This window comes from Leptinotarsa decemlineata, unplaced genomic scaffold (assembly GCF_025532065.1).
Source record: "Leptinotarsa decemlineata unplaced genomic scaffold, Ldec_3_MD MMD2_P_RNA_scaffold_9, whole genome shotgun sequence".
NCBI classification, from domain to species: domain Eukaryota; kingdom Metazoa; phylum Arthropoda; class Insecta; order Coleoptera; family Chrysomelidae; genus Leptinotarsa; species Leptinotarsa decemlineata.
In genome coordinates this window covers 3,264,051-3,384,653 of record NW_027412536.1, presented here as the reverse complement: position 1 = coordinate 3,384,653, position 120,603 = coordinate 3,264,051, and the positions used below count along the sequence as shown (strand labels likewise).

Genomic DNA, 120,603 nt, shown 5'->3' with positions numbered 1-120,603 from the left:
ACGTTTATCAAAGGTAATGTATTTTCTACAGAGGAAAACGACTTGTCATGAACTGGTTCGTATAGGTATTTTATTTATTGAATTATCTTCAGCCCAGTGTTTCATGACATATTTGTGTGATATTGGTGGATATTGTTCTAAGTACTCCATCATATTCTCCTCTGAAATATTTTCTATTGATGGCGGTGGTGGTGATAGTGACTCGTGGAATACCTCATCATAATCGTCATCTTTTCCCGTTTCAGCAACATCTTCAAGTGGTAAAAATTGTGTTTCTTCAAATACTCGAGATTGATTGAATGATTTTGTCTTCATTACCTCTTTCTCCATTTTCCCTCCTTCTTGGTGCTGGAATATAATAAAAGAAAACACAAATAAGGAAAACAAGGATAAAATAACTGAAATGATAAACAATAAGGGTGCAGTCTTAAGAAATGATAAGGATATAACTAACTTCTTTAACACATATTTCATAGAACAAAACAAAAACAAAGGTTCAGAAAATTTAAACCATACCCTAAAAATTAAATCCCGGCTCCACTCATTTTATTTATACCCTACCGATCCTGAAGAAATACATAAGACTATATTAAAAGTTTGCACCAAAATAACACCGGGTATAGATAATGTACCAGGAAATGTCATAAAGGCTGTTGGTGACATTTTATCACATCCACTAAGTATTTTAATAAATAGAAGCTTTTATGAAGGTAAATACCCTGAACAATTGAAGTTCTCAAGAGTTGTTCCACTCTACAAGCAAAAGGGGTGTAGAAAGGAGGCCAAAAATTATAGGGCAGTGGCGGTTCAGTGTCACATTGGCAAAATATATGAATACTCTTATAACGTAAGACTCTGCAATTATCTCGAAAGGTTTAATATTTTAGATAGTTCACAGCATGGGTTAAGAGCGAAAAAATCTACCATGACAGCATTAGAAGAAGCTATATCTCACATCCATGACGCGTTGAACAAAAAAGAAAACATAATGGGACTGTTCTTTGATATGGGCCGGGCGTTCGATACCGTTGATCACAATTTGTTGAAAGCTAAACTGTATCATATTGGTGTTAGAGGTCCGTGTTTGGAATGGATACATTCATATCTGTCAAATAGAAATCAACAAGTAGAAATCAACGGGGTTCGATCCGAGCCGATTGAAACTAGAATAGGCACTCCTCAAGGATCATGTTTGTCACCAACCTTATTCAATATATTTATAACTGATCTACCCATGGAGGTAAATAAAACAAGCTATCCAATTATTTATGCAGATGACACTAATTTAATCATCACTGGACAATCAAGGGGGGAAATACAGGACAAAGCTGACGAATCTATCAAAAACATAACCCAATGGTGTGGTAATAATAACATATCTTTGAATATAGACAAGTCAATAGCTGTTTACTTCAATACAAAAAATGCCACTGTGAACCAGAGCATACTACTTAAAACTGAAGAAACATCATTAGAAAACTGGACCTGTACAAAATTTTTAGGGATCCACTTGGATCAAAAACTCACATGGAACGATCATGTTGAACATACATCCTCAAAACTGAGCTCATATTGCTTCATTATTAGAAACTTGCGTAACACAGTGTCAATGGAAGTACTGAAACTACTATATTTTGGCCTTATTCAGTCATGCCTGTCATATGGTCTGATTTTCTGGGGAAAAGCCCATAGTGGTCAATTATTTATCACTCAAAAAAAAATTATAAGGTGCATGCTGAATTTATCTAGCAAAACATCTTGTAAAAACCACTTTGTTGAGCTGGGTATTATGTCATTACCAAGCTTGTACATTTACTCAATAATTGTTCACATCATAAATAAACATAACTCTCTCAAAACAAGAAAGGATGTTCACAATCATAATATGCGGCAGAAGGACACCATCAATTTATGTTTCTCTAGATTATCAATCGGACAGGAGAATCCCAATTATATAGGAATCAAATGCTACAATAAAATATGTGAAATTAAGAAATTTAGAGAACTCAGCACAAGTTTATCAAAAAATTATCTAAAAAAGTTTTTAGTACAGAAATGCTATTATTCAGTTCAGGAGTTTTTGAAATAATCCTAATTAGTATTGATAAACTTATATTTCATTTATTAATTTTTAAAGTGTGTACATGTACCTATTTAATTATATTAATTTATTTTATTTTATGACCAAAAAGTGAAATTGTAATATTATTATATCCTACTTATTAGTGACGATTCCCATAATGTATGGTACTTGTATTGTAACATTCAGTGGAAAATAAATTGTCTTGTCTTGTCTTGTCTTGTCTTGTCACAACCATGTCTCAAATGGTCTACCGATTTTTTAGAGATTTCAGTTATATCCTTCAGTGGTCTCGAAATAGGTTGAACAATCTTTTGCAATGACCTATCCTTTTCAGAAGTTCCAAATTTCAGAACTAGATACTTTTTTCTTATACCTACTTTTTGAAATGTCGTTAATTTTGCTCTTGCGCACAACATCGACTTCTTTACTGAGCGGTTCATATTGACAAATAACGATTCCATCTCTATTCACACACACTTATGTACTTCTCTTTTCGAAATCGCCTTGCATTCAAATCACATTTCTTGATAGTGATAAAAGTTCCTTACTTGTCGAGCCAACATTCGGCACACATTCTCTCAAATTCATCGAAAGACATGTCAGGATAGACGTATTCATCGAATAAATGTTTCAAATTCATTTCTTCTTGCTTGTCGCGTGTCAGTTGTTTGGGTATCTTGGAATACGCCTGACACAGATAGATGCCATCAATATCCTTATGTCGGCACATGGAATAATATTCACGAATTTTCTGCTGACCATCGTCGAATGTAAATATTGAATTTCGTTTAGCCGCGAATTTTTTCGTTGTCTTGAAATGGGAAATAACCGACTCCTTTGGCTTTTGCCAATATCTGTCGAAGCAGTTGATACTTGAGTTGATAGAGCGACTTTGAATACAAATTTGGCTCCATTCAGATGAAATGATATTGATAATACTGTGTTGGTTTTTCCATACCCTGATGGACCACATATGATGACGCGAAAGGAATTGGACAACATCATGCCATGTTTATTTCAATAATTGACACCATCATCCAAATAGTACAAGTTGTCTATGTTATCCATGGTCTGATCGGTGATTGGGAGATTCACTTCAATATGTAGCGTGCACATTGACATCATCCATCATTCCTAATGTTGACTTAGCACGAAGAAGGTATCGTCAATACGCTTATCAATAAGCTACTATTCGAATTACACTTACCTGGCTATCAGTGTTGCGGTGCTAGTACGAAACTACAAGAACGTCTTGCACGAGGTGATCCTGCATGGTATTAATCTATTAGACTCGGCTTGTCAACAGCACGACTTGGCATATTCGCAAAATACGTCTCTTGAAGCTAGACATCAAGCTGAAAAAGCTCTCGAAGAAAAGGCGTTTCAACGAGTGGAATCTAAAGACGCATCACCAGAGTTATATGAAGTCCAAACGCAAATTAGGAATGGGTGAGAAATCATTTTAACGCAGCATTTAATTAAAATTTAATCAATAACTGGAAGCCTACGACAAATGACGTGAAGAAATCCGCGGCATCGGCTCTAAAGGAAGCAAAAATGGCCTACCATAAAGCTGGAGAACGTAAGGAGATACGTATACCGAGAGTTATTCGATTTGAAGCAAAATCTGGAGGAATCCTACCACTCATACCCATATTTGTAGGCCTTTCATCTTTGGGTGCATGGCAAGGGGAGCGAGCACCATCTCAAAAACCGTGATAGATACAAAAATGACAAAAAAACTCGAAGAAGATCAACGTCACAATAAAGCTACGGAACATTTGGGTTCCGATTGGTACCTAGGCAAAACATCTCGAGGATATGGCCTCAGCCTAAAAAACAACATCAACGCAAAGGACAAGATCTTCACTTGAACAAGCAAAAAAAACTCCTAACGAAGCTACATCATAGTATTATATGATTCGGAAATTCAAAAATGTGTCCATCAATTGAAAATACCACATTTTCGTGGATTATGCATTGCCAACATGTCCTTGGCTACGAGAATGTTCGTAATAAACTTGGATTATCAATTGAGTGCAGGCTCTCATTGGGTAGTTTGCATTAAAAACGGCAATGCTGTACAATATTTTGATAGTTTCGGTAATCTCAAACCTCCTATGGAATTGGTACTATATTATGTAAGGGGTATAACGATTACATATAATTATGGCCAGAGTAATTGCACACATATATGCCTACAGTTTCTACTGCGAAATGCTTAGAGAAATGCGGGATTTAACCGATGCTGTATTGAAAACGAACGCTATCGATTGACTATTTCATTGATAATGCTGAACCTTGGGAATTATTGGATATTTGGTATAGATTACCAAAGGACTACCAACATCTATTCGCTTTGCAGATTATTTTACCATGTTTCATCCATTATCGACCTGAGGTGCCTACATCAGCTGCGTCATCTTTACAAAAAGCAATGTATTATGGTCCTGTTAGCTCACAAAGAGAATGTTATTATTGTAGGAATAAATGTTTCAAAATATTGTTTTTTATGATCATTATTTAAGGTGTGTACATGTGGGAAATGTATCAGTCGTGCACATGATATTAACTCTAACGAGTCTTTCTTCGTTACATCGATTGCAATCACCCATTCGATTGGATTCCGATTCAGAATACCGTTTAGCTTTGCTCAGTTTCCATTCGCTCAACAGTATACCGAACATTGAAGAGGGCACGATATTCTGTTATTACGATAAAAACTTAACAAAAAAGTATCAATATCCCTTCTGGATCTTACGAAATTGGTGATATTGAAGCTTCAATAGATAGATAGATAGATAGATAGATAGATAGATAATATATTTTTCTCTTTAGGTTGTTCTTACAACATGAGATATGTCAAAAAAAATGAAAAACAAACAACAAGTAAAAACACATTAACAATAGTCAATTTCACACAAAAGTTAAAACATATTGGATGGATACATATTAAAAACAGTACATATAATGCATACTACATAGATGAAAATGAATCAGCCACACTTTTGAATAAAATCGTCTAAAGTATAAAATGCTCCTTGGAATAAGAACTTTTTCAGTGTATGTTTAAAAGTTTTTATTTTTGTTTCCGATTTCATGCTTTCAGGCAATAAGTTGAATAAATATGCCCCTGCATACAGAGGTGATTTTTTGTGATGTGATCTGAGTATGGGATATAAGTGAAAGTCATTTTTCTTTCTCGTATCGTATCTGTGGTACTCACTGTTTTTTTTAGTTTTCCTTTATTCAAAAAGGTATACGCCAGTAATTTATACAAATAAATAGATGTGAATGTTAAAATATTGTTATTTGTGAAGGTGTTCCTACACGATTCTCTGTAGTATAAATCATATATCATTTTGATGAACTTTTTTTGTATTCCAAAGACTCTGGATGTTTCTGTGGACCTTCCCCATACTATGATGTTGCAGCTGATGGTGCTATATACCAGTGCATAATATAAATTGATCAAGTAAGGTCTATGAAAATTTGACTTGAGTGTATAGAAAGCATAATATAGTTTATTTAGTTTTTTGCAAATAGAATCTATTTGGTTGTTAAATAAGAACTTGTAGTCTAGTTCCATACCTAAGAATCATGCTGACTCTGATGTGTTTATTTCAATATCATCAATATTTATTGTAAGATTGTGTGTTCGCCTGAGGGGACTTGTAAACTCTATGAACACCATTTTTTCTGTATTGTTAATTAGATGATTCACCTCACACCAGTGCCAAAAATTCCTCTGTAACCAATTTAATTTTCTTTTCGAATTCAGTAGCGGTGTCAGCCATAACAATAACTGTGGTATCATCCGCATAGATAAAGGTTTGTCCATGCTTAATGTGAGTGGGTAAATCATTCACATAAAGCAATAATAGCAAGGGGCCTAAGACACCACCTTGGGGAGTGCCAATTGTAATGTCAAAGTTATCAGAGAACTCGTCCTCAGTCTGCACCTCAAGCGTCCTCCCAGATATATATGATAGGATGCACTGCTGAACTGGGCCTCGTATACCTATTGCCTCTAATTTGGTTGGTAAATACTCGTGCTTTATGGTGTCGAATGCACGCGACAGGTCAAAGAAAAGTCCTCCTACAACTTTGTTTTCGTTGATATTATCATATATATATATATATATATATATATATATATATATATATATATATATATATATATATATATATATATAAATTGGATAATGTTAGCGACTGGAGAAATGTATGGTAAAATGGATTAACAGGGTCTCTCAGTCAAAAAATCAAAAATCAAACTCTGCTTTACTTTGCCAAGCTTTCGCTTCTAATGGGAAGCTTCTTCAGGGCCTATAATTTAATGATTTTTGAATATTTTCGCCTTTGAATATAGGCCCTGAAGAAGCTTCCCATTAGAAGCGAAAGCTTGGCAAAGTAAAGCAGAGTTTGATTTTTGATTTTTTGACTGAGAGACCCTGTTAATCCATTTTACCATATATATATATATATATATATATATATATATATATATATATATATATATATATATATATATAGTGTCAAATCAACAGATGCTGTCTCCACTGAGTGGTTAGGTCGAAATCCATGCTGAGATGAAGTAATAATATTATATTTGTTTAAATAGTTGATTATTTGGTTGTACACTGCTGTTTCTATATTTTGGAAAAACAGCTGAGGAGGCAAATCATCCTATAATTTTCAACACACTGTGTATCCCCTTTTTTGAATATAGGAATCGACTTTGTGATTTTTAGTGCATTTGGGAATGTTCCACTCATTAGAGAGTTGTTTACTATTAACGTTAAAGTGCTAGATATAATATCAACTGATTCTTTTAGAATTGTGGCAGGAATTTCATCAATGCCAGCAGAAAATTTTTTCTTCAAGTTAAGAATTATATGCTTTATGTCATGTTCAGTAACGGGAGCGAAAAACATGGAGTTTGGACTCATGGCTTCAACTTTGGTACACATATCGCAAGGGAGATCAAGGGAATCTATTTTCTCTTTGTCAGAGTTAGCAAAGTGAACTCCAAATACATTTGCTATATCTTTATTTTCAATTACGATTTTGTGATTGTAATTTGAGGTGATTTTCTGTTTTCGTTTTACGCGGTTGCTTTTGTTGTTCACTAAGTTCCATAGTGTTTTCACTTTATTGTTGGAATTTTGAATAATATTTGTATGATAATCCCTTTTTGCAATGGAGATCTCTCTATCAATTTCCTTTTTGTTTTTTTATAGTATTCATGTATTACAGGATCATTGGTATTTTTCCGCAACCAATTCATTTGTTTTAAATCATCCAGCTTTGCATAGATTTCATTTGAAAATGGAATTTTTCCTGAACTCGATTTTTTTGATGGTTTCATTTTTTGCTTGGGTATTGAAACATCGAAGCACTATTGGAAATGTGAAAAGAAATTATTGAACATGACATCAACACTCTCATTTTGTTCATATGAGAGGTTGTCCGTGATTAATAGTGATTTAAATTCTGATATTGAAACGTCATTAATTTTCCGAGTGACAATGTATTTTGTATTTTTGATTTCATTCATTATATTAAATGTCAGTCTTTGGGCAAAGTGATCTGATAATCCCATATCATAGACCTCACAGGAGACGTACGCTATGTTGGTAACTATATAATCCAGTCCACTAGAAGTTATCTTTTTCCCATATTTTGCCGTACGCGTTGGTTCAGCATACGGCAAAATAAGATGAAACATTTCAAGTAAGTCAAATAGTTGTTTTTTAGGGCGGCTTTCTCCTGTGAAGTCTATGTTGAAATCTCCGCATATTATTATTTCTGTATATTTACTTGTTATGTAATTTAAGATAATATTTAACTGATCAAGAAATACATCAACTTCAGAGTCGTTTGATGAACTACGATATAAAGTGACTATACAAAGTTTTTTATTTACCTCTATGGCAGAACACTCAAAGTGCAATTCAAGTGAGTTGTCAGACAAATATGGGATGGGTTTGCATTTATTTGCATAATGAAATTCTGATTTAACAAAAACAGCAGTACCACCATGTTCACTTTGTGTTCTACAAAAACTGGATACTAGATCATAACCTGCTATCTTTGAATTGAAGAGTTTATCCTTACACGTCCAATGTTCAGATACACAGACAAATGTTGCGTTTCCTAGTACATTTCAATTACATTTATTTTATTCAGTAGACTTTGAATATTCACATGAATCAACTGAAGACTGAATTCCTTTGAACTGTTCAAACTTTTCTTAGAGTTAAGGGCGAAGCTGGTTTCTGAAAATTTTCAACTCGTCTGCGGTTATCCAGGAAACGTTGTCCCTTCTTGAAATTAAAGCGGCTAAAGCAAATATTTTTTGGCCAGAAATTCGGGTCATAGACTTGATCATGTAGCTTATTTGGGTTAAGTCCAACCATGAAGGCTTGATTATCAGTTCTGGGATTTTCAATGTTTAGCTTTTTTACATACACATTAGTGGTGTGGGCATGTTGTTCGATGTATTTTCTCATATTGTCTGCTTCTATTTTATCTGGAACTTTAGAAATAAATAACCAAATTTTTCTGACACCTTCTATTCCTTGTAGGTTTTCGTCTCCTTGATCACACCCACTTTATGGGCTTGTTTTTTTTACGCTTAGATACTAAAGTATAACTCTTTTCCAAGTCCTCATTTCCATTGTTTCTTGAGGAGGAGGCCTCATCATGGTATTTTCCATCATTCTTCGTCAGGTTTATTACTTCATTAAGCTTCTGTTTTGTCTGTACTCTCAAAATTTCGGTAGAAACTTGATTTACTGATAAAGATGAATCACCCTGTATGCAGATATATTTCGCCTAAAACGTACAAGGAAAATCCCCAAGAATTTTTCTATCTCCAACCGAACAATAATACGCTGAAAAGTGAAATATTTTGTTTGAAACACTCGATTGATTTCCGACCTGCAAAGAGCTTGGCTCACATTTTGGGGTTTTCGTCTATTCTTCTCAAGCCCAACTTGCATTACGCATCCGATCTACCTATGAATATCATTAAAGTATGTACCATACACCTAGATAACAACATAACGTTTGGAGCCTTCTACAATGACACACCGTCTTATTCAATATACTAATTTGCCGTCAATATTGATCTTGGTTAAGCAATTGATGAAACACCCCGAACGAAATAAACAACATTACACTGCGAGTGCTCGACCAATATTCTAGACTCATTGATTTCAGAAACGAAGAAATAATAATTCGTTTGGAATTGAAACGGAAGTATGGTGTTGGCTATCTATAAGAATAACTTAGAAATCACAAGTTAAGAGATAAGGCCTCGGTAGTCCTTAGCTCGCACAAGTTTCGACTTCTGAGGGTTGTCGTACGTAGGGGTGCGATAGCTGGTTAACGAAAAAAAAAAATTTCAACATATTTTTTAAACTCATCACCAAACCCTCTCCAGTCTTCATCAAAACCTTCAAACAGCGTCAACAACAACTGTCAACGGAGATTGAATTATTTTTGAAACCTCTGGGCTATCATGTTGTAGTCAAGTGTTCAATATTTTCCGAAAACTTCAAAAAGATGAATCCATACAAAAGGTAGAATGGCGGACCTACTACCCGTATGTGAAATCTTTTTGCAACAATGATGTCATTGAAATCAACATTAATCAATCCGATGCCTATGATGCTTTGTACGATAGCCTGCTATTCATCAGCATCAGCAGAAAAGTTGAGAGGACTAAAGGAGATGGTTGGGTGACCTCAGTAAATAATGCTGGTACTTTCATGTTTCAATCTGCTACCTATGAGCAGAATGTTAAAGAATTGGAAGGAGTTCGTGAAGTTGGAATTGTTAGTTCTCTCAGAGGTTTTCTCAACTACGCTGATGAAAATATCAAGCACCATCTGATTAGAACGAACTGGAGATGATAACAACTGTTTTAAAATAGATTAGATCTGGCACAGTAACGTTTAAAATGGAAGTCAACCTGAACATTGAAAATATCGAACTCAAATTCAAACGAATCTTTTCGCATGATCAAATTAAATTGCAATTTCTGAAAGCTATCCAAGCTGACACTCCTATTCTCATACCGTTGAGAAAATGGAAATTCCATATGCTGCCTGCTCTCACACAAGGTGCAAAAAATGAAATACAGGACGCCAAGACTTTCTCTTTTCTCGAAAGCCCTCGCTATTTGATTTTTGTTTTTAAAAAGATCGTGATTACATTGAAGTTAACAATGATCCAACAATATTCAATCATTTGAATATCTATAATATAATACTCACTCTGAACGGTGGGAATTACCCCAAAGAAAATATGCATCTGAATTATGCAGAGGGGAATTATTAGCAAGCTCATTTCAAGTACTCACAATTATTTGGCCTTACCTACAAAATTACCAATCAACATAATCCTCTTCTCACTTCCATCACTTTGTTGATCGAAGCTTCCTTTGTCATCGATTGTTCCAGAAGGGACGAGAGCATCAAAAGTTCCAGTGTTGACGTAAAACTTAAAATCGGAACATCCGAGGCTTCCGAGAAAATACACGAGCCTATTGTATTATTGTGCACGACACTGTCATTCATTGAACACTTCCCACTCAGCGAAATTATTAAGAAATGGAACTGAACATGTGATGTTGCTGCAGTATCAATCGCAGAGTCAACATGAAAATAGCTGTTGTAGATATAGCAACAATTCCGTCCTAAGGAAAAGCTATTAGGATTGGAATTCAATGTAGTAACTTTTTACTGCTGCCAATCACTCCATTTTCCTGTTTAAGTAAAGAAGATCGCCGTACCGCCTGCTACTTGGAGCGAGTTACAGTTCGATAACCTTTTACATCAGCAGGATATTGTTCGATGACCCGAAGACGACATCAATTATTTTGCTGATATCTGCAAAGTCGGCAATAATTTATGTATAAATAGGTTCAATTGATTTGTAATAGCCAGTACTTATATTTCATAGTTATTAGTTGTTACTCTGTTCAAATAAAAAGTTTTTAAAAACCCTTTTGTGTGAACGAGAAATATAATTGGCGCAGTCGCTAGGATAGTGGAAGAGTCCTTAGAAGATCCTCGTCGTTCTCAAACGTTTATCCACTATTCTCCCGAACCAAGTTCCACCGAGAAGCAAGTACTCCAGGAAGAATTCCGGCCGTAGACAAGAATACCTCTTCACTATCGACCGTCAAGGAATATCTACATAGAAATAAGTTTTTGGTGACAGAATATGCAACGAGCCATCATCGTCATCCTGTAAGCATAAATGAACTCAACTTCATCAATTGCAAATACTATTTTACGTCCCCCTACCTTAGTTTTACCAAATTCACCTTCAAGTATCAATTCTCGCCCATCCATTATTCCTCAAACAATTGACCAACCTTTAAATCCCATCAACATGGCAAAACAATTCGACTTGAAGAATTTTTGGATTGTACCCGAATACGATGGAAGCCCAAATGAGTTATACCAGTTCATCAACGTATCAACAATGATTCTGAACGAATATTGGAATACTGAAGACCCCGGTTGTTTTCAGAACCATATATTGATACAAGGACTACTCAACAAGCTACGAGGCAGAGCCAAAGACGTCATCTCAGTTTATGGATGTAGTGACTGGAACAGCATCAAAGGAACTCTAATCCAAAACTTCGCCGACCAACGGAATGAAAATTCCTTAACAAGAGATTTGGTAAACCTGCGACAAGACCAGAACGAAACACCACAACGTTTCTACGAAAAAGTCATGGGACTTTTAAACACAATATCAAACTATATCGAATTACACACCGCCGATGATACGATTAAGATCAGCAAGAAAAGCTTTTTCCAACAACAAGCTTTAACAACATTCCTAGCCGGACTACGAGAGCCCATGGGATCCACCATAAGAGCAATGAAACCAATAGACTTGGCAACAGCAATGCAGTACATCCAAGAAGAAAACAATATCCGTTATCTACAAAAGACGTTTGGACCCTCACAAGTCCCCAAGAAACCTGTCCAGACCCAGCAAAAAACTGCAAATCACCAATATGCCCAACAATCAATACCACAGCGGATGTACCAACCCATGCAACACTTTCAACGACCCGGACAACAACAACCTCATCAGGCAATGGGACTCCAACCACAATTTCAACAACCGACCTTCAGACCACATTGGCAACCAAATACTCAACAGAAACAGATGTGGCCTTCAGTCCAACCACCACGTTTTGGACAGAATCAACCAAACAGGCAGAACGGACAAGAACCAACACCAATGAGCATCAGTACCAGAAATACTTATGGAGCACCAACGAGGAGCATGAGAACCCAACCTCAGGCAAGACCAAATTTCAACCCAGCTCCCATGTTCAACATTGAGCAACATGACGAAGACTTTGGATACGAAGCAAACCCCTATTACATTGAAGAAACCTGCTCTTATCCCAATCAAGAACCGACTGAAGAATTCCAGGTTCAAGAAGACCAACAGGAACCAGATGTAAATTTTCCATTGGATCCAGGACAAAACCAAGAAACATAGTGGAACTGCATACATTCGACGATAAGAGAGAACTTCCTTATATAACCATTGCAAATCCTCCCCTCAAACTCCTCATTGACACCGGATCAACAAAATCCTTTCTCAATCCTGAATTAGCTTTCCAATATTACAAGGATTGCATCAAAAAAGATCCCTTCGTCGTCACTTCCATTTTCCAAAACTATTCTCAAGATTACAGTGCAGAAATCCCCATATTTCCTGAGTTTAACTCAAACGGCATTCTGAAATTCTACCTCTTCAAATTCCACAAAACTTTTGATGGCCTCATTGGACTCGACAACCTGAAATTTCTCAAAGCTGAACTGAATTTTCCTGAATCCTCCCTTTTAACCGAATACTCCTCTCTCCCAATCCAGTACTACGAAACCAATAAGACCCAGTTCTACTCTATTCAATTGGAGCCAGACAGCGTGACCCAAGTACGACTACCGGTGAAGGAGAAGAATGGAACTATCATGATACCAAGACAGAAACTGCAAGGCGCTTACATCCGTGAAGCTCTCACTGATGCCCGTGATCATCTAGCCTGGACGGAAATTGTCAACTTCAGTCCAGATAAACTCCAAATCGTTCTAGCCGAACCAGTACGCAGCAGCCCAATAAATCCTCAAGAGCATCATATCTATTCTGCTGACATAATCCCATCAGGAAACAGAGACCCAATCAACAACATAGATGATCTAATCAGAACAGACCACCTGAATCCAGAAGAGGAGATGCATATCAGAAAATTATGCAGAAGATATGCTGATATTTTTCACCATCCAGATTCCTCACTCACATTCACCAATCAGGTCAAACACCATATAAAAACCAGAGACGAAATCCCAGTCTACACAAAATCATACCGATATCCGTATGTACACAAGGAAGAAGTCAAGAAGCAAATAACTTCGTTATTGGACCAAGGAATCATCAGACCTAGCCAGTCTCCCTGGTCCTCACCAATTTGGGTCGTTCCAAAAAAAATGGACGCCTCTGGAAAAGCAAAATGGCGTATCGTTGTGGATTTTCGCAAAGTCAACGAGAAGACAATCGACGACCGCTACCCTATTCCGAACATTTCTGACATCCTTGACAAACTGGGAAGGTGTCAATATTTCACTACCCTGGATTTGGCAAGCGGATTCCACCAAATAGAGATGGCAGAGGAGGACATCCCTAAGACCGCATTCAACGTCGAAAACGGACACTACGAGTACCTGCGTATGCCGTTTGGACTGAAAAATGCTCCAGCGACCTTTCAAAGGGTTATGGACAATGTCCTAAAGGGTCTACAAGGGACTATCTGCTTGGTTTATATGGATGACATAATCATCTTCTCTACATCTCTGCAGGAGCATATGGTCAACCTCACAAAAGTTTTCCAACGTTTACGAGAAACTGGTTTCAAAATACAAGTAGACAAGTGCGAATTCCTGAAAAAAGAAGTCAGCTTTCTAGGACACATCGTCACTCCAAATGGGATAAAACCAAACCCAGCAAAAGTCAAAGCAATCATGGACTATCCTGTACCTCGAACTGTCAAAGAGATCAGAGGATTCCTAGGACTCCTAGGGTACTACAGGAAGTTCATCAAGGACTTCGCCAAGACTACCAAACCGTTAACCTCCTGTCTCAAGAAAGATGCCCATATAGAGCATACGCCAGAATTCCTAAAATGTGTTCAAACTTGTAAAAACCTGCTTACCAATGAACCACTACTACAGTATCCGGACTTCACAAAGCCCTTTAATCTGACCACAGATGCCAGCAATTTCGCCATAGGAGCCGTTCTGTCCCAAGGACCCATAGGAAGAGACAAGCCAATAGCTTATGCATCCAGGACCCTGAACGAAACTGAAATGAAGTACTCTACCATCGAAAAGGAAATGCTAGCAATAGTTTGGGCCACCAAATATTTCCGACCGTATCTTTTCGGCAGAAAATTCAAAATTCTGTCAGATCACCGTCCCCTCCAGTGGCTCTTCTCCTTGAAGGATCCAAACTCAAAACTGGTCCGATGGCGCCTGAAGCTAGAAGAGTATGACTACGAAGTGGTCTACAAAAAAGGCACAAGCAATACCAACGCCGATGCGCTCTCCAGAATAGAGATACATACAAAGGAGCTCCATGAAGCAAACTACGACGACGACAAGGCATCTCTATTCAACCATCCTCCATCAGAAGTTCCTGAGTCTGCAGATGACATCATCAACGATCTGTTTAAAGATTGCTTTCATCACCATTTTCCTGAAGATAAGGACCCCATACTGCAAGAACAAGAAATTCAGAATGAACCCCCAACCGAAGGAGACAAGGAATGCGTGAACCTGAACCCGGAAGTTACCCCAGACGAAGATACTAGTGGCATCACCAACCATACAGCCAGAGAAAGTCCAATATTAGAAATACCAATATCAGAGAAACCTCTCAATGTCTTCAATAACCAAGTCATCTTCAAACGAGTAAACTATAACCCAGCAAGAACGGTGATAGAAGAAATATTCCCGAATAAAAGAAGATACCATGCTCAGTTGGGAAACGACAATATGGACGAAAATGTTTTTAACTTTTTCAAAGAATATATCAGCCCGGGAAAGAAATACGCTTTGATGTTCGAAGATGAAGAACTCTACCCCAGCATGTGCAGAATCTTGAGAGAGACATTCAAGAATTCCTCTTTCGATCTCATAAAATGCAACCGCCTTTTGGAAGATGTCAGTTGCTCAGCTAGACAAAAAGAAATAATCAAGCAGCATCATGAAGGAAAAACAAACCATAGAGGAATCACTGAAACGGAAACTCGGATCAAAAGATTGTATTATTGGCCCAATATAAAAAAGGATATCGAAGAAGCTATCAACTTATGCGAAACTTGTCAAATCAACAAGTATGATCGAAGACCAGAGAAGCCAAAGTTCATGCTGACACCTACCCCAACGAAGCCTCTTGAAATAATACACATGGATACCTTTCAGGCTAGTGGACAAAAATTTCTGACGATTGTGGATGCATTTTCAAAATATGGCCAGGCGTATCCAATAGAGGGATGTAATGCTATCAACACTCTCAATGCTCTCTTAGTATTCATCAACCATCATGGAATACCACATATGATCGTCACTGATAATGGAACGGAATTCAAAAATGGACTGATCCAAGAATTTGTTGATACACATAAAGTCAACATTCACTATACCACTCCAGAAAACCCTCAGTCAAACGGGATAGTCGAAAGATTCCATTCCACATTGATCGAGCACTTGAGAATATTGAGAGATACGCATAAGAAAAGAGACATCAAAGAACAGATGCTCTATGCCATCTTAGGATACAACAACTCTATCCATTCAGCAACAAGACAGAAACCTATGGATATTCTGAACGGACATCTCAATAGTCAAGACCCATTCGATATCGACATAAGACGAGCCTTGATTAACAACTACGTCCAACAACACAGGGAAAAAACGAAGGAAATATATAGGAAAATCAACGAAGATTTACAGAAACAGAAAACAAATATCATAGAGAAGAGAAACAAGAAAAGAGAAACTCCTATTACCTACAAACCCTGCACCAAGGTGTACACAAGAAAAACAGTGAAAAGAAACAAACTGCTACCACCCTTCCTCCCAAAATCCATCCAAAAAGACCAAACAGTAACTGTCGAGACAGAAAATGCAAACGTCCATAAGAAAAATATAAGACATTTGCCTAATAAGATTACTAAATTCTTCGTCCCTTTACAGTCTTCATCTGACGAGAGGACAGGAGATCGAAATCCAGAACCTCAAGACAAATCCAGGACTACTTCCCCTCAAGATGGGACAAGCAAAGATCAAGACTAGTACCCACGACTTCATCCACTACTATGATCTTCAACCCATCCACGAAGAGATATTCGCTATAGAATCCCAATATGATGCCGTCTCCACAGCAATTCGTAACGGACTAAGTGACCCTTATTTCTTCAACTTGCAAAATTTCGATCAAGGACTGAAGTACCAACTGAAAACTGCCAAGGAAAAGCTACAGACTCTTTATCCTCTCAGTAGACCCAAAAGAGGACTCATAGATGGCTTAGGAAGTGTGATCAAAGCAATTTCTGGAAACTTGGACCAAGAAGATGCAAGGAAATATGAGAATGCTATTGCTTCCCTAGAAAACAACCAAAGGAACATAATAAGTCATGTGAACCAACACATCAGTTTAAACACAAGAATAATGGAAAGCTACAATGAAACCATCTCTCTATTAACACATAATCAAGATACCATCTCAATAGAAGTCAAGAGAATTGAAACCGATCTCAATAGACTCGTTTTTGACTTCAATCACTATCTGGAAACCAGAAACGTATTGGATCAAATCAACCTGATACTTCAAGTTATTTTACAAACACTGAATGACTTAGAAATGGCAGTATCCCTGGCAAGGATTAATACAGTCCATAACAGCGTCCTCAAAAGCGAAGATTTAAGTTGGATCGTAAGGACACTGCTCACCTACCACTCAGAAAACCAGTTACTCTATAACCAGGAGGACGACATCCATAAATACTACGACGTCATCAAAATAGACGCCTACCACACGGATCATAAAATCGTATTCATCCTTCATGTTCCCTTAATATTCCCTGATACATTCACCTACTTCCACTTATTTCCCATTCCTACACAAAATTCGACAATAATTATTCCACCAACTCCTTACCTAACAGTCAGTCCCTACCTTTACCAATACCTAAATTCACCTTGTGAACGAATTGGCCTGGATTACCTTTGCGAAGAAAATTTCCTCCAAGATACTGGCAGATCCCCTGACTGTGTTACCCAGATGTTGGAAATAACAGATGAAGAAGCAAAATGTGAACACGTTCCAGTTTCGATGAATGCAACACTGATTCTGGAAATGTCAGAAGCCCATTACATAGGAATATTTCCACAGGCCACGAAGATATCTACACATTGTTCCAGTACGAAAGTTATGGTTCTGGAAGGAGTGCATCTGATAAAACTTCCACCAGGTTGTGAATTCAAAACCAACAATGAAGCCTTCATAAACTCCAAAAGTGTCATATTAGACGAGCCCCTCACTTTACCAAATATCAAGACAGCTCACATCAATTCCTCGCTGAAATTCAAACCATTGAAATTAGATAAGATTCCCCTGGATAAACTACAACATCTGACCCTAGAAGAAGAGAAGTTACAACTCATCCCAGAAGAAACCAGACAATCTGATAATAGCCATTTCTGGATGACTCCCATTTACATTTCAATCACCATCTTCATTCTATACGTAATTTACAGATTGAAAAGGCAAACGAAGAAAGAACCATCCAATGATGATCCACCAGTTCCCGAACACGAAGCATCATCTTCAGTCTTGTTCGTCCCTTACAAGACTTCCCCAGGGGATGGAGAAGTTACAGTTCGATAACCTTTTACATCAGCAGGATATTGTTCGATGACCCGAAGACGACATCAATTATTTTGCTGATATCTGCAAAGTCGGCAATAATTTATGTATAAATAGGTTCAATTGATTTGTAATAGCCAGTACTTATATTTCATAGTTATTAGTTGTTACTCTGTTCAAATAAAAAGTTTTTAAAAACCCTTTTGTGTGAACGAGAAATATAATTAGCGAAACGTTCACGGATTGAGGTATTCCTTTGGCTTTGTGGAATATGATCAATCGGATGCCATCCTCATGAAAAATCTACAGGATATCAATATCGTTTATGTGCGAGGACATAAAAAACGTGACTATCTAACTGCGAAATTTTACGAGTTGGATATCCCTACACGCTTTGTAAATTTGGAGGACTATGACAATGCGACATGGATGGTTCCCACATTCGACAACAACAAAAACAACGAATATGTTTCACTTTGTATTCATCACATTTACAACCGAACCAAATATAATTGCAGAATATACAAATGGCTTTGAGGTATGTTACCAAAATGAAAATGCCCAATAAATTTCTATTCAAAATGTTTTATTTCTTTTTTTTTTCACCTAACCTCATCACTTGATGAGGCTGGAAACGTTTTGAAATCCTTTCATACCCCTGATGCTGCGTGTTTTCTTTGACCCTCTCCCCCATTTTCCATCCAACATTTGGCAAATGACAATGATGTATTCAAACACGAAAAACGGTCGAAACGTATATGTAAAATAACGTATTTTGAAATTTCATTGCTGAAAACTCTGCTCAACCCATTGCCCTATTTTCGAACGTCAACTTCACAACTTTTGAACATTAAAACGTTTCTCATTGGAATCGCACGATGAAACGCTAGACTCCTGTCAAACTACCATGTTTTTTAAATGATGTATTTTTTTCAATCACCCTGTACACATGAAGGAATCGCACGTTGCAACGTTAGAGTCTCGTTAAACTGTCATGTTTTTTCAAATGATGTATTTTGTCACACCCTGTATACCCAGATGTGACTCATGTTTTTTTCTATTAAAATCTGTTTGAAATCTGTTTTTCCGTTAATCAGCTATCGCCCCCATACGAACGACAACTCTCAGAAGTTGGGAAACTTGTGCGAGCTAAGGACTAACGAGGTCTTACCTTTTAACGTGTGATTCCTAACACGGTTGCAGAATCATCCCAGCTTCAACCAGATAAATTCTCTCGAGAAAAATATCTGGTCAAGGCAGGAATCGAACCCACGGTATTCCGATCGTGAGGCGGGCGCACTACCACCGCGGCCAATTCCACAACGTTGGCAACCCTGTTTTTTTATTTTACGTTAGCTGTCATGTTTTTTTTCTTCAACGTGGCACTGAATGCCCACCGACATGTTTTTTCTTTTATCCGATTTTTCATTCATTATACCATTATTCTTATAATTCAACCACGTTGTTATCTTCCAACTGAATCTCTCCGATACTCATTCTACTAAGCATCGATTACGTCGCACACTTCTCTTTCCCACTCACTAACATAAGGACGTCCCGCAGAGAATACGTCACAGTCCCCGCTCAGTTGCTCTACTCAACTCTGTACATATATGTTTCAATGTTGTTGCATCTCAAAAAGGACCGGTTGGGTTGGACAGGCAAATTAATTCTTTTCATTCGTTGGAACTCTCCGACACGCTTTCCGAACTATGGTCGATTTCATACGTTTTATATTATTTATACAGTATACAAAAATACTGCATTTTATCCAGTTCTGACCTATGTTTGAAGTTGCAAGTACCTTTAGTTCCTCTGTAACTTATTTTAATTTGAAGAGACAAGGAACGAGTAAAAACGTGAAACAATTTGAGTAAAAAATTAAAAGTGTTTCATAATATTCTACATTACCACAAAACACCCATTTAATTTTCCATGAAATTTGTTTTATATCTATTATTCACTTGTTGAGCAGTGTATGAAATGTTAAACGCTGACAAATCCACTTGTAACAGGCAATTATGGATGCGTGCACAAACATCAAAGGTTCCGACAAGAATAACAACTACTCAATTTTAGCTATACTGTGGTATGAATTTCAATCATCGACATAACCTTAATAGGTTGGAGTAATTACTCGAGGCTCAGAGTAATTTTTGTTACTCTGAGCTCTGAGATTATGTCGGTGATTACAATGCTGATAAATCCAATGTTGCCTCACTGTTGCCTTCACATAAGTGGAACCACTTATGTTTCGCTTGCGTTTACGCAGCTATTTTTATCAAGTACTTTTTTGGTTTTTTCTCATTTTGTCTTCAATCGAGGACCGCCTGCCCGGTACTGACGATGCCCAATAGGCTGAAACAGCTGTATACCGGTGGCTCTTAAATTGAAATCAATATGGGAATGATCAAAGAGTACTTATCTATTTATTTTTTGATTTTCATGGAATTATTTTCCAGCAGCTTGACTGCATTAACCTTTCTAGATTATATATATATATATATATATATATATATATATATATATATATATATATATATATATATATATATATATATATGTGTCGTTATGGTGTGAGGAATATTTTCAAAAACCGAAGAAAATATTGAAAATATCACAACCTTGTGGCTGAAATGAAAATTAGTGATCCAGAGAAATATTTCCACTAGTTCAGACTGACTCTTCCATTATTCAATAAATTCAATATAGGTACCTACTATTGAATTTGGTTGGCCCTTCATTAAAGAAAACTCATTTTGCAAAAGAACCCATCGCTCCTGCACTTAAGTTATCAGTAACGTTAAGATAAATGGTTTAAAGACACGCTCCTATTAAACAAAACTTGAGAAAATTGTTAGTCCTATTTTCTGATATGATAGGGTCTGGTCGTATGTCATCACTTAGGTTCATGTAATACAACAATAAAATTTCTAGATATTGCCCGCTTCAACATGAACAGGGTATTTTAACACGTTTGGGCTAAATTTGCGGAACCGCAAAAATATTATCGCAATCGTTCTAATACGAACCCGCCTTGACGGTAATAAAGACTCGAAAAATATTTGAGAAAAATTTAAATTTTATGCATATTCTCTATTCCTGAAAGAGTACTGTTTTACATTTCAAAAGTACTGACGACGTATGTGAAATTTGTGAAAAGTAATGCTTTTAGTACTGAAGTACTGAATATTCCAACGCTTGATCAGTTAGAACCGTCGATATTATTGCACACTATCGATTATATGTAATTAACAATTTGAACTGTCGATTTTTGATAACCGACAGTTTGAATTGTCGATTTAATATAATTCACAATATGTATTCGACCATTTGAAGTGAATATTTGATTGTTAAAGTTAAAAAATAAGTTTAGGTGAAATTCGTTTTTTCCAATTTGTGGTTTCCTATTTCCAACTGAGACGGAAACTTTTTCTGGAAAATATCTATCGTTCAAGTGTTTTCTTTATTTTATCGAATATACATTTATTTGAATATCAAAACAGTTGGCTGTATTTTTTTTTCAATTTTTCTCTCTAACAGTTGGTCATAACTGAATTGCACTACTCACATAAGTGAGACCTAAAAAACTTCCAATTTCGAAGCAGTAATCACTTGAAAATTCATTTTCATATTTCATATACTGTGGTAGCAGGTTCTCTCGATACTTCATATAATCATATATAACATCAGTTATCCTCATAACATGGGGAAAGGTCGCCACGGTTTACTTGACAAAGTTCGGAACACAGCAACTATATTTGGCACCTAACTTCACATTGGTCAATTTTCATCTTCTTCTAACTGGAATTTTCTATACCTACCTTTCTTTAAATCCGAACTTCAGATTCCAGATAAACCTCTAAAAATGGATGAAGCTAAAGAGGTAAACTTTTCACGTGTATTTGAAATTTTTCGAATTTGTGAATTAAGAAAAGTAAGTTCGAAGTTATTTACAATATTCTGGTTTCTAGGTGACAATCTCCCTGAAGGATGTCCACTTTAGACTGCAAACTGCTAGTTTGAAGGAAAGGAAACAACTCATTCAAACCTTAATTAAATATGTAAAATCTCCCAAAAGTATGTGCATCTGAAAAATGAAAGGCTTGTTTCAATAATTCCTTTGCAGGTATCGATGGTAATAATATCAAAGGGATTTGCAAACTTCTACCATTAACACTTCCAAGGTATAAAGATGGTCTTTCCCAGCAGCTTGTAGGAAACCTGATAGTTTCTCTTCTTCAAAAACATCCAGTGATAGCGATAAAAAATATAACATCTTTCATTGTAGATGCTGCCGATTATTACAAGAATATTGTTGTCACGTAAGTGGAACTGTGTATTTATTGATAGGCTAGGAAAACTTAACTTAGAATTGAATTGCTAGATATTCAAATCAATGTTTTATTGGGCAAAGAAAGTACTTATTTATTTCACTTATTAACTTAAACGTCTTGTGGGCGAACAACATTCTTTGTCATTGACAATCAACATTGTACAAATTCATTGAGTAAAAAATTTATTGGTTCCATCTGTACAAGGAATACCATTTAAAATAAGTATCCCAATTCAATGATGATTTTGAACTGTTTTGTATCTGTTATTAGAATATAACTGATCTGATCGAAACTGAACTTTGCTGCTGAAAGTTTTGCTATATTCTGCCATCTTAAAGTAAAAATGCTAATTTGCCAATTCATACAATTTTGTATCTCCAATAATAACATAGTTGCCACTGGATCAGCTTGTATAACATATGAAAATATATTTTATCAAGATAACCTGTAGCCTTCTCTAGGACGCCAATTTTGAGTAATCTTGTCCTGTTATCTCTGATGACAGTCATCAGATATAACTCAGGATGTATAAACCTCTGAAGAAGCTAGCCACTCACGCTAGCAAAATGTGAAGAAAAAAATCCAAAGTTGACGGCCTTCAAGCCCGAAAAATAGTGACACTAATAATAATGATAATAATAAGCTTTACTGTCCAAAAAACATCAGGTCTTATTGAAAAGGCATATATAAGAGCTTTTCAAATTTTTGCTTATTTAGTTGTCAGATGAATGGTCAAACCATCAACGCTGACATAAAAACTTGGCAAGCTAACTTGGGTGTCACACCAATAGGCAGTTCCACTTATGTCTCACTTGCGTTTACACAGTAATTTTTATCAAGTTCTATTATTGGTTTTCAATCGGTGGTCACCAACTTCAGTCATGACCCGTTTGTCCTTTTGGAAAATATCAGTTCAAAGGGTAAGGGCGCCAGGCTTTAACCTCCCGATATAGAAGGCCCCGACACTCTGTGAATGAGGCCCCTATATCTTCCATTGAAACATGAACAACGTTTTCATCCAATTCACCCCAGCCAGGCATGGGTACACCGTGAAGGGCGGTACTGATGTCTGAGGACACTCATGCCGCCATACCATTAACACCCACATCAGTCATGACCCGTTTGTCCTTCTGGCAAACATCAGTCCAAAGGGTAAGGGAGCCAGGCTCCAACCTGTCTAAATTCAAGATGACTTCCACCAATCAGTGGCCCATCGGTCCAAAGGGTAAGGGAGCCAGGCTCCAACCTGTCTGAATTTAAGATGACTTCCACCAATCGGTGGCCCCCACATCAGTTATGACCCGTTTGTCCTTCTGTCAAACATCAGTCCAAAGAGTAAGGGAGCCAGACTCCAACCTGTCTAAATTCAAGATGACCTTCCACCAATCGGTGGCTTGCTCAGTACTGACGATGCCCAACAGACTGACATAGCAGTCTACCGGTGGCTTTCAAATTGAAATTAAATTAGAAGTGATCAGAATAATAATGATAATAATATCGTTTATTATGCATAAAAAATACATTTAAACATAAAAGGAAAAGGGTTAGCCAAAGACTATCTTCCACCCCTCCCAAAAATTATACAGTGAGTGTAAGAAAATAATTATAAAAATACTCATTTACTATCATAACAATGATAGAGAAGAGAAAAAAATAATAGATCATATAGTTGCTAATAACTCTTAATATTTTTAACACTGTTTTGGTCAATTTAACAATTTCATTGAATTTTAACTTTTTTAAATTAGCACTGATCAGTAAGCATCTGTGATTTTCTTTCTTTCTTGAATTAATGATTATTATAATTTAAAAGGGGTAAAATTTCATTCAGATAAGAAGGGGCTATATAAGAAAAACATCCTTGAAATTTGGAAGTACGGTGCCCAGATATGTTGAATGAGTCAATTCTCAAATTGACCATATGCATGTCAGAATGCCTGCTTAATGCCAATATTTGATAAAAAAACCATTTTTTATCAAATATTGGACTCTGTACCTCACCTTCAGCTCCTTCATTTTTAACAAAAATGGTGTGACATGTTTACCATATGGGATACAGCATACGAATCGCATGCAAGCATTTTGTATACGTTGTAACTTCTTGTTATATTGCGGCAAAAAATTGTAATACACTGAACAACAATACTCGATATGGGGGAAAATAAAAGAGTGTTAACTAACCTGAGTTTCATTTCTTATGATAACTGATACTTGAATTTATATAGTGATTTGAGTTTGAAGAATGATACTTTGAAAATGTTTGTCACATGTTCATGGAAAGACAGAGAGCTATCTATGATTACGCCAAGATTTTCAGCACAGTCTACCCAGTCAATGTCTGCGTTATCGAGAGTGAGCCTAAAGTTACACTGAGTTTCTACTATTTGTCTTTGAGTTCCTATGCATAAGGATAAAGTTATATTTGGATAGATTTTCAGTTCATGATTCTCCAAGTATAGGAATGTTTTGTGCAAATCTACTATTGTGAAAAATTAAATATCTCTGTACTACTATAAAATATATAAATAATCGAAATTTTTCGTAAATACAAATGATACTTGATAGGTATATATTTTTAAAAATAATGAATTCAGAAGAATTATTTCAATGAAATTTTTGGATATACTTTCTATGCTATACGAGATCGTAGTCATTTGGCATGTCTATCTACCCTTAGTTTATGTTGCTCTACTATTCAAAGGAATATTAATTCGATTATTGAAACACTTCAATGCCAATCAACTGATTATTCTAATAATGCACGTGTACCCATCACTACCCAAAATTTTATTACATGCGATACCCAAATTATAGATAGATAATTTTATTTATCTCTTCGATTATATGTTACAACATGAGATGAATGATAATACTCGCTACATAGGCAATTACTGAGCATAGATGTACAGCACATAAAAATATAATTTAATTACAGTCTTATTCGTAGTCATAATTCATGAATATTTAAAAAATATATATTAATGTTGATATAATATCAAAATGATATCAGTTGTAAAACTAATTTGTCATAATTTTCGAATTTGGTCTTTCTTTGGGCATCATTACTGAGTGTGTGCTTTCAAATGTCCAACCAAGAATCTTGATTCAAATATTCTTTATTTATAGTTAATAATATAATTTCTTGTTAATAATATAATTTCTAGTTTATTTATGCATGAATTCATTACAGAGGTAACACTTATACATGTGTCTTTTTCAGAAGTAACATAAGTAAGACTGCATTGTTCGCATTGAATTGGTCCACGTTGTTATTTTCACATGGTTGGAAAAGTGATCCTTTAACTTTGCTACCATATATGACATGGATCATTGAATCACAAGCTGTTATATTAACCACAGTTCTCAAAGCTGGTAATACAAAAAGGTCAATGAAAGCCTTTAACATGGTAAGTTATTTGTAGTTATAAAAACGGGTAGCATTCAGTTGTCGGACCTCATGAATTTGCAAAAATATTTGTACCGTATATACGTTAAAATTGAAGATTGATTAGGTAAACATTTATTTTTTGCAGAGATCCACTTGTGATGAGTAAGATTCATAGAATGGTAACTTTTTCTCACAAACATGCTATGGACATTAATGTACTTGCTCGATCCATTTACTAACTACATACTGTTGTATACGAAATACACAACAAATATATTTATACATTATAAAAATACATTTGTAGTGTGTGACTTGAAAAAAGCATGATTTTTTTTATGTGTAAAGCTAGCCATGTTCATCCACAGCAAAACTACCGATAATATCCAATAAGTTCTATATGAAACAAAGTTGTATTATAATATTCACACCTATTTTTGGCCTGTGAATATCCAAAAAAATGTGAGCATTTCATTGAAAACGTTGGTACTATTCTTGATCACTGCAATACTCAAAAGTATGCCAATATCTATGTAGTTGGACCGACCCAGTCGAATTTGAAAAACATGATGAATATTTCATTATTGTTGACATAAAGTTTCATGTTAACCTCGCACTTTTACAAGTTTTTTTAACTAATTTGATTTGCTTATTATTGTCGAGTTATAAAATTCCAGAATTTGAATCAATTTTTTCATCAATACTTGAAATCTAGAATGAAAGTCATTTTTTGTGTAGGAAAATCAGTTTTTATCAACCTTTTTGGTTATTTTTACACTTCACAATCTGAAAAATCATAAATTGGAAGTAATATTTATCAGAAACTTGTCCAGAAAATTAACCTCTCCTGAAAATATACCCCTTTCAATTTAAACACGATTCTTTTGGCTGGGATTTAATCAAATAAGCGAATGAATGTCATTACGTACTGTCTTCGATGACATGAGTAGATTGAGCTTATTCCATGACATAAAGTCATAATTTTACGAATGAATTGGGTGTTTTTTCTTATAATGTTATCCATATTTGGTTGACTAAAGAGCTGATAAGGCAAGTGTCTTACGGCGAAACACCGGATGTCTACCAGTGAGAATGACAGTGTTCCATCTAAGAGAAATTTTACCTCTTTCATTTAGTATATTGTGTAGGAATCTCGTGAATAATGTCTGATCCAATTCCATAATGAATGTTTGGAATATAAATTGAGCGGTGAAACATTTTTTTTGTTTAATTCAGTGTTTATATAAAAGTTATTTGTTTTGAAAGTATTTTTCTTTCGTGTAATTCAATGTTTATATGAAAGTAGCTGTTTCAAGAGGGCTTTTTCTTCCAGTTTATGTCTGAAAGTAACTTCTTTGCATGAACTACACATTTTTGTATAGAGTTACTTTTTTTCAATTGATTGCCTCCTTCCTTTCATTGGAAGATTCCCACGTTTTTTTGTATTACCTGAGAAATAGAAAGCTAAAAACTTTCTTTCCCAAAAATCAATTTGTAAAAATATATCCCTTTCAATTTAAACAAGAGCTAAGAAATTATACAATACTTATCTTCATGTTTCGCAGGCTAAAATCTACCTCCGTTTTCAGAATTGGACTAAATTTAAGTTGACACATAGTTTTTCCTTAGCGGATTTTTTTATTTCTCAACTTCCTTTTTTAATCACATAGTAACCTATCAGAGTAAACTAAAAAGTTTGCCCTTTATACACGTTTATAAAGTTCTCCATTACAATTTTAATATTTTTCAGATTGTGGAAGATAATTATACCCAAAGATAGTCAATAAAAACTAAAATTCAGTTCAAGAACTTCTTAACCAACTGTATTGAAAGTGAATTATAATTTGTAAATTGCCAGTTTCCCTTTTCAAACATTCTATAAGCAATTTCATTCCAAGCAAAATGACGATTTTACAAAATTTAACCTTCTTAATTATCACACCCATCATACTCAGATTAGACAGAGATAACATGGAACTATACAGCAAATCAACAAACTCTGACAGACTTCAACAATGAAATGAACATCAATCTAAGCCACTTACGTTTATTTGGCGATGTTTGAAGCGCTTTTATAGTTGAGAGAGGAAGAGAGAAATATATTTTACTGTCATAAAAAACATTCTTACACACAAAGCAGAATCAATTATAAAAACTAATTAATAACATCAAATAAATAACAACAAATAAGGTTTGTGGAGATCAAATCGTGAGGTGTAGTTTTTGAAATTACTATGGATGTTCATCAAGTAAAGGCCGAATCAATCAGAAAAAAAAGGTAATTAATAATAGTCCTTGATGGAACAAACATAAAATGTATAATAAAAGTATAGCACAAGTATAAGGACAATACACAGTTCAGAGAAGTAAATGAAAGTAGTTAGAAAATATACACAATTTATTTTTGAACAATAGTTGGAAAATTTAAAAGTGAAACTGAATAGAACACCTCCAGACTACGAGGTTTTTCATGAAATAAAAATTGTACAGCCTTTTTTTAAAATGATTACAATTGTTTATACCTCTGACATCAGAGTAAAAATAAATGAGTGGATCCTTAAGAATTATCCACGTCTGCACTTGCGCTCTGAAACTACATTAAACTCAAAATTTTGAGCGGATCGGTAGGCGTGTGCCAGTATATGCGAGAGAGATGATCAAAGACAACTTTTTCGAATGGCACATCTCCCAATTTCGTAACGATACTAGGTTAAGTTAGGTCCAAAGTGAGTGGATCTCTTCGACCCTCCACCGCCACCCGCAAAGGCTTATTGTGGCTGACAGCTATTCACACTCGATCAAATAAACCCAGCTTCTTAACGAAGCCGAATAGTTTGTATGGTGAGTGGTCTTTCAGGTCAGATGGTAAAAGTACGGCTCAGCCGTACTCTTACCATCTGACCAACCAACAGTCTATTGCAACCAACCAACAGTATATTGCAACCAACCAACAGTCTATTGCACTCTGTGTGAAATTGATTTGTGCAATTGGTAATGTGCACAAGTACTGATGGCACCACTGATGGCCAGACAAGCCTGTCTCTGTGAGCCAGAGAGCTTCGCCTGGGCCGTTTTCTGTAAAGCCTTCGACCACCAGGCAATTGCACCATAAGTGATCATTGGTCTGACAATCATCACATAAATCCGATGGATTTGTTTGGGACCTAAACCCCAAGTTTTACCACAAATCCTTCGACATGTCCATAGGGACAGTCTGGCTTTATGTAAACTTTTTCCAAGTGAGCGTTCCAGGTGAGTTTTTTATCAAGTACAATGCCAAGATATTTCACCTCCGTTCCAAATGGTATAACCCCACTATTGAGGGAAAGTGGCGTCAAATCGTTCAATTTTCTCCTCCTGGTGAAGGGGATTATCACAGTTTTGCTGGGGTTAACAGACATCTGCTTCCTCAGGCACCAACTATGAACAACGTCCGTTGTGCTTTGGAAGATATTACAAGTTACCCTTACCGACGTGGACCTTGCCAAAATGACAAGGTCATCTGCATAAGCTTGCAGATCTACTTTTATTCTGTCGAGGGCATCAAGCAGACTATCCATTAGGAGCAACTCCAGAAGAGGAGATAGCACCCTACCTTGAGAGCAGCCTTTGGTGACCCTGAACCTAATGGCCTCGCCTACTACTCCAGCTCTGGAATAGTACCTGTGGCCCATCTTATGGAATAACCTCTACAGCCGACAAAATAGCCTCCTGAAGAGATTTCAGCTGATTGGCCGTTAATGAGGTAGTCGAATAATCAAGGTGCTGGATTTCCACCTTGATACCCGCGACAACCTTCCCATATGAGGGTTTTTGCACGTCTGCTACACCTGGCGATGCCTTAGATTCAGCCGTGCATTTCAGCACAAACGTTTGCTAACCTGCTCGTGGGGGTTTGTTCCTCCACCTGAGACAGATTTTGCGTATGCCCCTCAAGAATTTAGTGCAAGGCGGTTTCATGAGATTGAAGAGACGACTCAGTCGTTTCCTGGCTGCACCTGGTTTAGTTATTGGATCAGGAGTTGGAGAGTGGAGAAGCTCTCGCTCCTGATCTAAAGTTACAGGAAGATCAGTTGGAGTCGTAAGCTCGACATCCATCTCCTCTGAAGACTCACCGTCAGAAAAAAATGTAAATGTATTCTGTCCATAAAAGACCCACAAGTAGCTAAGGAAAGAAGGTCAATCACGGCAGAGCCCCGCATTACCGTGACAAGACTATGATACTTCGACGAGAGGGCGCCCGGAATCTCGAAGGTTCCGTTAGAGACAGCTGGGAGATTCAGTGTCATTCATCCTCTTGGCACGGATACACACACTTTAGGATTAAACCATCGTTGGGATGCCATTCATTTGGGGAATACCAGAACCACAAGTGTTTCTGTCATTCCCGTATCCAGCGGGGCTACGTGGAAGCAGGTATCCGATGGCCGGTTTGCTCAACCCCCACATCCCAAGCCAATACACTCGCAAAAACAGCCGGCACAGTAGTTCAGGCAGTGAAAGATGAACAAGGACAGCCAACCATCATAGCAGAGTCATACTGTGAGGAAATCGACGAGATGTGCCGAAAATTGCGCCAGCAGCAGCCGGAACGTACATTTCACAAATCACCGTCCAAAAATTGAACGATTTGGCAGAAGTTCTGCCTCGCCCACCATACTGCCCAGACCTCTCGCCAACCGATTACCATCTTTTCAAGCACTTCGATAACTTCCTTACTGGTAGAACCTTCGCCAATCAGGACCAGGCAGAAATGGCTTTTATCGACTCCATTGAATCCCTAGCACATCATTTTTATGCTGACAGAATTAATCGACTTGTGTTACGTTGGCAAAAGTGCACTGCTTATTTCGATTAAATTGAATAAGTATTCACTGAAATATTACAATTTAAAGTAGTAAAGTAGCTCTTATCTGATAGACATTTTTTGTAATGGAATTTCACCAGAACAGATTTGGATGAGCATTGGGTTCCAAACTACTATATGAAGGATTTCACTTTTTTAACCACTTCCTGTGTTTTCTTTCCAGATATTGATATTGTTGTATCATCTTTAAACATAATTATCTTTCTATTAGATAGGTACTTTGGTAATTTATTATTGAATATGAGAAATAATAAATGTGGTAAATTGAAAAGCTTATGTTGAAGAAAATTTAATAGCATAAATATTATTTGTTTGAAGGTGATTGACAATGTTTCATGATGAATTTCACTAGATCTGACTTCCATTGTCTACTATATAAAATTATTCGAAATCCCTGAAACAACTAAAAAAGAAGAATTAAAAATGAATAGCTGAAAATAGATAGATAGATAGATCTTTATTTAAATAGGATATCCTAATAATATACAAATCAACTAGAATGGTAGAAATAAAAAAAAAGGTATGTGTTACATCTAGAAATGACTCAAATGTATGACAAACATAAGTTCAATAAAATATTTTTAAAGACATTACTACAAAAACAGCAACATTATACATTATACATAACAATAATATTGAGCAAAAAAAACCTGAAATGAAATAATAGTGAAATAAAATAATAAAAAAAAATAAAAAAATAAAGAAATGAAAAAAGAAAATAAAAATCAAAAGTTGAGAGATTCCAAGCCACGTTAGTTCACGACGTTTCGATTGTTAGTATCTACAATCGTCTTCGGGTGATGACTGGACTGATTCCTCCTAGAGATGACTACTTATAGGTCATTCGAGAAGTTTCACTTATCCCCGCTTTCCATTTTCCGCTTCACTGGTTCCGTGGGAGATGACCGTTTGGCGGGAGTTGGCCATTTTTCGCTTGATGATGGGTTTCCATATGTTGCGTATTTCTATGCTGGCTTGGCTGAATACGTTGTTGGACAACATGTATGCGGCTTCCTTGAATACATTTATTTTCTTTTTTCATTTCTTTATTTTTTTATTATTTTATTTCACTATTATTTCATTTTAGGTTTTTTTTTGCTTAATATATTTGTTATTTTCAGCTATTCATTTTTAATTCTTCTTTTTTAGTTGTTTCAGGGATTTCAAATCATTTTATATAGTATAAAAGACATGTTCTGGCTTATTTCTTCTAGTAACACTGTAAACCCTGATATGATGCATAGTTATAGGGCAAAACTAAAAAATCACAGATTAAAAATCAAACAAGGAAAGACCTACTATTATAATGCAAAAATATATAACTCCAACAATAAAACTAAACAAGTATGGACTATCATAAATAATGAACTTGGGAAAAAAACTAAAAATAAAAATCCAGAATGTATAGCTTTGAAATATAACAATCAAGAAATTGAAGATCAACATACGGTTGCAGATTTGTTTGCTAGGCATTTCTCTTCAGCGGCTGCAACAGCAATTTCGGATCATTTTGGATGTAACTTAGTTCTACCGTGTACTTTTGCCCAGAATATTGTCGTTCAAAATGAATTCGATCTCTCAGAAATTTCACCGCTTGAAGTTTTGAAAACTTTAGATAATATGAGGAACAAAAATTCAGCTGGTATTGATGATATGTCTATTGTTACTGTAAAGCAAATTATTGATATAATTATTGAACCATTAGTTTTTTTGCTTAACCAGTCCTTTTATGGGGGTTTTTTCCCAGATGAATTGAAGAGGGCTCTTGTCTTTCCACTGCACAAAAAAGGTCGGAAAACAGAAATTGACAATTATAGACAGATTTCGTTGATTTCATCCTTTTCAAAACTCTTTGAGAAAATAATAGGTAATAGAATTTTGATGTATATTGAACAAAATGACCTATTCTGCAATAATCAACATGGTTTCAGGAAGAGTAAATCAATTGAATCTGCATCTTATCAACTATTGAACTATATTTATGCACAAGTGGATAATAATAATCTGGTTTTTTCACTTTTTTTAGATCTATCAAAAGCATTCGATACTGTTTCTTCCAAATTTCTATTGAAAAAATTACTAGTAATGGGTTTTCCCAATAATGTGTTGTGTTGGATAGAATCGTACATGGAAAACCGTAGTTTGGTGGTTAAATGTAATGGAATTACATCAGTTCCTTATGATGTGAAACTAGGTGTTCCACAAGGGTCTGTTATGGGTCCATTGTTATTCTTGACTTTTATCAATGACTTGCCTGAATTCATATCAGATTATCACATAACTATGTACGCTGACGATACTACAATCACTGTTTCTGGAAAAAATGAGAATGAATTATCGATGAAAATTAATTTAGTTATTGACAAATTCAGTAGTTGGTGTCAACGTAACAAACTGATTTTAAATAAATCTAAGTCAGTGCTGATGAAAACATTTGTTAGGAGGGATTTCTGTTGTAATTTAATCACTTTGAATGACATAAAAATATCAAAAGAAGTTGATTTTCTTGGAACTATTTTAGATGAGAATCTCACCTGGAGAAGTCAAATACAAAAAGTGTGCAGTAAACTCAATTCCGCTTATTATTCGATCAAACAGTTGAAACATTGTTTAGATAGGTTTGGTTTACTGAATGTTTACTTTGCGAATGCATACTCCCACATTAGTTTCAACATAATGGCTTGGGGATGTGCAAAGGAATTTTCTAGAGTTTTCATCTCTCAAAAACGACTGATAAGATTGATATTCAACCTGGGGTACCAAGAAAGTTGTAGACCCGTTTTCAAAAGAGAACGCTTGTTGACTGCACCCGCAATTTATATAATGAAATGTGTCATTTTTGTGCACCGGAACCTTGACTTGTATATAACGAACTTGAGCATTCACGGTCGTGATACTCGATATGCTACTGCTCTGAGGGTCCCTTCACATAAGAGTGATCATTTCAAAAAATCTCCATTATATAATGCCATAAATTTTTATAACAGACTACCACTTTCTATAAAGAGATTGAATTCTTCAACTTTGTTCAGTAAGAAAGTTAAAAACTTATTACTGGACAAATGTTACTACAGTCATAAGGAATATTTAGAGGATTCTTTCACAGAAGGATAATAAGATATATAATCGTGCTGAATTTTCACTTGCTGTTTTGCTTTAGTTTCAGTGTTCTGACTGGCGATTTTATCGTTTTTTTTTTTTTAAATATGTGTGTACATGTTTGTAAATATATGTATATATGTAAATATATACATATGTATATTTATTTGACTACGGCAAGGAAAATTGCCACATTTTTTTATTCATTTTTTAATTAGCATTTTATATATCTATATGTACCTATACCTTTGTATATGCAAATATTAATTTTTATTCAAGCTTTGATCCCATAATTTTATTCATAAGTGACATACTGTTTTTTGTAAATAATCATTGACCTACCATATATACGCTATGTGTCACAAATGGTGAATAAATATTATTATTATTATTATAGACAATGGAAGTCCGAACTAGTGAAATTCATAAATATTATGTTATTAAATAAAATTTAACTCTTTTCATTTATTTCAGTTGAACGAATCATGGTCTCTTGAAATTGACACTGAGAAGCTTTATTTGGATACTATAAAAACAACTGAGAGCCGATTTACAGTCGTTCTAGCATCTATGTTAGTTAAACGGATGATCAACTGTAAGAGCGAGCTTTTAGAAGTTTATTTGGTAAATATGAATTTCTATTTGTACTGACATTGTTCTTACAAAAATTAATTTTCAGAACCAACTAATTGACTCCTTTATAAATAATTTCATCAGCTGCAAAACTAGATCTTCACCTGAATTGATAGTAGCTTGCTATCCTCTTTTATCCCAAGTAAATGAGGATTTATTCAAGAAGAAGTTATTACCTGCATTACAAAAAGCAATGTTGAGAAACCCAGAAATAATTCTTGATGTTGTTGGTTTAGTTTTATCAGGTATTAATCTTGATTTGAGTGATTCTGCATATGAAATTGGAACAAGTCTGATAGGTAATTTCAAAACACTCTCTTAAGTTATATTCGAAACAAACACATATACATTTCTAGTGAATTTACATATAAAAGACGATGACGCTAGGAAAGATGCAGCAAATGCTTGTAAACGCCTTGCAGAAAAAATAAAAAGTGAAAAGAAACTTGAAGAATTATTAGAGAAAACATTTGCTGTATTCCATGGATCTGATGGCAAGTTAACTGTTGTGGATCATAAAATTAGTGTTCTACAGGTACTACCTCGAAATTTATTAACTTTTTTTTGTAATCTTTATAAGAATATTTTAAGGGTGCAGGAAACTTCAGCTATAACAATGTGAAAGGCGAAGATTTGCAATATTTGATTGGTACTGCTTCAGATCATTTTAGAAAAGTTTTGGAAATTGAAGTGCATGAGAAAACTTTGTGTTTTGCTTTGGATATGATGGCTTTATGGACGTCAAAATTGACCACAGAAGTTCCAAAAAAAATTATTGAAGGTTTTAAGGTTAGGAAAATTCAGAATGGTTTAATTTTACTCCATGAGAACAGCAAACATGTCACGAGAAGCAGCACTAGTAGTAGGGACAAACAATAAACTATTCACATGTAAAACAGTGTTATTTACTTAATATTATTAATTTATTATTTAAAAATATTAATCTGATATAAAAAATTATTTTGTGCTAGTATAATGCCAACAAAGCATTGCTGTTTTGCGAATTGTATGTCGGATAATTGATATCCGGAAGAAAACATGTTTTTTATACCATTTATAAAACGTCATAATAATGAGGTTAGATGTAAAAAATGGATACATGCTTCGAGGAGAGTGGATTTAACAGTGCAAAAAAATTAATAAATATTCATATGTATGCTCTAGACATGAAATGAATAGTAAATTTTTCATAGTTAATTACCATTGATTAGAATGAGATATAACCTTAATCGTTTATTAAATTATATTCATTTATTATATTTAATTAAATTTATTTCATTACTATCTATATTTGATTCATATTTCACTCAGAAATAAATCTGAAATTCATAATTATTTTGAATTTCTTTTATTACAGTTTGAATCTACCGTTACTCTTTTACTAGAGTCTGTATACTAACCTGTCTATTAATTCACTTTTTTTCCAGTTACTTTTAAATTACGGCATGCAAGCCAAGTTTTAATGTTACAACATTGTTATCCTTTACAGTTCCAAATTTTAGTTTTGCTCCAGGAATATCTTCTGTTAAAAACATTCTTTTTTAATTGTACTTTACCATATGATGATTAGACAGTGTTTGTCCCCACCGAACTACTAGCACTGCTAGTGAGTGATTTTTCGTACTTCAGGAAAAAGGTTCATTATTCTCAAATATTTTACAGAACGGACTGGGATTGAAAACATCAACTCCTTTAGTGAGGATATCTTACATTCAAACCATGCTTGCAACCTTCAATACCAAAACTATACCCCAGGCATGTACAATTATATCCATTTTGCTGAAGTTGGTGGACAAAGCTGTATCACAGGCAACTAATGTATTGTCAGTTTCTGAAGGCGTTTGTGCTGCACTACTACTTCTCAAACTATCACATGCCAATCAAGAAAAAAATAATGGTTTTCAAAGTATGTGGATGGCTATTCTCGATATGGATAAACAAGTGTTTGTATCGGAAAAATACTTGACAACTTGTGCAGAAGAAAGTATGTATATAAAGTAAATGAATATTTTTGGTAGTGAATATTTCTATACTCTCATGTTGAATGCGACCATCCAACATAGAATATATTAAAGGCAATGCAATTTTGTTAGTCAATATAAATGTATGTAAGACACCTTTCTTATTGGTATCTGAGACATCGTATCTTATCAGATATGATCACAACTTCTTGATATCAGCTGTCATTATTCTATAACTTTTGAAAAATCACCATCACAAAGATCACATATTTTGCGATGATTAATAACATTGATCACTGCAAATTAATTCATGTTCTTAGGAGGATTGATATATTTAAGTACTCTGTATTGAATAATTTTCTTAGGAGATTTGAGGAAATTAGTCAATAAGCAATGCAATAATTTAACAGAGCAGTTTTATATCCATAATTTTTTATCAAAAAAAAGAGAAAAAAAGAAAACTTTCTATTGATTGAAGAGGAAAAAATGAATTTTCGTTATATTGTTGATAAGAGCGGCCCCTACTTATCTGTCTGGTGAATCTCGGAAGAGGGAGAATCGGCGATGAGTTAACATGGAATGCTGAATAACTGAAAAACAAATCTCTGCAGAGGACTTTTAAAGTGCGCCAATACAACTTTTAGAAAGTATTGAGTGGAGATGGAGATTAAGAGTCATCCTGCAAGGAAGAAATGATTTTGAAGGGGATTCTTGAGCTTTTGGTTGTTACATAAATTACAAATAAACACATACATGCCAATATAATACCCATACATACACACGAACATACATGCACACAGACACGCATACATACAGATGCCCTATGTGATAAACATAGGGTTGAAATAAATGCAAAAACATTTATCAATCAGGTTTCAAGTCAAAACATTCATGTGAGATAGCTCTCCAACTCTACCTGAATTGAAATTCCAAAACAAGCACTGCTTCAGAATACTAGAACTACAACACTGCAAGGATTTGTAGATTTTTTATAATTTCAGTCTAATGTAGTATATACTGATCTATAATTTAACCACATTTTGATTACTGTGTGAGTCTCCTTGCTTGTCGGCAATTGCATTTCACTGTTACAAAATTTACAGAACAGAGGAATTTTGGTTGAATCAATCTTACAAAGAATATTCCATAGACTGTTAGAGGGCAATGATATTAAAAATTCAATTATTTGCGTCACTTCAAACGTTCTGAAGCTGAGTATCTGAAAACTTAATATAGTTCAATCAAAATTTCTTACATACTTAACATATTTATCTGTTTAAATGAAGGTTTTGAATTTAATGCCATTTTAAGCTGATGAATACTTATGTCTGGTTCTAAATATCATGTTAACATATAAGTTCGATTCTAATTGTATGTGTTGATTCAAAATGAAATGAATTCTGCAATTATCTTGAAACCTGTATATACCCAATCAAACTGGGAAATGCATCTTAATAACAATAAGTTAGGAATTGAAAATAATAACATTAAGTTTTGGCTTCCTACTTCTCCATCATCAAACAAAAAATGTGGGAAACTTCCAGTGTAAGGAAGAAAGAAAATAACAGTGAAAACTGTTTATAAATATATGTAGGGTATACACAACAGTTTCTTTCAGACACAAACTAGAAAAAAACCCTTCCGAAACAACTACTTTCACATGCATGTTGAATTACATGATAGAAAAAAGTTCTTTTGAAAAAAACTACTTTCCTATGAACATTTAATTATCTTATAGGAAATCATTTTTTTCCATTCAGTTTGTACTACAGACATTTGTTGCATCACTTCAAACGTTCCGTAGCTGAGTATCTGAAAGGTCAATATAATTCAGTCGAAGCTTTCTTACATATTTAACGTATGTCATCCATTCAAATGAAGGTTTTAACTTTAACTTAATTTTAAGCTGATGAATATCAAATCACACCTTTACAGGAACCACGAATTAATACACCTAAACGAATCAATTGGAAGTAGATTTACATGGGAATTCCATGGTTATCCAAGCTTTTTATAGGTCCCCCTCCACTTGCGTCGAAACATTTATGGAGAACCTACAAGATTATTTAGAAAGCCAAACGAAAAAAAATAAGGAGTACAATTTTTTTGTAGGAAATATTAACAAAGATATCCTTGAAGAGAATGACAATAGAGTTAGCGATTATTTAACAACTATGGCCGAGTTTGGATATAAATTATATTATAAATTCACCAATAAATGCACCAATAAGCCTCAAGGCTTGCCTTAATCAAATCTTCATCAATACCTCCAATAACAATATTGATACCTTTATACTGAATATAAACCTTACAGATATCACAGACCACTCAACAACGAGTGTTCAAGTGATCACAGGGAAAAAAAATTATGCAAAACCAATAAAAGTCAACTATAAAGCATTTCGATGAAAAAAAATTCATTGAAAGAAATAAAAAAACACAAATTGGCAAAACATCTTCTCAGATAACGACTTAGATGAAAAAACCAGAAAGGTTTGTGATACATTTAAAAAGCGAAGTTGAACAATCTACCTATTATGTACAAATATAACGAAACGAAAAAGAAAGAGAAAAAAAAAAGGAAGGACTGGATTTCGACAGGTTTGGTAAATTCTATTAACAAAAAGAACAATTTATATCTACAAATTTTACACGTCTCAAAACAGATTACAAAAAATATAAGACCACTCTGGATAAGCTCAAAAATAAAAATTTATTTTACAAAAACCAAATCAACGAATACAAAGATAATGCGTGTAACCTATGAAAAACTTTAAACGAAATGTACTGCAGAAACTCAAGAGATGAAATAAATCTTATAAAAACTACAGATGGAAATATAACACGTGACATGAACGACATAGTGAATATTTTCAATCACACATATATCAGTACTACATTCAGAAAAGACATAAATAGATATTCCATATTCCTGTACCTTACCAGTACAACAGAAGTCCTGGGAAGTTTTGGGACCGATACTATTCTGTTTATACGTAAACGGATTATCCTCAGCAGGGTCCTGTGAAAAAATAACTAGTTTCGCAGACGACATAGCTACTGTCTACTCCGGAGAAACATGGCTCGATGACGAAAGACAGGCAGAAAATGATCTAGAACTAATAAAAGATTGGTTTGATTATAAACAGCTATCACTGAACTTCAAAAAAACATATTTCTTACCATTCTGCGACAATAGACCCTTTTTACCACCATATCAAACCTTAATAATCCAAAATACCTTTCAAATATGCTCAGCTACAAATATAAAGTATTTGGGAGTTATTATAGACCCTCACTTAAGATGGAATTTTCATATAAACTATCTAGTGAAAAAATTAAGAAGTATTCTGGTGTCTGTTCATAAAAATCAAAATAGGTAATAATATATGGAACATTGGGGGTCTTTATAGGTCTCCAAGTTCCAGTAAGCCTGTTTTTATTGATGCTCTGGAGGATGTGATAGAAATACATTTTTCTTATGGTAAAAGATGTTTATTGATTGGTGATTTTAATTTCAATTTTTTCAGTACTGAATATTATGAGCAAAAAATAAAAACACTATTTAATATGTATGGGTTAGATCAAGTTGTTCAGGATTATACAAGATGTTGTGGTTATTCAAAAACTTTAATTGATTATGTTGTTACAAATTATGATAATGTAAAAGCAGTTGTGAATGAACCTAACATCTCCGAGCATGGTATTATATTCATTAATTTATCCACTGAACACTTTCGATTGCCTGAAAAATCAATTAATTTTAGAAAATTTTCAGATCAAGAGTATCATAATATAAATATGCAATTAATCTCTTGTAACTGGAACAATAACTCAGTTAATGTCGATAATATTTTACATGAATTAATTGATAATGTGTCAACAATTGTTGATGAAATTGTCCCTGAGAAAACAATATATCTCAAAAGTAATTATGTGCCCTACTTTGATGATGAACTTAAAGAAAAAAGACGTGAGCGTAATAATGTATATTACAATTTTAGGCATTGCGGGGGTGGTCTAAAAGAAGAACTTTGGAATGTATAAGATCATTAGAAATCAATATGTTGTTTTACTAAAGGAAAAAGAGAGATTATATTTTGAACAAACTATAGACAAAAATAAAAATAATAGTATGGAAATGTGGAAGTGTCTTAAAAAACTTGTTAAGCCAAAGCAAGATGTTGTTAGCCGTATTCAGTTTGAGTAATAATCAAAATGTAATTTCAAATAAGGAAATAGACATTGCTAATAATTTCAATTTATATTTCATATATAGTGTAAATGAAATAACTTCATTTTTTCAAAATGTACAGCAATGGGCCCATGACTACCCTGTTATACCAGCTAATTACACTGAATTCGCGCCTTTAACAATTAATGAACTAAGAAATATTATATTCTCGCTTGACAAAACTAACAAAGCAGAAATTTTAAATGATAATTTCTTAAAAGAAAAGCTTTGATGTAGCTGGGTACGCAATATTAAATTTAATTAACACATCACTTAGAACTGGTGTGTTTCCAGATCAATTTAAGATTTCGACTGTTGTTCCTGTACCGAAAATTAACTCAATTAAAGCTGAACATTTTAGACCATTAAATACATTACTAACTCTTGAAAAAGTGTTAGAAATGTTTATAGGCAACCAATCAGGTTTTAGAGCTAGACACTCATGTGAAACGTCTATACAATTTTTAATAACTGAATGGAAAAAAATACAACTGATAGAAATCAGTACATTGTTGCGACATTTCTCGACCTTAAAAGGGCATTTGAAACAATTGATCGAAATATTCTACTTGAAAAATTAAAATATTATGGGATATCAGGGATTGTTTTCGATTGGATTCAAAGTTACTTATTGAACAGAAGACAAAAAACTAAATTTGGAAAAGAATTGTCAGATGAACTTATAATTGAGAGTGGCATACCCCAGGGTAGTGTGTTAGGTCCATTACTTTTTATTATTTACCTAAATGATATTAATCACATATCTGGATCACACTGTATAAATCTGTTTGCAGATTATACATTGGTTTATTATATACATGAAGATTTGGATCAGGCAATTGTTGAAACGAATAGGTCTTTAAATAGCATGGAAACATATTTATTTAATAATAAACTGAAACTAAATGTCAGTAAAACAAAAAGTATGATTTTGACATCATCTTATAAGTATGATCAAATTGTTTGGGCAAATGCTGTTATAAAAATTAATAATGTTAGCATTGAAATTGTGACTGAAATAAAATATTTGGGTTTTATAATTGATAAAAATTTAAAACTAAATAGTCATGCTGATTTTATTTACAAAAAAATATCTAAAAAACTTTTTTTTTTCTCTCTCGTATATGTAAAAAAGTGTCTATGTATGCTAGGTTGACTCTTTTTAAAAGCCTAATACAACCTCATTTTGATTATTGTACTTTCAAAAATTCTTATTGAGATATAATGAAGTTCATGATTACAATACGAGAAGAAATAACAATTTTTATATTAATAAAACTAACACTAAATTTGGAATAAATAGTATATTTCATAAAGGCTTAAACGAATTTAATAAACTACCACAATTTGTAAAAGAATCTAATTCAATAAACCAATTTAAGTCATCACTAAAGAAGTATATTAGTGACAGCTCATTATGATATTTGTAATTTTTTATTTTTTAATGTGAACTAACCTAACAATCTATAGATATGTATGTATATTTGGTTTTCCTTGAAAGGTACTTTAAAATGTTATTATATTTACATAGTTTATGTCGTGAGATATTTATGAATTTGTAATTTTTCTTTTTTTGTATATTAGGCTTGCCTACTTGATAAATAAATAAATTATTGGAAGGGTAGGAGTGTCCAAAAATCACTTGTACCCTTTTGCTTTTTTTATACATCACAGTAAAGTTATATTTCCATGTAATACAAATATAATTTTGTAAATATTTTACATGTATTTATTTTAGAATCCTTTTTTCCATTTTAGTGTTCCAATATAAAGAAATTGTTAAATTAAATTGTGTTTCGCTACGTACAAACAGCTTTTGATATTTCTGTGGTTTATTTGCTGAATATATACTCGTTTCTTGTAATTGTTTATTAAAAATGTGTGTATGTGAGCAGATGTATGTGCATATCACCAAATTAGATATTCATATGTGGAGTTATTTCATCTACTTACATCACCTCAATCATATACACTATTTTGTACTTTTTTCTTAGTGAATAAACATTATTATTATTATTATGCAATGTGTGTGTATATGTGAAAGTTAACTATTTTAATAAAAAGTTGTTTTCGAGATAGTCTATGCTACGATTTGATCTTTCAGTATTACTATTATACTAACTTATTTTTAAACAGTCCTTGTTTGTTTATTAGGTTGTCAATTTCAATAAAGCATGTATTACTATAGGAGTCGTTTTGGATATTTTACCAGATTTTATTAAACTCGAAATTGGTCTCTGAGGAACACTGCAATCTACTCATCCTTTACCCAATTTAAAGTATTTAACAATTTGATATTTTCTTAACAAATATAAAGAGGTACTATTAAGCATTCACAATATTTTAGAGTATTGGTAACAAAAGGTAATGTCATTTTATTGTATTCATTCCTTTTTATTATTTTTGCTCCAGATATAGATTGAGAAAAGAAACCAATTTTTCACTTTTTTGTATGTAACCATTTGTTTAGAATTTGAAATTTCTGAATATCTCTAACAGGTAATTTATCTTATTCTCTTTAAGAGTCATAATCAGATTATTTCATAAAAAGTCTATTTTTGTGAATCTTTGACAGCATTTAACATATCTATGTAAATAATATGCTAATTAACTTTCTAGGTCTTATATATGTTATGCAACTCTGTGAATTTCTCTTGGTGGTTTATCCCGAAAAATTGAAAAAACCTGAACCAATTCTAAGGGCTGTTCTATATTGCACAACACACTCTTCACCTGCAACAAGAAGAAAATGTTTAGATGTTTTGAAGAAAATCGTTGAAAGCCTTAGTGGAGTGACTATTGCAAGATCTATTCTCAAGGAGCTTCAAAAGTTTCTCATCACCAAGAAGGTTTTATCAAAATCAGAACACGAAAATAAAAAAGAAAATGATAGCAACTATTATATATCTTCCCATTCTCTGGTTGAATGTATCAAAACTTTATGTTCCTCTCCAGGATTGACACCAGAAGATGTGCATTTGTTGGCTATAGACTCTTTAATACCTGCTCATCACCCTTCTATAGTTACTTCGTCGCCAGACTTGTGGATAAAAATCGTCAAACGCCTAGGTTGCAAACCTAAAGATTTGATTGCTCAGCAGGCATCACATTTTCGGAATATTCTGGTTGACAACTATAATAGTGAACCTGTAAGTGAATCTTTTATTCTTTTCTACTACTCAACATATAGTTATAAATTTTAGATGAACGAATATTCTCTTTCAACCCTGCTTTCAATCAATGCGGATATATTATTGCCTTATATGGTTAGTAGAGTAATACAACAATTAGAAGATCCCAGAATGTGTCAAATTTCCAAAGATGACTACTTCACCTTTTTAACTCCGGACGGTGAACTATATGACAAGAGCGTTTTGCCCGGGTAAGATTTTTCAATGTAAAACATGTCATATTACTTGTCACTTTTTTAATAAAACCAAACTAGGACATTCAAATATTCATTATATTATGAAAAATTCATAAAAAATGTGAATCTGTACCAAGAAACATCCATATTTTGCGTGTGGTATTAAACCTAACTCTTTAAAATATATATATTGTGAAAACGGGGTTCCACTGATTTTAGAGGGACATACTCGTGTTTAAGGGTTTGGAACTTTTCCAATGGTTAGCACAAAAAAAAACTGGAGTATATATAAAAAGGGAGATTACCTCTTCCTTTTAGTATTTATATGTTCATTTTTCAATTGATACTTATTGCCGATTGTTACAAGTATTGTATGAGAAATACTAGACAACCTGAATCAGTATGAGGTTCCTGATGGAATTCTGTTGCAAGGTGAAAGCTACAGAGAGACAAAACATTTTCCCATTTGGCTGATGAACGGATTATAAGTTTTCTTTTAATGCACTGTTTGGAATCTTTGGTGTAGTAATGAACATTACTGGAGTTTTACCCTAACTTGGTTTCGATCACCAAGTGATCATCTTCAAGAGGAAGATTAAACTGTTTAGTATTCCCCTTGTTCATCTTCTAGAGGAAAATTAAACTGTTTAAACGTCTTCTTGAAGATGATCACTTCTTCAAGGGGAAGATTAAACTGTTCAATCTTTCTCTTGAAGATGATCACTTGGTGATTGAAACACGTGTCAAGGTGTTAAAAATTACAGTTTGGTGTTGGGATAAAACTCCAGTAATATTTATAAGTTTTCTGTTGATTTAATTGATGGTGTCTTCATAGAGGAAGTTATCGTGCTCAATTCTCATTCAGCATCATTCTTGTTGAAGACAACTGAGTTCAAATATTCCATTTGTGACTAAATCTATGATGAGATCCTCCTTGTCGGTTTTGTCATCATGAATCTACCTGTGTCAATGTAATCATAGATCAATCTGTGGCCGCTGCATAGATCACTGGCAAAGTGTCACATTACCATTTATGAAGCATTGAACTGCTTCCAAGGAACCTGAAAAAAAACTGGCATCAATTGAAACAAGAATGTATGAATGTAGTGTATATACAATACAGTGTTGAGCTTTATTTTGTTTTCAACTAAATCTTAAGTTGTAATTTGTATAAAGCTGTTAAATTTGTATAGTATGCCATGTATTTATTTTTTTATTGAGAACCCACGCATATACTGGTGACATGGATAGGTTGTAATATTTTTTTCACTTTTTTTTCAATGTTTTCAATAGTTTTGTCATTAAAAAGTGCTCTAATGAAAAACTGAAGACTCAAAATGCCAGAGTTATGTATGATAAAATAATAATGAAAATTATTGATGATTTGTAGGTCTGATAATAACGCTGAAATAAATCTGAAAAGAGAAAGCAAAGTTTACAGCTATAATGAACAAATCGAAGAACTACAGTTGCGCAGAGAACTAGAAGAGAAAAAAAGAAAAGAGGGTAAAATTAAACCACCACAATACACTTCAAAACAATTGGAAGCTATAAAGAATCAAAAACTTAAGGAACAAGCAATTCGAGACAGATTAAGAGAGGTAAGAAATGCTGCTTAAGAGTTTTGTTTTTTATGATTTACCATTTTATTGCAATGCATGTGTAATGAATATTGGTCACAAAATATATTCAACGAGATGACAAAATGGTTAAGCTTTCGCGGCCGAGGTTTTCAGTTTCACTATGTTTCGGATTTGAAGGCAGTCAATTTTTGGAATTTCTTCCTGACGTTTCGCTGGCGCGAGTGGCTAGATTTCTCAGAGGTTTATACATCCTGAGTAAACTGCGATGACTGGATATTACGGCTGCGTAAGGAGCATTTATGTTGACTCAGGTAGTTTGTTGTTCTCATATCTGTACCTGGATTAGGTAAATTTCATAAAACGCGTTCATGTTGACTCAGATAGTTTGGTATGCCAATACCTGTACCTAGATTAGGTAAATTGTCAATAACATTCGTCGACCCTTTTCTACCTGCCGTCATGCGGTTTGCTATTCTTGAACTTCTTAGAATGGGATTCTATATTCGGTTATAATATCCCTGGTCGGGAGCAATGAGTTTTTTGTTTTCAAACATAATCCTGTGGTTTACTTCACTGAGTGTGTGTTCTGCCAAAGCCGACATGTCCGTTTGGCCTAGTACGCAGTTTCTTTCATGCTCTTTCAGCCGTGTTCCCATGGAACTTTTGGTGGTTCCGATGTATACCTTCCCACAAGTGCACGGTATGCGATACACCCCTGCTGCTGATAGTGGGTCCCTCTAGTCTTTAGTTGATTCGAGTCTTTGTTGTATTTTTTAGTGGGTTTAAAAACTGTTTTAATGTTGTTTTTCCCCAGGAGTTTTCCAATTCTGAATGTGACCCTAGGGATATATGGTAGATAAGTACGTGCAACCATCTGAGCCTCCTTCTCATTTTGAATCGTAGAACTCTTCAGTTTCATTGCTTCATTGATTTCGGGTGCTCTGATATCCACTTGATCTCACGTAACGTTGATATCCATTTGATCTCAAGTGACCTCACAAGTAATGATATAAAATGACAAAACAAGCGGAGTTCCACTGGAAATCCACAAAGGAAAATAATTGTTGAACCACATTAAGTTTTTTATTTGGCTAGTAGGAAAGAAATTACTTCCACTGAAATCTCTCCAAAACCAAAGTATCAAATGTATATTCAAATAAACTTTTTTGGAGCCTACTTTCCATTCATATGTTTCAGATAATCTACTATAAATAGCAAATATGTCTATTCTTATATTCTGTTATCAATAACAAAAAACATTCAATTGACACACTTCATAATTAGCGAACTAGGCAACCCAAAACTAAGAAATCTGTATTTTATACTGAAATTTTGATCTACAGCAACCAACTCAATAATATAAAAAAGTTATTTCAGGAAAACGATTCAAAACCAAAGGAAATAAACGTTTGCTAAACTAACTCTTTTTTATCTCACGTGCATGTTCGTATTTAACATATATCCCAAGGGTCACAAACAGAATTGAAATATTCTTGGGGAAACATTGAACCGTTTTCAAACCTACCAAGAAGTCTCAGATTGGCTAAAGACAAGAGAGGGCCACTATCATGAGTAAGGGTATAACGCATACAGCGTACTTGTGGGAAGGTACACATCGAGAACACCAAAAATTCCATGGGAATAAGGCTATAGGAGCATGAAAGAAAATGCAGGCTAGGCCAAACTCATTCCCCAAACCAGGGATATTATAGCCGATCAGTATGGGAGGCAATAGAGATCCACAAACATACGAATAATTTCAACAGAAAAGAAGAAGCTGTGAACTTCAACCGAATATGGAATCCCATTCTAAGAAGTTCAAGAATAGCAAACAGCATGACGGAAGGTAGAAAAGGGTTGACGAATGTTATTGACAAGTTAACATTAATCCAGGTACAGGTATTGGCACACCAAACTACCTGAGTCAACATAAATACGCCTTACGCCACCGTAACATCCAGTCATCAGAGATTATTCAGGATGTATAAACCTCTGAAGAAGCAAGCCACTTACGCCAGCGAAACGTCGAGAAGAAATTCCAAAAATCGACTGCCTTCAAACCCAAAAAAAGAGACTGATTTACCGAGATTTTCTGAGCCAAGCTCAAGTGGGAATCCCTATTGAGTTTATATTATATTGTGATAAATAAAGAAAACTATGGTGAACTAATTCTATTTTTTCAAATTATAGTTGAACAAGATTATCTTGGATTGCATATCCATGATAACTGCAGCGGCTAGGGGAAATCCACTCCAACTATCACTACATTTCAAGAACCTGCTACCATCTTTGCTTCAAGACTTGCAGTCTCCCCTAGCCGCACCACACATCTGCAAGCTTTTTGTCAGCTTAAGGAAGACTGTATTTCCCAAACATTTGGATCACCTTGGTGAACGAATAGCTTGGATAACCCTCAGGCTGATTAAACCCCAATGTGATTTAGATGCCGACTGGGAGTCGGAAGAAATAGGCTATGCCGCGAATCGTGCTGTAACAATGATACATGATGAGACAGTACCCAACAGGATTATAGAAACAAGCTCTCAAAAGCCTTTCACCATACCAACATTTACCTATTCTTTTTCATTACTAAAATACAGCATGATGACTGATTTTGCCAGGAATCACGAAGATTTTATGTTCGCCGCATTACAGATTATTTCAGAACATGCTAAACTTAGGGGAAAGGAGGAAAATGGTGTTATAGATGTTTACCATCCTTGCTACCTACCTACCAGGCAGATTTTCAGTCTTTTAGTGGATACAATAAGTAAGCTAAAATTTCAACAATTCTTTGTCCAATTTTTTTTATGTATTGTATAACTCTTTTTTTTTTGTTTAATCAACGAAATGGGAAAATGGGATGTTACTTTTTGTTAGGATTAAGTTTTACTTTTGTATTTCCGTTGTTTCCATGCACTTATTTGTTGTCAACTTGTACAACAATACTACTTTTGTCAACTTTTGTTGGGTGTTTCAATATGAACCATACCCAAAACTTGTTTAGTTTCTGGTTAATATACACATGTCCACGATTCGCCACCTATATCAATTCAATACTCTCTTTTGGAGAACTTCCATTGTATTTCTTGAGCATCAATTTGTACCAATATACATGTCTTGATGAGTTTTCTCAAACGGCAAAGATCAAAGGCGAGCGTCGTAAATCATTTAAGCGACTAATGGCTATTTCTCGCGAGTTGAATACTAAACTTTTTCAAAAATGAGATTCGTTTGTGAAGAATATCCCTAATGGGAGTGATATCAATAAATATAACAAAAAGCAATTTAAAAAAGCATTCGAAAATTTTTTGTTATTTCATTGATGAAAAATATAAATAAGTGCAGTCAGTGAGAATTCAGATACCTTTAGTATATGAGCTCAGAGTTTGACTGCAACTCCACAAAGATATTTACAACTTTATGTCACAAAGCTGATTACGTTTGTAACTACTCTAGGAGAGGAATTTTTGAAAAATATCAATTTTTTTCCCACATTACAAACTTTTGGTGAGGTATAATCGTTTCGCTTTCCGAGTCCACGTTTTCATTTTTGTTTTTTATTAGAAACTATATATTTTAAAACAAAATGTCAGTTCAACTGTTAAGAACATATTTTGAAGTAGGTAAATTGTCATGAAGGCTTACTTGCAGTTGAAAATAACTGAAACACAGCTTTAAAGTTATGAATTTGCTTAACTATTAGCCTCTAACATACTGATTTATTAGTGAGGTCAACTGTGATTGGTTCGAAATTGTGAATTATGTATCATTTTGCCTAGTTTCCCAACAGAAAAAGGTTACATAATTATCACTTTTTTCAAATGGGATGTTAATTTTTGTTAGGCTCAAGTTTTTATTTTCGTATTTCCGTTATTTCCAGGCAGTTATTTATTGTATTGCCAAACATGCGCCAAATAAAATGACTGTTATAAGAAACCAAGTATAGCTGAGACACCAGTCAATCTAATAATAACACTGATGATCTTCAAACATAACTCAACCTCTGGCGGATGCACCAAACTCCTATGAAGGTTCGAAATAGATGAACACTTCATCTAGCAGACCACTATTATAATCTTCATGTAGTCATTGTTCGCTGTGGTTCAGATGTTGAATCTGGTCATCATTACGCCTTGGTCAAATACGAAACAGACTGGTTTAATTTTGTCTTTAGTCGTGTCACTAAGTGTTCTGGCGATGTATTGAATTTATTGGAGCGTCTGGAGACACCCTTCATTTTGTTTTATGAGAGAGATGATATTGGCGGATCAAGATCTTTAGATGATGTGGTGCTACAGGTTTTTCTGGGTTTTCCTGCAGGTGAAAAAGCAAATGCGCCACTGGAATCAATAAAGTCGCCCCGGAGCGCCAATTAATTTTTGTTGTTGTTTTATAATTTTTCATGATTTGTATTTTGGAACTGTTATCATTATTATCAATATTGTTTTTAGAGGTACTCAACTACAAATCTGCTAGGCCACTCACAAATGACCAAATTCATAACTTTACAATTGTGTTTCAGTTATACAATTGTGCCTTGAAAATTTCCTACTTCAAAATATGTTCTCAAATGTCGAACTCAATCACTGAACCGTCATTTCATTTTGAAATATATAGTTTCTAATGAAAAACATGAACTCGGGAAGTTCAAACGAGTGTACCCTACTAGAAATTTGCAGTGCCAAAAAAAATTTATACTTTTCAAAAGTTCTTCACTTAATAACAAAATACGTAAGCTGATTTTTGGAGTAATTGTTAGATCGCTGAAATTGAGGGTTGATGTTCCTGGTAAATTCACATTGATGATGTTTTTTTTTTCAATTTTTTTAAAACTATTGGAACTATTTGAAGTTGAATTGAAAAAAAATTATATTTTTCGGGTTGTTTCTTGTTATGAAATTTAGTGGTATTTGAACCTTCAGAAATATCCTTCACAAATCAATTTGATTTTGCAATATTCCTGTTATGAGTCCTAGAAAAAGGAAAATATTCTATTTGCGAAAAATGGCCGTTTCTTGCTCGAATAATTTACAACATTCAACCTCACGAGTAATGGCCACATTTCTCACTCATTATAATATACTATAATTCACTTGTATGACTGGTTCAAAAATCAAACCATTTTCTATTTCAGTGTTGATATATGCATCACTTTTTTCACCATTTTCAACTGAACAAATGGGTATATAAAGAAACCAGTTTGATAGATTTTTCAATTCACCTGATCCATGAATGATTTTTTTCCATCACTGCAATTCAGATTCAAAAATGTTTCAGGGAATAACTACATGTTTCATTTCATCACCAGAAATGAAAAAACTTTGTAATTGCGAATGATTTCATCCAGTTGATTAGTCAAAAAGTGTTAAGTAGTACATTATTTCTTCTTCCTTTCTCTATGAATTTAACTTCTTGTTATTTCATCGAAAATATTCGAATAAACTGAAAAATACACGCTTTGCTAGCATTTGACAATGTAGGACCCCGTTTCGTGGTTGCCAATTATCGTTACACTGGAGTTGGCTGTACTGAGTTCTTTTTTAGAATTGGATGTTAAAAAATGCAACAACCATTCATCTGTTTGTATTATGAAACAACTGCATGGATGTTTTTCAGGGATGATAAAATACGTAAATGAATATTGGTATTTCAGTTACATCTCGCGTTACCTATAATTTTTTTATGTTCATAGAAATAATTAACCGATTTCCAATTTATTATTAGTTACTCGTTGTGTTCATCTAAATTTATGTGTTACTGTTAGATAACATATTTTCAGTTCAATTTTAATTTTACAAACTCTGTGTTGTAACTAACTAAGCTTAAGAAATATATCATTTGTGTATTGTTGAATATATTCGGATTTTAAATTCTAGACAACACTTCTGGTAGGATTCAGTCTCAGTGTGAAGCAAGCCTTCTTGAAGTAGCGCGATGTGTGAGTGGTCAGCCAGGGTGTGCTAAAGCAACTTTAGATGAAATTGACGTATTACTGGGTGCTCTACAGAGCCCTGCTGTAGTGGTCAGAGATGCAGCTTTGAGAAGCCTTATAATAGATATTGCTTCACTTCCTAATTCAGAGAGCGACTTTGAAAATAGTTTGAAAGTTTGTAAAAGAGTTTGGATAGCCACCTTCGATGAAAATGAAGAAAATCGGTAAATGCTTTTAAAGTATTTTTAGAAAATGTTCTCTATGCTTTTTTTCAGGCAATTGGCAGAAAAGTTATGGAAATTGGGAAATATGAATTTCCCTGTGAATCTTGCTAAAGAATTAATGAATGATATTGAGCACCCTGTAGAATGTGTTCAGACTGCAGCGGCAAAGGCTTTGACTGCACTTTTAGAAACTGACATTGAACAAGTCGAAAGTATTTTGGAAAGTTTGATGCAGCTTTACAAGGATAGATTAAAGGTTATCAGAATCACTATACCATTTACAAATTATTTGGATTATCTTGGAACATCCATTATCAATTAGATATAGAAAAGGCTAAACAGAAATCAAAATTAAAATTATTGATAGTTTCACCTTTTTACTCGAGTTTCATGATCAGTTGCACCTTTTCCAGATGATTCCTGCCAAAATGGATGAGTTTGGCAGAGAGGTTGAAAAAGCTGTAGATACATGGTTTCCTAGAAGAGGTGTTGCTGTAGCTTTAGCAGAGTTAGCACCACTGATAACGCCTGAACTCATCGGAAATTTGGTACACTTTTTTGTGTTTTCATCACTTGGAGACAGAAACGAAAATGTGAGAAAGGAAATGTTGAATGCGGCCCTGAGGGTGGTTAATTTACATGGAAAGGTTTGTCTTCAACTGAATACAAAACATCAGTATTAACCAGAATCCTTTTTATTAGGAAACAGTTGGTACTCTTTGGCCTGAATTTGATGATTTCATGGGAAAGTCATCGAAGGCATCATCATATGATGCTGTTAAACAGGCAGTTGTGATTCTGATGGGTTGTTTGGCAAGGCATTTAGATAAAGATGATGAAAGAATCAAACCTATTGTCATACGATTAATACAAGCTCTTTCCACTCCATCACAAACGGTATGACTTGAAAAAAAAAACAATGAAAAAGATGTGTCTGATATTATTGACAATACTCTTTAGGTACAAGAAGCAGTATCGAACTGTTTACCTCCCCTAATTCCATCTGTGAAAGATGAAGCTCCAGGCTTTGTGAACAAATTGTTACATCAATTACTAAAAGGGGACAAATATGGTGAACGTAAAGGTGCTGCTTATGGACTAGCTGGTTTAGTGAAAGGTATGGGAATACTTGCCCTGAAACAACATGACATTATGACCAAGTTGACAGAGGCAATTCAAGATAAGAAGAACTATAAACATAGAGAAGGTAAAGGGAATATATTTATTTATATCTACAAGTGTATTTGGGTATCCTGAAAAATATTTCACTAATTATTGAGTTGAGTTCCAAATTATTCAACTAAAACTTCATTGTGAGATTTTTACTGAATAGTTTATGTATTTGTGTACACCTCCGAGTAAGCTATTCTATAGTGAAACACGTTTTGCCGTTTTGTGAAGTGTTATTTGAATACTTCATCGATTTTTATCAAGTATCAGCCAATTCCATCACATGTGTTCTAAATTTCATGGAATTTCAAGTATTTGAAGGTAAAATATATGTGTTGGAGACACAGGATGGGTACAGCAAGCAGGCACCAATATTTGTTTATGTTCTCATAGCAGCGGAACATATTTCTTTGATTCGGGACCATAAATATGCAATAATATAATGAAAATAAAATCATATATATACTTGTATTTTTTTATTAGTAATTAGGGAAATATTTGCTAAAATAGACAAGAAGACACGCTATTTGTAGTTATAGATAGAAAACTTTATGGAAAATGTACAGTTATTGTTGATTCGGACTCAAAAAGTTCTTCTACCACCGGTAAGCAAAGGGTTGGTTTTGAATTTTTTCTCATTCTAACAGTTAATGAGGTGCGAAATAATACAAAATTCAGTCATTTCTTGTAGTTCAACTTGGGAAATTCAGAAAATGAGAAATAAATGAAAAATGTGTAAGAAAAATATATTTTCGATATTTTTACTTGTACTTTACTTTTTTCATTTCTTCCAAATAATCTGTGATGAAGCTCTTCAAAAAAAATTACTACAAGATACTGCTAGAACCGGAAAATGTAAATAAAAATCGTGTTGAAACAAGTATTCTCGGTAAAACAAACAATATATCATAGAATATTATCGTCATACGTCTAAGTTACAGTCTTTGTCACGCACAAGAGTTAAATTACATCGGTATGAAATTATATTTCTATGTTTGGAGAATATTTTCATCATGACAGGCTATTTGTATGTCTAACATACAAACAAATAAAATACATCAATATGTTTTATTGCATCATGAGCCATGATCGCATCTAAAGTAGATATTTTTTTGTCATATATAAATGAACATATTTCCTTTATGGAAATATATCACAATTTATAATAACAAAAAGCCTTATTAGTTGATTTAATTAGTGTCCGACGAAACTGGTTTTTACGACCGAAACCGAAAACGAATTTCAGCAACTGTCTTAGTTTCGGCCGAAACCGAAACTTCCTTACAAAGATCATGTTTTGATGGAAAAATAAAGAAAACGGTATAACAATCAGTAAGTCTTGATTTTTTTTATCTTTAAATCACAACGTTATGCAGTCTTCGACATTTTTACTTATTGACAACCAACATAACAAACCCTTATTTAAGAAAAAATATTAATTGCACCTTGAAAATACTTAAGTTGTTACCTAATATCACAATAGGTACTTAATATTTATGTAATAAACAAAGTAAATCACAAAGTAAGTCACGAGTCATGACATGATTAGGCACGTGGACGCGGCAAAATGTCTTCGTCGCTTATATGAAATTCAACGCGCCGAACATGACCGATTACAGCTCGGGAACTCCCGAATGCAGTTTCGGTTGTAGTTTCGGCAGCTTGGCGACGAAACCGAAACTAAACCGAAACCCGTTTTTTGCCGAAACTCGACCAAAACCGAACTTTCCGTCGGACACTAGATGTAATGCACTCATTCTTATTTATCTTATGTTAAGCAGAATGAAAATCAAAAACATACATTATCAGTCAATTTTAAATCGGTTATACATCAAAATGTGAGAAGCATTGGAAATTGTATTTGACTAGTTCGGACTTCCATTGTCTACTATATAAAATGATTTGAAGTCCCTGAAACAAGTAAAAAAGAATAATTAAAAAAGAATAGCTGAAAATAATAATTATATTAAGCAACAATAAACCTGAATAAAAATTAAAGGAATGAAAAAAGAAAATAATAAAAACGTGTAGAAATTCCAAGTCACGTTAGTTCACGACGTTTCGATTGTTGGTATCTACAATCGTCTTCGGGTGGTGACTGGACTGATTCCTCCGAGAGATGACTATTTATAGGTCGTTGAAATACTTTCACTTTCTCTGCTTTCCATTTTCCGCTTCACTGATTCCGTGAGAGATGACCGTTTTGGCGGGAGTTGGCCATTTTTCGTTTGATGATGGACAACATGTAAGCGGCTTCCTTAAATTTTCTCCTAAACCAATGTTCCTCTCTGTGCAAGATCTCAGCTTGGGACCACTCGATGTTGTGTTGATGGGTTCAAACATTTTTGATGATGTCTAAAAATGATCTTCAGCGGAATGGATACTCCAAAGCGATGGTAGAAAAAACTTTGGCTAAAAGAGAAGCCGTCACAACCAGTGCTTGCACTTCCCTACATCAGAGGATTATCGGAGAGGATAAGAAGAATTGGTTCCAAGTACAACATCAGAACCTGTTTCAGATCCGGTAACACTATCCGTAGCAGCCTCACGAAAACCAGGCCCCCAAACGCGGACTGCGATTCCAAGAATTGCATTTACCGGATACCCTGTGAGTGCGGAAAATCCTATATTGGTGAAACTAAGAGGCCATTGAATGTTCGCATTGCCTAGCACAAGAAGCACACACAGCGAGGAGAAACCAGCAAATCAGGAATAGCAGACCATGTTTGGTCCCAAGCTGAGATCTTGCACAGAGAGGAACATTGGTTTAGGAGAAAATTTAAGGAAGCCGCATACATGTTGTCCAACAACGTATTCAGCCAGGCCAGCGTAGAAATACGAAACATATGGAAACCCATCATCAAACGAAAAATGGCCAACTCCCGCCAAAACGGTCATCTCTCACGGAATCAGTGAAGCGGAAAATGGAAAGCAGAGAAAGTGAAAGTATTTCAACGACCTATAAATAGTCATCTCTCGGAGGAATCAGTCCAGTCATCACCCGAAGACGATTGTAGATACCAACAATCGAAACGTCGTGAACTAACGTGACTTGGAATTTCTACACGTTTTTATTATTTTCTTTTTTCATTCCTTTAATTTTTATTTACTCAATTATTATATTTTTACTTGTAGGTTATTTCACTATCATTTCATTTCAGGTTTATTGTTGCTTAATATAATTGTTATTTTCAGCTATTCTTTTTTAATTATTCTTTTTTACTTGTTTCAGGGATTTCAAATCATTTTATATAGTAGACAATGGAAGTCCGAACTAGTGAAATTCATCACGAAACATTGTCAATCACCTTCAAACAAACATTGGAAATTGTGTTTATGAAATAGTTCATTTTCTGAAAATTAATAAACTAACTGCAACCTTCTGTCGTATTGTCAAACAGTTTGGAGGTATGGCTATATATTGCTATAAAAAATTCTTACAAAATATGTAGAATAAATTCATTAATAAATTGATGGATGTAGCCGTTAATTCGTGGTAGAAGATCATCATACCTTTTTGACATACTTGAACAAATCGTTTTTCTCTCTGAAATACTTGAAAAAAAATAACTCAAGATTAATAGTCGAGCCCCAGAAATAATATGTTGTAAAAATGAGATGATACAATATCAAAATATATCTCAAAGGCTGCCGGAATTCAAAGAAAACTACAAAATAATTTAAAACACTACGATCGTAAGCAGATGTGTTTCGACTCCAAAAATAAATCTGAAACTTCATGCAGATAATCAGACCCAACAGAGAAAACAAACGAAACAAAATTGAACCTCCTTTAAGGATCGTTCAATTTTTTCAACTCATACTAGTTTTTCGATACTACTTACACTCCGTATTTGACGAATAGAAACTTTACAAATAAATCTTATTACCTATACACGTAATAATAATAATAATAACAATGAACTGCACAACCCGATAACCCCGGATGACGTTCAAAAAGCCCTTGTGGGTTCCAAGAACTTTGCTGACCCAGGCCCAGATGGGCTGAACACTTATTGGTGGAAAAAACTACCAAGCACGACGGAGAGCAGCCGATTTCGGATTGGTTCATCAAGAGGCGGACCGTTCTCACCCCCAAAAGCAGAGATTTGTTGATTCCTAAGAATTACAGACCGATGGCATGCGCTTAAATTCGTGTTATATATTTTTTTTCCAGAATTTTATGCACACGAATACTCACCGCAGTTGACCGAGTATTTCGAACGGATATATGAGGAGATAGGGTCAAAGAGAGGAGTTGCTGGATGTAAAGAGAACCTGCTCATTGGTAGATGTGTAACCAGGACCCGATACAGTATAGGCATAACCTCTCTACAGCCTGGATCGATTACCGCAAGGCATTTGATACATCACTTGAGCTCATCTTACAGTTGCTCAGATGCCTTTCGTTACCCGACAGAATAGTGAGATGCCTTGAATAACTCTGGCGGACTCGCTTCACCATAACATCTGGTCAAGTCAGAGTCCAAACAGGGTGGATTATTTTCAGAAGAGGTGTATTTCAGGGCGATTCCCATTCTCTTCTGCATATCACTATTGCCATTATCCGTTGCGCTCAGAAGTACTCGAGGGTATAACTGTGGCACCCCCGGAAACCGGAGGCACAAGGCCCCAATTTATTTTATATGGATAATCTTAAACTTCATGCCACTGGAGAGAAGGATCTTCATTAGTCCTTGAGGGTGGTGGAAGTGTACATGCATGCTGTCGGTATGAAATTCGGGACAGTCAATGGGCAATGATCCATATCAAAAGAGGACGATGCGGGGACTACCGAGAGGATGTGCAGCGCGTAGATGGAAGCATCCTTCATCACTTGGATGCCTGAGAGACGTACAATATTTACCTCGGGGTGGAACAATGCCACTCGAGAGGAGCTGTATCAACTCGACGTAAACACTCGAAATATGATGCATCTCCATAGGAGTTTGCATCCCAAATCGTCCGTTCCTCGGTTGTACTTCACCCGACAACAAGGAGGCCGTGGGCTTTTGACTTTGGAGTATCTACATGACAGAATGGTACTGGATGGAGCCTGTTATGTCGTCAAAAGTTCGGATCCCCGTTTCTGTATGGTCCGCGACTATGAGAGGGCAGGAATTGGAGCATTTCTCTTTAGGGCAGCTGCTCGAGCAGCTAATGATCTCGGATTAGTTTTCGACACTGAATTAGGTGATTGCAACTCTGTCATCAAGTTGGAACCCGTTCAGCAAAAAGCTCATATAAAAGCTGCAGAGATAGATCACTACACTTCTGCGGCAACACAAGGATAAGCCGATGCATGGGGGTCTTCTTAAATAACATTGAAGACCTTGGCTTGTCAAAGAAGTTGACTTTCGCTTTACTCAGATCGAGTGGGCTGAAATCGGAAATTGAGGGGTTCATTATGGCCTGCCGGGATGGTGTCTTCAACACCTTAGTCAACCACATCGCGTGATGGGTACAGAGGTTCCTGAAACAAGGTGCAGGACTTGCCGCGAGGCGTCCGAGACCCTAATGCACTTGCTGTCAGCATGTCCAGCATATGCGGTCTCGGTATATATCCTTAGACATAAGGCGGCCCTAAGAAGGCTTTATTACCACCTACTGCACTCTTACGGTATTGACGAGACACCGGTGTTGCCCTACGCTCCGGGAGATATTGAATCCGTTGTGGGGAACGAGAAGTGCAGAATCTATTGGAACTATTCGTTACCCACCCTCAGGCGCATACAAGCTAATAAGCCTGATGTAGTCCTTCTCGAACATCAGAGCAAGACGATATTTTTTGTGGAGTTTTCAGCTCCTGGCGAGGCAAATATTGTCCTAAAAGGACGAGATTTTCTCTTTGAACTCCGCAGACTTTATCCAGACACTCTGTCAAGATAGTTGTTCTGATTATTGGAGTCCTTGGTAGAATGATACCCTCTCTACTCTCGAATCTCAAAATCATACCGGCTTGCCGCACTAAAGCATAAATCTTAGCTGGACAGATGCAGAAGGCTGCCATTCTTGGCTCACTCCACTAACTCAGGGCGTATGATTCTCGAACCCAATGATCACTTCGCCACGGTGTTGGGAGTGGTCATTGGTTGATGATGCAGGCGCCCCTTTACGAATGTATCGGGGCTTCGGGGGATAGGTCCTCTGACCAGCGCAAAATTCGGTAAAAAACATAATAATAATTATAGATTTTATTGCCCCAAACTGCAAAATATAAAGTGAAATACAAGTAGTGAGTACATATATGTTATCAAGTACGACGGCAAAAGGCAGAGTTTGGTCTTGACGGTAAGCTCAGTTACTGAGAAGGAGCGCTCTTTCAATCAACCCCGTGGGTTTATCAATATTTGACTACACTGAACAATAATCAAACTTGACTTTATTTCACTGTTGATACAACAAAACACTTGAATAATACTTCAGCTATCATTCAAATGTCTATCGCCTTATTAGATCACTCCGCGTACCGCACTGTCACTGAAACTATCGACTATGTCGATAGGCGCGTGGTAGCGTTTATATTTGGCAATCAAGGGTGATAGAAACTTAGTCGGAATTCCATCGAAGCCGGTGGCATTATTCTCGCCACGTTCAGAACGGCCGCGAACATCGAATATTCGCGAAACGTCGCGCCAAAAAGGTGGTCAAAAATAATTTATTGTAGTTTATGACTTTATATCTCCTTTTTTTCAATCTAATGTGATTACTAACAATAGGGTCGTGACGGTTGGAAGTTTACGGCGTTGTGGTCGGCGAGTCTTGGCCTACACCTGCAAATATAAAGGAGATGTTTCCTAGTGACCGGTCCATCTTACTGGAAAGGACAGGATGGACGATAAACTAGGAGGACAACGACTCGGGAGGACGTACAATGGGTCATATGTGGCCTAAGTGCCACATGTATACACTCACCCTCCCTAATATACATATACATATATGCCTTCTGTTGAACTTTCTACATGTCCTGCTGATGATTCTATCACACTGTCCAAAAATAATTATCAAATTCATAAGAACTTCGTTTGAATAGTTTTGTTCCATCGTACATATATTTTTAGCAATTTACCCAAGCAGCAATGTATTTACAAGCGGGCATATGAAATGAAATAAAAACTGTTATTTTATTTATTAAATTTATAAATTAGGTAATAACATAATGTTTTGGAATAGAAAGACTAATTTGTATTAGTAATACATGAAACTTATCCTATGTTAGTAGAAACAAATAACCGACGGATTCTGCGTCAATGCCCTGAGATCCGGTTGAGTCTTGATTGTTTTTCAAGAAACAGCTCTCTGTGCTATTGCTTGCAAGCCATTTGTGTTTGTAAACAATTTTATAACTATTCATACAATTTTTGAATTCAGTCAACTTCTCAGAGGAGTACTTTGTGATTCAAAATTTTTTTTCTGAAAATCTCTAAATTTTGAATCGAACTCTTTTTCCAAAATATGTTAGAGAAGAGAGATAATTGCGGGTTTTTTCAGAAAAAACAATGTAGAAGTGGCATTGAGACCACATGCCAGGTTATCTCATTTTCTTTTCAATGCCAAAGATAAGGTGGACAAGTTGGAGAAATCTGGAGTTTATAAGCTTAAGTGTCTGGAGTGTAATAGTGTTAATGTGGGACAATGTGGCCGAAATTTCCAAAAACGGTATGCTGAACATGAAAGGTCCTTCAACTAGGAAAAAATGAGTCGACGTTTTCAAACCATTCCTTGGCATGTAACCACAAGTTTCCGAATTTTAACGATACGGAAATTTTACACTATGCAAGGAAGGGTTACAAAGTCAATCATTTAGAATCCTTGAAAATTCACAAGCATAAACATTGCGGGTGCTTTCCTGTTGAATGATCAAATCGATTTATTTTACTCACCGGTTTTTAAATTGGCACATCCGCATTGTAAACTGTAAATTTACATACTCAATAAGGGCTAATGTAATGAACCATTGTTAGTTTATTGTATAAGTTTGAAAATGTCCGTGGTGTGTCAGATTTATTAGTCAAAATGGCGGCTATTGAACAATGATATTCATTAAGTTCATGTACTTGTATTGGTATTTCTACTTGTTTATTTTTACACTTTCCTCGAAAATCATTTATAATAGACCAAGTCTCTTCAGCTCTATTACTTGATTGAGTATTCCTTTTTTGATAAAAGTTACATTTTGCATAATTCATCAGTTTCTTATAAATGTTTCTGCATTGTTTGACATAGTTATGAAATGCTGTGTTATTTGTGACTTTTTTAATGTAGTTAAGCGATCATAGATAATTAGATAAGATTTTTATGCCTTTGCTAAGCCAATGCTTTTTTTATTGCAATTTCATCTTTTGATGGGGAAAGGAGTTGTTAAAAATGGACCAGAGCTGATTATAAAGTTTGAAGAGGATCAATAACTTCCTGAGTATGTTCCCAATTTGTTTGACAGCAGTTTAAATATAACCTATTATAGTTTGCTGTACTGTATCTAGCATACTTGAACTTTTTACCTTGTTTTGTAGAATTGATGTTAACACTGAAGTGAATAGATTCATAACTTGAAATTATTGTGAATGTTGCTAGATACATAATCAATAATCGAATTACTATGTTGTGTTATAAGAGTTGGAATGTTAATATGCATTTTCAAGTTAAAATAAGTTAGTAGATTCATCAGCGACTGTGTTGAAATTGATTCAACTTTGTCAACCCCAGTAAGAATAATATTTGACTTAGAAGGAATTTCATTAACCAATGATTCGAGTTGAGAAAGGAAGGTGTTGATGTCAGAAGAAGGTTATTTATAAATACATGAAATATAAATATTTATCTTTTTGAATATACTTCAGAAAGCTCAAAAATGTTTTCAAGAAGCGAATGGTTGTATTTATCACAATATTAAAACCTCAGTTCATTTCTCACGAAATCTTTCACTAATATAATAGTCCCACCATGAGATGAAATGGTTCTGCAATACTTAGATAATATACCATAATTGTGGACGAATATTAACTCATTTTGTATAATTATAAATTATTCACTTTAAACTGGGAAGTATACCTATAATTTCAGAAATGCTGCGATTAAGCCATGTCTCAATGAAGGAGATCGTCCCCCTACTTTTTATCAATTTATAACATCACTTTTTGGCTTGCAAGAACATTGAAACTACGTTTTTGAACTCATCAATAACATATTTGAGATTTTGGAGGAAGGCAATGTTGAAAGTGGACTTTTTCTTGACTTATGTGAGGTCTTTGGCTATATACATTTTGATATACTTGAAATTTTGGAACCATACCGATTTATTCTGCAAGAAGCTGACCAAGGCCTGCTATGTTTTGTGTAAACTAATAAAGATTCCCAATACTAATATAGCCAGAATATTCAAGTTTGATCTGAGAGGGTATTCTGGTGGTAGTGATGTTTTTTATTTCAATCGGAATCTGTAGAATAAGCAGAATTACTTACTGAAGAAACACAAATTGTAGGAAAAAAAGCCGCTACTACTAGCAGTGCTTATTTATGAATACATTAAATTTGTTTATAAACATAGGAACTATTCTGAACCTTTTGAAATACAACTCTCATATGGTATAAGACACAATTAAATTACAAGGCACCATGTTTCCATCCGTCATGTATAGAAAAAAGGTGATTTGTATTTGTATATTCATAACAATGCAATAAACTATTACCGTGAAAGTAATATAAATGTCAACAGAATGTCATTGGATATTGGACCTCATTCAGTAGGTTTGGTGTTCATCCGAGTTGCTTGTATATTGTTTTTATTTATTTTAGTCGCATTATTACTATTATTATCAGTTAGACACTACTAGGTGTCAGTGATATAAATTAAAGGCTCTGAAAAAGCGAATTTCTTAATAAGTGAAAACATAGTTTACCTTGTCCAATTCTATTTCAATATCACAATATTTTTTAAAACAAATTTGTTTCAGGTGCTCTTTTTGCTTTTGAAATGTTATTTCAAATGTTGGGAAAATTATTTGAACCCTATATTGTCCATGTTTTACCACATTTATTACAATGTTTTGGCGATACAAGTCACTACGTTCGTACTGCAGCTGATGATACTGCCAAAGTTGTAATGAGTAAACTTTCTGGACATGGTGTCAAGTTAGTTCTTCCTTCTCTTTTGGATGCTTTGGAGGAAGATTCTTGGAGAACCAAGACTGGTAAGAGGAGTAATGATTAAAAAAATATTGATTTTATTATTTACATTTACATACATATTATGTATTTGAAAATATATTTTATTTTCTACGAACTCTAAGTTAAAGTTGAGTATCCATTCAACAATGGTAAATAATGGAAATAAAGAAATTTTTGGTTCCTTTTCAAACAAGAAATTGGTTACTATGAACTTGTGAAACTCTTATTGATCGAACAAAATATTTGAGTCATTCATCATGAGACCTTTATTCATGTAGGATCTGTTGAACTATTGGGTGCAATGGCATATTGTGCCCCGAAACAATTATCCTCCTGCCTTCCAAGTATTGTACCGAAACTGATAGAGGTATTGAGCGATTCTCACATGAAAGTTCAGGAAGCTGGAGCAGCAGCTTTGAAAGTTATTGGTTCTGTTATCAGAAATCCGGAAATTCAAGGTAATTTTCAAGTACCGATAAAAACACAAACTTATTTTGATCATTTTAGCGATTGTACCAGTTCTTCTAAAAGCCCTCCAGAATCCATCCAATAGAACCTCAATCTGTCTGCAAACACTCTTAGATACTCAGTTTGTTCATTTCATTGATGCTCCGTCTCTAGCTCTTATAATGCCAGTTGTTCAACGGGCATTCATGGATAGATCTACGGAAACTCGCAAGATGGCCGCCCAAATCATTGGCAATATGTATTCGTTAACCGATCAGAAGGATTTGATGCCATACTTGCCCACCATCATACCTGGCTTGAAAACTTCCCTATTGGATCCAGTACCGGAAGTTAGATCAGTGAGTGCTAGAGCTTTAGGAGCCATGGTGAGAGGAATGGGTGAATCGAGCTTTGAAGATCTGCTTCCTTGGCTTATGACTACACTCACTTCTGAAACCAGTTCTGTGGATCGGTCTGGTGCTGCTCAAGGGCTCTCAGAAGTCGTTGGAGGACTTGGTGTAGAAAAACTTCATAAGCTCATGCCAGAAATCATTAGCACCGCTGAACGTACTGATATAGCTCCTCATGTGAAAGATGGCTACATAATGATGTTCATTTACATGCCGGTGGTATTTACCGAAGAGTTCACACCTTATATTGGACAGATTATAAATCCGATTTTAAAAGCTCTAGCAGATGAGAACGAATATGTTAGAGATACAGCTCTCAAAGCAGGTCAACGAATTGTAACGCTTTATGCAGATTCAGCTATTTTACTGCTATTGCCGGAGCTGGAAAAGGGATTATTTGATGATAACTGGAGAATACGATACAGGTAAAAATAGATTTGTAATGCTCATAAAACACTGGACTAATAGATTTTAATTTTCTATGGAAATATTGTAAATAGAGAATGAATCACACTTGTTTCATTTTCCTACTAAAATATATTTCCTCAATGTCACACAATATTTCACTTATTTAATTCACTATCTGGCTATTTCTAGTACATTGCTTGCTGCATATTTATTATTTGGCACAGAACTTTTCTTCAATAGCCTAGGATAATTTATATCAAATATGGTTGGTCTTTCCATGGATTTGTCTTCCAGGGTGTTTGAGGAGAAATTTTAGCAAAACAATGCTGACCTACGGCCGGACGATCAATTTTCACTTCATATCGTCCAACCTGTGCTAGGAATTGTATGTTGAAAGCTAAGATCCCATTAATCCTCAGCTTGTCAAGTTTTTTCTGCTGAGGGTTGTGGTTTGTAAGGGGCTAAAGCTTGTTAATGTAAAAACAAAAACAGTATGTCTTGTCTATACATGTCTAGAGTATGTCTACACTTGATACCTATATTGAAAACTATACTCTTCAACTCAGTGTAAGCTTGCAATAACTGAAATTATAAAATACTTTTTTTGGGCATAAAAATTGTTATCTCAACACGTTTTATTCATAATTTGTTACTCCATTTTTATTGAATTGTCAAACTTTTTGATTATAACGTATTCACCTCTCTTTTCTGTAAATTAGTAAATTGGTTTTTTTCTTCCTTTTCAGTTTTCCTATAAATGATACTTGTACCTGTTTGGGCCAATGTAATGTTTTTCATCTGTTTTTTTTCTACTTATTAATGTTCCCTATTTGGGATCGAACCTACAAGGGTCGTTAGAACTCCTTCCTGTGCTATCAGCTTTTGAAATTCATTGTCCCAGGATGTTGAAGTCCTTCATAAAAAGCTTTGCAATGAAGATTAAGTTATGTAGTTGTGAGTGCTCATAAATTTCTTTTTAGGATTCCATCTGATTAGCATTCCATTGTCTACAACACATATGGGATTTTGAAATGCACGAAAAGGTTTCTTGAAGAATTTGAGAAAATTCTTATTGAAGTGAGAAACTAATATAAGAGTTATGTAAACTCAAAATAAATGTGAAAATAAGAAACTACTTACGCAACAAATATCTTGTTACATATTATTGAACTGTTGAAAACTAAGACAAATTGATCAGTAGGTCAATTTGTCTTAGTCTTATTGAAACACATTCAAAGTATTTGAAAAAAATGCTTTTCTTTTAGCTCTGTACAGCTTCTTGGTGATCTTCTCTACCGGATATCAGGTGTTACAGGAAAAATGAGTACTGAAACTGCCAGTGAAGATGATAACTTCGGTACAGAACAATCCCATATGGCAATTATTAGATCTCTTGGTGCTGAACGTCGTAATCGTGTATTAGCTGGTCTTTATATGGGACGGTCGGATGTTGCATTGATGGTCAGACAAGCTGCATTGCATGTGTGGAAGGTGGTTGTAACAAATACTCCTAGGACCCTCCGAGAAATATTGCCAACTCTTTTCAGTCTTTTACTTGGGTAAGTTGAAAAGCCAAAACCATTTTGGAAGGAACTAATTACTAGTTTCTTTATAAAATAATATCTGATTTGAATAGGTTTGTAGTTGATTTTGAAGTAGAAATTTGAAAGTTAAATAGTTCTGATCTAGCCATTATTTTTTTTATTTATATCCTTTGATACGTTAACAACGTATAGGACATGTCAGTACAACACGTTAAAATAGTATAAAGAAAATAAACATACATAAAGATAAAATATCTCAGTAGTTTGTTTCAAAGTATAAAAATGTATAAAATATAAAGAAAAAAAAACAAGATTAGTCAAAATTGGATGTATAATAAAATAATAAAATCTGGATGAAAGTCTGGACCGCAATCAGCTAAAGTCGTCTAAAAGGAATTCACTGACACTGTAATAAGCCTTATACAGGAGCAAATTTTTAACTTCTCTTTTAAATGACATCAAATTCATGGTTTTAAAGTGATCAGGTAGGCGATTGAATAATTTTATTCCCATATATTTGGGTGACTGTTCAAATTTAGAGGATCTGTGTCTAGGAATACTAAACAATTTTCCATTTCTGGTTGAGTAACTGTGGTAAGAAGAATTTGTGTTATATTTTGTTAAATTATCGTGGATGTATAGTAAGCATTTAAATATGTAAATACAAGGGAATGGCAGGATTTGATATGATATGAAGTGCTGTTTGCACGATTCTCTCCATTGGATATCAAATAATTTTTTGATAATTTTTTTTTTGGGAAATAAAAACCCTATCTTTGTTGGTGGCATATCCCCAAAGAACCACATTGTAGCTTAAATGACTGTAGACCAAGCTGTAATTCATTTGTTACATTATTACTTCGAAAGACTTTTATTAAATATTACTGAAGTTTTATCCCAATACCAAACTGTCATTTTTAACACCTCGATACGTGTTTCGATCACCAAGTGATTATCTTCAAGAGGAAGATGGTCACTTGGTGATCGAAACACGTGTCGGGGTGTTGAATAAAACGTTTGAGATAATACTCCAGTAATATTCATTACTACACTAAAAATTCCAAACAGTGCATCACAAGAATATCATTTGAAATGCTTCAGGGATATTGTTGATTTTCAGGTGTTTAGCCAGTGACAGTTATGATAAACGACAAGTCGCTGCAAGAACTTTGGGAGATTTAGTTCGAAAATTAGGTGAAAGGGTCTTACCTGAAATCATTCCAATTTTAGAGCGCGGGCTACAATCTGATCGAGCTGATCAAAGACAGGGAGTATGCATTGGCCTTTCAGAGATAATGGCTTCCACTTCCAAAGACATGGTTCTTACTTTCGTAAATTCATTGGTGCCAACAGTAAGGAAAGCCTTGTGTGATCCTCTTCCAGAAGTCAGACAGGCTGCAGCTAAAACATTCGACAGCCTGCATTCAACAGTAGGAGCTAGGGCACTTGATGATATTTTACCTACCTTACTGAATCAACTGGTAAGATATTTGAAAACTCATATTTTTGTTTTGTACTAGGATCTGTGTCTTTGAGACCAAGAAAAGAAGTTATGAAAAAAATGTGGATCAAGATTGGGGTTTTATATGAAAGTATGTTAGGTTTTCAATAAACATATATTGTCCCTTACTGTTAAAATTCATGAACTGCATGGTTCATTACTGTCTGGAAATGGTTTTATAATTTCCGTTGTTATTGAATTGAATCACTTCAAAACAGAATTGTTTAATACAACTCATTGAAGAATTTTTGAAAATTAGTGAATCTTATGCTGTGCAACAGCTGGCCCAGACAGAACTGAAACTAAATGGTATATGCTTTTATAATTAATAATCATGTAATAAAATAAGTTCTGATTATATCAATAAGTAGAAAAATTAAAATGACATGTACATTAACATCATAACTCATTTAATATCGCCGTGTGAGTGTATTAATAGTTTTTTCGATTTGGTTTCATTTCTTTTTTAGAGTTTTGCAATTCATTTTCGTATGGAGATCAAGTAATGAGAACTTAGCAGTCTTTCTGCCTCGGTTAGTAGTTTTCCTAGGTGCTATTTTTGGTACTTGTTCATAATATACAGATGGTGTTTTATTCTCGTTTTTTGAAGAAGAGACACAATCATTGGCCTTAGCCTTTACATCACTCATAACAAGTTCGTTTATGGTGGGTGTCAGTTAACAGGTTCATTTTCTATTGCAGAAGCCGAAGGTGAAGTGGTTGGCTCTGGTGTAATATTTTCTTGATTGGGCATATTAACTTCTTGCTCATTATCCATATAAATAAAATCATGATATCTAAAAACATTTCTATTAACAGGATGTAATCCTGTCTCACGAAAACCACTGACAGCTATCTCAGCTTTGAGTACGTAGATATGTGTGTCTAAATACTTCCATCATATCGTATTATTAGTGGGCATGATATTATTTCATCAGAAACATATTTTTTTGTGGTCTCATGAATGACTTATTCATTAGTTGTATTTTGTGCCTGGAATGTGGAGGGATTGATAGTAAGTGGACATGATTTTTTTTACAAGGTCTATCAATTTAAGATATCTTGTATGACTTTATGGTCATTTAGAATAAGCAATACCGGAGATTCTTCAGTGGGTTTTACATATTTAATAAAATGTTGAAAACACTTTGTAAATGAGTTTGGATCGAGCCTAGAGGGTGACATTCATGTATGGCACTGGGAGTAGCACCTTTCATCAAAAGTGGGTGACTTCTTTTTCTTGGGAATATAATATAATAACATAATTGAATAGAACTGGCCGATACTTGATGAAAATCCATATTAAAACTAATTAATACAGTTTATTGTATGATTTTCACTATAAAGGGTTTTACAAAAATCGCTACCCGTGTTTGCTATACAATAGCGTCCTCAAGCGTGAACTATGTGGACATATGTGGATTTTTTTTTCCATTCTGGAAACTATTTTTGTGTTCCTTATTGCGGGCTTTGAATGTTCTTCCAGTTTGACCTATATAAAACATCGGACATATAATATAGGAACACACAATAACACACACCACTATTGAGAAAAAAGTCTCATTCCGAGAATAGATTTGGTAGTATTCATTGAGATGTTCCATCTAGTATTTCTATGCCATTGTACAGCAAAATCATTCTATTTTTCAGAATCATGAGGATCCCAATGTGGCAGAATGGACATTAGACGGATTAAGACAGGTTATGTCAATCAAATCCCGAGTCGTATTACCTTACTTAGTGCCCCAATTGACTGCACCCCCTGCCAATACAAAAGCGTTGGCAATTTTGGCAACTGTGGCTGGAGATGCATTGAATAAATACCTACCCCGGATTCTGCCTGCTCTTCAGACAGCTCTAGCCTTATCCAGAGGTACTCCTGCTGAAGCAGAGGTGATATGAAATTTTAATGAAATACAATAACATTTTTAATGATACTTTCCCTTCAATTCCCAAATATAAGTATTTTTTTTTCATTGACATTGTTCAAATTTAAATGATATATTATGACAATAAGTTTGTGATTTTGATATTCCAGCAAATGGAGTATTGTCATTCAGTTGTGTTGTCAGTAGTGGATGAGGTAGGGGTTAGGACAATTATTGATACAATGTTGGAAAATTCAAGAACTGATAATCCTGATCAAAGAAGGGCAGCAGCTACGTTATTATGCGGTTTTTGTGCCAATTCAAAAGCTCAGTATTCTGCCTATATTCCTCAGTTACTAAGAGGACTCATTCACCTCTGCACTGATTCTGATAAGGATGTCCTGCAGATGTCCTGGGAAGCACTGAACGCCGTTACAAAAGTATGATACACAATAATAGAAACATTTTTCGAAGTTTGCAATCAGTGAAATTGATTTTGGTATTGAATTTTTGTAGACTCTGGAACCAAAACAGCAAGCCACTTATGTATCAGATGTTCGTCAAGCTGTCCGTTATGCAATGTCGGACATGAAAGGTACATCTGACCTTTTGCCAGGATTCTGTTTGCCGAAGGGAATTGCTCCAATTCTTCCCATTTTTCGGGAGGCAATCTTAAATGGAGATGGAGATGAAAAAGAGACAGCGGCTCAAGGTCTGGGTGAGATTATCAAGGTTACCAGTGCATCAGCCTTGCAACCAAGTGTTGTTGCTATTACTGGTCCTCTTATCAGAATTTTAGGAGACAGGTTTAGTGCTAATGTTAAGACTGCTGTTTTGGAAGCTCTGGCCATTTTGTTAGCTAAGGTATGTTTCCATCTATTCTATACATTGTTGACATACAGTTATTTGCAAAGTGTTGAATTTGATTTCTGTTGATGTATTGACTGAATGAATAAGTGAGAAAATACTAAACAATTTCGAAATCTTGAAATCAGTTTGTACTGTATATGTCATATATTTGATTTTTAAAATTTCAGGTTGGAATAATGCTGAAACAGTTTCTGCCGCAGCTACAAACCACATTCGTTAAATCATTGAATGATCCTAATCGATCAGTTAGGTTGAAATCTGCTACAGCTTTGAGTCATCTTATTGGAATCCACCAAAGAGCAGATCCACTTTTCACAGATTTACATAATACAATAAAAAATACGGAGGATATAACAATTAGGCAAGTATACACACAAATCTTGACTTTTATTCCATAATGCTGAGTTCTATTAACAATGATTGTGTCATTGTTAATCAAGGAAAATAAAGCGATACTTTTTATTTTCCTCAAATTCACTGTTGTACATCTTACATTTCTAAGAGATGATTATGACATTTTAGGGAAACTACTTTACATGCACTGAGAGGTATTATAACACCAGCTGGTGATAAAATGTCTGAACCTGTCAAAAAGCAAATACATACAACATTGGTAACATATTTAGGAGTACCAGAAGATTCTGTTAGAAGATGTGCTGCAGGTTGTTTGGGGGCTATGTGCAAATACCTCTCACCTGAGCAGTTGGATACCACATTAAATGAGTATATTTTGTGTAAGTAATAAGTAATATTTATTTTATGAAAGTTTAGGTGAAAACACCTTACCCTTGCCTCTCATGTGAACCTACGACTTTGTAGGTACATGTGGCAGATCAAACAAAACAAAAAACAGATGTGGCAGATCAACAAAAAAAAACAACTAACCCAGCTTTCTGCGCGTGTATCTGCTACACGTACCTATGAAGTCGTAGGTTCACGTTAGAGCCAAGGGTGAGCTGTTTCACCTAAACTTGAGCATGTCATATGCACCTCTCCAGAAGATACTTATTTATTATTCTGACTCCCATGTGTTTGTGAAGTTGTTTCCGGACTTAGTCTGCAGATGACACAGTGGTACATCCTATTAAACCAACTGCAGATAGAGCTTATGACTAGTTGGAATTAATTTTGTTTGTTTGATGTTCGGTATATTTAGACGGTTTACTTCGTCTGAAATACCTCTTCCGGTACTGATGAGGAGTTAGTACTCCGAAACCGTTGGTCGTTCCGACCAAAAGAAATAAATTTCTGCTTTTCATATACAGGAAGTTACTTGCGCCTAGAACAGCCTATTTCTAAACTTCACCAGAAGATGGCTAATGAGACTACCGAAATGTGATTATGAATATATGTTGTGACAAATTCTGTAACCAACCTAATTTCATGACCCATTGAACAGTGAGATTACCATATCTATGGTGTTCTTCAGGGTTCATTCCTTGATTCACTTATGTTCTTGACAACCTGACAAAGTCAATTATGTACAATCCAAAACAATGTTCAATCATCTTCCAGTACATATTTGTTTCATAACTGTAGATATACATTCTAGAAGGGCTGTGAAACACTTAATGCCAAATAAAGTTTATTACATGCTACAAGAAAATTATTGCGTTTCTTGTAGAAAGTCGAATTGAACTATTTTAAGTTGTAATGATTACCACTCATTTATGAACCTATGATCTAAAATAATCAAGAAAACATATACTAAATGAAGTGAAAGTGATTATGATCTGAAATTAAATCTGTATTTGAGGTAGGAATTCCTAATGTACCAATCTTCATTAAAATAGAAGTAAAAAAAAATGATAAACCTATTATTATTCTTGAAAATAAGTGTACAAATGTATATAAATATGTGTAGAAATTTGAAAGTGCTTTGAAAGTTAAAGAAACGGAAAAATATTTCAATATTCAGTTCATTTTTGAAACTAAAAGTTGTTGAACCTTCAATGTTCTGAGGGAGTTCATTGAAATTATTCAGTCTGCCTAAAAACAATGATATCATGGTTTGGTTCTCGACATGTGGAATTCATTAATAGTCCTAGTATATTGTAACTTTGAATTTGCTTAATATAAGTAATAAAGAAATCGAAGTAATTTGGTAATGAATTCTTCCTGATTTTGGTGGATGAATGTTATTGACAAATGAAATAGTTTTTGAGTTGAACTATACCAATTCAGGGTAGTTAACATAATTGAGATGGTTATATCTTATTCACCCCCCCTTGTCAGCAAAAGTAAGCAAAACTCTCACCTCCTTCCCATACTTACATAAATATTGTTATATGCTTTTTTTAATTTTTCAATCAATATAATTTTTGATACATTAGATGGGCAAAAAATTATAAAAGACAACTTAGAAATAGCACAAAGTTTTAATCACTACTTTATTGAAAGCATTCACAGTATAGTTCATAGTATAAATATTAATGAAGACTGGACCAACTTAAATAATAATATATACATGCCATTCGATAAATTTGAAGTACTCACAATGCCTCACTTACGAAAAATAATCCGCGGCATGAACAATAAATTTTCTATTCATGAAATATTGAACTGTAGGATGCTAAAGGAGATATTTGAAACTATAGGACATGCTATTCTAAATTTCGTTAATACATCGTTAACTACTGGTGAAATTCCACAAAGTTTGAAAATTAGCACTATTGTACCAATTCAAAAAGTTCCTAATACCAATAAAGCTGATGAAGTTTGCCCAATCAATACATTACCACCTATCGAAAAATTACTCGAAGTGGCTGTATACGATCAGTTATTACATCATGTTGAGTCAAATTGTATTTTAATGAATAATCAGTCAGGATTTCGAAAACAGTTTTCATGCGAATCCGCGTTACAATTAACTTTATGCCATATAAAAACTCAATTGGATAATAAGAAATATGTAATTATTGTGTTCCTTGATCTGAAGAGAGCATTCGAAAACACTGATCGTAAAATATTGTTGGTTAAACTCAAGCAATATGGGATAAGGGGCAAGGTATATCAATGGCTAAATAACTACCTCCAGCAACGTAGCCAAAGGGTACGTTTCAAGTCTGAAGTTTCGTCTGAGTTAGATAATGATGTTGGCATTCCACAGGGAAGTGTTTTGGGCCCATTATTGTTTCTATAATACATTAATGATATTAACCTCTTTGTGGAATGCGAATTCATTAACCTCTTTGCTGATGATACCTTAATTGCTTGTAGTGACGTCTGCCTAGATACGGCTATTCAAAAAATGAATAATGTTTTACAATCAATTAGCAAGTATTTGAGTTTGAATAAATTGAAATTGAATGTGTCTAAAAGTCAGGCTATGATATTCACAAGTAACTACAGATATGATACCATTAATATTAATAGCCTTAACCTAAACATATCACTAATGAACAAATGGAAATTGTATCGAATATCAAGTATTTGGGCTTCCAGTTGGATAACTTTCTGAACTTCAATACCCATTTCAATTATATTCATAAAAAAATTTCAAAAAAACTTTATTTTTTCTCTCGTATAGCCCAGGAATTATCAACCGAAACAAAAATCACGGTATATAATTCAATTATTCAGCCACGTTTTCATTATTGCTCATCAGCCCTGTTTTTGTTTGATCTTACTAAGCTGAATATGCTACAAAAACTTCAAAATCGTGGCATGAGAATAATTCTGAGAACTAATCGTCTCACCCCCATAAGAACTATGTTAGCAACGCTTAATTGGTTCTCAGTCGAAAAAAGAATGTATTATTTCACTATGATTTTTGTATATAAAATATTGAATAACCTGGCTCCTGTTTACTTTCATACATTTATAATATTGAATAGAGACATTCACACTTATAACACTCGGGGTAAAAATGACATTCACATTAGCAGCACTGCTTATCGCAGTACTATGAACTCTTTATTTTTCAAAGGTTTCCAAGAATTTAATAAACTACCAGACTTCATTAAAACATCATCATCATTGAATTTGTTTAAAAAACAATTGAAAGAACTTATTAAGATGAAATAGACATCGTACTGAAAACAATTCTTGTAATTTTTGTAATTCTACTAGTTCTATTAATTCTATTTTTAAAATTGTGATTTTCGTATATTATTGTTGCATTGTATTTCTTTCTTTGTGTTTGTCTAATGTTGTATATATATACACACCGTTGATTTAATTGGGATATATATGTATATTAGGGTTACCTATTTTTAAATAAAGATCTATCTATCTATAATGTGTGGGTTGCCATATGTGTAAAAAAAATAATTGCTGCCAAAATAATCATTTGAAACATATGATTATTGAATTACATAAAAAATAATTTTTCTATTCAGTTGGTACTTGAAACATTCATTATTGAAACAGATATTCACAAGGTCGCTATACAACATAATATATAAAAGTCCATTGAAATAAACTGTCAAGGTGTAATTCAAGTTTTAGATTGAAAACACTTGTCTTCAACTCCTCATTAACGTTTCTTTGAAAACGGAAAAACATGCATTTCCCAGGCAGGATTACGACATCTTTGTACAAAAAAAGTGGCAAACTACAATTTATTTTATATGTTTCAAAGTAGTTGTTTTGAATGGACTTTTTTTAGTCGGTCTTCTTTATTGATGTATCTTTCTATACTTTTAGGTGATGATAGTTCCTTCAACAACACTTTACGAGAAGGCCTAAGTTCGGCGCTGTCAGTGGCTTTGAAAGAATCCCCTGAAAGTTTATGGGACGAACAGTACAGGAAAAAACTAATTCAAACACTTTTAAGTCAGCTATCATCCCAGTCTATTACTATAACGCAGACTGCAATCAGGTCTTGTGGTTATTTGTTAAAGTATCTGCTATTGAACGATGAAACCATTCCTCACACTTTGTTGGTTCCTTTTGTTAGGGTAAGTATAAGCAGTAACTCTTTTAATTCAGTCTCTACATTTTAATAAAGTTGTATTTCATGCAAGGGAGATTAAAATTAAAAAGTTTCAAAAAGAGTAAACATCATTATTTTTTAAACTTATGATGCACGATCATTATTTCTTAAACATTCACTCAGCTTGCATTTCAGTTCATTCCTATTCACTATAATTGAATTCGGATTAATATCCTAATGTTGTAGAGCTTGGAAGCTAACATAATGGGTGTAGTCTTACAGTTTCTTGTATTGTGATTGTGTATATGATTTTTTCAATTCGTTAATTTCTTTCTTTTGACATATGATATATGAATAATCTATAGTACTCATAGTGAGGGAATTGTGAGAAATTTTCATCTATATAAAATTTAGGAATGCACTCCATATTACATGTATTTCGAAACGAAATTTCAAAACATTCACTTCTTTCAACATTCTTACACCTTAGAATCTGGTAAATGCCTGCCAGAAAACTACTTCCCTGGCTAATACCATGATGGACATTGGTTTATATCTGACAGACCTTTATGCAAGTTTCTTCTCTGAGGAAATGCTTCTTGTTCATTTAATTCAATATTCATCGTGGTATTAGCTGGTGAAGTAATTTTTCTCACATTTACTAGACTGTATGATCATCCTTTACAACTCCCAAAAAATGGATATGGAAAAAGTGAATAACTACAAGATGAGGTATATAGATACTTTGGAAGGTGAAATCAACCATCAACAAACAAAAGTCTATTGTAATAAATTGTAGAATATACACCGAAACCAAATATAATTTCAGCGCACATGAACTTCCTCCATTTATTGCGAGTTTGATTGAGAAAAAAAAAAGATGTGTCATGAGTATAGAGCAAACAGAGATCTAACGTCCGAAGTTTCAATTAATAAATTTAACAAGAACATTCAAAATTTGATCCAAGAATACAGAACCCACAATTGGATTCAAATATGTGAAGACATTCATGAAAAGAGCGGCAAAACCTATTGAAACGAAGGGAAGTTATCCAAATAACACAGAAAAATCAAATATCTTCAACACATACTTCACAAATATAGGGCATAACTTAGCAGAAAAGATTAGACAAAAAAATAGAAAAGATCCGCATAGAAATTTTATAACTTCGGATAGTGTCAGATAATGAACTAATTTATTTATTTATTTATTTATTTTCTTTTTAGCAATTAACTTGTGAAAAAATACAGGAAAATTGTGAAAAATGTCAAAAAGTAGTATAACAACATAATACAATACATATTTGAAAAAATTTGTTATAGATATTCACATAAATATAAATACACATACATGTTTACATACATAAATGCACATTAGTTTGCATATACACGAAAAGCATATTGCCTACATATTCCATTTAAAATTAAAGTTTCCTAATTAAAAAATTCTTTTATAGTGTAGCAGTTTTTTCAGGAGATTTTTGAAAATTGTTAAAGAAGCTGCATTCTTTATGTGATCTGCCAGGGAATTATAGCATTTGCATCCAATATATTCAAAGTTTTTTTGATACCGGACGGTGATATGCCAGTGGGGTAAAATAAGGTTTTTTCTTCTGGTATCATGTTCATGGTGTGTTCTGATGGCATTATAAGTGGCCTTATTTTTGAAAATGAAACAACACGCTTCGAGGATGTATGTGCTCGTAACAGTCAAAAATATTAAATTTTTTGAAAATCTCTCTGCATGACTCTCTTCTACTCACTTTTGCAATTATTCTGATTGCGTATTTTTTTAATAAAAACACCCTTTGTACAGAGGAACTTGCTCCCCAGTTTAAAATTCAGTATCTCATATGAGAATGGAAGGGGGCAAAGTATAAAGACAGAAGGATATTTTCACTGCAATGACTCGACATAAACTTGAGTGCGTAACATCCTTTTCTAAGTTTGCCGCAGACAGTATCAATATGAGAAATCCATGAGAGCTTTGAATCAAAGGTAATGCCTAGCATTTTGATAGATTCAGAAGAAGACATGACGTTATTGGTATTTTCAAACAACAAAAGCTTGTGTTGTTCCCGACTATTTGAACAAAACATCAGGGCATTAGTCTTTGATTTATTAATTATTAAGTAGTTTTTTTCTGACCATGTTATCACCTTAGCATAGGTAGTCTCAGCCAATAATTTTAATGATACTAAATATTCTTCTATGATCAAAATGTTTGTGTCGTCTGCATAACATGTTGTAATAATTTTATTGTGTTCATTCAAGTATTATATGAGGTCATTGGCAAATACTATGAATAGAAGGGGACCTAATATTGATCCTTGAGGGACACCTTGCGTAATGCCTAAGGGATTACTGTTGTTGTTTATTTGAATGAATGAATGAATGATTTATTGGTAGAAAGATCCTAATACACAAAAAATATACATAATATTTCATGTTATATAGACACACATAGTAAGGATATAATACATATATACAATAGGTACATATAAATACATAATATATACCAAGTCACTTACTATCTATTCTATTGTGATACCTTTCATATAATCAGTCAAATCTTTTTTGAATTGAAACAGGTTTTTATTATTCTTCACATTTTGGGGAAGTTTGTTATATTCAGAGAGAGAGAGAATATGCTTTATTGTATACATGATAAATCATGGTTACAAAGCTTAAAAATAGTACAAAATAATACATATAAAATATTAAAATCAGTACAAGGTGTGTGTACACACACACCAACAGACACACACATGCATAGTACATACATTAGAAACACAATAAAGTTCTAAGCCTGAGTCAATTTTTAAAAGAGAGAAAATATATATATACACACACACACATATATATATATATATATATATATATACATGTATATCAATCTGGATAACAATGTGTGAAATTATGAATCATATACCTAAACCACAATATCGCTTTAAGAATATTTAAAAATATATATATATATATATATATATATATATATATATATATACATATATATACATATATATACATATATATATACATATATATATATATATATATATATATATATATATATATATATATATATATATATATATATATATATATACATGTATATCAATCTGGATAACAATGTGTGAAATTATGAATCATATACCTAAACCACAATATCGCTTTAAGAATATTTAAAAATGAATTATTACTAAGAATTATGGAGTATGAATAGTACAACTATGATAGCGTGTCACTGAAATATTCCTCAAGGTAGTAATACGGTCTAACAACCAAAATATTTTTTACAGCTTTTCTGAACTGCTTAAGAGGTATAATGTCTTTAATTTCATCAGGTAAATGTTTGAATATTTTGCATCCATTGTAAATGAATGAATCTTTAAATAAAGTGGAAGTCGGTCTCGGAAGTTTAATATTATTGTCTTGTCTAGTAGTGTAATGAACTTGGGGTGACCCAAATCTGTCAATATGTTTCTTTATTAATGTAACAGTTTCAAAAATGTATAAATCCATTACTGTTAGAATTCCGAATTGTTTGAATAAAGGTTTGCAAGAGTCGCGATAATTAGCTTTGGACATATATCGTATAGCATGTTTCTGTAAAACCAGAATACTATTAAAGAGATAACTACTGCAGCTTCCCCAGAATGCAATACCGTAGCGCAAGCGGGATTCGATTAAAGAATAATAAATCAATTTTGCCGATTGCAAATCTAATTCCTTGGCTACCAATTTAACAGCAAAACACCCAGATGATATGTTTTTCCTTAATGCTAAAATATGTTCATCAAATTTTAGCTTACCATCAATAAATAGTCCTAAGTATTTAGTATATCCCTTACTTTCAATGCTACTTACTCCAATATTGATATCATTAAGCGTACATTTGAAAGTAATTAGCTTTGTTTTTTTAATATTAAAAGAAAGTATATTACACTCACACCATTTGGAAATTTTGGATGTATCTTCAATGATTATTTTATTTAAATTCTGGAGAGACGGACTGTGCCAGATGATGGTAGTATCATCGGCGAATAATGTGAATCTACCGGATATATGTATATTTGTCAAATCATTTATATATAATAGAAAAAGAACTGGACCTAGGACAGACCCTTGTGGAATGCCAGATTTAATTGTTTCTAATGAGGAAGATTCTGTAGACTTGACAATTTGATTTCTATTTAATAAATAGGACTCAATCCACTGGTATGAAAGTCCCCTAAAACCATAATAGTTCAGCTGAGGCCTTTATATAATAAAATTTTCATGGAGTTTGATAAACTACATCGTGGCAGGTGAAAATTGTCATTTTGTCTAGTAGTGTAATTGTGAGTGGAATTTCTATAAATGATAAATTCTTCGAAATAAGAAGGTAGCATATGATTGGTTATCTTAAAAATAAATATCATTGCTGACTTGTAATATCTTTCACGAATAGACATCCACTGTAATGCACTGAGCATAAAGCATATACTTGCATAACGATTACATCCACGAACCACCCTCATTCCTCTGTTCTGTAACTTTTGCAGAGACATAATTTTATTTTGGTCAAAACTGTATAACAGCGTACTGCAATAATCAAAATGGGGCTGTATTATTGTATTATATACGGTTATTTTCGCATTTGTAGAAAGGTGTTTCGAAATTCTAATGAAGAAATATAGTTTTTTTTTAAATCTTTTTAGTCATATAGTTATAGTGTGCACCAAAAGACATAGTGTTGTCCAACATAAAACCTAAATATTTGAATTCTTTCACAAATTCAAGTTTCTGACCATCAGCATACAGGGAAAGAGTATTTATATTTATTTGTTTATATTTGTAAGAGGTTGTTAGAATCATAGCTTTCGTTTTTGAAGTATTTAATTTCATTTTATTTGCCGAAAAATAATCCTTAATTTGATTTAGAGATGAGTTCATCTTTTCTATAGTATGTTGGTGTGATAGTGGATCAACACCTAAGGTGGGATGAACATGCATTATATGTAACAAAGAAATTACAGCAACTAATTCATAAGTTTTATTTGCTACGTGATATTCTCAGCAGGAAAAACCTTTCCATAATTTATAACTCATTAGCTGAGTCAATTTTAAGATATAGTAATATGGGGATGTCTCTACCACAACGCTAAAAAAAATTGCAAACTACTCAAAATTGTTTGCTAAGAATACTCTACAAAAAGGACAGATGATATAATACAAAAAGTCTGTATAAGGAATCCAAGCAACTAAACTTCAAAAACTTATTTGCATATTATTGCCTATATACCTATCGTAAAACAAAGCCCATTGTTAATCCACCTCTTTACTTTTTATCTGAAATCAATATTTACTGATCACTCGTCTGATTCATAAACTGTATAAACTCTAGGCAGATTTTCTGGATGATCATTAAGAAGTGCAAAACACAAGCATCCTATGCTTAGTTTATATTCTTATTGATAGAAGGAACACAATGATTGTTAGGTACTTGTATTCGCAAATGAACGATATATGTACTAAATGTAATAACTCCTAACGGACATGTATTGTGTGATATTCTATTCAGATGAATAAACGAATTTGAATAAAAAAAAAATACAAAAAGAATGGAAGAAATATTAAAGATATTTTAGATAACAACATTGAATATGAGTTACCTTTCGAAAAAAACCCACGTTTGCTAAAATTTACAAAAAAAAATTACAAAGAAAGCGACAACTTGAACTTCGACCGCAATCATTCTGAAAATGTGAGCGAATGGTACAAAAACTTCTTTTAAGATATACCCACTTGAAAAAATAATATATTCAATGTATGAAGAAGAATATTTTGAAATCCTGTATCTAGAAAGTTGGATTGAAATTCACAAATATATCATAAAAAAGCTATGAATTTTGCCATAAAACGCATCAGGTACCTGCCAATTGAAAAATGGGCACAATAATTACAATTTCCAAACCAAACAAGGATCACATCCTCACAGACAGTTATTGTCCGATTACTCTCCTGCCTGTAATTGTTAAAAACTAACTGGTAAATGATATTCCAAACTACCAGTTTGGATTTAGGCAATATCTACTATACATCCTCTGACGATTCTCACGAACAACATTGAAACATCCAAGCTGAACAATAATAAAACGGGAGTGATCTTTCTGGATATGAACAAAGCTTTCAGTAGCATTTGGCACAAGGGTCTTTTATCAAACTGCATCAATTGGGGTGTCCTAACTATCTAGTACTAGTACATACAGTTAAGAATTTTCTAATTGTTGAGTTGAAATACTGAATGGTTTTTCAGACGAATTTACTCCAAAGCAGGGAGTTCCACAGGATTCACCGCTCTCAACATTGTTATATAACTTATACTGCTCTGATATTTATTATCACCAACAAGGCAATCACTTCAGGCATGAAGCATATATTTTCCAGTATGCAGATGACACCTCTCTAATTGCCCTAGATCAAAAGCCAGACAAAATATTAATCATTTGGAATATCTTGCAACAATAACAAAACAGATAAAATCAGCAGAATTCTCCGTGAACACAACATATCAACATCATTCGTACCAGAACGGACAATAAGGTCCATGCTCCACTGGAGTCCCAAGAAGTTTACGAAGTACTATGTCAAGACTGTGACAAGACTTACATCAGCCAGACCAACAGGTGAATCAACATACGCAAAGATGAACACAAACTAGCAGCGAAGGGAAAAGTCACCAAGTTTTCTCTCTTTCAAGAAGTATTGGTGACATGACACATCAATTTCGAGAACCCAAAAATACTAGCAAGCAATGAAAACTTCTACTCTCAAACAATCAGAGTGGCTATCTAAATTGAAAAAGGACCAAGTAATATGAACAAGGGGGAGGATGAATTTCATTAAATCGGACTTCCATTGTCTAATATGATATAAAGTGAATAGCTGAAAATAACAATTATATTGATAAAAAACGTTAAATGAAATTACAATAAAATAAAAATACAAGCAACAATTGAAAGTTGAACAGTAAAAAATGAAATGAAAATCAAAAGATTTCAAGCCAAGTTACTTCAAGACGTTTCGATTGTTGGTATCCACAATCGTCTTCGGGTGATGACTGGACTTATTCCACCGAGAGCTGACTATTTATAGATCATTCGAGTGCTTTCACCTATCCTTCTTCCCTCTCTTCGCTTCACCGTTTGGCTGGAGTTGTGGCTGCTCGATTGTGGGTTTCCATATGTTGCTAGCTTGGCTGAATGCGTTGTTGGACAACATATATGCAGCTATTTCCTCCTAAACCAGTGTTCCGCCCTGTGGATAATCTCAGCTTGGGACCACTTGATGTTATGTTGATGAGTCCAAGCATGCTCTGCTATTCCTGATTTGCTGGTTTCTCCTCGCTGTGTGTGTTTCTTGTGCTCGGTAATGCGGACTTTCAATGGACTCTTAGTTTCACCGATATATGATTTTCCGCACTCGCAGGGTATCCGAATACAATTCTTGGAATCGCAGTCCGCGTTTGTTGGCATGGTCTTCGTGAGGCTGCTACGGATAGCGTTTCTGAATCTAAAGCAGGTTCTGATGTAGGAAAGTGTAAGTACTGATTGTATCGGCTTCTCTTCCTTGCGAGGCTCTTGCTGTCTTTTAGCCAGTCTGTTCTACCATTACTTTGGGAGTCACCATCCCGTTGAAGATCATTTTTGATGATGCCTATTTCTTTCTCGAAACCTTCCTTTGTATAACAGAGCCTGAAAGCACGGTCTACTAGAGTCTTGATGATTCCTCTTTTAGTCGATTGATGGTGGTTGGATTCATGGTTCAGTTACTGTCCTGTGTGAGTGGGTTTTCGGTATACAGATATTTCCCACTTGGTGTCGATCCTCTTCACCAATACGTCTAAGAATGGCAATTCGTTGTATTCTTTCTTCTCCATTGTAAAAGTGGTGGAAGGTCTTATGTTGTTGATGTGCTTCAGGAAGGTGTCTAGTTCTGTATTCCAACAATATTCGAATATCTGCCAGTCGACATAAAGTCGTCAAATTCGTCTAAAAAGTTCTTCAGAAAAACCTCAAAAACATGTTTTGAACAGATAGACACTTTCATAGCCTACAGGAATACATTATTGCATCTTCTAGTGATTTTTAATGAGCTTCATTTATAATGTGATATAGTATATTTATTTGTATTGCATGTTTCCTAGTAACTTATTGAATCACTTTGAAAATTAATGTTTCATTTTTTACTTGTATATTAAAATTTGGACCCTACTGATATTGTATGAGTTCCAAAAATCTTGCTGGTAAACAAAAAATGAAATTGAAACCTAGCTAAATAAAAGCTACCGCCAAACAGTTTCTGCTCTTGATGATTGATGCCAAATTTTCTTTTCTTGTATTATTGAAAATACAGTTCTAATAGTGGTCGTGCTTTGTCAACAAGTTACTCTTGTGAGAGTAAAGCATATTTATTATTATTAATTATTTTCTCAAATACATTTCGTTTCGAAATTATACAATATAGAAGACATTTAAGGTAACTTGACATTACCTGCTCTTTTCAAGTGAATCATATTTATTAACTTTTATAAACTCCGGACCTGTACAAAAAATATGTGTAGTGAATATAAAAAAGTTGTAATGTGAATCGTAAAATATTAAGAACTAATTAAATGAGCAGAATTGATAAATTAACCTGTATCTTGAATATGAAAATCTGAGGTACATTAAAAATAGGCCATTTAGAATAATCTATGTGTCCACTATCTATCCACAACGTAAATGCATTTCTCAGTGAAACACCCTGTATAATGAAACTTATGAAAATATGACTAACGGAGTAATATGTTATCTATGTGACTTCAAGCATTGCTGGAGTTTGAAAAAAATACTGTTATCAAAAAGGTTCCAGAGGGATCATTCTTGTACATTATTTACACCCATGATCTTACTTATATCACTTCTAAATACATAACTCAATATGCTCAATGGTTAGTTGCAAAAGCCATATAAATATTTTACAGGATGATATTTTCCCAATATTCACAACACTGGACCAATATCTCACCTTCGATAATTTAAGCTCAATACAGAAAAATTCTAAATAATTTCATTTTCACAAACTGAAAGGAACACTTCTGGATTGTATACAGATGAGTCGATAACTGTAAAGGAGTTATCATTTCTGGCATCAGAATCGACTCTAGGTTGGGCTGGAAAAGTTGCATCGATGAATTTTATAAGACCATTTTGAAATATTGTGATGCCTTCAGAATACTGTCTCGGAACATATCTGAGGAGGCAGCGTGGCTTGTTTGTAATGCATATATTCAAGGTCGTTAAAGGGCAAAAATCTTCACAAAAATGTTTTTGTAAAAAAATTGGGTCACAAAATCAGCTGCAAACAGTATTTTATTAGATAAAAATACTTATAATGCCCTATCTATTTTTATATGAAAGTATTATATTTGTATTTCTGAAGCTCCTTCACTACTTACCAAAGGACACATGGTCATAAAAGCAGAAGTAGAACAGATCTTTTGAATGTTCGACCCAAGATTTCATTTGCCGAAAGAAATATACCTTACAAAAAAATACACCTTGCGACCTTGAAAAAAAATCAAAAATCGTAATAATCCTCTTCATTTCACAAAAAAGTTGTCAATAATTATAAGAAAAATTGAAACGTGAATGAAAACTAAAATGTGAAAAGCAGTATTGGAAAAAATTAGCAGGTGTTGACATAGTCTTGTGAATGTACCTATTTTTCTTTTTTAATTTGAAGTTTATATGAATGTTGTTCACAAAATTCGCCAGCCCATTTCTCTTACACACCGATTCATATAATATCTTCATTGACTGACTTCCACAAAAGAACATGTACTGATCATTGAACATCCCAAAAGACAAGTTCTCGGTTGGACCAAAAGGCTAGAGTGTTTCTTGAAACTCTTGAGATTGTGCGATTTGGAAAATTATCACTGGAAACAGTCTATATTGTTGACACATTTTAGGTAGTTACTGCTTTTTCATACAAGTAACACTAGATTGTCGAAGAATTTTGTCTAAATCATTTATAGTACAAAGAACCAGGTATTGCTTCCATTCAAGTCGATTTTTTCATTATCATTCAACATTGCTCTAAGACAGGTAACTTTGCTCTCTCTTATCATTTACAAGATCACCAAGCAACAGAGATTCTAACTTGCATTTAATGAATATTTTTGTATTTTTAGATTTTACTGTTAACAATTATTAACGATGGAATGTTTTTTCAGACAATGAACAACAATAGTAACGATGTAAAACAACTACTAGCTAGAGTTTCATTTCATTTGGCCAAAATAATTCCACCAGAGAAAATGTCGTCAGACCTTCTCAAATTACTTCTGCCTACATTGGTGAATGGCACTAAAGAAAAGAATATTTATGTCAAGGCCAATTCAGAAATTGCCTTAATTGCTATACTTCGACTCAAGGATGGAGATACAATGTATCAGGTGAGATTTTCTGAATGAATTTGAACATTTTTTTGAAATCCATAATGGGAAATTTTATTTATTTTTTTCTTTCAGAGATGTTTGGGGATTCTAGATCTTGGAGCAAGAGAAGCTTTATCTGATGTTGTGAGCAAAGTCCTGAAAAAAATATTATCCCAACCAGAAGGAAAAGAAGAAGAATTAGATGACACATTACTGACTTGATCATTACATTTAACCCTTACAGTGTTTCCAAAAGTCGCTAAGTGCGAAATTTTATTTTTTATTTTGGGTATTTATATTATCCATGTTGTTAAGAAGTTTGTAAGAAATAAAGTCATGACGTGTAATAGACATTTATTACCTTTTTATTATTTCAAATATGTGAAAGAGTGAGTTTCATGGTATAGTTATGCCTATATAACAAATTACCCTAATTGAAATTGATGTATAGAATTATTGTCCTGATAAGTATATATCACCGTTTCTGTTCCTACACTATCTGTCACACTGCCACTCGCACCTAAAAAAAAAGATGATTCTAATTGAAACTTGAAAACTGTTCAACTTACCAAATGACTCTTCGGGAATTTCTTCAAACATGCCTTCACCGGCAAGATTTTTATCAGTTTTGGCTGCCTGTAAAAAGAAAGTCAAATAAAAATAATGATGATACAAATTTATAATTCAGTCAGACTGAAATTATTAATTTCAAATGAGTATATGTCGATAGTTTGTCATGAACCACCTCTATAGCTCAACGGAATGCATCAACAAAACTTAATCAGTGATCAATCATAATTCAACGAAGTGTCAGAAATGAACATGAAACAAATAGATGACTTATACTCATTCTGAGAAAAAGCGAATTTTTTAATTGTAATTCGTGAGCTTTTGTTGTATAAATTATGGAGCGGTTGTTAGTGAGAATTTTGTTCAGAACAAGTCGAAAGTAGACATTTATTCAACACCATTGAATATATTAAAAAAAGAGGTTTCCATGTTGCTGGTAACCTTTGCGTGTCATCCTCCTATTCATACTACTGAGTCGTTTATCGATATTCTCTCTGATTGTTCGAGAGTAGAAGTTTTCATTGCTTGCCAATGGTTTTGTTTTCTCGAAATTGATGGTGTGTGTCCTGTCTCCAATATGTGTTGGAAAATGGAAGATGTGACTTTTCCCTTTACTGCGTGCGTGCATTGATTCGTCTGTTGGTCTGGCCGATGTAAGTAACGGTCTTGACACGGTACTTCATACACGTCTTGGGAATCCAGTGTTAGTCTGATCCTTCGGATTACGGAGCATGGACCTTATTGTTCGTTCTGGTACGAACAATGTTGCTAAGTTATATTGGCAGAGAATTCTGCTGATTTTTTCTATGGTTCCTTTGATGTGTAGTAGTATTATTGTTATGACCGGTGTTTCTTGGGTTTTCTTCTGTTTATTTGTGATCTTGGAAGCCGTTTTTATAATTTTCTCTGAGAACTCATTAATTCGTAGCGTTGTCTCGATGGTGTTCAAACCCTGTTGCCTGTGTTTGTTGTCTGCCAGCCTCCTTGAACGTGTAATCAGTGTTTTTGCCACCGAGTGAATTTGTTTTGGGTGGTGGTGTGAATTTGCGTTCAGGTACCTATTAGTGTGTGTTGTCTTTGGATTTAATGTGTGGCCTAGTATACCGTCGTCAGGCTCTTTTATGATCAACACATCGAGAAATGCGAGATGGTTATCTGTTTCAACTTCTTTCGTGAATGGATTCCATTTAGGTGATCTGGAAACCCTGGAAAGTTCGTGGTGTCCATGTGACCAAATGACGAAACTGTCTTCGACATATCTCAGCCAGAGTTTTGGTTTCAGGTCTGACGTTGCCACTGCTTATGTTTCAATTTCTTCCATAAAGAGATTGATAGGAGATGTGGCGAGCCCATCGGTGTCCCCTCAATTTGAATATTACTGGAGTTTTTTCCCAATACCAAATCGTTATTTCACACCTCGACACGTGTTTCAATCACCAAGTGATCATCTTCAAGATGCTCGTAGATGAAATACGTATTTTTGATGCTCAGTAACCGGCAGTACATTTTACAACCTTGTTTGCATCCTGGTATATCCTTCATTCACTGCGAACTCGGGGTTTTTGACAATTTCTCTCGATAAAATATAAATTTATACATACAAATGTATCGACCTCTGTGACCAATAATCTTAATCCAAATAAAGTTACGGCGATGGTCCAAAAAATATGGAGAAAATAATTTTGAAATGATTTCTAAAATCATCCGTGAATTTCTTTAATTTTCTGAAATAATATAGATGAGCCACGGTTTGAATTATACAGGGGTATGAAGTATAGTATTTTATCGATTTCTCCAATAATCAATAATTCTTTTGTAACGGAAAATAATATTGTTTCCTAGACAAACTTCGATGTTTTTCAATGACAAAATTTTCTGAAATGAGAATTCACGAATGTACAAAGGTTGCAACTCGTCAAAAAAATGTGTTGTCCAAAATATTAGTATTTGTTTACTATTCATAATTTATTTTTTATTTATTTATTCATTAACGGGTAACACCCAATTAAGTTTAAGAGATTTCACAATAAATTATATGAATACAACAAATAATTACATCTAACTTACTTGCTAAAAGTAAAACTAATTTATTAATAAAAAAAATAAATAACAGTGAGAAAATAAATTTACTGAATTGAATTATTAATTAAATAAATGAATGATTAAGATATATTTACTACCATTTATAATTTGTTTGTGAGCGAGCGTAATGCAAACTTAAATTTTGTTTCGTTCAATGAAAAGAAGTCCAGATTGACTTTATTACCACTAATAGCAACTCTAGACAGGGGAGAATGTTTACCGTAGTTACAAAGATGAAAATCTATTGCAAATGTTTCTGTATTCCTTGTACTTCTAGAAGGAACATGTAAGCCAATTTGTGCTAGCAATGCAGAACAGTTAATAAGATAATTTAATAATTGGAATAAGAGTTTTAAGTCAGTTTCCACTCTACAACTATTTAGCTTCATTATATCTGCAACCCTACGAATATCATCTAATGAATGGTCCTTCAAGGGCATTTTTAACTTGAACGCCAAAAATTTAAGAAATTTGTTTTGTACCCGTTCAATGTTAAGTGCAGGACTTTCATAGGTGGGTGACCATATGGAACTGCAATAATCAAAACTGATCTTACTAGGGTGAAATACAGCATTTTTATACATTCAATATTAGAGAAGTCCTTGGAAGTACGACAAATGAAGCCTAGCTTTTTTGTTGCTTTGTTTGTAATGTAATTATAATGTAGGTGAAAGTCCAGTTTTTTATCCATCACTACTCCCAAATCAGTTACAAATTCGACACGTGTTAAAAGTTCTCCCGATATGTAATAATCATAGTTTATAGGTGTAAGTACTCAATAGAACGTCATACATTTACATTTATTCATGTTGAGATTCATATCATTTTGTGAACACCATTCACTAAATCTGTTTAAATCTATCTGTAATACTAAGCAATCATCTGGTGTTTGAATTGTCTTAAACATTTTTAAATCATCTGCAAAAAGTAAGATGTCAGTATATTTTAAGTTAACTCTGACATCATTAATAAATATGTTGAAAAGAAACGGCCCTAGATGGCTTTGTGGCACACCTGATAAAACATTAATTTCGTGAGATATGTATTCCTTGACTTTCACATATTGAGATCTGTTACTAATATAGCTTATCAGCCATTCCAATAGTTTTCCACTTCATTTCTCACATAAAATTGAATGGTTCACTGTGTCAAATGCTTTGGAAAAGTCAGTATAAATGACATCTACTTGATGTTTCTCCTCCAAAGCATTCAACACATACTGTGAAAACAACAGTAGGTTGGAAGTTGTTGATCTCCCTCTGGTAAAGCCATGTTGTTCATCTATAAGAACTTGATTAACTGGATCTTTGATTTCGTCACATACTGTGGACTCGAGCACTTTGGGTGTATACTAAAACCAATAATGATTGAGAGTAGAAGCCCAGTTGACAGCAAATCGGGGGCGTGCTTATTAATTTTTGAGAGGGTTAAGAATGAAAGAAAAATTCTTAGGACAATTAGTTAAAATATTCATACACATTTTTTATTTATTTCATTAAAACTTTGCAATATCGTAATTTACCTAATCGTTGTAGTCATTAGGTGGGCCTTATGAAAACGGAGTAATAATCGTGGTAATTATAGTAGGTACCAAATAAATTAACAATATTAATAAAAAACACTATATATATATATATATATATATATATATATATATATATATATATATATATAAACTTTTTTCACTATTGGGTTGCAGCAATTGATAAGTGAACTCTTTATAACTATTCTCAAGCTTTCGAGTAACTTAAACTCATAGTCAGGGGTACTAGAAAATACAAATTACAAATTTTTGATAATAGAATATAATATAAATGTAAATGTACAAATTTTCGTCTAATCTTCAACCTCAGATTCGTCACTGTTGCTACCGCTATCATCAAAGTGAATTATGATTGGGTATTGTGTTCAATACGGTTGTCTACGTCCCACATTTTTTGCTCCTCTTTTAAAACATGCTGCATGCATTTCTTCCAGTCTTCTGCAGAAACAGTTCGAATAGCTTCTTGTAGGTGATGTTGCACGTCCACTAATTCAAATGTTCTGTTTTCTCATGCCACATATCCTTTTACTTGCGCCCAGATTAATTCTATTGGGTTTAATTCGCAGTGGTATGGTGGTAACCTTAAAACTGTAATTCCACGACTTAACGCCATTTCATCCACTGCGAATTTTTTATATTTGTCTGTGTGTAATTTTGTTAGCTGAAATAGTTCTGCCTTTAAACTATCTTTGTTATATTGGATGTTCTTATTAATTAACCATTCTTGTATTGCTGCTTTTTTTCCATGATTGTTTCGGTAATGGTTCTAAATGTCGACTATGGTATGGGGCATTGTCCATGACGATGACAGACCCAGGTTCCACAAGTTGAATGATGCCTTCAAACCATTTTTCAAACACCTCCGCATTCATCTCATCATGATAGTCGCTTGTTTTCTTAGATTTAAATATTAATTCACCATTTGGTAAAAATCCACTGTCGCTTCCTATATGCGTAACTATCAGACGACTACCTTTTCCAGATGGCTGTTTTAACCCAACTGACAAACCTTCAATAAAGACTTGTCGTGCACTTGTTATATTACCATTCTGCCATACTTAACCCATGTCTCGTCCATGAAGTACAACTTTTTTTTGAGCTTCCGAAATTCGTCAATTTTTCTTAGATAGTTTCTTCTCCATGCTATTATTTCTTGACGTTCAATGAGAATGCTTTTCCTGTCAACTTTTCCGTACGTAAATTTCATTTCGTGTACAAGTTTCCTAAAAGTTTCTTTACCCATTTTTGGGACCAATTCATGATCGCTAAGTGCCTCCAGAACTGTTTGTAGTGTGGGCAGCTCATTTCTGAAAAAGAAACTGTGGATAGTTCTGCGTATACTGGTTTTGGCTTCTTCATCAACTGTGATTTTTTTTCGTCCGCTACTAGTTTTTGGCGTTTGTACGTCCCCATGAATTTCTGCTTTTTAGTATTTTGTAAATCGATGATTTTGGTACACCGGTATTATCAGAGCACATATCAACTAATTTATCTTTTGTAATTGTGGAATTTAATGATGTAGAAATGCCCGGTTGGTTATTCGGAGGTACAGACGTAGAATAACAGCACATATGCACAAAGTCATCTTTTGGTGGCTGATGATCTCTTTCAAGACAGTGAAATACTCGCAGTACAATTTGTTTTTCTCTTACTGACCGAGACTCCGACCGTTTTACCTTTATCGACGTGGAAGGCCCGACCATGTCTCCCATTTTTTGAGTAGTTTGAGAACGGTGTAGAAATATAATTATGTAACGCTTAAACACTTATTAGCACTATTATTTTCACCAATTGTTATCACAACACGTCGATTGCTGACTAACTTAACTGTAAAACGTACAATTCACGCTGTATAATTTACAAACCAATGATACGCTCATGGCTGCAAGTACATTAGTGAGGACTGCAACGATGAGATGGAAGTTACGGTAAAGTGACAAAGACAGAAATATCGTTGCGTACAGCGTTGCCACTAGTTGTAATAAATATCTAACACTATACAGAAAATAATCAATTTTAACTGATCAGTAATCAGGAAATGTATAAGTATTACTCATTACAAGCTCATTACTGATTTTTGTTATAAATAATACCTTTTAATCGTACTAGTATTGTGTATTATCTATAATTTGCCATAACCTACAACTCTACTGCTTACTATATTTTGATTCTGCTATAAAGTGGTAACGTAAAATTTAGATATGACAACGCGCTTTACTCTCAATCATTATTGGTTTTACTATAGCACTGATAATACTTATTGGGCGATAATTCTGTATATTAGCTTTATCACCAGATTTATGAATAGGTGTTATGAAGTTTGATTTCCAGTATAGAGGAAATATACCTAATTTCAGAGAAGAGAAAAACGCTAATAATGGTTTTGCAAGTGTAAATCGGCAGTTTCTCAATAAAATATTTGGTATTCCATCCGGACCAGGATCTTTATTAATGTCTAATTCCCCTAGCTTGGTTAGAATCATTCCTAGACTAATAGTGCAGTTACTTATGAGGGTATTATCGTAATTAATTTCTGGTATATTAGTCAGCTCATTAGGTTCATAAATAGATTGAAATTCTATAGCAACATTATTTACAATATCATTACCATTTTCAAAATACTGATCACTCAAATACATATTTTCGGGCAGACCAGGATTTTTTCTTTTATTATTAATAAAATTCCAAAATTGTTTAAGGTTTCCTGTTGTATTTATATTGTATTCAGTGATTCGTACAAAATTATCATAATTGTGTTTACTTAGTTCATTGCATTGTCTTCTAAGGTTGGAAAATATCAAATAATCATCCCAATTTCGACTTTTTTTAACCGCTTATGTGCTATTTTCTTTTCTTTAGTATATTAAGTCACTCGAAAACCAATGAGGAAACTTTGATTTTCTAAATCGCACAACGGGAATAAAATTGTGCATACCATAAAACAGCACCTTGTAAAAAATTATCAACTGCCATATCTATGTCAGTTATATTACCCCATAGTTCGTTCCAGTTTATTCCGGCCAAGTAATAATTTAGACCTATATAATCGCCCTTTTTTAAATTGTATCTAAAACTATTATTAGAGCTGGGATCATTTGATAATTCCACTTGAAAAAATAAAATCCAAAATACAGCCATAGCAGTTTTTAATTGTGTTTATTTGAGAGAAACTATGGTTTGTGCCATATTACTTATAGTTATATTTGTGGAAGTGATACACACCTCCCAACTCATCATTATACCAATCCACGTTCGGCAAATTGTAGTCACCCGTTTTAATTATTTTATGATACGGAAAACGATTTCTAATGTCATCAATAGCTAAGCAATGATCTTCATAAGCTGTCAAATCAGCTCCAGGTGGAAAGTAGACACTACCAATTATTAATTTGTCTTTATCATAACAAATCGTGTTCGATATTATTCTGTGTGACTAAAATAGGCTTACAAGAAAATAACTTTTTGATACCAATCAACACTCCTCCGCCTCTAGACTTTCAACGGGTTATATGTGATCTGTTCTTCCTGAATATATTAAAATTTGACAAACCAAGCTCACTATCTTTCAAATCCTCATGTAACCAACTTTCATTAAAAATAATATCATAATCACAGGTTGTTACATTACAAATTAAAGTTTTGATTTTAGTTCAAATACCGCGTACATTCTGATAGTAGATGTTCAGTTTCCCTTTAAGTGATGTGTTACCTTTATTTATACGTGACAATCCTTGGTATTCCACGCAGATATTTAATTGTTAGGTTGATCTCTCCGTTGAAGAGGGGTTTGATCCGAGCTTAATTTTATTTCCGCGTAATTGATCTTGTTCTTATTTTTTAAAATATCTATTACGTTATCTTTGGACTCTAATATCAATTTAATCGGTCTGGGGTTATTTCTTGTTCTTCCAACACGAATAACTTTCTTAATGGGTATATTTGAGCAAACACTAAAACTTATTTAATCTTCGTGGTGTCATGATTTATTCTTTCCTGTATAACAGTGGATTCGGACTCTGGCAAATTATAAAGCATGAGATTGTTGGCCCTTTGTTTTCGTTCCTCTGCTTCATTAACTATATCAAAGTTTAATATGTTTTTGTTATTGCTGACATTTTGCATAGTTGGCATGGAGGTCAGGAGTTTTTCCAGGTTTTCTTGAAGTTTTCTGAAATTTTGTTCAAGTGTTTCTATTTGATTTTTCATGGCCCGGAGAAGCCTCAGACCTTCTTGACATATTGTACAGAAATATTTTAGTACTCTTTTATTCTTCAATTGCATGCATTTTACTTCAGATGCCGTAAGGCCACCACATAAGAAATGTATTTTTAGTCTGCAGCCATCACATTCACAGAATTCCTCGGTAGTAATTTTCTTTTGACATATCATGCAACCCATCCTATGATTAATTTATTCGATGGGATTAATTGATCCACCCCGTACAACTAACAGGGTATTTATTGGAACCAAAAAACAAACAAAAAATCTGTTTAAAAAAATCTGTTTAAAATCTGTTTTTCCGTTAATCAGCTGTCGCCCCCATACGAACGACAACTCTCAGAAGTTGAGAAACTTGAGCGAGCTAAGGACTAACGAGGTCTTACCTTTTAACGTGTGATTCGAGAAAAAACTTTGTAAGGTTTTTTGTCAAAAACACTTGGTCCACTAATAATAATTGGATTAATTACAAATTGCCATTCAACACGTGATTTTTAGAAAAATCTATTGTTACAGTTAGATAGATGACCACTTTTGCTGCAATTTGGTATCAATTCTAAGAAAAACTGTTAACTTTTCACTTTAAAAATTGACTTCGAATGGGAGCATAAACTAACTCCATTAACATCTGGACAAATATGGACATAATTTATATATTTAGAAATTCTATTAAGTACCAGGACCACCTCGTCTCCACCCGATGTTTTGTAAAAATACAGGATGAAAACAATAACTTAACCATCAGGAACCATTTGTTTTGGTCTATTTGCCACGTCCATTATTGAGTTTAGTAGGGAACTTGAGGAGTATCGATTATTGGGGTCATGTCGAGCGTGACCAAGATACTACAAAATACTGGCAATATGCCAGTACATGTACATGTTCCTAAAGTCCTGGCAACGGTTTTACAAGTACAATAATATCTTAATATTGGCTTGTTTGGTTCATCAAGTGCTTCTCCATCATCATATTTCCTCTTTGAAAATATCGTCCTGAAACTCTTCATTTTCTTCCCCCTGTAATGTATCCTGTGTACACGAAGCTGATAGTTCAACCTGGTATATACCTATGGTAAAATCTCTTAGATAGATAATCTATTGTGAGGCGAGGAAAATTTGGAATCAGGTTTCCATTCATACGGATCCACTGACCATTTCTCAGATGAAGATTGTCCACTTCCACTCAAGCCTGGATGACATTTACCTCCTGTGATTTTCGTAGCAATTCTTGTGCCAGCTGAGCATTGGTACCTCTCATTGTGACTGGGTTGATGAGTGCACCAGCGATTTGATATAGATTGCCAAGATTGTGGGCGTGTGGCATTTCAATTGTTTTAGCAAAAATTGAGAAATACTTTTCAAATGTCCATTTGTGTGTGTGTGTGTGTGTGTATGGGAGAATTGGCATTGGAATTATCCTTTTGCCACAGAGTGTTGGATATATGTAGTCAGTCATATAATTATTTTACTTTTTACCACAAACCTAATCAATGCATCACAGATCAACTTGTTTTCCCTTGCTAGAAGGCTTGTAATGTTTACCGGGAGTTGGATATTGAGGGATGTAAGTGTGGACAGTAGGTTTTCTGTTTCTTGAACATGGTTTTTACATGCAAAAAATAAATGGTTCAAATCCGCTACAGAGTTATCATCACATGTACATAACCTAGTGTTGTGTGCGCCTATTCTAAATAAATGTGCTGGAAAACTTCCGTGATTGAGTTTGAGCCGTGTTATTGTGACGGCATAAAACCTTGGTACTGTATATAATTCAATATGTGGAATTGACATGGGAAGAATGGGATGAATCAGAGTATAAGGATTATTAGATTTGATAGTATAGTTATGCCAATTATCTCGCCATTTGTCCTTATGAATTTTTTTTAACTTAGCTATTAGGTCTAGAGAGGTATATATATTTTCTTTTTCACTTAATTGGGTAGCTTCTTTAGCTGCGCGATCGACCAACTCATTGCCCAGTATTCCCGCATGACCTTTCACCCAAACGAATCTAACTCTACCTGAAGAAGAAATGATAGTATGTATGTGTCTTCTGATGTTGCAAAGCAATACATTGTCATATTTTTTCATGATTGGATGACTGATAGAATCTAGTGCCGATTTGGAATCTGACAAGATAATTGATTCGCTCACCCTGTTGCTCGTTATCCATAGTAATGCCCTCTCTATCGCGTAAATCTCAGCTGTATAAATAGATGCATCATTAGATATTCGGACTTTGTGAGCCATTTTGGTGGATGAAACGTAAAACGCACATCCAGTACCTAGCTCAGTCTTGGAGCCATCAGTATATATAATTTCTACATTAGGCTTATAGCCACTCAGCAAGGTTTTGATGAGGTTATTATTTAATCTAGGAGTTTCAGAATATTGGGGAATTATGACAATGGGCTTGAGCACTATTTCTTGTAAGTTAAGATGATAAATAGGAAACTTATCGGTTTTTGGCAAGGCTCCGATTGACTTCATCTCTATAAAGGCCTCTGCAAGAGGTGGACTATTTTTTATTCTCCAGTAGTAATTTGTTAAATTCTCTACAGATAGACTACAGATCTTGTCTGTGAACCCATCTGATGAGAATCTCATTTTTTTCACTAACATCTTGCATGCCAAGAATTGTCTTCTTATATATAGAGGTGGCTCTTGTGCCTCCGCCAGAATTGCAGGACATGGAGAAGATCTAATTGCTCCTATACTTATTCTAATTGCTCTATATTGAATTCTATCTATTGAGGTTAAATTCGTGGAAGATGATGAACCATACAACACACATCCATAGTCGACGATAGAGCGTATATAGGCTCTATAAAACATCAATGCTATTTTTGGATCTGAACCTTGCTTAGTGTTTGCTACACATCTTAACATATTCATGCCTTTTTCACATTTTTTTTGCACATGCTTAATATGAGACGTCCAGGTAAGTTTTCTGTCCAAAACCATACCTAGATACTTATGCTCGTGCTTAACTGGTATATTGATACCACATAATCTTATCGTATTTGGAGTAGAGAGGCGAAGTCTTGAGAAAAATGTGATGCATGATTTTTCGGCGGAAAGTGTAAAACCATGTTGTGTGAGCCAATTCTTTAAGCAGTACATTATGCATTCTAGGTCCGATACACATTCACCGTACGACTTACGAACCGTGTATATACAGAAATCATCTGCATACTGTATGACTTTGATTGAGTTATCAAACATGTTGTGCAATTCAGCTGTATACACATTGAATAAAATGGGGCTCATCACTGATCCCTGTGGTAATCCTTGAGAAACAAATCTAGGTCCATGCAAGTTGTTATGAGAATCTCTCACAAAAACTTGTCTCTCACGATATAGTTCGGTAATCCTGCAGGCAGCCTTTATATCGATACCAAAGTGATTCAATTTCTCCTCGAGAATATTCAAGTCCAAGAAAAAGCAGGCTAATATCGTATTATCAGAAAAATTGTTTTGGATATCAGTAACTATATGTGCTAAGGCATCAATTGTGCCCAAACCTCTTCGAAAACCGAACTGAGTAACTGGAAATAGATTTTTTTTTTCCACATGTAATTCCAATCTTAATTTTAACATCCTTTCAAAAACCTTTGTTAGGCATGACATGAGGGCAATAGGTCTATATGAGGAGGGTAGAGTTTTATCCTTCCCTGGTTTTGCAATAAAAGTTATAATAATTTTTTTTAAATTATTTGAAAATTCACCTTTCAACCACCAGTCATTAAAAATTTCTAATAAATATTGCTTCGCATTCAGAGGGAGTAAACCAATCATCCTGTAAGTGACACTGTCGATGCCTGGCGATGAACTATTAGTTAATTTAATGACATTCTCCATTTCTTCTATTGTAAAGTTTTCATAAAATTCCTCATGTGCGGAATTGCTATTTTGCTTATTTATTCTGATAGGAGTGTTTATAGCAAAACTTGGGGCAAGATTATCCAAAAGTTTATCGATCAATTCCGGATGCAATGTTGTCCTACCAATCTGATAATTTTTGTTCGATATTTTTTTCATGAATTGCCATATTTTAGTGGGGCTAGTGTTTTTATTCAACCTATTAATGAATGTGACCCAACAATCTAATGACTTTTTTTTAAATAACAACTTAGTCTTAGCCTCAATATTTTTATACTCCAGATAATTATCATAATTTGACAGAGTTCTGTAATTTGATAATTTTTCTTTTCGTTGTTTAGTGATTTGAGTACATTCTTCATCCCACCATAATGGTCGAGAGAAGGAAGGTTGGAAGGGCAATTTCTCGGTCATTGACCGATTTCTTGCTTCCATTATCCACCTAGTTTTCGTCACTAATCAAGAGTTATTCGATTCCTCAGTGGAAAGCTGTTGTGGAACAATCGCGGCAATATCATACTGTATGCCAAGGTATGGCATACAATACTTACCTAACTTGCCATACCCTTACCCAGTAAGGGTATGGCATTTCGATAACTCCGATCCACAACAAAAATGGCACCTTCATTAAACCATCCCCTCATGTCGTCTAAGTTTCTTTCAAACTGATTCTCCAAATTATTGCGTCATTGTTGCGAGCGTCTGAGAAATAGGGTCCTTGAATACTCAAAATATATTCATCCAGGGCTATAATCAACACTGTTTTCACCAGATGATGTCCCTTGTATCGGCAGAAAGATTGGCGCAGTATCCTTAAATTACAATTTTTATTTATGGCAGCATATGAACCGTCGATGTGAATGATGGTCTTCAGGTTGTCTGGGGTCGGGTTATATAAAACATTGGCAAACTCACCCACATGCCTTCCAATATATAATTCCCTATCGATGACTGCAAAGCCAATATTCGATGGAACAAATCTTTGCACCACTTTAGAAATTGCTAGGCTGGTGGCCTTCATTTAATCATCCGACAGACCCTGGCGCAATTTAAAGAGGAATGTCATAAGGTATTTTTTCCTTATATGTATATCTATAACCATGTTCCCGTGGGACCATATCACAGAACATAAAAAGATTACGAAATTGTTCTTTTGTTATAGAATCGATTCTTCAATTATTAGCAACATTTCATCAACGTTCAACACATCAGAATATGTTTGCTATCAAAAACATTCATAACTCTTGACAGAAATCGAATGACATTCCATATTTTGGATATGGAATAATACAGTTACTTGCATAGAAAATTAGTAGATACAAGTTTAGGAAACAAAAACGTTGTTATTTCAGTACAGTAAATTGTGTTTTGTTAATCTGATCTTTAAAATTGCCTTTGGCTTTTTAAAAAACGTTAAAGAGGTACAAAAGAAATTTGGCAGTTATCAATTTAAGCAAGTCATGTTTACTCTGCTGGAATTAAGTGTACTACTTTTCTATACAAGCAACTGTACACAATTCTAGAATATACAGGGTGTAACATGAGTACGTTAAAATATTCAAGTGGCGTATTCCTGAAACAATTTTAAGAAAAAAAGTCTATATGAACTTGTGTCCGAAAATTATTCGTTTCAAAGATACGGGGTGTTGAAATTGAATTTTTTTGTTTGCTTTTTGAAAATAACTCTTGCAAAAAATAAGTCATCTGCACGAGTATTGCATTGCAATAAGATGTACTTTCTTAGACAATAAAGTACAGTGATTGATTCAGTGAAATTGAAGGAACACGGTCCGCTTTCATCGATACTCAACATTGTGTTTTCTTCTAACTGAAAGTATACCGAAGTGCCAAGTTTTGAGTTCCACTTAAAAGATTTATAGTTAGCAGACAAGAGTAATTTGAATTTTTGCAAAATTTAATGCTTGGAAAAACAAATATTCACGTAAAAATATTTTGAATTAATAAAATTAAAATTATGAGATTATCTTGAATAAATATTTAAATTTTCAAAGGGACATCGCCACTTACTTCTCTGTATTTTTGCAAATATATTTTTAGAGGTTCGACATAATTGTCAAATCCTAGACTACTCATAGCAACTAAAATGTCTTCTCCATTAATAGTTTTTCTCTTTTCCATATGACAGCGGTCACTTGCTTCACTCGTTATGAAACTAATGAATTCCGACACACATTCCTGTACACACTCTCTAGCATCTTTGGCAATCTAAAAGAGAACTGGTGAATAAAGTGTAGAATAAATAATTCAACCACAAAAGCAAAGAGTAAAGGTAATGCCTACTTTGTTAGTTACCTTTCCTGTCTCGGGAATGGCTTTTTTCATGATTTTTGCAACATTTGCTATAGGTAGGAAACGATCTTGTTCACGCAAGGGTGCTCCTATCTTTTCCCCATCATGATTCGAATCATCGGTGTTTTCAGCAGTGAGTTGATCATGTTCATCTGAAATACTATCACTATGTATTCAGCTTTCCATAGAAATCAACAATTACTGTTACCATCCATTTCTTCAACATGGACCATGTACTGATCAGTTAAAGGAGTTAATGCATATGAATGTGTCATATCTTCCACTTTTTCCATCATCTGATTTTTCTAATCAAAGCAAATTTACCATTTTTTCACATCTGACAAGACTAAAATAGTATTTATGATTTTTCCAATCAAATGCCAACAATATAAGAGTAATTATAAGATATTTCAATTTCTAATGAGTGTTTTCCAAGGTTGCCACACTGTTGTTATGTCAGATAGCTGTCAAGTTGACAAGTTGACTAATTTATGTTGTGCTAATTTCGAAGTGTAGCATCTATCTTTCGAGATGAAACAAGTTATAGAAACGATTTTCGATTTTACGAAAGTTCGTAAAAAGCCAAAAGAAGCAAGTCTGGCTATAATATCAACTATTATAGAATACTATGAAATAAGTAGTACCGAACTAGTGGAAGCATATAAATTATTTGCAAAGAGAATGGACTTGAATTTGAGAAACAAAAAACCTCTAATTCATCGTCTTATCGAATCCGACTCTGACATCAGCGATCTGGATAGCGACGATATTATATCGGGCGAAGAAAGCTAAGCGGCAAAGATTCCAAAAAAGAGGAAAAAAGAGCCAGAAACGGCTCAACAAATCAAACAGTTGAAACCCGGTTTTTCCCAGACTGAATGGACCAATAAGCCAAAATTAAATAAAACCACACCCGCCTTATTACAAAAGCCGGGCGTGGCAGTGGAAAATCAAATTCAAAAGCCCACTCAGAAAACTGAGCAAATACAGAGGAAACAGAAGTCCCGCCACCTGACTCAATGGAAGTAGGTGGTAGGCGACGAAGAACTAGTAACAGACACCCCGAAAACTGACCGGGCAGAAACACACAAAAAAGCTGATAAGCCTCCACCTATAACCATCCGCGCAAAAGAAAAGTGGAAAGCTTTTAACACGATTGCTGCTGCGCAAAACATCTCCATATTGCGGGCTGAGAACACAACAGATGGAATTAAAGTCCATCTTAAAAATATAGATGATTATAGGAGAATTACTCGGATCCTCAATCAAGAGAAAATACCCTACCACACCTATACAATGAAAAGCGAAAAACCACCCAGATTAGTTTTTCGCGGAGTCCCGGAGTCCATAGAGTGTGACGACATCAAGACCGAACGCAGGGCAAAGGATTTGAGATCCTTTCCGTAGCCCGCCTGAGTAAAGCTAACATGGTACCGATACCGTTCGTGCTTGTTTTGGTCCCAAGGAGCCAAAACAAATATATGAGATCACTGAAATTCAAAACGTGCCTGTAAGCGCCGAAACACAGAAGCCGAGAAACCGAGCAGGGCAATATTACAGATGCCAAAAGTTTGGTCACACGCAACGCAACTGTAAAGCTGGCCGTCCACCGAGAGCGATGCTGTGCTGTGCTGAGCGGAGCGGAGTTGAGCTGGGTTAAGCGGCGCTGGTTTACCAATGTATTCTTATGAAGTACCGTCCACTAAGCTAGACGGCGTGCGGCAAGACAAGCTGCGACTTGCGGGACTCGCATCACTTCGCTTTGTGTTCGATTGAAGCTGTGCTGAGCCGTTCAAATATTAATAAATTATTTGAATAATGGGAGAATTTATTGAAATTGTTAGATTAAATCCATGCCTTTGGAAAGTAGATGAGAAAAACTATAAAAATCAAGACTTACGTGATAGTCTCTGGGAAGATATCTCAAAAAAGTGCAATATAAAAGACGGTAAGTTAAATATGCTTTCTGGAATATTTAAAAAACTAATTTATATTTTGCGTTTATAATAATAAGTAAATGAAGATATATGAGTTAAAATATACTACAAGTCTGGTCTGAATTAAAACCAAAACAAAAAATACATAAACCGGCGAAAGACTTCATATTTTTATTTATTTTGTCTTTTTATTTATAAATACAAAATTTTATTTATACAATTTTATCCTGCCACGGAATCCTGCCTATGTTAGAGTTAAAATAGTTACAAAAATTCTGCCTTATAACAAAAGATTCAGTCGTTGCTCTTGATCCTCTATGTGCTAATGGCAACCACTGATTGTTAGAGTTGCCTTTTTCCAATAGTTCCTCATTTATATTAGGGCATCTCCCCTCCCTAGTGCCTAAATAATAATGGAGAATACAAGTGGCTTTGATTATGCTATCTATACTTTCTAATTTGCATTCTAACGGACGTTTATAAATTCGAAATCTTGCTGCCAATATACCAAACGTATTTTCTATAACTCGTCTAGCTCTGCTCAGGCGATAATTGAAAACACGATTTTCTTTATTTAAAGAACTTCTTGGAAATGGTCTCATTAGATTTACCATAAGCGGAAATGCTTCATCTCCAACTATTACGAATGGAAAATTATTATCATTATAATTTTCCATAGGACTAGGTTCGGGTAAATTAAATGAATTTGTTTTTAACCTACGTCCAATAGGACTATTGGCAAATATTCCTCCGTCACTAAATCTGCCTGCTGACCCAATGTCGACGGCTATCAATTGATAATTGGCACTTGCTATGGCCATCAATACTACAGAAAAAGTTTTCTTGTAGGTAAAATATGATGAACCAGAATTCGGTGGAGCTTTTATAATCACATGTTTGCCGTCTATAGCACCGACACATTTTGGAAATTGCCATCGCTCTCTAAATTCCAATTCATACGCGTTCCAAGACTTCTCGTCGGGCATTTTCAGGAATGTTGGTTGTAATTGGGACCAGAGCGATGAACAAACTTCGTGAACAATTTTTGAGACAGTTCTTTCTCCTAAACGAAAACTGTATCCAATTGTTCTATATGATCACCTGTCGCCAGGAATCTGAAAAACATAAGAAAACATTTTTATTACAGTGTATAAAAAAATTTATTAATATTGAGATTTTAAAATTTGCACTGTTTTTTTTCTTTAGGAAACGAGGCTAAACGTCAATGGAAAAAATTAAGGGATTCATTCAGGGACGCTCTAAAACGACAAAATGATTGTAAAAGTGGAGACGCAGCTCGTATAAAACGATCATGGATATACCAGAAACAAATGGAATTTCTAGTTCCATACATGGCCAACCGAAGCAGATGTTCCAACATAGTTGACACACAAGTAAACGAAAATGTTATAGAAACAGGCCAAGACGACTATCTACAAACCCAAGAGGACCTGTCTCACATTGATTTAGAAGAAAATAAAGATCAAGAAACACCGTTGGAACATAATTATGAATTTGTGGAGCCTGCAAAGAAAAAAAAATGTCAATGGCAAGACAATGTTGTATCGTTAATGAAACAACAAGTGGAAAAAAGAGAGGCTAGGACTGCTGAGAGAAACAGCCAAAGAAAAGAACTGGAACAAAAATTACAATCCAACGATCCCCTTAAAGAATTTTTTAATAGTATGTATTTAACAACAGCTTCTATGCCTCAACGTTTTCAAATTATGATTAAGAGAAAAATATTTGATGCTGTTAGTGAGGCTGAAATGAATTTATCTCATACTACACATGTGACTAATTTAGGTAGTCATGCCAACAGAGAAAACACTGCCAATGGTTACCACCATAACTTATTTACACTACAGCCGCCACAACAATCGAACCCTGTTTATAATCAATCTATTTCTACCCCGCTGCCCTCGCCACAATCAACATCTACCCAATCATCAGGCGATGAAACAGTCGCAAGCTATTTTGGAGGATGGAATGTTAGGCACCTAAAGTATGAATTTATTATAATTAATTTGGTTGTTGTTTTTGTTATTACAGAAATATTGCAGTTATTTTTATTTCCATATGGTAAAATAAATTTGCGTTGAGAACTAAACAGTGTATATGTAATAAAACAAAATAACCTTAAACATACAGCCAAACGCTCCTCTGTGGTGATACTTTCTCGGTAGTTAGTGTTTAGCTTTATAATTTCAAATCGTATGAATTCATGAATTTCCATAAATTGTGATCTAGAAAGCCTAAAGTAATTTTTAAACTGTACATCACTTAATATTGGAATCAATTTATGAAACTCGCCAAATTGTTTTCTTTCTACTAAATGGTTTGATATCCAGAATCTATGTTTTCTCTTCTCCGCCATCAGTATAATAAGACTTAATAAATCGCTTTTGTGCTCGTCTTCGAAATCATCTTCCTCGGAACTTGCGTCCAAAAGATACTTTTTGATTTCTAAATTATTAAACATTTCAATGTCAATATTCTGCTAGTAGCTACAACACCGCACGACTAGCATTTGGTGGACGGACTGCTACAGCTTTGAACCAGCACAGCCTAGCATAGCACAGCTCAGCCTCGCACAGCACCGCTTTCGGTGGACGGCCAGCTTAAAGCAGTTCCAGCCTGCGTCAGATGTGCTGGACGGCACATGACCAAGGAATGCAAAAGACCTAAAAACTCGCCCTTACGATGCTTTAACTGCAAGGGAGAACACCCAGCGAGCTTCCATGGGTGTCCAGAACGCCCTGAAAATAAAAGGGCCTCAGATAGGCCGAACGAAAACAGACAGACCACAAACCCAAGGCCTGTCGGAAGAAACACAATCAGGAGCGACGTCTCGTACGCGAGGGCCGTCTCATCGTCATAGAACGCCTGCAGCTCTCCCGAAGGTCTCCCAACGGCCTTAGGGCAGCTGCAGGCGCTTCTAGTGAAGTTTCCGGTACTGCAATCCATGCTTGCCGAAAAAAAATAAGAAATAGTGCCCAAACGGCAGCAAAGCCAAAGATGTTCGCTGCGACTTCCATACACAGGGCCAAAAGCCAAAAGAAGCCGACAGAGGACCATGCAATTCCCTGCCGCCCCGCCACAGGAACCCAAGAGAAACTCAAACAGCCGAAAGGATAAGGGGCCATAGACCCATAAATCTGACTGAAATAAGATAACGAGTATACACTGTTGTTTTATTCAATGAGATAATAAGGACATAGATAGTAAACAATCAGAATTGGATTTGGTGTTTTCAGGGACCTTGATCATGACATTTCGTTATAGATCTGAGGGTCGGCTTTGCCCAATACGTACAAAAAAGTTCAGGACCGTCTATAGTTTTAATATCATCCCAGATATTCTGTAAGAACTTCTGGGACTACATTCCGAAAATATTTAAATTTTTATTCATTCATATCTTTAAATAATTTTGTTTTGTGGGGGAGGGTACATGAAAAAATGAAAAGCATAGAAACTCCTAGAGCAGAATCAGACAATTTTTCTCTTCAATATTGGAAATGAAGTGATACACAATATAATTATAAAAAATGTTTAAGCAAAAAAATCAAAGAATACTTAATACAAATGAAATACTCACTGGTGTCGCCAAATAATTAATTTTGTGTTTTTCCTCTTGCTAGATAAAGAACGAATATTTTTGGAATTTCTATTAGCATATTTTAAGGAGTAAATTATTTTCAATCGACCAAACAGGTTGGTGGGAAAAGTGTACGGGAAATGTTCACAAGGGTGTTCAAAATTAATTTTTGCATATGAAGATACAATATTTTTAAACAACTTCCAAGTTGGAAACATACATTACAAAACTATTATGAGGAATTTGTAAATTTCCAAAAGTGTCTAGTCATTTGAATCTTGATGGTCCTTGGCATAATTTTTACGAATTTCACAAAAATGGACTGTTAAACACCTTTGGATCAAATAACAACAGAAGAATCTTACTATTAAATAAGGTAATTTTAATGATCGAAGGTATTCAAGGGTTTCCACTCTCATTACTCATAAGTAATAAAGTTAAACAATTCTGATTTTTTACTATTCTGTGATAAGACAACGGCACAGAATTGGAACCTTCTGTAAGGTGCCAGCACCGACATTGTCGATGGGTGCCAGCAGTGCCAGTATAGTCACAAAATACCTTACACCTGTGTTCCAAGTGTTCAATGTAACTTTTAGCGGATAATTCAATTGAAACTCATCAGATATATGAGTTGATTGCAGTCCAACAAGCTTGCTAAATTTCACCATGTTTGAGTTCACTAACTACTGGATGAAATTTTTAGGTTGAAAGTAATCATCTCGGGATTCTCAAAAAGTGTATGGTTCCTCTTCCGTGTTGAGTGTCCTTTCTGTACGATATTCTGTAGTATTGTTACGGAATACTGTGAATCTGTCACTCTACTAACTAACTGGACGTTTTCAAAAGCAGTAAATTCAGTAAAACACAAATGCGTATGCATTTCAAAGAGTATGTGCACTCTTTGGCAGAATTGGGAACACGTATATGTCTGAGTTTTGAAATAGTTTTATTTCAAGAAGTTAATTATTTCCAATGAACTGTGAAAACTGTTTGGAATTGGAAATAAAATTTTAATTTTTTTATAACACAAAAAATAGATCGATACTTCCCTGAATTAAAATTCTTCTCAGAAAGGGCGCTTCAGTTGTCAAAATTGAAGTATCCGATGGTTTTTAAGGATTGTTTTTATATTATTGTCGGCCGGTAGCCAGGCGGTTCGACGTGGGTGCTTTGTTCACTCACTCAAATTGACTGCCGTGTTGGTCGGTGGTTCAAGCCCTAGTCTGAACGATCGATTTTCACTTACTATCGTCAAACCTGTGTTAGGAATCACACGTTAAAAGGCAAGACCTCGTTAATCCTTAGCTCGCACAAGTTTAGACTACTGAGGGTTGTCGTTCGTAGGAGTGCGACAGATGGTTAATGAAAAAACAGATTTTGAACAGATTTTTTTATTGTTCATCAGGAGGTGGAAATCAGAAGTAGTTTTTCATTACTATTCAGAATTCATCATTATTGGAGTTTATTGTGTTATTATTTATTTAATTATGAGTTGTTTTTTAGCGTTTAATCGTATTCGAGCGTGTATTCAAAACGATTCGTAGTTATATCGTTAATAATAAGATTCACCAGAATGGAACGATTCAATTGTAAGATGTAAAATTCAATAATAAAAAAAAAACTTTTTAGATAACCTCACGCTAGTTTTGAATCATCATGAATATGTTACAAATCATAGTTGATATGACGTTATCGTTTCAACGCCTGTTATGTATGGACAACGCATATTGATATAGCCAAGGCCATTTTCCGGAGTGCATTTACATTAGGTATCTCACGCTGGATACCAGGAATTCAATAGACGCTGCAATTCTACCCAAGCTTACCCGATATTATAAATATGAGTTATTCTTTGTACCTTTGGCTTTGATATTGGTAATAAAATATAATTGTAACTCAACTTTTGAGTTTTTCGGAAAAATTTTTATTTTTAAAAATCGATTTCGGAAACTCCCAAACTTAATTGGCGCAGTCGTTGTAGCATAGTATTGGCCCGTAGTGATCTAAAAATCGACACTAATCCATTGCTATATCCGCGAACCGGAAGGTTTCGAATAAAGTTATTTCCAATTGATTTTAAGAACTGAACAAACATCGAACATTCAAGTGAAAAATTTGAACATAGTGAAAAGAAAACTCTGGATTAACAGTGTAAATCAATTTATTGGATTATCAGTGCCAATCAGTTTATTGGATCATCAGTGGACTACCAGTAACAATCAAGCTGTTGAAATACCAGGAACTCTCAATTAAATTCATCTCCAGTAGCAGTAGTTGAGTGCAAGCGATTCTGGTCAGTCTCACATTGACAATTTTTGGGTTACCACTTCAGGACCATTTGGACCAACGAGGATACTACAAAATTTATCAAAAGTGATTGCTCATTCATCCCAATTTAATCCTTAACAGTGACACCCCTTTTATCCCCTTTTCATGTCTGAAATTGATTATCTCGCAAATTTGATTTCGAATATCAATCTTCATAACGAATTATCTGGAAACAATAACAACCCGATGAAATGACCGCTTTTCAAACAAGTTATTTGGATGCCATCTCAAAATTTGAAGGTGAATCAGCAGAGCTAGCAGATTTTATTGAAGCATGTGACCTCATAGTGAACCAGTTTTCTAAAAGAGAGGACCCAGCAGCCTTCACCAATAAGTTTTTGATAACCTGCATAAAAAACAAACTTACAGGGAGAGCATAAACTATAACCGGAGCAAGGGAAACAACGTCTTGGACAGACCTTCGAAAATTACTTCAACGAAATTTTGCCGATCAAAGAGACGAAAATTCTCTGCTTCGAGACCTTATGCTTTTGAGACAAGAAAACAACGAATCACCACAACAATATGGTTCTCGATGTCAAGCTATAAGAAGCCAATACTTTGATACAAGTGCATAACCAAAGGAGAGAAACTTACACATTACCATTCACCAGCTCACAACCAAGAAATCCAGTGATTTGTTCAACTCCAGGATTTTCGCAAAACCACCAGATTATTGGTCAGAGAACAATTGGACCTTTCATACCACAAAATTAAGTGACATTCCAAAGACCACCCTTTAGGCAACCACTTGCCTGGAATTCATCTACAATGCAGAGTAACCAACAAAGCAGACCTATCCAAAGGAATGTTTTTCAACCAAATCCATTCCGTCAAGCATCCAGACCAACACCAATGGATGCGTCATCAGGAAATTTTTCAAAAAACACACAGCCTAAACCTAAACCAACCTTCGTGCCTGAAGAACTATATTTCTCAGAAGAGGTAGACTATGCCAATGAAAATATAGATTATGGATACAATCAATACCACTCAATCGATCAACAAGAAGAAGAAAACTATCAGCTGTACGAAGATTTTCTAGAAACACAAAAACAACTTATTCCTGGACATGAAGAATGCCAAAATTTTCGTATTACCCAACAGGACAAATCAATGATTTAGTTGAGATTACCGCTACATCTATTTCCAAACTAGCGTACATCATTTTTCCTGAAACTTATTCATGAAATTCATGATAGACACCGGCTCAGCAAAAATCCTCATCAGTACAAATTCGGCCTACACATATTATCCACAGCATATTCAAGAGAATCATTTCCAGATACAATCAGCTCACAATATTTCCACGCACAACTATAGCATAACTATACCTCTATCAACAATTTTCAGAAGACCCGATCTTTGCCAAAAATTCTTCATTTTCGATTTCAACCCTAAATACGATGGAATCGACTTGCTGTGAAACATTGGAGCATCAATTAACTTAGACAGGAACGAACTGCTAACAAAAGAAGCAACTATTCCACTTCATTTCGAAGGAGAACAAGAAGACCAAAGAAAATACAAAAGATCGAAAACTTCAATTTTCCATATGGAACTTCTTCCCCGAACTGAACATATTGTGGAGATACCAGTAAACAAACCACTAAAAGAAGGAATTATAAGCTACAAAAAATTTCAAGATTTGGAAATGCCAGCAGCATATATTACAGTTGATAACGGAAAGGCTTTAACAATAATAAACCCAACATATGAGAAATTGATTATAGATCTATTCGAACCAATTAACATCGAGCCTATCGAAATTTACGAAGTGAATACTTTTGAAGACTCAAATTTCATAGAAAATGAAGAATCTTATGAAGAACTACGAAATATATATTCGAAAAATGCAAGGCTAGATCACATGAATAATGAAGAGAAAAGGAAAATTCGAAAACTTTGTTTCGAATTAAAGGCCTTTTTCACTGTGAACAGATCCCTCTGACGTTGACTAATAAAATAAAGCATACCATCAAGCTAACAGAAGAAACTCCGATATTCACTGAATCATATAGATATCCTCAAGTTCACCAGCAGGGAGTTTGTAACCAAATAAAATCAATGCTACAGCAAGGAACCATACAGCCGTCTACATCACCTTGGAGCTCACCATTGTCGATCATACCCAAAAAACCAGACGCGACAGGAATGAAGAAGTGGAGGCTTGTAATTGACTAAAGGAAACTCAATCAAAAGACAGTGGATGATAAATATCCACTACCTAATATCACCGATATCTTGGATAAGCTAGGCCGAAGTCAATATTTTACCACTTTGGATCTCGCTTTCAGGGTTTCAGATGGATCAACGAGATATCGAAAAAACAGCCTTCAGCACGGAGAATGGTCTCTACGAGTACAAGAGGATGCCATTTGGGCTCAAAAATGCTCTAGTGACGTTTCAATGCGTCAACATCCTCAGGGGTATACAAAACGAGAAATGTCTTGTGTATCTCGATGACATCATAATTTTCTTCACATCCTTGCAGGAACATCTGGAACACCTCAGAGAAGTTTTTGAACCACTGAGGACATCCAATTTCAAAATTCAGTTGGACAAAAGTGAATTTCTGCGAAAAGAAGTCGCTTACCTCGGGCATATAATAACGCCAGATGGAGTGAAACCAAATCCCGATAAAGTTAGTGCCATTGAAAAGTTTGCGATACCAAAAAATCAGAAGGATATTAAAGCATTCTTTGGATTAATAGGGTATTACAGAAGATTCATAAATTACTTTGCTAAGCTGACCAAACCCTTGACCAAATGCTTGAAGAAGGATGCCAAAGTCGTATATTCAGTCAACTTTATAGAAAGTTTCAAAAATTCCAAGAAAAGTCTTATTAATGACCCCATCCTGAAATATCTAGACTTTGGTAAGCCCTTCATTTTGACCACTGATGCGAGCAATTTCGCACTAGGAGCTATACTATCCCAAGGACAAATCGGAGAGGACAAGCTTATCGCTTATGCGTCAAGAACTTTGAACGACACAGAACAAAAGTACTCGACAACAGAAAAAGAACTCTTTGCGATCGTTTGGGCAACGAAGTATTTTCGCACGTACCTCTCAAAATCAGTATGAAGGAGACTTCGCCTCGAAGAATATGACTAAACAGTCGTTTACAAAAAAGGAAAACACAACACCAATGCTGACGCTCTCTCCCGGGCAGAAATCAATTCAATGGAAATTTATGCTACATCCACCCAAGTAAATATAGAAAACTATTGTTTTTATGGAACAGCTCGACTTCGAGTCAATATGTGATTTCAGGCACAGTTTGGAAAATAAAATCCTTTAAAATAAGAGATATTTTCTTTACTGCCGGCAAACAGAATTTTGGCGACGAGGATTACTTTGTTACCCATACATGCAAGTGCAGTCTTAGTCCAGTGAGGCCGAAATAATCAAAACTATTTTGGTGCAAATTGCAAAATGACGGAAAAAATAGTAGGTGTTTTGTGCTCATTAAATATCTTCGACCCAAAGTATTCCAACTTTTCCGTTTTCTCTGAGAGACTTAAACAGTTTTTTATTGCCAATAATGAAATAACAGGAGATGATCGTAAGAAAGCAATAATGTTGAATACATTGTCAGAGAATTGCTATCTTTTAATAAGGAACTTATGTGTTCCGTATCTTCCTGAAAAAAAGTCGTATGAAGAATTGTGTAAAATATTAACCGAACATTTGTCTCCTGTGAAGTCCTATTTTGCCGAACGATTGACATTCTACACCGCGAGATGTGATCCAAATGAAAGTGTGTCGGACTGGGAAGCGAAGGTGAACATGTTATCATCAAATTGTAACTTTGGAGACGAATTAGAAACCGTTTTGCAGGATATATTCCTCATAGGCATAAATGATATGAAGATCATGGACCAGTCAAATTGGTCTTGTTCAAGGAGTCGGCCATGAAATAATTCAGCTTGAGGGAGAGTTCCGGATTTGTCGATGTTAAGGCGGAGCCGGTAAATTTCCATAGTCAGGGTGGAAAGGTACTGCAGCCGGCTCAGTGTTCAAGTTCAGCAGAAAGTTCATCTTCCGAGGTTGGTAGATTGCATCAGGGACGATTTCAGATGGCAAGCAAGTGCGCAGTGTGTGGAAAAAAAACATAAATCGAGTGATTGCTATTATAAAAATTGTACTTGCTAGGGATGTGGTGTTGAAGGCTATCTGGTCCCGGTATGTATGAAAAACATCACATTTATTGGGCATAGAAGAACAAGATAATATTGTTTCTGAGGAATCGATTTTAAATATTCGAGGTCTGAATTCAGATAATGAAGTAAATGGTAATGTGAAACCAACTTTCATAAAATTATTAGTAGAAAATATTCCGATTAGTTTTGGAGCTGACTCGGGATTTGCGCACGCAGCAATTTCGGAAAAGCTCTATTTAAAACATTTTCAGGATAAACCGCTGTTAGAAAATGATTTAAAGTTGAAATATTTTATAGGTCTCTCTTTCAAACCTGTGGGATTCTTGGAGTTGAATATAACTTTCGAAGCTAATAAATTCATTCTCAAAACTTATGTTATTAAGAATGGAGGACCTCCACTCATTGATAGAAATGGTTTAAAAATGTTAAAGCTAGGTATAGGCAAAATAAAATATGTTTCTTCGAATGGAAATTTTTGAAATGATGACAAGTTAAAGAACTTAGTTTCGAAATATAATGATGTATTTGATGGAGGATTAGGAACCTTTAACAAGTTCGAAATCAACTTGAGAATCAAGAAGGGGACCGTTCCAAAAATTTTCAAGGCCCGACCAGTACCTTTGGCATCAAACCGAAAATTGAAAATGAAATTGAACGTTTAGATGAAAATAAGGTTCTAATACCCACTGAATTTTATGAATGGGCTACTCCAATAGTACCTATTTTAAAATCGAATGGTGGCATTCGCATATGCGGAGATTTTAAGGTAATACTGAACCCACATCTGGAAATATCCCACTTTTCATTGCCACATATGGAGTATTTATTTTCTCAATTATAAGGTGGTAAGAAGTTTACTAAAATTGATCTTTCAGAGGCTCATCAACAGGTTGTCTTATCAGAGGAATCGAGGAAACTAGTCACTAGTAGCACCCACAAAGGGCTTTTTTCTTACACTGGATTTCCCTATGGTATCACATCAGCTCCATCGTTGTTTCAGAATACTATGAAACAGTTGATTGTAATGCCAGGAGTTGTTTGTTTTCTAGACGACATTTTGATGACTGCTGAAAATGGTCAGTTATATCTTGAAAAACTCGAAAAAGTTCTGAAACGGCTTCAAGATTGTGGGTTGGAGGTGAAAAAAGATAAATGTAGTTTTTTCAGAAATCAGTGAAATATTTAGGTCATATAATCGATGAAGATGGCTTACACACTTCGAATGAACGAGTGTTAGCTATCAAAAATGTTTCGTCTCCCAAAAACGGTCACAGAATTGAAATCATTTTTGGGAATGATTAATTTTTATGGCAAGTTCATTCAAAATGCATCAGATATAATGAAACCTTTGTATAGTTCGTTGAAAAAAAATCCGAAGTGGTTTTGGTCAGAAAAGTTTTGATAAGGCTAAAAACATGTTAATATCCTCTTCCGTACTAGCACATTTTGACCCCCCAAAAAAATTAAATTAACTGTGGACGCGTCACAATACGCACTGGGAGCAGCATTGAGTCACATATTTGATGATAATTCAGAAAAACCAATTGCTTTCGCCTCACGATTACTCAACACAGCCGAACCTAATTATTCTTAAATCGAAAAAAAGGCAGCAGCAATAATTTTCGCCGTGAAAAACTTTTTTCAGTACCTTTATGCTCAAAATTTTCATTTGTATACGGATCACAAACCGTTGTTGACTATATTCGGGGATAAAATGGTTTTATCAATATTTGCTGCTAATCGATTGCAAAGGTGGGCTCATATCTTTTCAGCCTTCACGTATGATATAAAATATATTGAATCCGAAAATAATTCTGCAGATTTTTTATCTAGAAACCCGGTACATAATCCAGAAGACGAGATTAAGACGAATAATTATTTGAATTCAGATTCAAACACCTCGTATATTCAGTTTGTAAAAGACTCAAATTTACCAATAAATTTCAAAACTATCAAAAAAGAAACGTCCACAGATGCAATTTTAAGCAAGGTTATTTTTTATGTTAGGAATGGGTGGCGTATTGTTGCCGTTCCGATAGCTTCAAGCCGTACTTTTTATGGAAAAACGAGCTTACGATTGAACAGACTGTGTCATGTGGGAATATCGATTGATAGTTCCGCGAAAATGCCGGAAATATATATTAGATGAGTTACACAGTACACACATGGATATGTTAAAAATGAAATCCTTGGCTCGATCCTATGTGTGGTGGCCCTCACTTGATAGTGAAATCGAAATGAAGGCAAAAACGTGTCAATCCTGCTCAAAATATTCTAGTAATCCACCGAAAGCTTCATTAACGGTATGGGACTGGCCCAGAGAATCATGGACGAGGTTGTATGAGGATTTTTTTGGGCCGTTGTTTAATAAGAATTTTTGGTTGTGGAAGACGCAACTGCCAAGTGGATTGAGTGTGTGGAAGTTCATAATATTACCTCTTCCACAACTATAAAAATTTTTAGAGAAATGTTTTCCAGATTTGGGTTACCCTTGCACCTTTGTACTATGCACAGATAATGCAAAAACTTTCACATCGGAAGAGTTTCAGAATTTTTTGTGAGCCAGCGGAATCAGTCATTCCACTGGAGTTCCCTACCATCCGGCCACGAACGGTTTGGGGGAGAGTGGGGTGAAAATAATGAAAAATGCCATTCTCAAGGATAAAAATGATGATCAAAATGCTGATATACATTTGATTTTGAACCGATTTCTTTTTCAATACCGTAATACACCTCATATACTACGGGAGAAACACCGTCAAAATTATTATTGGGCCGCACATCACGTTCAAAATTGGATTGGATAATGCCCTCAGTAAAAGGTACCTACAGTCGAGGAAAAACAAAATAGGCAAAAACAATATTTTAAGGCAAAGAAAGATACATTTTTCGAGGAAAACGATAAGGTATGGGTGAGAGATTTTCGACCAAGTACCCCTCCTTGATGCTCCAGTATTATAAGGCGAGTTCTTGGTTCCAGAACATATGTGATTCAAACATATTGTGGAATGACATGGAAAAGGCAAATCAAAGCAAATTATATGACTAATAACGAACCTGTGTCAGTTTCAATCACTCCACGATCCCAAATAAATGAAACGAATGATGTAAATAGGGCGGAACAGAATACTAATTCGAGCACATGTAGTGAATTTGTAAATAACGGAAATGTGAATAGTGACATTATGATGAGTGATAATTTAGATAGTGGAACTTGTAATAATGAAAATAGTGAAATGAATAATAGGAACACATTTTCACCAAAAACTTTAAGGCTTCGTAGTCAAATAAAAAAACCAGTCAGATTTTGCAACGATTTTTGATTTAGTTTTTCATTGGCGAGCAATAATTTTTGTACATATCTGTAAAATGTATTGAAAAGGTGTTATACATTGCCATATTTGTTGAGTACCACTCTTAGTCTGGGTGCCCGGCGACATAAGGTATCCAAGATGAATAACCAGCTGTAAATTTGTGTGTGGCTTCATCAAGTGTAGTCCGACAAGATAGTCTCGGCGTTTTTTACGAAGTGGGGGCGTTTACTCATAATTTTGCATACCCGCAAAATTTTTAAAATTTATGCATAACGCACTTTCGATGAAGGTATTTGAAAGAAAAATCAGTAAAATGCACAAAAATTAATTTGTCCGACAAAAATTTTGGGCCGTTGAGGCTGTCCACCAACGCAAACATGTCAAAATTTTACGTTTAAAAAATTTATGGATAACCACCTGATTTTTTCAGGATTGGTTATTTGATACTTGCGAAATGCAAATATCGATTTGTCCGACAAAAAAAATTTGCCGATTTTTTAGTCCGACGCGTGAAAATTGTCGATATAAATAAGACAAAAAATTTATGAATAACATTTTTTATTTATTTTTTTTCATTTTCAAATGGAGTATACAATACAATGGATCACTTGTCCGACAGAAAAGTGAGTCCTTTTTCCTGCAAAATGAGGAAATTGTGTGTACATAGTGGTTATCTGAGGATTATTGGTTGATTCGTATTTGTGAATATACGGACACTTAAATTATAAATAACCAGCTGATTTTTTGACAATTGGTTCATCATAATATGTAGAGTGTAATTATTGAATTGTCCGATAAGATGCGTGCTCCAATTTTCCGGTCCGACGTATGGAAATTATCGGTTTCATTAAGCCTCAGCATTAATGAGTGGATTATTTTCTTCTCATTATTAACTTCATAACCGATTTAGAATGTATGTCATTAATATGTTTCATAATTTTGTAGGAATGTTCTCTCAAAAACTTATCGTATGTGAACGATCGAAATTTGAAATATTTTGAAAGAAGACGAAGTCTGTTTTCAAGTATTGGGGAGAGTATAAATTGCTATTTGTATAGGCACGGTAACAGAAACGGAGATGTAGATACGTTCTCCCCTTCTTACCTGAGCCGTGTTACTTTCGCATTTCAAACCTCTAACTCTAATGATGTTAATAAAGGACGCCTGGAACTATTTGTTGCATTTTGCAGCAAAAGTACTGGTGAGGAGATATTCAAACAATTGAGAGGTTTCGACGCTGCAAATATACCGCCGACAAAGGAGGAACTATTGCAGCAGATAAAAAGAACCATATATTTGTCGAATATTTGGCTGAATGCTCACGTGAGATCTCCCACGAATTTAAATCCAGAAGAGTGTGGGTGGACATTAATCAATGGCAGATACCATCATGATTGGTATGATGAGCCTCAAAGTCCTTCATTTGAGGAGATTGCATCGAATATTGAAGGTAGCAATCAATTATGATATCGATAATGCAGAAATAATGTTCCTTTCAATAATTAGAAATTAATTTTTTCAGATTCAAATAATGGAGACGATGATGATGATGATGATATGATGCAATATGAGGGCTATGAATATGATTCTACTTCGAGCGGCGACAAATCTGAGGAAAATTGAGAAAAAATTTTAAGCGTTAAATTTCACTGTTACTATTATTTATAATTAAAATTTATAAATTTACAAAAAAATAAATTAGTAAAAATTTGAAAAATCAATTATTCTTTTCAAATTATAACAATAACATCCATAATAAATTAGAAACATAAAAAAAATTATTCCGCTTCTATGAGCCTTATCTATTTCATAAAAGAATTTATTTAATATTTTGAACAAGAGTCGTTTAAACAATTTACATATACCACAACTCATTATATGATCAATGGAATAATTCATGAAATTCGAATATTTATGTTTTCTTGTCGGACTCGAAATTTAGCTCTTCTTAAATGTCGGACAATAGTACTATCAAATAAGTACAACTCTTAAAAAGGTAAATTCATTTCAGTCCGACAGTTATTCATAAATTTTTTGTCTTATTTATATCGATAATTTTCACGCGTCGGACTGAAGAATCGGCAAATTTTTTTTGTCGGACAAATCGATATTTGCATTTCGCATGTATCAAATAACCAATCCTGAAAAAATCAGGTGGTTATCCATAAATTTTTTAAACGCAAAATTTTGACATGTTTGAGTTGGTGGACAGCCTCAACGGCCCAAAATTTTTGTCGGACAAATTCATTTTTGTGCATTTTACTGATTTTTCTTTCAAATACTTTCTTCGAAAGTGCGTTATGCTTAAATTTTAAAAATTTTGCGGGTATGCAACTTTAGAACAAAATTATGAGTAAACGTCCCCATTTCGTAAAAAACGCCGAATCTATCTTGTCGGACTACACTTGATGAAGCCACACACAAATTTACAGCTGGTTATTCATCTTGGATACCTTATGTCGCCGGGCACCGGCTACTCGGCCGTAAATATAAAAACTATTGTTTTTATGGAGCAGCTCAACTTCGAGCCAATATGTGATTTCAGGCACAGTTTAGAAAATAAAATCCTTTGAAATAAGATATATTTTCTTTATTACCAGCAAACAGAATAATTTCAATTGTCATCGATTCCATCACTGAATTATTACTCGATGAAGAGTTTAGTAGCAAAATGACGAAAAAGATAACCGATACGATAGAACAAAAAATAAGAGACATCGAAACAGAGATAAAAAATCAAGCTGATGAAATCGGAGTACTGGAGCAAAAAGTTATCAACAAAAAGCAAATAATAATCATCAACGCGCCAAATCTAACAATATTTGCATATACGGGGTGTCTGAGGAGAATGATGAACAATTATTGAATAATGTTCTGCAGCTTATAAGATCGAAAGCCAATTTAACATGGAACTCGATAGATATATTGGATGTATATAAAATCGGAAAGAAACATGAATGAAACATAATGAAACTATCTAAACGAGAACTGAAAGTCGACATCATCAAATGTACTTATGATGCACTGTTTGGAACCTTTGGTGTAGTAATGACTATTACTAGAGTTTTTTCACAACACCAAATCGTTATTTTTGGTGATCGAAACATGTGTCGAGGTGTAAAAAATAACGATTTGGTGTTGGGAAAAAACTCTAGTAATAATCATCAAATGTGCAAAAAAATTGAAGGGAACGGATATGTTTTTCACAGTGGATTTGACAAAGTCAAGGAGATCTCTTTTGATGAAGGCAAAATCCAAATATGCTGTCAAAAATGCCTGGTCTTTTAATGGACAAATTTATGCCAGCATTGAAAGCAAAAATACCAAGATTACGAGCCTGGCCGATTTTATGTGATTGAACCATATAATATTTATTTATATTTTCTCCCGGATACTAATCCTTTGTTTATTCAACAATTATTGCTTATTGTCAATTAACCTGGCTTCACTGTGAAATAACATTTTTGTTACCAATTTTCATTGTGCAATTTTGTTTTCAATGATTTTAATTATCCACTTACTTTGTTAAGTAACTATTGTCATATCGACAAAGAACAATTTATGTTCCTATATTCACGCCTACTTCGGAGAAATACTGAATATTTCTTATTTTCACCCAACATTTTTTTTTCCCTTATTTTCATTTTTTTTTTTTATTTTTATTCAAAATAATTTTGTAGCATAACTATAAGTAATATATTGGACTTCCTATATAACATTGAGGATTTTGAAGAATACATATATCAATTATTTGAAAGAATCCAATCAAGTACAGTCTTTTAAGAGAACTGCATTGTACCAAACGCATATGGGAGTAGTTGAAATGAAATCTTAGCTCGTTCGTATATGGTGGTTCTCCATTATTTTTCAGATTGAAAGTTTTCCAAACAGATGTCAACCATGTTCAATATTCGCAAGTAATCCACCTAAAACGAGATTAAGAGTATAAAAATGGCCAGAAAAATTGAATCCGGCTTCACGCCGATTTTTTCTTCAATTGATATTCAGCTATGTCTGTTTTCACATTAAAAAATGGCAGTTATTAACATAGGATATAAATTTTTAACGTAATTTTTTTATTAAATTGTTTTAAACAAATAGAAAAAATTCAATATTTTCGAAAATAATTTTTTTGCCATTTTGTTGTCTAGAGATAATTATGATTTTCAGAGAAAAAATTTTCCTTAACTTCAATTTTCAATTGTTTAAAATAGATTTTTTTATATTTTTATTGTTTAAATAATCAGTCAAGAAATAATTTTGCTTTCAAAAATCATAATTCACACTTTCGAACAGTTTGGCAAAATAAATTTTTTTATCTATTATTTAATTGTTTATTAGTTTAACAATTTGTTATAAACAAATATTAACCAACATTTTATTTTTCTCTGAAGCAGAAAGAAATTATAGAAAAAGCTATATATGGAAAAGTGCCATATTTTTTTTATTTATTATAATATACAGTGTGTCCAAGATAAGGATCCTAAGCATGGGAATCTCAGTACCTGTTGGAGATACAGCTTAGGTTAAATTAGGAAAAAGTTGTGTTCTTTAAAGCTTATTTACATGCCGTTTAGAAACTTGAAGAATTTTCATGGCCTGCTGAGATATTTGGAAAAACGAGAATTTGACAATATCAATTTTATTTTTTTCTGACTTTATTTGAAAAGATATCAAAAAACGAATAACACTTTTTCATTGGCACTTTCAAGGTACTACACGATGGTATTTTTAGTTTTTATATCCGACGTTTCGTTTTCAAAAAACCATCATCAACTTTATTTTTTTAAATAGCCCGAAAAAAAAGTACACCCTGTATCTGATGCCATTTTTTATTACGAATTCAACGATGTAACACATTCCATTGTTTTCTTTTTAGTTTAAGGGAAAATTGCATTTTTTCTATTTTTAAAATGTATTTTTAAGTAGGTTAATAATGATTTTTTTAAAGTAATGAAAACAACAAAGAAATTAACGCATTTTTTATTTAATTCAAAGGAGGTGTTCAAACAGGTTTCCGTTATTTTCCAAACATAAGTATGATCTTCTAACTGTAGAACTTAAAACATCACGTAACATCTCTGGTGTAATACTGTTAAATGCGACAGTTACACATTCTCGTAACTGCTGTTCAGTTTCAAAAGAATGTTGGTAAACCCGGTTTTTAACAAAACCCCATATGAAGAAGTCCAGAGGAGTTAAGTCAGGGGATCGCGCTGGCCAAGACACTTCACTAAAGGTTC

At 34.3% G+C, this 120,603-nt stretch overlaps 5 protein-coding genes across 6 annotated transcripts; 3 read left to right on the top strand and 2 right to left on the bottom strand.

Moving 5' to 3' along the window:
- The first annotated feature begins 10,930 nt into the window (after window positions 1–10,930).
- On the top strand, window positions 10,931–12,779 carry LOC141480455 (uncharacterized). Its single transcript, XM_074170440.1, has 2 exons — window positions 10,931–11,346; window positions 11,409–12,779. Exon 2 carries the CDS (start codon window positions 11,492–11,494, stop codon window positions 12,626–12,628), a length of 1,137 nt encoding a protein of 378 aa, XP_074026541.1. The 5' UTR covers window positions 10,931–11,346; window positions 11,409–11,491; the 3' UTR covers window positions 12,629–12,779.
- An 8,825-nt stretch (window positions 12,780–21,604) lies between these two features.
- On the top strand, window positions 21,605–85,762 carry l(3)80Fj (lethal (3) 80Fj). The gene is made up of 31 exons (XM_074170437.1): window positions 21,605–21,941; window positions 22,030–22,135; window positions 22,185–22,380; window positions 25,613–25,799; window positions 34,218–34,367; window positions 34,423–34,675; window positions 34,733–34,911; window positions 34,968–35,165; window positions 36,039–36,360; window positions 43,191–43,720; window positions 43,775–43,953; window positions 45,329–45,539; window positions 47,712–48,291; window positions 51,401–51,680; window positions 51,732–51,936; window positions 52,094–52,327; window positions 52,383–52,577; window positions 52,641–52,887; window positions 62,804–63,040; window positions 63,296–63,475; window positions 63,525–64,299; window positions 65,548–65,841; window positions 66,947–67,307; window positions 68,978–69,220; window positions 69,366–69,635; window positions 69,712–70,059; window positions 70,233–70,426; window positions 70,588–70,799; window positions 74,713–74,966; window positions 85,206–85,427; window positions 85,503–85,762. Exons 1-31 carry the CDS (start codon window positions 21,924–21,926, stop codon window positions 85,629–85,631), a joined length of 7,989 nt encoding a protein of 2,662 aa, XP_074026538.1. The 5' UTR covers window positions 21,605–21,923; the 3' UTR covers window positions 85,632–85,762.
- On the bottom strand, window positions 85,747–100,458 carry Nf-YB (Nuclear factor Y-box B). Of its 2 annotated transcripts, none has more exons than XM_023168912.2 (5): window positions 100,222–100,458; window positions 100,005–100,165; window positions 99,732–99,929; window positions 85,979–86,045; window positions 85,747–85,929 (listed from the first exon to the last, which is right to left on the bottom strand). In XM_023168912.2, exons 1-5 carry the CDS (start codon window positions 100,307–100,309, stop codon window positions 85,835–85,837), a joined length of 609 nt encoding a protein of 202 aa, XP_023024680.1. In that variant the 5' UTR covers window positions 100,310–100,458; the 3' UTR covers window positions 85,747–85,834. The 2 variants fall into 2 exon arrangements, with proteins under 2 accessions (XP_023024680.1, XP_023024681.1); XM_023168913.2 differs by having other exon boundaries at window positions 100,017–100,165.
- LOC141480453 (uncharacterized) lies at window positions 85,987–99,724 on the bottom strand. Its single transcript, XM_074170438.1, has 2 exons — window positions 98,619–99,724; window positions 85,987–98,515 (listed from the first exon to the last, which is right to left on the bottom strand). The coding sequence occupies exon 2, from the start codon at window positions 98,136–98,138 to the stop codon at window positions 95,274–95,276; it is 2,865 nt and encodes a 954-aa protein (XP_074026539.1). The 5' UTR covers window positions 98,139–98,515; window positions 98,619–99,724; the 3' UTR covers window positions 85,987–95,273.
- Window positions 100,459–100,588: 130 nt separating the features above from the next.
- On the top strand, window positions 100,589–104,388 carry LOC141480454 (uncharacterized). The gene is made up of 2 exons (XM_074170439.1): window positions 100,589–101,961; window positions 103,157–104,388. Exons 1-2 carry the CDS (start codon window positions 101,832–101,834, stop codon window positions 104,050–104,052), a joined length of 1,026 nt encoding a protein of 341 aa, XP_074026540.1. The 5' UTR covers window positions 100,589–101,831; the 3' UTR covers window positions 104,053–104,388.
- The last annotated feature ends 16,215 nt before the right edge of the window (window positions 104,389–120,603 follow it).

Coding starts and splice junctions, on each gene's coding strand:
- LOC141480455 (XM_074170440.1), top strand. CDS start 11,492: ATGGCAAAACAATTCGACTTGAAGAATTTTTGGATTGTACCCGAATAC.
- LOC141480453 (XM_074170438.1), bottom strand. CDS start 98,138: ATGGAAGCAAGAAATCGGTCAATGACCGAGAAATTGCCCTTCCAACCT.
- Nf-YB (XM_023168912.2), bottom strand. CDS start 100,309: ATGATGGAAAAAGTGGAAGATATGACACATTCATATGCATTAACTCCT. Junction 99,930..100,004: donor CAGGAAAGGTAACTAACAAA/GTAGGCATTACC, acceptor GTTCTCTTTTAG/ATTGCCAAAGATGCTAGAGA. Junction 85,930..85,978: donor AATTCCCGAAGAGTCATTTG/GTAAGTTGAACA, acceptor CTTTTTTTTTAG/GTGCGAGTGGCAGTGTGACA.
- LOC141480454 (XM_074170439.1), top strand. CDS start 101,832: ATGGGAGAATTTATTGAAATTGTTAGATTAAATCCATGCCTTTGGAAA. Junction 101,962..103,156: donor AAAGTGCAATATAAAAGACG/GTAAGTTAAATA, acceptor TTTTTTCTTTAG/GAAACGAGGCTAAACGTCAA.